Here is a 121,896-nt window from a genome sequence, read left to right on the forward strand (position 1 = left end):
TTTTTTCTCGGGGAAAAACTCCGATCTGAAGTTTCTATTGATTCTGTCAACACAGAAGCTTGCCCACGTTTCTTTCAGCAGTAGTCTTGCTGCCTATGGGTGCCCATCAATCACATCAGGCCCCTTATAACTCAATAAAAACAGGCCTCGGGTAAGCAGGAAACCTCTATCTGTTTGGTGTGAACCTCTGGCCCCGGATCCATGTAAGTCAATTCAGTTGGTAATAGGGCTGTAATTGAGTTTCCTCATATTTGATACCCTGTCAATCTAATTTAAGCCTAAATGATTGTATTGTAACCCACTCTTGTTATTTCCAAAAACACAGCGCCATGTGTACGGGCCCTAAAGAAAGCAGGAGACGGCGACTCGTCACCCTCCTTGCCGCGGGGGTTGCTTTCATCCCGTCCTCGGGTTACTCTGGCAATAAGCACCAGGGCCGAGGACAGGGCCTGCAGCGGGGGTGGGGGTGGGGCGCTCCTGCCTTATTGAAACAAAAATGGGAGGATGAGTAATTCAATTCATTCCTCCCACCACCCACAACTCGCCCCGCGTGTTCGTCGGGGGCTCGCGTCTTCGGCCGCACGCCGCCGCCCGGGATTCCACGGCCGTGTCGTCATTTCAACCGTGTCAAAGACGCCCGGTCCAGATCCCACTCGTGCTACCGCCGCAACATGGGAGCAAATATCCATGTACTCAGGCTATCGGCTTCTATAATAAACTAATCACATTGTGTCAACACGGGCTGGGTGTAAGCTTTCCACTTGCCTAACACATTTTCATGGGCTGGATGCAAGCACGGCTGCAGCTCCCAGCGAAGGGGGGAAAAAAAAAAAAAGATTATAAACTTCCCTTTTGGGTGCGATGATTGGCATGTATAGAAACAAATTCATTATTTTTGTATGAATAATACGGCCCCCGTGTCGTAATTTCACTGCTTATTTTTCTTTGCCAAGCTCATCTCGAGTTTTTTGGGGTGGAACCAGAGAATTTGTTGTAAACCACCAAGACGAAAAGACCCCAATTTCACTCACTTTGAAGAAACAAGGAGGTCTTGGAAGATCCAGGAAGTCACTCAACAGCAGCTGTTTCTTTTTTTTTTTTATATATTCTTTTTTTCCTTTCCCCTTTCCATGGGCGGAGGAGAAGCAGAGAGTTCAGAGGTTGAATCGTGTTGGCGCTTCGTCTCGCTCTCGCTGGTTCATGTCGCTCGAGGCCGTAACCTTCTTACAGGCCCAAACATTGTTTTTATTTTTTTTTTGTTTTTTTTCTCCTGTTTGACCATTTGCAGCGCCTGGGACGTAACCCGAGTTTCGGTTTATTACTGCGAAACCACGGGGAGCGCAGCCTTCTTGACTGTATGGCGGACAATTGAATTTGAAAAGCCAACCTTTGCCTCTCCCACCCTCCCGCCAGCACGCCAAAGTCAAATAAAGCTCTCGCCGAGGAAATGGCACCCGGGTCACACAAACACGAGAAACTTTCATTTGATTTCGGCCTGCGTGTATCCACTATCCACTTTGTCGCGGGATTTCCTTACAATCAGATTAGGTGGAATAACAGAGGCGTGACAAGTGTTTTGTAACCACATAGCCTGCGAGAGTCATTTAGCAGGGTTCAGGCGCAGGTACTTCTGTCTGTCTAATGGCCTGAGAGAAGACATGGTTTGATCTCTGCTCACTTAAAGCTACTTACACGTCAAGGCGCAGGACATTTGTCCTCTGCAGCGAGCTCACACTGCTCAGCAGGAAGCGATCACAAAAGATTTTGGTAAAATTATGGATGAGGATTAAACAAATGAAGATCTCTTGAGTTCGATCCTGAACCTCCATTGAGTCTGTGGTGAAGCATGTGACAGGAATTGTTTCACAGGTTTTGTTTTATCATCACCTATTTTATTTAGTCACTTGTTTTGTTTTGAAAGGAATTCCTTTTGGGCGTGCGTCACAGGTCACGAGGGGCACCGGGGTTGTCCAAATTCGATTAGCGCAAAGAAAAAAACACAAAAAACACACTTTGTGGAATCCGGAGCAGACGTCCGTGGGAAACCTTGTGTGTGTGTGTGTGTGTGAGTGTGTTGGTGAGAGTGGGTGTGTCCACGAGTCTTAATTTTCTTTGTTAAGTCTCCCACAAACGATTTTGTTTCCCGAAATATCAGACACAGTCCGATTAGTGATCGCAGGCTCACGACTGATACTTCTGCCGTCCTAGAACTGAGGAACAAAGCCCGGCCGATTTGAGCCGCGACCGAGGATTTTACAAATGATCCGATCTGCGAGACAATAGTGGTGGAAAAGAAGCTAAACATTTGGTCCTGGTTTGTTTGTGTCAAAAGGTTACGTTTTCATATTATCTGTCCAAACACATAGGCTCCTCAGTCTTAATTGGACTAGATAGAGTCAGTAATTATAATGTGTTTGCTTCAGGTCAAAGGTCAGGGTGATAGTGATCGTACATATTTTTATAAAGTTCACGTTTGCTCTCAATTTGATCGTTAAAAAAAGCCGCCGTGAAGTCATGTCAACTTTATCTATACAGAAATCGTCCCTCCGTCTTTGGCCGTCCACGCCACAGATGTGATGCAGTTTTGAAATATTATGAGCTGCAGCTCTACTGTTGAACTGTGTGGGGCAGAAGCTGTAACTCCTGGAATTCGCACGACTGTTTCTGATTGTTTCAGATGTCAGATGAAACTCACACCTTCAGACGCTCTCGGACTTTGCTGACCAGATGTGCACGCATGTGGGCATTCCTCTGCGCCCGTCTTGCAGTGTCTGTGTGACTTTGTGTGAGAGCACAGCGGAGAAAGAAAAAACTAAACTAAAAAAAAAAAAAAAAAGGTGCAAAAGCAGCGACATCAATCGGCTGCCTATTTAGTCTACGCTGTGGTGCACTCAGTGGCAATGTGGCTCGTGTTATTGCCCTGCTGCGCTGCGGCTCGTGTTAACGCGGCACGCAGCTCCTCGCTTCGTGTCTTGCTTTACACCAGCTTTCACAAACACTTTGCCCAGTGGGCAAGAGTGAGCTTGTAATAGAAGTCCTGCCCGGTGCCCTCCCGGGGCTGTGAACAGATAGTGTGACAGTATTGTGTTTGTGGGGCCTCTGCTTCCCCGCACCGCCAAACTTGGCTCTCTCGCTCAACAGGCCCGAAGCGGCTCCCAAATTCACTTACGGTGCTGGATCGCCGGGCCCGGCCTCCCAGCAGGCGCTTAAATATTTACATTCGTCCAATCAAGCGTCAGACGGTAGCGCGTGTACGTTTCAGTGAGGTCATGAGCTGCCATCCATTACCACCTCCACTGTGTGGAGATCAAGGCCTGGCTGCTGTCTCCACATTCAGAGCCTCAATTGATTCTGGATGTTCCTCACTTTCATTTTTCTTCTTTTTTTCTGGTTCCACACTAAGCTGACAGATGCCCACTGTGGTCTGGATCGATGCATCAGGGGGACATTTATTTGCTCACTTTTTCACCGGATGCTCCCCAAGAGACTGAATGTCTCCATTTGATCTTCATGTAGCCGAGACCCCGTTTACACCACACATTTCCTACACGTTTCCTATCTGGAGTCCTCACACCTCACAGTATTTCTAAAGAGCTGCGAACAATACTTTAAATAACTTGACGAAGAAGTAGTAAAACTTTACCCTTTCAATTGGTTTTACCCTCGGAAACATCGTCCATAGACGCACCGTTCAGCCGTATGCTGATGACACACAACTCTTCTTTTCATTCGGCACCAACGACACCGATCCCATCGACACACTTCACAGCTTCATTATTGACAGGAAGAGCCGGACCGCAGCTTCCTGTAATGCAGTGAAAGCAAGACCGAGGTGTTAATTATTGGTCTCACTTCACCGACATGTCATAGCGTCTGGGCTCGCTAACCCGACGTACAAGCGCAGCCAGCAAAAACTCTGGGTGTTACTTCTGACAACCACCTCGGCGACAATAAAACGCTCCCGTTTTAGTCCAGACCTGTTTCCCTAATCCTCCGCAGACTTTCCAAAAGTGACCAGACAACAACCAAGAGACTGTCGTACTCACTTTTACGACTTTCCGTCTGAAATACTGCTAGTATTTCATTATCTACAAGTCTGAATCGAGTCTTCCTGAATTGGCACGACGTGAGCTCACCGGGAAACTTTGGGAAAGATTATACGATTGGGTTGATTACAGGTTTTCAGATCTGGCCTGATAGAAACCAGAGATCGACAATCAAGCCTCTGCAACTGACTGCTTGCTGACAGTTGTCGCTGCGAGGCTTCATCGGCATGTTTCCAGACCACAGTCGACACCTGTCGTCAATGCAAAGCCACTTCCAACGTCAGCAGCATCCAGAGTTCTCCAGATGGGTCGTTTGATGACCTTTCTGGACTGTAGCTGAGGGATCTTTAGTCTTTGAAGTGGGCGGATATGACACAAATGGTGAAGCAGGTTATTCGTCAATCCGATTACTGCCATTTTTTTTCTCCACCTGTTAAGACATGAGACTGAAAAATTGGTTAAAATAGTGGACAAACACTTAACATGGCAGCCGTCACATAGACACAAGAAGGCTCATTTTCCCCTGCTGCCCACTATCCTGAGTAGTTAAGAAATGCTCCTCCAGCTCTTTTATAGGAGTGAAATTAATGTGGCCGACCTTTTGTTGCCTATGTCCCAACGTTTGTCTCATGTGTTGCCTCAGTGTTCAAAATTCAACAGTTTTATGCGGGCAAACGCATTCCTGCAAAAAAATTCAATTTCTTTGCTTCTGGGGGTTTTCTGTGGCCCGCTAGAAACACGACAGGCATCATCCCCACGTGGGGATTTTTGGTCAAATGAACTGAAATCAAGCAGTTAGAAATGCATGCAAAGTATCATTAAAATTGGCTTCATGTTGAGATTTGGGTCATTTCTGGTGTTAATTGTGAAACATTTAGCAAAATATAGTCATTTCATCCCATTTAAAGGTTACAGTGGGACTATTATACCGGTTCAACACAATCAAGATTAAATCAGATGTATGTGGCCCCTGAACTAAAATGTGTTTGTTTGACTCTTTGTACGGTGTGTATTTTTGTTTGAAGGCGAATCAATTCTTACCACAATAAATTCACTCCAGGACCTAAACTCTTGAGTCAGTATAGAAGATAGATGGATGGAAATATTTACTTGAACCTTGAACTAGTCACCTTAACAGAAGGGTGCACGGTTTATAGTTTTAAAAACCCCTCACAATTTGACTCAATATAATAACTTTGGCACCTGCAGCTTTTATATATATATATATATATCTATCTATCTCCTTCAGTTGTAATTTAATTATAACAGATATTAGTTTGCCCCCTCTATTACTCCTTCTTATCATTTCATCATTTTAAAGAATCAGGCATGAAGGAGAAAAAATAAATCCCCCCCCAAAAAAGTCCAAAACAAACCCTCACACATTTATTTGAGTAACGTTTTCCTACGTGTGGATTGCTTTTGAAAAAGTCACCGTTGATGCAAAGCTCACTAAATTCTCTCTTCTTATTCAGCAGAAGCGTCTGATCGTCTCACGGGTCATACAATAAAGTAGAAAAATGAACAAACCCGCCTGTGAAGAGCTTGAAAATACCACGGAGGAGAAAACTGCGCAGTCTGGTGTGTGTAAAGTGCTGCTGAAGTGCAGATTTATAGCTCGGAGTATGAGGAAAAAAAACACGCCTGAGCCAGGAACCTCGACATCAGCGGCACTCACACAACAGACTCTCCAGTTTTTCTTCCACTCTGTGTTTTTAAGATTATTACAAAACGTCTGTATCGTATATCACTCGCGGCTTAATTTATAAAACTCTTGCTACTTAAGAAATATGTCAGAATTAGATTTTTGGGCTGTTCGCTGTGTTTCCTGATTTATGGAGGAACTCAAATGAGGATATGAAGAGATATTAGAGAACAAAATCCGTCCCGCTTAAACCTTTTGACTCCGCTATGTCAAAAACACCAGGGAATTAATTTGTACCCGTTTTTACCAATTCTCAGATTTCAGGTTTGAACGTGCCTGCAAATGATCACATTTCTTATTACATTTCACCTCATTTGTTTATTTAAATGTTTCGTTAAAAAAACGAACAGAGCTTTGAGGTTAATTTAGCTTGCACCTGTATTTCTCCTTATAATGAATGAGAATCACAACATTGGAATGTAAAACAAAGATCTTGACTCAAGCTACACTGAGGAAATGTTGGTCACAATCAGCAAGTAGTTGGAAGAAAAGATAATGCAGAAAATATTGTATACATGTTTTATTCAAAAGAGGTTTGTTTTTTTTATTCCTCAGATAATTGTAGCTTTTATTGAGAAGCCAACACTTTATGTATGTATGTATGTATGTATGTATGTATGTATGTATGTATGTATGTATGTATGTATGTTGTCCGTCCATTTAGGGGGGGGAAAATACATCCTTTGTACAGTCTCTTTTACATATTTATGGGAAATTAATCAAAATGGTTTTAATAAAAAAGTCCTAGATTTATATTATTGAATAATTTGTAGGTGGAAAATAAAGTAGGTGGCTTGTGTGCCTGATTGAATTTTAATAAACCTGAGCACCTGAACTTGATTAAAATTTTTATTTTCAGACAGGAATAGGAGCATTATAACAATACTTTTTCTTGTATTTTAACAACTGAAGTATGTCTTTTTTGAGTTTTTTGAAGACGTGCACCAGCACCACTTTTGTAGCCTCGATTCCTCATTTGTGAAAAATACCACAAATTCATTAAATGATTGCAAAATTTTAATCTTGCAGTTCAGAACAATTTTTGACATTAAATGCCTTCACACAACAGAACATTGGCAAGCATATTTCACCTATATGATAATAACATATTTTATTTATTGCCGACTTTTAAGGCTCTGGAGGTCACCTTCCAAGCATGCAGAATGAATGGAACAGTAGAAATACAATAGAAACAATCCAGAGTATCGGGTGAAGTACAGCTTATTAAGGGAGGAGGGACATTGTGGAAGAGCAGTATGACTTAGTAGGTTTAAAGAAAACCACAAGCACTGCATCATTTGGAGTCGATGCGAGATTGTGATGCAGTGGAGGCATTTCACAGTGTCTGCAGCAATAAGTGAGACCGCACAACACAACAAAATGGAAGAAGTTGCAATTAAGAACAGACCGATAGAGGCAATCTGGCAGCCATGTGGAGCAGCTTTTCTTCATCCTCGATGGACCAGGTGACGTTCGTTAGCTGAAGACCCTCGAACATCATCAGCAAGTTGCTTTCAATTAGGCCGGAAACACCAAGACAGCAAGAGACAGACCTTAAAACAGCAGAAAGCTGTTCCAGCTTAGACGGAGGATCGTGACCAAAGACGATGTTGAGGGAGGAAATCAATGACACAGATTGTTTGCAGCTATTTTTGTCCCATGTCGGTTTTGTGTATTTAATTTTTCAATGGGACAAATTCCATGGAAACTCTTCAGTGTGATCAACTCAAAAGAATTCCATGAGGCCCTGCCAGGTAGTTAATAATGTCCTGTAATAAAAGTGCCGTTTTGTTATTGCAATATCAATATAAAGAATACAAATATCGCCAAAATGAACTAAACGGCAATGAATCATGTTTCCATAGACAGAAATTGTGTTGAATATTAAGTTAACTCAAATTTAATCTGATTGACGGTCCTACTTTCGTACCTGGTGTCCACGGGGTAACGACAGAAAACAACGAAAAGAAAGGATTCGACAAATTGCTCTTCTTCTAAAACGCTGCTGGTGGAAACTTGCAGTGATGGAAAAAATAAAAGGAAAAAACAAAAAACTTTAATCGTCACCAGTTACAGCTGGTATAGACTAGAACATTCCAGGGGAAATTTCGGCGGCAGTCGTGAGTCACACAAAGTTTTATCTCTAAGCAGCTGCCAAGGAAGTAGAATTTCATCCTTTAAATCCGGATTTTTGAATTAGTTTGGTGTAATTAGGAATTAAAGTAGACTGACTCACTCTACCCTCTAGTGGTGCAATTTGGTATTACAGGACTGGTGAAGTTTCGCTTGCAGTTTAGGCAAAACTATGGCATACCGTCGCTTTAAACAGTCATAGTCCAGCCATGTGTACCCACACATTTTCTCTTGCGTGTACGCGAGACCGAATGTCACACAGAGGGTTTAACGGTAAACACCAGCAGCCGTTAATCACAAATGTGTGATGGATTCAACAACCGGCCACAGTTGCTCTCAATTACAGTTTTACACAGTGTGGAAATGCAACACCGCTTTTATCGCAGACGTGAGAAGTCGTTCACCGCAAAAGAATTTCAAAGTAAAGTGAAAGCATTTGGCCATCGCGTCCCGGTTTTTAAATCACGGCCACGATTGCGTTCAGATTTTTTTTTCAATTAAATTTCTTTTTTCATTTGAGGCAGCGAGAGTGTGGATGAGGCCAGGTCGGGTTTCTCCGGGTTGATGCTGCGGCGGAGGGCGAAATTAAGACAAATAATCACCGCTCTCAACGCTGACGTGAAGACGTCTGAGCGAGCGTGACTCTCCGGGCTGAAGCGCCGTCGTAACCGACTTCATCAGACTGGCGAATCCCCCCATGACGAGATCGTGAATCCAGACAGCTCCACTCCACAATTTTTTATGCCTAACATGTGTACATATTTATCTGATTGGTGGGGGATTTTAAGACAGAGAGAGAGAGAGAGAAAAAATAAGAGTTCCATTGCAGACATCTGGAAGAGTGAGCTCCTGCGCTGGCCGTGTGTGTGCCCCATTCGATTTCCAGATTTATGGTAACATTACAGCTTTGGCTCGGCCCGTCGCGCTGGAGCGACGTGAGGCCTATTTATTCTCTGGCTGCCACTCACTCGTGCCACGCTGCCAGGTCTGCAACCCTTCACACCGGTCTGAGTATCACAATACGCCCTTACAAAGCAGTCAAACCCGCATCTGCGTTTCATAGGTTTTTAACGCGGCTTTATATTGTCATCTTTTCTGAACATGCCCTGCGAGTTTTTTTTTCCACATGTGCATCACTTAGATGGGACCTGCCCAGCTTAGAAGGAAAAAAAAACGTTAAAATGTTCTGTATATAGAGACTTACCCGATTTCACCTCGAGTGGATGGGACCAGTAAAATAGAGCCATAATAACCTTTAAATTGAAAGTTTTTCTTCGTTATGGAGCAGAGTGTATATATATATATATATATATATACATGATGAAAATGTTTATATTTTCACAAAGCCAAACAAATACTGACTCCAATCCCAACATGAAGCCACTTTTAATTGTTAATTTAAAAAAAAAAAGAATTCTTGTCTTTTGCTGGGTTCTGCGACCTGCAGCTCGGAAGCCACACGTGAACCATTAGCCTCATCCTCATATGTAAATCATTTTAGATTTACTTTTATTAATAAATAAATAATAAATGCTAAAAACTGCTTAAAAATACTAAAATCAATAGAATTTCTTAAAGAAATTGACAACCCCCCCTCCCAACAAAAACATGGATAAAAGTGAACACATGGCTTCTTCTTCTGCTCTGCCTATTGGAGCATGTTCAACAACTGAATGACGCACCACTGCCCCAAGTGGTGGCAAGCGGCATCGCGCTCCCACGGCCCACAGGAGCCGAACTAAAGTTTTTTCGCAGCTCAGTAGTTGCCGCTCGTGGCCCAAGGATGACAATCACTGCTTTAGAGGACTTTATTTAGGAATAACGCATCATACGGTTGGACAGCAGTAGTAAGAGTGGAAGGTTTACAGAATAGTTTACAGATTGAACTCTGGAACGTTTGAGCCAAACTTTGCCTCTCCAGCGGTTCTGCAGTCGCACACAGGCGAGTCTATCAGCGGTGTGTTTTTGTGTTCCCAAACACGACGTGTTAACGTGAGAGGACCTTCCAGCCGCTCGCTGCCAAACCACATTCCTCCTCCAGCTGCCATTTCTTACATCTGCTGCATTGACGTGGTTTCACTCCACGGCAGCGAGGAATTTATTCAGCCTCTCTGTGATGAAATATTACACAGAGGCCGGGCGCTCGCTCTCCTCCGTGTCTTATTTGTGATCCCGGCTGTCATGATGTTATGAGAGGTTGTGGCTTCTGTTTTTACTGTCTGCCTGCACAACGCCACACTTTCTAGTAATACTGCCGCTGCTCCCTGTTGGTGGAAGTGGAGGTACATTCAACATCAGATTGTCTTTTCAGTGTGAGTCAGATACTTCGTTCTGAATCAAACCACTCCGATCAGATCAGCATCACTTTTTCTAACTTTCCATGTCAAAATACTCACTTCTAATGTAAGTTGTAGTAATATAAAGCTTTATGGGAAAATCTAATGTTGCTTTTCATCGTATCTTGAAAACGTTTTTAACTAAATCATGAAAGCTTTTTTATTCATGTTGAATTTTAACAGTTTTTAAGATTATATAACAAGATGAAACCTCATAGTTTTGAAATGTTTTGTATTGCACCATGCCGCATCAAATCTTACAGAATAATTTGAATGATTTTCTTAGTATTGCATCACATTGCAATAAAGGGTGATAGTAAAATAGTCATGACAAATGTTACAATATTTTATGACGAACTATTTTGATTTTGTTCGAGTTTGATGAAAGTTTAGTGAAACGCTGGTGCTTGATGATTGTGATAAATGTCGTTTAAATGTTACGTATGAGCTCTGCCGTCCATCGTCTGGTTCCATCAGAAAAGAAAACATTGTGCCCCTGAAACAAGCTACACACTTGTGTTGTAACGTTTTGTCATTGTTTTGTGACATTTTGTCATTGTTTTATGGCTTTTTGTCATTGTTTTGTGACATTTTGTCATTGTTTTGTGACATTTTGTCATTGTTTTGTGACATTTTGTCATTGTTTTATGGCTTTTGGCTGTTGTTTTGTGACATTTTGCCGTTTTGTTACCAAAAACAACTGCTGTTGTGTTGTGGCTATTTGTTGTATTTCTGGGGCTTTTTCCCATTGTTTTGTGGCGTTTTGTTGTAATGATGTGACTTTGGTGGTTGCATTGTGGTGTTGGCCCTGGGTCACCGTAGATGTGAGACTAGATCAGTTCAAACAAACGAACCCATACATACATACATACATACATACATACATACATACATACATACATACATACATACATACATACATACATACATACATACATACATACATACATACATACATACATACATACACAAATGCTATTTATCAGAAAGGTAAATGTTTTAATTGTTATTAAGTAACGGTTTGTAAAGAAACGAGAAAAATACTGGAAGTAACCATAAATAAGAGACCATGAAGGGTTAATGACCTGAGTCTTCCTACTGAATCAGGAATAGAGAAACACTTCAGACTGGCTGACTCCAGTACGTAAAATAAGTGAAATTCTGCAATAAACACGTAGTAAAACACATCCTGCTTTAGTTTATTCCACTGACTCAGAGTAACCTGAGTCCATTTAAAAAAAACTGTTGGTTTATCAGTTTTAGTATTTTATCCTTTTAATCTGTTGACATGGTGAAGGTGAGAACTGTTCGCAGTGATGAACGTCATGATAAACAAATGGCTGCACGGGGTGAGCTTGTCTCAAGGTCTCGAAGAAACTCCCGTCCTCCAGCTCCACACATATAAAGTGTTTATTGACTCCGACAAAGGGGGAGCTTAAAGTGGTGCGTCTCACCGAGGTAAAAAAAAAATAAATCAGAGGCTTTCTTTTTTTAGGAGCGCTTGTGAAAGTGGACGTACGGTGCAGCCCGCCTCGATGACACACTGTCTGTGCAGATTGCAAACCTCGCAGGTTTCCACTTTCCTTAACAGCCCGAATCCATCAGGATAACAACCGGCCTTTCAGGGCCTGGCCGAGGGCTCAACCCCACATGCGAGGGGGGCAGCGGTATCAGCTTGGGAAGGATGAACTTCGGAGGGCAAAAGTGGCCGCTGGTGACACCACAGAATGCGAAAACAGCAATCATGCAATCATGGCATTTGGTGCTGCCATGCGTGTTATTTTCGAATTATGCTGCCTGTGGCAACACCCAAAGTTCATCCGGCTGAAATAGGACTGCGATGGAAGGTTTCCTCCGATACAGAAAATAATGTGTTTGTGCCGAAATATCTGAAACATATCGACCGCGACCTTTTCCTGCACGCCGCGTCCTCCAGTAGATCCTCGCCTCCCCCCGCATGACGCTGACCGGCGAGCAGGTCGCGGCCTCCGAGCGGACAGGAGCTGAGCTGTGACGCTTATTTTTAACGATCAAAGCTCGACGGTGCGAATGTGTTCGGGTGTGTCTGAGTCCACTTTGGCTCACGAGCCTCAACACAAACATGGTTTGCAGAGTCGTACTTGAGTCCCGTGATCCTGCAGCGTTTCTTGGTTCGCAAGTTTAAACGAACCAGTCAGAGCGGCACCTCTGGGAGCGGGGAAAGAAGGGAACGAATTCATCTTTAAAAAAAAATCTGAGCTTACTTTATACACACACACACACACAAAAAAAAGCAACTTTGTGTGTGACCACGATTACTGTCTGAGTACCGATGCATCCTACAAACAAACTAAGGTAGTGTTCACACTTGTCTTTACAAAAACACAAACATCTAGAACAGCTGGACTTTATTCAGGTTTGCATCAAAGCTCACATGGATATTATTTACGACGTGAGCTGAAAAGACGTAAACAAAACGACTTGCTGGAAACCAGCTGTGAAGATGAAACTTCCACAGAGTCGTGTGCAACGCGATGGATTGTTGTGGTGCGATTTGTTTAATCGAGCTCAGAGCTGACAGAAGACAGAAACAGCCTTTTGCATTTGTGCTGCTTTTTGACTTGTTCCCTCCCGAGATTTACTCCTGTTGATTTCTCCTTGTGGCGGAAAATGTTCGCGCACAAAAAAAACGGCTAATACACAATTGTACAGCAATATTTGTTTCAGGTTTTTCCAGAAATCACTTAAGTAAAATCATTTTCAGGATTTCAATCATTTAAATAAAGGTTTATGTATTTGATAAGTTGTTTTTAAAACATTTTTAATAAAGACATTTATTTGGTGATTAGAGTCTTGGATATGTCAAAGATAAGCAACAAAATGTATCTGATTGGAAAAATATTGTAATTTTCAATGCCAGATTTTTTATTTTTGTTCTTTTTGTGGCCAAAAATATTTCTTCCATTACAGGTACTTAAAGAAAAAAAAAAAAAAGCTGTATAAAAAGCTGCATTCTGCAATGTTAGTATTTCATTCCAAAGAGAAGTAGTGAGGTCCAACTTGTTCATGTTGATATATGCGTATTGTCCTCTGGATGTGTTTCATTACAAAAACAACCAACAGTACCAACATTTTCTCCTTTCATCATGAAACAGGAAGTGAACGTGCAAAATTGAGTATGGAATTGAAGCAATGTCCAAACATGAGACAGTTTAAAATGCTATATAAAAATATAATTTTCAAAAGGTACGAGGATGAAGAAGGTGTGGCCAATCACTAGGCTATTTTTAGGGGCAAATGTCTGGTCATTTCTTTTGGTTATTTATATTGTTCGTTTCTTTCCTTGCACTGTGGGCTTGTTTGTGGGTATAGGTGTTTATGTCTGTCGATATGTATGAATGGACGTGTATGTATATATATTCTATGTGTTGCACAGGACGTGTGTGTGTGTGTGTGTGTGTGTGTGTGTGTGTGTGTGTGTGTGTGTGTGTGTGTGTGTGTGTGTGTGTGTGTGTGTGTGTGTGTGTGTGTGTGTGTGTGTGTGTGTGTTTGGGTGTGTGGGTGTGTGTGTGTGTGTTTGGGTGTGTGGGTGTGTGGGTGTGTGGGTGGGTGTGGGTGTAAGAGATGGAAGGAAGTAATTATATTATTTATTTGTGACAAGGGGTGAGAGTAAATAAGTTTTTACTTCTCACTCCTTTTCGAATACTCTCTGACGATGTTTTTTTCTTGATTTATTTTATTTTTGTTATTCATTTATTTATTATTTGAGAGGAAAACTTTGTTGTTAATTTTCTTTTCTTTTTTATTGTTTTCGTATTCGAAATAAACATTTCAATCAATCAATCAACGTGCAAAAGCAAATGTGTCTGCTGGTGTCTTTCCGTCTCCTTCTCTCTGTAACTCTAAATCTCAAGTGATTGTTGTTTAAAACAAGCAAACGGTGTCGGAGAAGCCTGCGTTCCAGCGCCTCCACAAATTGATCACGCGATCACGCGCGGCTTCGTTCCAGTCGGGTTCGAACCTGACAAGTGTGAACACACACATGTTTGCACCCTGCGGGCAGTGTGTACTCTGCCACCTTAAAAATAACAAGAACACACAACGCCATTTGCTTAACGTCTTTGTTATTGTCGCGACCAAAGTACCCAACCACACCTCAGACCAACTTAAGATAGACACGCTAGTTAAACAGCATCTGCAAAGACACTTGAAGGCAGCAGAAAAACAAACCTTTAGTTTTTCACCACTATCTCTGTACTTGGGCCAGACGGTGGAGAAGTGGTTCGCAGTCTCTCCTCGCATGTCCCTCGGTTAGATTCCAGTTGATTCCCGGTTTGTTTATGCGTGTTGGGTTTTCCGCAGGTACTCCAGTTTCCTTTCAACAGTCCAAACACGTGTCTTCGGTTAGTTCTCTCTTGTTTGTCCCGCGATGGACGGGAGCCGCCTGCGAACATGAATTGGATGAGGTCCTCTAGAAAATCGGCGCTTCTCTTCTTTTACCAAAAGTCAGAAGCGATTATGTATGCAGCGCCTCAAACAGGGCAATAGAGAATAGCTCATTAAAGTGAATCATCTTTGCTTTCTCCAAACTCTGCGAAATGTCATTATCGTCCATTTCATCACCAGTTTGGTCCTCTGAGATATTTCAAGGATTCCTACTCCCCTACCCAAGTCGCTCTTGATGTTTCCTGGCCTGCGGACCAATGATCCGGGGTGTAGCCGCTTTCAAGAACACTGTTTACACCAAGCTGACAAATGTTGGTGAATGTGAGAACAAAATGAGGACGGCAAAGAGCCGAGCGAGGCCAGCGACCGGGGCGAGTCCCGTCTTTCCTCGACGCACCTTTGGATGTTTATTTGGATCTCTGGGTGAGTGTGAACGAGCTGAAACAAAAGAAGACCAATTCAAAACATTTTCCGGGTGATTTCCAGGGACGCTAAATGTCATCGGGGGATTTGGTGTGTGTATGAAAACAGATACGGGGCATTAGCGTTTGTTTGTGCCGACACAAGTGGGAACGCCGGTTCTCACCCCCTCGGCTTCGCGTGTCATCCGGCTCTCCGCAGGCCTTTCCAGCTTCGCCTTTATCCCGCGCTGGCAGCTGTTTGCTGGCTCCGGCCCGCAGCACCTCTGGAAGGGGGCCCGTTGTTTGCAGCAGCTGTTTTTTATTTAATTTTGATTTTTTTTTTTCAAGCTATTGCTGTTTGAGGCGCTCGCAAGAAGAAGAGCAATTACTGGGATTTAGGCGGTTGGGAAACAGCTGAGGTGCAGGCAGCTGAAGCTCCCGCTCTTCCGGCCATGTTGCCGTCCCTGAGCGTGTGTGACTCTTGGATGGAGCGAGACGCGGGATCGGAGAAGGAAATTCACAGGAATTATCCCGTGATATGCAAACAGGCTGAGATCCGCTTCATGTGGAGGCGCATGGTGGGCCCTGTTTGAGATTCGGAGGGAAGCGATCGCGCCAGACACTGAGAGGCTGTTGTGTTGCCGAGTTCTGAGGCGAGACTGATCCTGGGATTCTGTACGTTTACATTGTGGGGGGGGGGGGGGGGGGGGGGGGGGGGAATGGTCTGCGTGGTTGGATTCTGCGTGAGCGAGGCGAACAAACGGCCGCGGTCGACAGGATCGTGTGAACAAAAGGCAAAAAAACCTGACACCAGGTATCAAAGTGGAGATTTCCTGAAATTTCTCTCCCCCCCGGCGACCCCGTCCTGTTCCGTTTCATGAAAACGTGTCTCCCTTCTCCGTGAGAGCGGTTTACTCTGGCAGGGTCAGAACGGCGTGCACGCCTCCACGGCCAGTTCCTACAAGCGCAGTTGACCCTTTTTGTTCGTAACTGGCATGTGTCACATTTTTCTCCCCGTTCAGACCCTTTCCACAAAACAAAGAGGAGATGATGTCCACCTGGAATAACAGCCGGCTTGTCCTCGTTTGGCCAAAATCAGCGTTTTCTTGCGGTCCCGTGCAAGCACGGCTCTCTCACTCGCGTTCCCGGCGGTTTCTGAAGACGTTTATTATGAGAAATGAAGACAGGAAATATTTTTCAATGGCCTTAGGTTAGCTCAACAAGGAGAAGACTCTGAAAACCGCTTCACAACACAGACAGATCCAGGAGAGGAGCAGGGAAACGTGGCTTTCCTATAATAATGGAATCATGAAGACAAACACGGAGCGCATTGAGCTCTTTAAAGAGGAAATGATTTATAATGAGAGCCGACATACGAAAACAAGAATGTGATCTCAGAGAAAGGATCCGATTATTTCTTGGGCGAGAAGGTTGGCGCAATCCAAGACATAAAAAGTATACCGATGCTGAAATACTGCATTGTTCGCTGTGTGTGTCCATTTTCTGTACCGCTGTATTTCACAGAAGGTCTGGAACGAAGGCGGGGGAAATCATGGAGGGTCAAACGCAGAGAGAAAACTTACAGGCAGAACATGCACGCTCCACAAAGAAAGACATCCAACCCCAAACTCCAACCAGGAGTCTTATTCTGTGATTTATAACCCGGATAACTTATTCAAAGTTTGTCCTGCCTTCCACCTTGACTGACTGGCCAAATGTCCGGACCCTTAAAGCAGACATAGAAGATGGGAGGTGGACACTTGATGCAGTTCAGGGTTGTGGGTGTCTGAAGCTGATGAAGGCAGGGTTGACCTATAAAGGCCCTGAGGCCTGGAATCAAAGGCAAAGTGCTTCCTGCTGGAAAAACAGACACAATAACATTTTGAAATGAAAACACAAAACCTTTGTGGCGTTTAGAAAACGACTCCAAATGGGGAACTTTTTGAAAATGCTCTCTGTCTGTGTAGACGACAGAAAATGCAACTTTTTGAAAAAACGCTGCTTCTTCACATGTGCAAGTTGATGGACAAGAAGAACAACGTTTCCTCCGTCGTGTCGTCACTCCATATTCTGCTGGGACTTGGTAGTTTTATTTTGACAGTCGCCGTTCCAACAATCCAATTTCAATGTCTGTGTATTGAAATGACCTTGTACGTGGCCGGGCACGAGACCACACCGTTTTAAGCGTTTCTACCATTTCCGTCTCCAAAACGTTTCCGTGAAAACGCAAAACCTTTCCGAAATGATGCGTTTCCCCTTCATTTGTATTGACTCCCAATACCTTAGCTAATGGGTCGACTCATCAGGGCAGCGTGTTGAAGTTAGGACGACACTTGAACGAAATCCAACCTTCGTCCGAACTCCACTCCACAGGATGTGATCTCCGACGCTGGAAACCCACCACGCAATAAGCTCTGGATGTGAGCTCCACCAGGAGGCAGAACCTAAACATCACCTGCAAGCGTCTGCAAGTGGAAAAGATATCAGGAGAAGGAAGCCGCCCGGGGCCAATTGTTACCGTGGGAACCGGCACGCACTCACCGATCCCAACAACGGGCTGGTTGAAGACTTTAATGGCCTTTAACAGCCATGTCAGGTCATTTTCATTAACATAATTCATTCAGTCAGGATCCGTGCTGACTCCTAATGTTTTCCTGTGTCGTCCGGTGGAAGCCCACAGTGCCGTGCGAGCTCCAGCTTAAAGGGAAATATGCTAATTTGTGAAGTAATAATGCATCTCTGGCACTCTGATTTGCTGTGGTTCACACAGTGTCCACGATCTGAACCGCCGCAAACACCCGTGAAGTTCACGTCTGATCCAAACCCCCCACCCCCCACCCCTCCGATACGTGATTACAAAGCCGGACTCAGATTTCTAATCACTCAATTCTTTCAGGAATCTAACAATTATGGGGCCGGCGGTTTCCCTCATGTTTGTGTCCAAGGGCGGGAGCGAGCTGCAGACGAACGCCGAGGAGCATCCCTCACAGCAAAGGTAACTAATTACTTCAGCATGCTGCGGGGGTCGTATTTCCTCATCAAACGAATCAAGCCAAATGATTTTCAGAACGTCTGCTTTCTTGGATTTGGTTCCGCGTGGCTTCGCCCGCCGAGTCTCTGGCGTTCGGAGCGGCGGCCAAGGTGAAATCTGGAGTCTGTCAAGTCCGGAGCCGCGCCAGGCGAGAATCTCCACCTCCCCCGTCTCGCGCTCCGAGATAACCGTGCAGCTCCCGACGCACCTCAGACCTTTCAGCGACGAGCAGGCGAGGCCCGGCCGGAGAGGAAAATCAGGCGTTGTGGAATATCGCTTAGGTGTTCGATGGAAAATGTGGCTCAGAGATTCTTGGCTCCGGCCAGAGGGGTCAGAGGAACCTGATTGAGGGTCCAGAGGCAGCAGACCCCGCGGGGGAAGCGGTGGGGCAGTTAGCTGGGTGTTGGTTCTGAGTGATACCTCCAGCGCTGTGTTGTTCACTGCTACCAGCTTCAGGAGGCCAGATGTCAACATCTGGTCTCCTCCTCCAGTCCTGGCTTCATCCTCAGTCTGTCTCCTCCAATGTCTTTTTACAGGTTTTTTTTTTTTTTTTCTCTCCCAGTTTTTATTTATTTTCACAACTTATTCGCCAAAACATGATACATATTTGTCATGTTCCTGGCATAATTCCTCATCCTCTTCAGTCTTCAGGTCAGTTTTCTTACGTTCTGACTGGAATATTTAGTTGTTTTTTTTGTTTGTAGTCGCCCCATTTTCCAAACATGATGATGAAAACTTGTTCCTCTTATATTTTGTCACTTCAATCTAAAACATATTAAATCACATTACAGAACGACTTCTCTTTCAGGAGAGTTTTTCCGGCTCCTAGACCATTTTTTGGGACGAAGTTAATAAAACAAAAAAAACCCCAGTGATTCAAAGCCTGAAACTGCTAAAACCATCACATTTAAAGTGATATTAACTGAATCATGCTCAACGGTTTGTGTTTGGCTTTTGTGGTTGTGTTGTGGTTATTACTGTTGTGTTGTTTCTTTTGCTGTTGTGTTGAGGTTTTTGCTGTTTGCGGTTTGTTTATTCCTCAAAATGAATGGATGAACTACGAATGGAATTTTTTTTTTAACTCCGGAAAGGTAAAAAGAAAACATATGTATTTAGAATTATTTGTTGTATTGCTAAATATACTCAACCTGGAAGAGAGAGTGCCAAAAAAATGTGATTTTTCAATTCAAATGTACAATTCTTATCTCAATTTGTTTTAAAGACTCACGCCAAAAAAAATATCAATTTTTTACAAAAAAAGCCACTAAATTGAGATAAAGTTCAAAAATGAAAAGACAGAAATGAGCATTTTGGGGGTATTGGTGTCCCTGCCTCGGTCTCGGCTGCAGGTTGAGGACTCGTAGTGACGAGAGCGTCGGGACACACATCGGAACATAAACTCTCGTCTTCCCCAGGTTTCCCTGAGAGGCAGAGAACTCTGCATAGAGCCTCGGTTGTCTCCTGACGCTATCGCGCCGGATCCACAACACCGCAAGTGTTGAAATTATAGCTGCAGCCTGGACGAGGTAGCCACATCACGACGGCGGATGTAGAGGACTCAAACTTGATGAAATCTTTATTAAAAGACATTTATCTCCCGCTGCTGCTGCTGCTGCTGCTGCTGCTGCTGCTGCTGCTGCTGCTGCTGCTGCTGCTGCCCTCTTGAACTCCTGGGAAGCTGATCTCCACCGGCTCCCGGGTCAAGCAAACACCCGACATCCTTGTGAAGGTAGCGAAAAATACACAGGAGATAGCGGCGGCTGGGGCGCAGACCGCTAATGTGCGGCGTGCGGTCGCCGCTGCTGTATACACTGGGCTCTTCCACTGGTTTGTCATGATTAGTTTGTTTAGCTCTTAAAAACCGCCCCGCCTTCGCTCGTAAACAAACATCTCCTCTGGTGCCGTCGGTGGCTCATGGTTAGGATTAAGGCCTCCGCTCGGTGACATCAGCGCAGGAGAAGCTGCTTGAAGTGCGCGAGCGTTTTTTTGTGCTTTCAGCGGATAAAACGTCGACAGCCTCTGCCGCGGCTTCCAAGAAGAATAACAGAATTAGGGTTTAATACGTGTGTGTTAGCAGTAAATCTATCGAATGAAGGAGGTTCAAACAAATGGATTTACCCTCTGAGATTAAAGTCGTTTAAAGAGAATTGCTGTTTTCTCTTTCGTCAGACACAAAAACACATTTGAATGAACGATTTTCTTTTATAATAGATCTGTATTTACAGTGGCTGTATAAAGCTGGTGAGGGTCAGGGGTCAAACTCAGGGTCCCGGTTGTGGGAGTCAAACCTGCAACTCTAACCTCTGAGCCACAAAACTACATTATATCATCTGCATATAGTTATCTACTCATGGAAATGTACAGAGCAGGAGTGGGAAACTAATTTTCTCAAAAGGCCACGTGAAAAATGTGTATTTCTTTTTACCCATTTTTTATGAGTTATTGTTGCTTTGTGTCACATTTTACTGTATTTAGCATCAGAAGGTTTGATGTTGAGATTGTTTTCATTCTCCATACTAATTGTTCGGTTATCACCAGGTACACTCTGCCGCAGCCACAGTTCTGCTTCCCAAAACAAAGAAAACACCAGATTCGAGCCATTTAATTCATTCAGGTTTTATTCTTTGCTTTGACCAAGTAACAACTGTTTAAAAAAAAAAAAAAAAAGACATTTTTACAAGAGAGCAAATCGGACAATAATAAGAGATATGCATTTGGTCATTGGATTGAAAATCCAGTCTCTATCAAAAAGGAACAAAGAAAAAAAACATCTCTATATAACTTAACGATCCAAAAAAAAAAAAAAAAACTACGGTCACCACTTTTCTTCGTTTTGACAAAGTCTGCAGTAATAATTTATAAGCTTCATTACATACCGTTGCTTTGTGAAGTCGCGTACAGTACCGGAGAGTTGGTCGTCGGATCCCCTCTGTGAGCACTCGTGGCGTGAACGAAAGGCCGGTGGGGCGACGGCGACGGCGGCCATGTTACCTCTGACGTCTTGGCGTCGTCTCTTCAGGCTTATCGTGTTGAGGCGTGAGGGGGGGGCCGCGAGGTTCAGGTGTGTGTCTGGAAACACAACCCCCGAAGCTACCGTGTAAATCGTTGTCAAAAACGTGAAAGGGGAAAAAAATTAAAAATAAAAAAATACGACGCGTAAACGGGGCCCCACAAACCTCTCCTTCACTGCACGAGCAAATAGTGCGATTTATTTCATCAAACTTCCATAGGCACGTTAAAGGAATACCATCAGATGTCCTTCATTTCTCCAAACTTTTAAGTGCAGCTTCTTTCTTTCTTTCTTTGTTTTTTTTTTTTGTTTTTTTTGCACATTCAAGACGTTAAAAAAAAAGGTTCAGAAGGTTTCTTTTATGCAGCTTCACTTCCTCTCAAAGTCCTTGACCAGAAGCACAGTCTGGGTTGTCGAGGGAAAAAAAAAAAGAAAAAAGAAATGAGGAGTGTACATTTCGACTCGCATAAACAGTACCTTGAAGATATACATAACATGAAAATGTCAGCACAGGGCATCAACAACACTGGTCACAACCGTACCGAAGTGCTTTTCCTCCACAGAGGGAATCTCTCGCTCTTAATGCGATTCGACCGGGCGGACGTACACGGACTGACAATATAAACACTTTGAACACTTTGTTTGGCCGACAAAGAGATAATACTGACATGTAGTTTTGAAGTCAAGAGAAGAAGAAAGAAAGAAAAGAAAAGGGGTGAAAGTCAGACTTTTGAGCCTCTCCTCCTGCAGCTCCTTGTAAACAGTCATTTGAATGTAATGCCAAGCAGCTGAGAGGGCCGAGGATCAAAAGGCTGGGAGAGCTGGTGCTTCGTGTGCACGCTCCAGACTATCTTGTTCGGGAAAACAAAACAAAACAAAACAAAACAAAAAGGTAAGTGAAACACTGATAACGCCAAGAAAACATCCCTTTTAGGTCACGGCATTCCTTCCCCCCGCTGCTGCGTACGTCTGTCGTCGTCTCCTCGTTCTCGGGCCCAGCTGAGCGTCCGTTCACGTTTCAGCCGCCGAGGAGAAGATAAGGCAGGAATCCTTCGCTCGCCGGCGAGGCCGAGACGTCGACGGGGATCCGCCGGCGTTATCGGCGGACCCGCCGGCGTACGAGAGTCCGGCTGAGACAAAGCAGCGCCGGTTCTCCAGTCAAAACGAAAGAGTCCAGTCAAAACACGGGAAGAAAAAAAAAAAAAGTACGCTACTGGAGCTCACCGGCGCCTCGGCCAGTGAGCTCATTCAAAGTCCTTTTTAAGGCACACGCTGTCGAGGGGGAGATTTATTGTTTTGTTTTTTTCATTCACAAATCCTGAATGGTGACTCTGTGCTCTCCAGAGGAACCTCAGTATCTGTGCTGCACAGCCGGCGAGTTGCTCAAAGGCACTTTGGCAAAATACGAACATTTCATAGTGTAAAAAAAAAAGAAAAAAGAAAAAGAGGAGTAACAAAAGAAAAAAAAAAAGACTTGTAAAAAATAAGTTAACATTACAAAAGTGTCTCGGTTTAGGAAATACTGCTGGATGGGTCAAGGCCTCTTTGAACTTTTGTAAGACACCAACAGCGACGTCTTCTCACTTCAGAACCTCCTTTGAACGACAGTTTTTCTCAGTTCATCCGAAGTCCAGGAATGTTTGCTGGTTTGCATAGCGGGGAGGGAGGCGGGGAGGGAGTGGGGGGGGACGACATGGGTGGGGGGGGTCTAATACTTCTGCAGCAGCACCGGTACTTTGACAGTCTTGATCTCTGCTATATGAGACGACTTCTGGATGATGCAGCTGGTGGTCCCGGACGCGCCGCCGTCCTTCCCTTGCGCCAAGTTGGTCAAGGCCATGGCGGCGTTGATCTCCTTCCAGTATGTCTCGTCTTTGCCCTTCGCCTTCTCCTTCTGCGCGGCGCCGACGCCACTGCCGGGGAGGAACGACGCAAAAAACAAGACGCACGGGGGGGAGGGGGGGAGAAAAGAAAAACAAGAGTTAAGAGGTCGACTCGCTTGTGATTTGAGGGATTTGATGAAGAGAAGAAACGCAACTCACTTGTCACATTTACTTGAGGCATGGTCCGCGGGTTCTGAAAACACCAGCAGAGAAAGAAAAGACGGTTAATTCTTAGTTCTCCGGGGTCAATGAGGATTTATTGGACACACACACGCAGACACACACACACACACACACACACACACACACACACACACACACACACACACACACACGCACACACACACACTCTTGTTCAGACATTTCGCATGAAGCCGTCGAGCAACAAGGTGACGAACAGGATCAGGTTGAAAGATGTTCCTGATGACTCATAAGCTCCATTCCCTAATATTTAGTTGGAAAACAAATGGGGCCCAGCCAGAGTAATTGAGTTGTCCGAGGAAATCAGATCGAAAGTGACGGAGCGTAAAAGATTCGAGGGGGAACAAAAAAAAAAAAAAAAAAGAAGAAGAAGAAGGCAGAAAGATGGACGCCTGCTTGCTTTTCTTTTCTTTTCTTCCCCTCTTCGCTCTCCTCTCGCTCATATGTGAGACATTAGCACAGCCGTTAAACAACGAAGGCAAACTTCTACTCCGTTTATTTCAGCCTCGCGTCTCGGGCCGGTTTTCAGCCCGTCGGCGGAGCTGATGACGCGGGCCCGGCGCCGCGTGAGGCGCTAAGAGAGAAGCGCAGCATCTGGACGCTCCCGAGCCGCTTTAAGTAAATTAAACACGCGGCTGAAGCTCCGTCAGCTCTTCAGAAGGTCGGACTGCAGCGGGGATGGGTGACCGAGAGGCTGAAGAATGTCCAGGGGAGGGGAAACGTCTTTGACTGCTGCACGTTCTTCGGCAGACACCTGCAACGGCTTTAACTTACCCCCCAAAACCTCCTTTCACACGGACTTTAACGTAATCAGGGAACATTTTTTCAACGTGTTTTTGTTTTGTAATTGTATTCTATGTCTGCTCCCATCCTACCTTCAGACCCACGAGCAGGGATTCTTAAAATCTTCGCTCTTTTACTGTCTGGTCCAAAAATCTGAAGGAAAAAGGCCTTCAGGTTCGCGGCTCCATGAATGAAGTACAAAAAACCCTGAAACTTAAAAACCTGGTTTCACTGGATTTTTTTAAAAAGTTGCTCAGCGACTTGGAGACAGACTCATCTGTCTGCAGATGTTTTTGAATGATGGACAAAATTTGTCCAGGACACTCTTGAAAAAGAGATTTTTAATCTCAACGAGGTTTTTTCTGGTAAAATAAAGCAAAAAAATAAAAAAATAAAAAAATCACATCTGTGTGTGTTGACTCGCACTCATTTGAATCCTTTGAAATGTTGTTGCTGATGAAGCCGCTTAGATGAAATCCAAAACGTCTTCTAGTTGACCAGATTGAATGACTTTGACGAGGTTTAAACGAAGTTTCAAGCATCGTTTATTTGCATTTTCGTTTCACAAAAGTTTCGCGTTCACATGGCAACGTTTTGAAAACGATGTCAACGCAACAAAAGTTTGGTGCTTTCACTTGAAAACGCTGAGATACGACCGGCAACATCACGAAACCTCAAAAATGCGATGATACGGAGTCTGCACGCTCTCCGTGAATGCTCATCACTGGAGTTGCTCAAACTGCAACATAAGCAGGTGACGGCAACGATTTTTCTCAACATGATTATGTGGAATTAACAAAATAATGCGTTTTACCAAACTTGTAGTTACTGAACTGGTTGAAGAGCGACTCTGCTCTACGTCAGGAGGAGGTTTTATTGGAAGAACCGACATCAATCAGCAGTAGAACCCTGTAAATGTCCATTTAGTCCGTTTGACACTGATCGGTTCCTCTCACGTCGCTCTACTGTTTCCAAATGTCCCGACACAAAGACATTCGATCTACTGTAACCACTTTTCCCAATAAAGCAAACATCTACTCTTTAGTTGACGTCTTAGAGAGGCTCTTCCTTGTGCCACTGATGCTCCTTAATCTCCCGCTAATGAAGATCTTTTCTCATTTGCCATTTTCTTGGTACGAGGAGAAGGTCATGTGAGGACGGATCGGGGGGGGGGGGGGGGGGGTTCAGCGTGGTCGTCAGACAACCGCAGAGAAAGAGCCAAAGTCCTGAACTCCACACAGACGGGATTTTGTCGTTCTGCTTCGTCGCCCCTAACCTCGCCAGAGTCCTCCATAGACGTTCCAGATTTCTGGATCCAGAGGAGCTGCCTAATTATTCCCAACGCCTCGCTCTTGTTTTCTAAAACTGCTCCAACGTGGCGTGACCCATGCTGACAGTACCTTTTTTTTTTTTTTTTTCTTCCACAAAGGCCCTGGGCTAATGTGGGCCTGATTATGAAATTTCCTGTACTTCTTCGTTCGGTAATAGGTGTATTCCACAGAGAGAGATTGACTTCACTCTGTACAATTTTCCTGAGCGGATCGTTCTAAGACACAAGAGAAGGAATGCGTGCGCACGTGTGCGAGCGAGATGAGGACGCGATAACCCAGGAGTACAAACCGCAACGAGGAGATTTTCACTTTCGGTGCACAAAGACGTTCCGGATAAATCCTTCACATTTTCGTCTGGCTGGAACTCCCTGCAGTACCCCCCCCCTTTATCTTGCTTGATCAGCGAGTGCTTCTTCTTCAACTTCTTCCTTTACTCCTTCCTCTCGCTGCAGTGGCTTACAGTAGTACCCGCCGCTCCAGGTTTTCCAAGACCGACTGGCCTCATGCAGCCGGGCCAAAACAAATCCTACGTTTCCCGTCTGTTTTCGTGAAGGACGACTCTGCTCAACGTCAACAAAGGGTTTTATTGGAAGAACCTATATTCGTCTCCACTTTTTACGTCTCCTGTATTTTTTCAGTCATTTTTCAAACTTAATTGGGAATATCGAGTTGATACTTGAAGACATCCCTGCTGCTCTTGATTCTGGCCAGCGCTCCAGAGCCGATCGGTCCTGATTAAAACTACACTCTCCATAATCACACACTGTGATTACAAGTTAGTTACAATGGTTTTGGGTGACGTTCCCCCTCCCCGAGATATATATTCGCCAAGTGTTTACCGCGTCGGGATCAGGTGGGCGGAGAGCAGCGACATCAAAGAGCAGCGACACGCGGAGGAGAGCGTGTATTTGTGTGGCGTGAAGTCACTGCGGGTTGCCGCGTGTGAGTCTTTCCATCTTTAAGTGTTTCCAGCGTGCGACTCAGCCGCCGTCCAGATGCCACGCTAACAAAGCAACGGGTCTCTTTTCTGACAACGCGAGCAAGCGGGGAAGATGCGGAGGTTAAACCCCGCTCCACTGCCCACCTCCGTTTAGGAAACCCGGAATCGACTGCAAGGAAAAAAACCAACGACAAAAAATCTTATTTCTAAAGCCTGTTGCCTAAAACATCCAAAAGTCAGATTTTTTAAAACAAAGAACCGCGCCAAAGACTCAATAAATCTCCAATAAATCATTTTCCTCATTCTCTTTCCTTGTTTTCGTTCTCCGGGTTTTTTTAAACTTTACTACTCTGCTACTGAACACTCAGTCAACTTTGCTGTTGCCTTTGGGCTGCGCTGACGGCGGGGGTTTTCACGGGCCGCCAGAGGGGAAAGCTAAGAAGCCTGATGGTTTCTGGCACCGCGCTGGAAGTCCAAAAACACAAGCTCACTTAACGTCACGGCGGGGTGATGGAGGGAGAGCGAGGAGAGAGAGAGAAGCGAGACAACCTGGTGAAGACGAGACAGACTCGAGAGGGAAGGAGGTTTCACCTGTTAAGACGACTGCGGGGGAGCGCGGTCCACTATCATCATTACCATCTGCTGCTGTTGTTAGCAACACACAACAATAAACAAGGCAGGCCCTGTTACACAAACCATGGGCTGGGCCGAATTAGGCAGACAAATAAACACACAAACGCACACACATGCAGGCCTTTTATGAGATTTGAGGCTTTCAGCTGGCGGTCTGATCCAAAGCGACTTAAAATAAGTGTCAATTCTTAGTCGCCCAAAATTGCATGTTGCCAAAAATAAGTCCTCGGTAGGTTTACAATAATCTCCAAGAAAACAACGAGGTCAAAAAGACACGACAGATACGAGAATGGACGCTGTTTTTATTGGCCGGTTTTGAGATTTTGGGGAAAAACCGGCGCTATCGACGTGAGTTCACGAGCCTGGCGTTGCACCAATTCTGGAACGGCGCACCCGAGAATCTCCTCCAAGTTCAAATGTCTACTAATTAGCATGGCTGGACTCTCAACGCACTTATTTTAATGGTACTGAGTACTCCAAAGTACTGCACAGTGAGTGCTAGAACAACAGGGTGCGGACCTAGGCTACTTCTGTTACATGATTCACAGAAGTGGTTCCTTTTTTCTTAATGAATCACTGCCGTGTTTTTCGGTCGAATATCAAACCAATTAAAATGATTTTCACTGTTAACTTTGACTATTTTTGTGCACTTGTACCTTTTGAAAATAGTAGATTTGTCAGACACCACTGAAAGTGACTGGAGGATCAGGTTTGTTATATAACGAATAAACAGTGGAAATGTGGAAGCATGCGTAATATGTTAAAAAAAAGAAACTTCTGCTCAACAAATGAAAATACTCCTCCAAAGAGAAACCGGCGGGATCTAACTGATGAGGTTTACGTGTATGCAAACAACAAGGAGCAATTATACACACACCAAATACTGCGATGCAAACGGCACGAATGATCGTTGCATCCGTCTTTCCAACGCCAACACCGACACGACTGCACATGAAAACACAAGGTGCTGATGAAACACCAATAAACATGCCATTTTGGTGCAACGTGTTAGTATAATTACGTCTTCCTGTCCCGCAGTGATGTCATTTCTTATGGTTGGAAATTTTCATAATCAAGTAAATTGCAAATAATTTGGCGATAATTAGTTACATACACACGTCTGTCATCTGCGTAATGAGACATCCACACAAGGTCATTCTGCAGAATCGGTTATTTGTGGGATAATAGAGACTGAAGTCATATTTCTGTTCACAATGGAATCATTTTCTTTTGCTTCTAATCTTCTGAAGTACTGCAGTCATATGAAAAAACATAACAAAGCAAATACTTTTACGATCACAAAAGTGAAGTTCGATTAACCACAATTATTTCTGCTCATGTAGCAGGAAACTATAAACAATAATTTTTTTTTTTGCACTTTAACATTTGCCTTGCCGGGAAGAAAACATGCACACTGATGACTTATGAAGCTTTTACTAGAACAACCGTTGGGTTTCTGGCTACTGACTCATAATAAGTCACTCAGAAAAACTGCCAACTCAAAAGTTTGACCTTTTTTTTTTTTTTTTTAACTAATAAACTCCATGCAGACGAAGTTCTCTTCGACCGTAGCGATGAGCTTTTTCCGAGAAACGTCGGTGAACTTAGACGAACTCAGACGAATCCAAACAATCGGTGAAAGTCAGGAAATGAGCTCAGCTGATTTCCTCTGAGAAAAAAAACAAAAAACACCTGATGAGGCGTTTGGAGGCTCGACAAATCTCGCTGACCTGTGCAGCCGCAGCGCAGGTCAAGCCGAGAGCCCACCGGCACGCCATCAGAGCGGCGGGCGGCCCTTTGAAGCGTTGAGGCCGGCGCTCCGGGGTTTGAAGATGAGTCAGGAGTTACCGTCGCCGCCGGTGAGTCACGACGTGGAGCGCGACGGGCGATCGATGACTCCTCAAACCTATTTTAACCTCAACAGACGCTCCAGTCAGAAGGCTTTAAAGTGGAACTATTCATGAACCAACTCCTCGGCTCATCTTCTGTCTTAATGTCGTCTTTGCTGGTTTCATTCAGCATCAAGCTCTTGTAATTTGACACCCACGTCACCTCACGTCGAGGTCACAGCAGCTCAAACATCCGCGGCGGTCTGAAAGCTGGACTTTATCCGCAGAGGAATTACGGAAACACGCCGAGAACCTCGTTACTTGACACTCTGGCGATGTTTCTAATGAGGAGAAAAGTGGACGAATTCAAGTCGCATTCGTATTCCTCCAACGTGCAGACGTGACCGTGATGATGGATTTACTCCTCGCCAAGGCTTTTTTGGTTTCGGCCAGAAGGGAAACCCTTCAGGGCGACGTACCGCAAACGACGGTCCAACGTCACCGTTGATCTGAGCTCCAGACCGGAGGTGTGACTCCTCTCTCTTTCATATGTCTCTCTGATGATCTGTGCTTTTTATAATGTCAAGAAGAGTCTGTGAATGAAGTCAAGCGGTGCCCCGCCAGCACCGCCACTCCTCTGCTGGTCCTGCGTCGGCTCCGCAGCTCCCGGCGAGCAAAACTGTCGGTTCCACTGCGTCGGCCAAAGCCATCATCCACTGAATGAATTTATTGCTTTCCGTGTTTGCCCTGACAACACTTTCATCACTTTGAAAAAACACAGAATAATTAGTTCTCGCAGTATTGAAATGAAACGTACATGCAGTGACGCAGCCAGACAGATAGCGAGCCTCTGCCCGAGAACGACTTTCCAATCCGCCGTTTGTTTCCTCCAGTACTTTTATTATATATATATATATATATATGTATTTTTTCTGCCCAGCAGATGACACACTGGTGCGGTCGGGTCACCGGGACCCAGCGACGAGGATTGCCTTGTGTCTCCTCGCGAGATGGAGGAATAATAACAGTGCTGGAGATGTTTAAACGCTGCCAGGTTGTCATCGTGTTTACGAGTGCCAGTAAACACAACGTAATCAGGGGGCCCCCGTAAATCAGACCAAATGAGTAGGGCGTCTCGACAACGGGGGAACGAGATTGCTGCGGCGAGTGCGTGTGTGTGTGTGTGTGTGTGTGTGTGGAGGGGGGGGGGGTAAACAGAAAACAACATCGGGAGGATCAACAAACGTGAGGATCACAGAGGTAACGATAAAAGGACACTCGGAGTTGTTGTGGTTTGTTGTGTCGCCTCCTGCTGATTACTTGTAAGTGGGAGTGTGTGTGTGTGTGTGTGTGTGTGTGTGTGTGTGTGTGTGTGTGTGTGTGTGTGTGTGTGTGTGTGTGTGTGTGTGTGTGTGTCAGGAAAGCTGCTTCATCTTTAAAGAAAAGCACAGCTGTCACCTCTCACACATGCAGCGCCACCTGGGGGTTGGAGGGACGCCGCTTCTCAGGCCGAGTTTTTCGCGACAATGTTTTTACACAACGTTGCTCGGAGGCGATGAAGACGCAACTTTTTGAAAAGGGCTCCCGGGGTGCCACTTCTGAAAAGCATTCGAGCGCCATCTCTGTGAGAGACGCCACTGTGCATGCACAGCACGACTGTTAATAGTTCATCTCCAGAGTGTCACGACTCCCAGTCTGTATTCTCCCGGGACTTGGTAGTTTTATTTTGACAGACGCCGTAATAACAATCCAACTTGGTCCAATGTCCACAATACAAAGACAAACAACAGCACCCACTAGTGGCCCAACACGAAAACTACACCATTTCCTTCCATTTCCATGGAAATGGACATCGCTCTCAAAACGTCGTTGTGTAAACGACAAACATTTCTGAGAGTAAAATGCCAAAACGATGCGTTTTTCACTTGAGACGTTGTCGTGTACACAGAGAACTGGTTTTTGCCATTAATCTCTGAGAAGAACTACGAAACAGTTCAAAAACTACGGATATAACAACATTTCATCCTCAATCGCCTCGAATTAGTGGGACAGAAGTTCTGCTGTTGGACCTAAAAACAGAAATAGTTTCATTATAATACCCCACGATGTGACAAAGATTAAGAAATCCAGTATGTAACCACTCAGCTTTAACTTGTGGCGACACTTGGGTGGGCTGTGAGGTGGGGAGTGTGAATTTATCAGCTAAATCTTTGCACTGTACTGCAATAACTAATCGTACTTTATTAATAATACCCTTGGGGAAACACCTTTATTCTGCCTGTGACATTAAGGCACTCCGAGGAGCTGGCAGGGTGCCAAGGGTCAAGCTCAGGGACCCACAGTGGTGACCTGTGGGAATAAAACTGGCAAACTTCTGCTCCCAGGTTCACCTCGAGGCCACAGCTCACTGCCATCCACAAAACTTTATAGGTTATGTCTTCCAAGTAACATTTCTCTTGCCCCTAATGAAAGTTCAGTATTTTCTATATTGTGCACACGGATCTCCTGATAAAGGTAAATTTGTGATAATTTGCGCCGCTGAACTACAACCAGCTGCAGAGACTTTACCTGTAATCTGCAACCTGTTATGGGTCTGCAGTGTTGCTTTAATATTAAAAAGTAATCAGTGTTAATTAAACTCGCATTAACGTAACGATTACTTTTCATCATGGCTGAACAGACGCGACAGCTACGGGAGAAGGTGCGCGGGGCCGACCCTGACGTCTTTGATGGACGGACCTAAAAAAGAACGCACGTTAGAAAGAGGAGAAGAAGAAGAAAAAAAAAAAAAAAGAAAAGAAAAGAGAAAAAAAAAGCCCGAACCCACAAGTGAGCATTATTGAGATTTTTAAGTGTTTACATGTGCACAGAAATAGCCTGTTTTTGGGAGCTGCAGGCCAAATGATATGTTTTCGCTGAACGCACTACATCATTATGTCGCAATTCCTCACGGTGGTAGTCGAACTGCTGTGTAACACTGTGTGTGTGTATGTGTGTGTGTGTGTGTGTGTGTGTGTGTGTGTGTGTGTGTGTGTGTGTGTGTGTGGGGTCACACCTCTCGCTCTCTCATTAAACCTCTCCTCGCTCTCCTCCGTCCCGTGGGAACACGACGGCAGCCCCATTGTTCTTGACACGGCTCAGTTTTTTTTTTTTTTTAAATGGAAACAATTTGTGTTTTATAAGAAGCGGGGCCGTGCGGCAGCTGTGCTTTCTGGATCTGATGACCTGATTGTGTGTGTTTCCAGAAAAGCCATGGCGTGCTGGAGATTTAAAAGCGATCAGGTCGCGAAGGGCCTTATTATTCCCAGCAGTTTCTATGTTAGGGCGTCTCTGCCCATGTTTGTCTGTTCACACTGTCTCCGTCCGCCCGGCGGTCGGAAGCCAGCGTCCCATCTAACCATCGATCGAGGTTCGCCATCGCGTCCCTCCGTCTTTTCATCCACCTTTTCCAGTGGCATGAAGCTGCACCACAGCCTAATGCCGGGATTACAGCTCACCTCTGCCAACTCGCAGCCGTTCCCACCGTGGCGGCGGACACGCCCTGCAGGACACTTTGAGTGAGGCCGTGTGACCGTGGCGTTATCTGATACTGATGGTGGGAGTCTTCTCAGGGAGATTTTAGGTTTTTTTAAGCATCCTTCCAGTTGGGAGGCGTCGGGGACTAAAAGGATCTTCACTAAGTCAAGGGTGTTTACAAAAATGGATCAAAAATAACGTCGTTCACACCAGATCGTTCAAAAAATCTTTCACACAGGCCAGCATAGAAACCACACGAAGGAGCGACGTCGAGCCTCATGCCAAGCCTTTAGTGCAGCGTAACGAGAAGCATAGAGCCGTTCCAGCCAATCAGAATCCTGGAGGAAAAAAAAAACTGAACAATGACGGGCGGCACAAATTACTTCCTGTTGCTTAACCGATGATCCTGCGAGGGGCGTTTGTTTGGAGCGGCAGAGAAGTGGGGCTCCTCCTAAATGTGGCGTCAGAGTACAACACCAATAAAATACAATAAAATACTGACTGGGAATCGCGTCCGTCGAAGTATAACTACATATTGGTACCGTTTTTAGAGCGGTAACTGTAAACACCGGTTGCACACGTATGACGTTGATGACGCATTGTGGCGTTAAACGTTTTTGAAATACATTGAAATATCAGTGTTTATCACAGCTGAACATACTAATTTCATACAATCTGTATGTACTTATTCCATTTATGAATTTCAAACCAAACATTATCGAGATTCTGTGGTTCTCAACATCTTGGAGGACATCAGAGATCACAGTGTTCTTAGATTTCTCTATATTTTCATACTTCTTACTATAAATTACATGAAAAAGCTAAAAAGAAAATATATAATTTTTTATAAAATGGACTATAAGACTGGCTACATTTAAGCATTGAAATATTGTGATTATTCCAATTATCATGAAAAGCATGAAGAAAGATTTACTGTATTACTAATCTGTAATAAAAAAATGTAAACATAAAAAACCCCACTAAAAACATCACATTAATTAAAGGTGCCCATTTTTTTAAATTACCACAATAAAGGAGTCTGAAACATGTGCATGCACTCATATTGTTTCCATCCACAGCCATAATCTCACACACACTCATGGATTATTGTCCTTCTAGGTCCACAAATGTGTCCTTGCGTCAAAATGACAGAAACCGTGCATAAAATACACCAAACTGACACTTAATGACCTTTTTATCTCATTAAATAAGCACGAAATCCAGGCTGCATTTCATTTTTACAAACCCTACAAATTCAACAACATGAAACCAGCCCAGCATTTCCATCATTGGATGATTAGGGGTTAATACTGGCCTAACAAATGATAGAACCCTCCACTGACTCTCGACTTTCTGCTTCACATTTTTCTCCGAGATGTTTGAAGACTCTGCGGAGTCACACAATCATCTCCGCTGCACTCGGAGCTTCCCCAGGCACATATTGTCATTGTTAACTATCTGCAGGTCCAGACACCACCGCGGAGAAATTAAAAAAGAACAAGAAAAAAAAAAAAAAAAAAAAGAAGCTATGACTATGTTCTGTAATTTGGATGAACTTTACCTTCACCTCAGTGTAATTATCAAACCTCACCCACTCCCAGAGTCCCAGGCCTGTTCCTGTAACGGTCAGGCCTGAGCAGCTGGACTCGCTTCACTGGATTCTCCTCGCCTTCCTATCTCGCACACACACACACACACACGCGCACACACACACACACACACACACACACACACACACACACACACACACACACACACACACACACACACACACACACACACACACACACACACACACACACACACACACACACACACTTCTTCCAGCTTTTGTTCCTGAGTGCCACCACACTCTCTTTCCTCCCCCAGCAGACCACTGGATTGAGTCTGATATTCTCCCTCCTCCTCCTCCTCCTCCTCCTCTCGGCCTCCCGACACTGATATTTCTAACCTGAAACCAGCGAGTCTTGGCAACGCGCGGCGCCTCTGGAACGACACGGCCGTCCCTTCCACTCCCTGTCCTTTTTCTTTTCCTATGAATCTGTGGAAAGAGCAAACTGTCGCCAGGTTCTCCACGTCTCTGGTTTGCTCCGTCGACGATCCCTCACTATCCGCGAGTGTTTGACCGTCACGCCAAGAGGCTCTGTCGAGCGTTATCCCTCCCATTGTTCTGCGGCTGTCGGCCGTTCATCATCCCAGAGTCTCGGCGCTCTTAAATCAGACACGAGACCCGCCGACAATCAGCGACGCGACCGAATAAATCCTCACTGTGGAGTTTTCTCTACGGAGACGAAGCAAAGAGGGACGTCGATTATGAAGGAAATCAAGTGAAGGAAAATGAAAACAGTCGTGATGGAAATCTCTTTTTTATCAGCGGCGACCGTCACATCATTTCTACTTAAATCCAAACACACTGAGGGTTTTTTTTTTCCACATCACTTTTCTTCCTGCGCCGCTAAAGTATTCAAGAACTGTCTGGGAATCAAAGTGGATTCAATTGTTGGGACGTCAGACGCTGTCATCAAACTCAAAGAAACTTCTAGAAAGCACTTGAACGATCCCTATAACACTCTCGGTCACTTTCTTTGTTTGACATCGAATTACCCGATAAAACTTGATCGCTACGCCACTTTGGCAAATTTGAACTAAAGTCTACCGTCCAAACTAGAAGACAGTCAGTCTTTCGCTGCGTTGTTAAAGGAAACAGGAAAAGGATTTGCTGTGTCCTTTTATTAAAGAACGTAACTCTTCCTTGGTGTCGGCGACACACGAGTTATTGTAATTAAGCAAAACCAAACCTGCTGCGAAACGACTCAACAGAACAAGAAGTCGGAATACTTAACATACATTTCTAATGAAATGGAAGAGAAATACTTGCCGTTTTATATATTTAAGAAAGAAATAGCTAAAGTGATCAAGTTCTTCAACGGCTGGCGGAACGGCCGAGGGTTACCATGGTAACCATTTGAGCCCCTTAAGAAAAAGGTTGAGAACCCCCGGTCTAGAAGTTAGAGAAGCAACCGTGTGATCGGAGGTTTGCTAGTTCAAATCCCATTTTCTTTATGAATGAATGGTTTACTTTGGTTACAGTTACAATGTAACACAGAATTTTGTGGATTCAGTTTATACTGCTTAAAAGTTCTCATACACATGTTGTTGTTTTTTTTACTATTTCAGTAGCCTGCCCCTTAAAAATCCATGGTGACCCAGGACACCAGGGATATAAACAAAAAAAAAAAAACAGAAAAAAAACATAAAGAAGTAATACAAAAGAAGAGAAAAACTAAAACTTACTCGAAGTTATTCTTCTTAACTATTATCTATTGTAACTATTAATGATTTTTTAGCTTCTTGAGCTCACTCACAATTCCCTTCTGGGGAGTTTTCATAAACTGTCTGATTATTTCTTAGTTGACTAAACGCCTGCAGCATCATAACAACAGGATCTCGATGTGAACCCAGAATGTTTCTTCCTCAACACTGATCTCCATCACGTCTTTACTTGTTGCACCATTAGACGTTTATCTGGTAACTCCATCCTCGCCATAACAATACACCGAGACCTGTCTCTTCTGGAGAACGAGAGACGTCACTATGATTGATGTAATGATCTTACACCCTAAACGGAGCTGTGGTTGAATAAAAGGGTCTTTGGCGCGGCTTTGCGCCACACTCCTGGTAAAAAAAACAGCAAAGGTGGACCTGAATACACTTGATTTAGACCATAAAAATCAAGTCCAGAGTCTTGTGTATAACAAAAAAAAAAAAGCAATTTTCTTAATTCATATCATAAAAACAGGCACATAAAAGTGTAGCTATTGGAAACTTGCGGCCGGTCGCTGACTTTCCTCCAGCTCTTGATGTTTCTCCACATCAAGAGACGGATCGGCGCTCGGCGGTAACCGGAGTCCACAAAGGAGAGAACCTGAGAAAACGCACCGCCAGTCAATCTCGTGCGGCACGTCTGACCGAGATCGCCGCGCCGCCGTCCGCAGAAACGCCCGGAGTGGTTGTGCGTGCAGTGATCTGTACGATATCGGACGGGGCTCGAAATCTGGTACCGAGCAAGAAGGAAAACATTCGGCCAGATTCCTGCCATTTAATATCCCATTAAAGGGTAATTTGGCATGAAACCCCTGGCATGTGGGATGGAATTCCACTGCTCCTTCTGTTCAATGAAATTCCCCGCAGGCTTTGGTGTGTGTGTGTGTGTGTGTGTGTGTGTGTGTGTGTGTGTGTGTGTGTGTGTGTGTGTGTGTGTGTGTGTGTGTGTGTGTGTGTGTGTGTGTGTGTGTGTGTGTGTGTGTGTGTGAGAGGGGTGTTTGTACTGGACGTGTGTGTGCTTGTGCTTGTCCGGGCCTCCGTGCACGAGTCCTTTCAAGCCGGCAGAAGTTTAGTTTTCCACTGGGGTAAAAATCTACCCTCTCCATCTCCTGCCACGTCTGACTGCCCTCTGTAGTCACAGGGGCTCCGGCCGCCGCCCCTCCCCCCCCGGCGACCCGCCAGCCGGATGACCTACGGCCAATCGGACTGCCCTCACCGGGCACGCCACTTCTGCCCCGACCAATGACGAGCAGGAATTTGGATGCAAGAATGTTGCCGAGAGACACCGATTTGTGTTTCGTGAAAAGGGAGGAACAATCGACGAGCTTATTTACAAGTCTTATTTGTTCTTCTTTTTTTTTGGGAAAACTGATTTATGTGAAACGTGCTGCTCGGGGGAAACGTTACGAAAACGTTGTAAAACTATTTGTAAAAAGAGGAACGCTTTCGGTACAGAAATATCTGGAATGTGCAGGCCGCAGGATAGAACGAAAGAAAGAAAGTAAGAAAGAAAGAAAAGAAAAAAAAAACAGAAAAGGAAATGATGCAAACTCGGGCTTAAAATGATTTCTCTTCTCCACTCTTTCATTTGCTCCGTCTGCGGCGGCGAGATCAAGACGCGGAATTAAAATTTCATTTTCTCCCCTTTGTTTGGTTGCTGGGATGGCGGGGGGGGTGGGGTGGGGGTGGGATGGGGGGGGGGGGGGGGGGGGGGCAGGTGTTGGATCCCATGAGTCAACGCCGCCTCGGAGAACTTTCCAGAGCCTCGCTCGTATGTAACAGAGTAACACGTCTGAAACGGCGCCAGAGCCGCAGAAATCCAAGAGGGAGACGTCGACGCCAAGAGCTCATATTAACCGTGGAGATAAAATAGTTAGTCTCTATTAAAAACAGAAGGCCGGCCAGGTGAATTAATCCTGTTTTGGGGGGAGTTCTCTTATTAAAATGTGGCAGAGGGGGAGTTATAGGTCTCTCTTGGTCCATCCGTCTCGCCGCTTCCTCCTCCACCTGTGAGCGCCGGCAGGTGCCTCGCTGTGAAAAGAGCTTCGCTCGGGGTCACGGGGCCTCCGGCTTCTCCATCCGGAGGACGGTCGCGCTCGCTCAGGCGTTTCACACAAGCCCGACACACACACACACACACACACACACACACACACACACACACACACACACACACACACACACACACACACACACACACACACACACACACACACACACACACACACACTCCTTCGCGCCAAGATAATACGAAACACATTCGTCCCCGAGAGACACGAAGACGAGGAAGAAAGAAAAGAAAAACGCTCTTCCTCCGCCCACACCTTCGAGCCTCGGCAGAAGAGAAGCTCAGGAAAACAGTTCGGATCTTAACTTTTCAATGTGTTTTTCCTCAAACGGGGAAACTTTTCCCCCATCAAATGAGCCGATTTCACTTTGAAATGATCTGCAATGAAAGCGGCCCGCTGTGAAGTCTGAACGTCACGCCGGATTCCAATAAGTCCAGAGAAGCCTCACAGGTGCACTCATCCACACTTTTTAAATTAAAAACTACGAATAGTGAGTCCATTGCTGCCCAGTAGTGAAACACAAAAAGATCAGTTATATATTTGTAGGTTAGAATATGAAACTTTTTCCAACATGAAGTGATGTGAGGGAACTTCTGAGGACATGAGGTCCAGTTTGGTTGAACTAATAAGAAGTAAGATAACGTAGAAATATTAGCAACTCTAAACTTCCTCCTCAGTTTTCGCGGAAAAGCAGAACGTCCTGAAAATGTTTGTTTTTCACAAATGTTCCCCGTCAGGCTTCGGCTGTAATGGCTGGCTCAGTTCTTGGTTTCCAATGTTACATCACGTCCCCAGCTCTTAGTGAAACACTGCGACCCCTAGTGGATAGAATCTGGAACTGCAGTGAGTTTTATCAAACAATATTAACAAACTTATTTTTGTCCAGTTTGAGGCACGCGGGCCACATGATTGACACCGCTGCTCGAACGGGGAATTGTACGTTCATTCGTTTGGTTTCCTCGAAACCTTTTTCATGGTGCTGATTTCTGTCACACAAATACATGACGAGAAGGCGATTCCATCAAACTACCCATTGAAGAATTATCCTGGTAAAACAAAAGCGACGCAAACTGACGTGAAAGTGCTGAACTAAGCTTTCACATTCTTTTGAACGGCGTGTTAATTCTGCTGCAAACCTCGTAAAACCCTGCTGACATCAACTCACTTTCTTTTGTGGTATATTCGATATTTCCTCGCAGATCAGGTTTTCTCTTTTCAGATCGAGCGGTTTGCGTTGTGTTTGTGCCGTGTCACACACTCGTGCATGGTCTGCTGCTCTCACAGCAGGACCGGGACTCTGGATCAAAGCATGCCAAGCAGTAGTCTGAGAGCGAGCGAGCTCTACATGGCCTTGTTGTGTCTGGACTGTTAAAGCCTGCTCACACACACACACACACACACACACACACACACACACACACACACACACACACACACACACACACACACACACACACACACACACACACACACACACACACACACACACACACACACACACACACACACACACACACACACACACACACACACACACACACACACACAGGTGACAGTACAGCCCCTGTGCTTTGACCACATGAAGCCTAATTAAAGTGAGCAGAGATAGCTCGGAGGAAAAGGGTGCGGGTCGTGTGGCTCCTTACCGGCTCGGTAGACGAAGTTGGCCTCGGCCTCGGAGGAGGACGGCGACAGCAGCTCGTCGTCGTACTCGTTGGAGCTGAAGGAGCCCGAGTGGTTCCTCTTGCGGGCGTCCATGACGGCGTTGGCCACCATGACGTGGCGCAGCGAGTCGTTCAGGTAGCGGTGCAGCAGGCTGCTCTTGTACTTCGGGGGAGACACGTAGTCGTCGGGCTCGGCGGCCGAGCGCAGGCCCGCGCTCATCCCCATCCCCATTCCCATGCCCATGCCCATCCCCATGCCCATGCCCATGCCCATCCCCATCCCCATGGCCATGCCCACCATGGAGGAGCCCTCCTTCTTGATCACACTCTGGTACATGGAGGGCTTGTTGAGCTCCTCAGGGCCGCTCTGTGTCCTCTGAGGATTGTCCCCATCTGCACCAAGACACCAAAAACATCACTTCAGATCAAGAACCTGAGCATGCAGAGTCTGAACAGCAGGGAAGGGGGAAATTAACAGTTAGGGTCTGAGGAGGAACAGCCAAAGTGTCAGGGAGGAACAGTCAGGGTCAGGGGAAGGACCAGTGGGGTCTCTGGAAGGAACAATTAGGGTCTGGGGGAAGAACAGTTAGGGTCTGTAGGAGGAACAGTCAGGGTCTCTGGTAAGAACAGTTAGGGTCTGGGGGAAGAACAGTTAGGGTCTGGGGGAAGAACAGTCAGGGTCTGGGGTAAGAACAGTTAGGGTTTGGGGGAAGAACAGCCAGGGTATGTGGGAGGAACAGTCAGGGTCTCTGGTAAGAACAGTTAGGGTCTGGGGTAAGAACAGTCAGAGTCTGGGGGAGGAACAGTCAGGGTCAAGGGGAGGAACAGCCAGCATCTGGGGGACGCCTTGTCCATTGTTCTTTCCTTTTTATATATGAAATCATGATGAACAAGCAGAAGGTGAAACAATGAATTATTTTATAAAAATTACTTTTAAGAGTAATAAGGATGAAATGTAACTGTAATGCAACTCTTCAAGGGGAACAGTTACAGCAGCAGCAAACTATATAGGAAGACTTATTTTGAATACACAGCATCTAAGGCCCCATTTAGACGAGTGGTGGGAATGATTGAAAAGGCAACTTTTGAAAATGCTCTGAGCTATTCTAAGCTACTTCAGGCTATTGAATCCAAGCCCTGCTGTTTGTAATTTGACACCAGCCTCATGACAAGCTGACCTATAATTTCACATTTTCGGTCACATTATATGAGAAACGTTATGGGAAAATGTTGAGTGATTTTCTCTCCTCTGTTCGTTCCTGGTTATTCCAAGGGAATCTTGAATGTAAATACCGGGGCAGAGGAGATTTGAAACTGGAACTCGGATCAAGACCGAGAACCTGGCCCAGACGTTAGGAAGCATTACCAAACCAGAGCGGGGAGAAGCCCACCGCTCCTGCGTCCCGCTGCAGAAAGGAATCATTTCCAGGGCGCTTAAAGCACAAGCTTCTACCTGGAGGGAAAGGGAGGGGGGAGGAAGATGAAACACTGTACTGAAAAACCAGATATATCCTCTGGAGGAGGGAAATCAGTGAAAAGTTCAGTCAGATCCCGCCCCTGCCAGGATTGCAATCGTGTAATTGTGGCAGGTTGGACGTTTGATTCTTCCTGGGCTGAATTGAAGCGATCGCTCCCACATATCAGAAACACATGCAGGTCAAGGCCTCAACAGTAAATCCTCAATGGGAGCAGGCGGCTTCTCCAAAACAAGCCGGACCATTTCAGGACAGTGAGAGGAATGTACACGGGGGGCCACCGGGGTCAGATCGGCCCCCATAAATAGGCCGTGGAACAAAAGCTCCGGCAGGAGGAACGTAATGGAGGGCCTCTAGGCGTGGAGGTCAGAAGCGAGAGCAAGCTGTGGACGACCATAATGTGACGGGAGGGAAGAGCCGGGTGAGATATAGCGAGCTGTGGCGGACACAATGCAAACACCATGCGGGCATTCCTCAGCCGGCCGCACGCTCGCTCTGCGCTCCCTTAAAGGTTTAATTAGAGATCACCGACGCCACAGCCCTGTCGTCCCCTCGCTTCGTTCTTACACCGTTTCTCAAAAATGCTGCCCAGCATGTTTGAGGGAAAGAGAGACCCCCCCGCTGCAGGATCCTCTCCGGCTGACGGACAGCCGCTTGTTTCCAATTGCAGGCTGGGTTAGACGGAGGCCGTGTTAATGACAGCGTGCCGCCGCCCGCCGGCCTCGCCGGCCTGCTCAGCGTCAGCGAGCTGGGAGACGGTCTGGCCTCGGGCCCTGCTTCATGTCTTAATGCTGCATTTAAGTTTTGGGGACACGAGATGCATGATGTCAGGAAACTTTCCCGCCGCGTGCAGAGTGCATCGAGTTCACCGCGGGACACGTGACCTGTCGACCCCCCAGCCGTCGGCCGTCACACCCTGAGCTGCTGAGTTTTGAATCAAGAACTGAAACTGGAATTCTCAAAAGTTGCGCAGAAAACTGCAGACGAGCTCTCAAAAGAGCAGCTTTTTTTAATGAGTAAATCTCAACATGAGCTGGTGCCTTCATCCAAACAGCATCTGATGATTTTCTGTGGAAGCAGGTGAAAGCAACTGCTAAATAATCCCTGTATACTAAATACATATATAGGAAAACCAGGCATTTCTGGTTTGAGCCTTGAAAATCACTCTCTTTTCAACCCGTCTTTGCTCTTATTTTTCATTGATCTTGTTGGTGTCTTTGGGTTCTTGTGATCATTTACTTTGTTTTAGCTGGTTTTGAAACAATAGTCAGGTTGAGCCAAGACACTGTCGTCCCGCTACCGTTCGGTTCTCTGGAGGACTTTGCTGATCGGCGTACCTTCTGAGCAGCTGTCATCGCTGCTGACGCTCAGCCTCTCGGCGTTGCCCTGCACGTATTTGTTGTAGAGCTTGATCCGGAGCGCCCAGCTCAGGTCCGGCTGCCTCACCGTGTTCTTCAGCCGCCGCCTGGCGTTGGCGAACCAATTGGATACCTGAGGAAGGAGCGAAGGGTGAGGGACAGAAGGAACGCGTGGCGAGGAGAAACATATGTCATTGTTTTGGTCCTGCGCTGCGTCTGCTCGACCGCCGGGCTGCCATCCGTCTCATTCAGGAAAACCAAGTGGTGAAAGACAGAGCGAGAGAGCGAGAGAGAGAGAGAGAGAGAGAGAGAGAGAGAGAGTCGGGTTGCAGAGCGGCTCTCTGAAGGCGAGCGCAGGAAACATCCCAGACGCTCTGCAGAGACACCTCAGCGTGCATCTTCTCCGTCTCAACGCCACGCAGAAACATTTAACACCCGGCGAGCGCCTGGACGGCCAGCGAGCGCAACGTTTCATTAACCAATGTTCCGACCGAGATGTCCCCCCCCCCCAATGATTATTCTGGCCTCGCACGGCCTCCCTCCAATAATACATTTTTTCCAACACTGTCTTCAAGACGCAATAAAAGAGACACTTGAGCCGGCGCTCTTCCTTTCACTGGGAAGGGAGACCATTAGATGTTATACTAGAATAACTTTTCATGCTCAATAGATTTCAAGCGGCTTATGAAGGGGCTGGGTTCGTGGGGCCGTATGCTAGAGTACTTATTTTTTTTCTGATCCTCTTTCGGTATCATGTTCCCTTTTAACTGAGACCATCCCACATCCTTTTGTCTGGAGCCCGGCGCTGTGGCACACCGGAGGAGGGGGGGGGGGGGGGGGGGGGCATCTGGTACATGTGGTCAGGCCTGGTGAGGACAGGCGGGGTGGGGGTGGGGGTGGGGGTGAGACCATGCGAGGTTTGGGACCGTCGTGGCTAATGAGGGCGTGAGGACGAACGTCAACGAGGTGAGGGAGGACAGAGCAGGATGGCGCGCCTGCTCAGATGACAACCAGAGAGATTATAAAGCAAAAGGGCCGGTCTGTGGCGTGATGGAGAGATGGCAGCGCGTCGTCAGCATGAAGTCTGAGGGCAGAGCTCACAAGCGTTTACACGGAAAAAAAAAAAAGGAAAAAAAAATCTGCCCTTTGAGCTGAAACATGACAGATTTAGTGTCGTTAGACACCTGGTGCCAGGTGGGTGTTTCCAAGGGGAAAAAGCAGGCAGAGGGACGGATTGGACGCCACAGTGGAAGAACCGCGTAGCTGTGAGCCTCCGTCAATGGCCAGGCATAGAGAAACAGCAATAGAGAGCTATAATTAATACATTTCTTTCGCATCACGTGATTTGCGGTTGTTATTTTGAATACATGATGAATTTTCAAGGTTTGTAAATGTCAGGAAATAGTGAAAAATGCCAATTGAATGACCCAAGAGCGGCGTTTAAATGACAAGCTCTGTCTGAAATGCAGTCCCAAACTCTCAAATATTTCTTTTTATTTCTTCGCAGCACAATAGAAGATAACAATTTTCAGTTTTTTGACAAATTTCTGGCATTAGCTTTTCCACCAGACGGCTCATCATCCCAGCAGAGTGCAGCAAATCAAGCAGCCAATGAAAGTAATTCAACAGAAACATCCGTCCAGCTGAAGAATGTGAGAATAATGCTGCTGATCGTCTTCACCCAACTTCTACAAATCCTCCTCATGACCTCTGACCCGGCTGCTGGTGTTTCTGTGTGTGTGTGTGTGTGTGTGTGTGTGTGTGTGTGTGTGTGTGTGTGTGTGTGTGTGTGTGTGTGTGTGTGTGTGTGTGTGTGTGTGTGTGTGTGTGTGTGTGTGTGTGTGTGTGTGTGTGTGTACGGCGCAGCATCCCCGGTGTCCAACACAAAGCATTCCTCCGCACTCCGCTCGCTCTCACCAAAACAAACACCTCCGTCAGGCCTCCCGAAATGAGAACCAGATTAAGCGCCGTGGCCGGCGGCCCGAAGCAGCCGCCACAGACTCTCTGAGGCCGTATCACTGACCTTGTCAGCCAGATGATACTGCACACACACACACACACACACACACACACACACACACACAAGTTTGATCGGAGTTCAGTTTGTCGAGTTGTGTTCTGTCATCAGTAGAGGGAGCAATACCACCTGAGGCAGAGATTCTGTCTGTAGTAATGCACTGGAGCACAGACAGTGAAGGATTCTCAAACCCCTGGTTTGGAATCCGACTCGACGTGATAATAAATAGGCTGAATATAATATTTTTGGTGGATTTCATGACGTAAAACTGCCTCTGAGGAACTGAGACGTTGAGAACGGTGACGGAGCGCTGACCTACAGGAGTTTTTCACCTCAGTGTGAAATTTAAACAACAGCACTGAGAGCTGGAGGATTCAAACCCTGATCTGCATTCAGGCCACATTTTCTCCAGAACAGCCTCCGTGACGGCTTCTGGATGTGATCAAACTAAAAAACTAATAAAAAAAATAAAAAATGAATACCCACTACACAGCAGAGTTCAAATAATGTAAAAACATCTGCTCACTGCCTCTTCATCAGAAATCCCTGCTTCAGATTTAAACTGGTCAAAACTTTCGGTGACGTTTGTGTAGATTTTAAAGTTCTTGGAGGACTGACCTGGACCAGGGTCATTTGCGAGCCCAGAGCCAGCAGGATCTTCTCGGTCTTGGTGGGGTAGGGGTTGTCTCTGTGCTTGTAGAGCCACTGCTTGAGCGGCCGAGCCATGTCCTGGAGGGCCTGGCGCTTGTGTCGCACCTTACCGCCGCTGGGACGACCCCTGAGGGAGAGAACGGCGTGTGAGAAGCAGAAAACGTGCGGTGAGACAAGATGGGGAGGATCAAGCCTCCACTCGCCTTAAGATACATGAAAATAAACCATATCAATTTGGAGTAAATGATCACAGATTGAAAGCAGGCGTGCCAATAAGGCAGACATTTAAAAAGCTGTAAAATTACACGGATCAAGTCTCTGGCTGCCTCCATTCTGGTCAATTAAAATAACTCCAAACAATGACCCTCACACATGCAGGTGCATTATAGTGCAAATCTGCGGCGAGTTGAGAAATCCATTAAACCTGATCTGTTTAGTCTCTCCCTGTCATGACATCAACTGTTGGTAAACAGTCCAGACTGGACTCAACCCCCTGCCTCTCTGTGATCGTGAAACAATCTGGTATTTGGAGCCACGAGGAGGAATCTGTTAACTGAAGTGCACCAATCAATGTCGTGCAGCTGCTGGTGGAGAGAGTCCCTAAGTGGAGCGGCATGTTGTCTGGATGCGTTAGTCGTGACACATGGAGCTCTAAATCCGTGCACAATTTTCTCACCAGAAGCACGGCAATTAAGAGCAGAGAGAGGAGGGAAAGAAAGAGAGAAAAAAAGAGAGAGAGAGTTTATTTTTTATTGTGTGTCCCCTCAAACCACAACACGTTGCAACGAAATAAACAAAAACATTGTGTTTTTTTTCTCGTTTTTTATATATATATATATTTTGGCCTGATTGGCTTTTACGCGCCGAATAGAGTGGAAATTACGCACAATGTAACCGGGTCACGGCCACCGCTAAAGCTTTTATACACCCAAAAATACACCCCCAAAAGTATAAATAACACTTCTGCTTTTTCCTCTTCAAAGAATAAACCAAAGACCGTGAGTCATAAATAAAGTGATTACAATCACGTGCGAAAGATACAAAACGAGAAAAGACAGGATCAGTACGTGAGAAGAAATATGATTAAATTCTGTTTTTGCACCGTTTAATATGCCGAAAAGATTTTTTTTTGTCTTAAAGTTTATCCTGAAATATGTGAAGCTATTTGATTGAGCCTCACCTGGAGCTCCAGGTTGAACAAACCTGTAGATGTCAGTGTGGCGCTGCGCTGCGCTCCGCTCTTTATCTCAACCCCCCAAAAAAACAGCGCCACTGACTGCAGATGTAACATATTTCAGTCTAACCTCAAAGTCTGCCTGAGGTTCATGTTCTACAAATATTTTCCTTGTAATCTAGATCGCTATGAACATCCGAAAGGACATTTCACTCCATGTTCTGAACTTTTGGTTCAGCACACACACACACACACACACACTCGCACCTCTGTGTTTAATATTTTAATGTCCCTCATTAGTACAGACGCTTCCACTTTACAGTTACACGAGTTCACCTCATATTGTTTCCATACAGCCGAAGGTTTCTCCTTGAGCAGGCTCCCTGAAGCCCTCTTATCTCGCTCATATGTTCCCGGTAAACATGCAAATATAAACAGATCTCCCATAACACCTGCTTCCTATCACAGAAAAACAAAGTATGGCCCATATATATATATAAAAAACAAAAAACAACACAGCAGGACTTGATGTGATTGACTAGACCACACAGGGAGCTCAAGGGTGAATTTATTTATTAGAAACAGATGGAGACCTCTATAAGACGCGCTACTGAACGAGGCTGACCTACTTAATAATTCCAAGATTAGCGGTGCGCATCAACACCAAAACACAAATCAGACTGGAGCACGGTGAATATGCATTTTCTGAACCATCTCATCCTCACTGGGGACAAAAAAAAACGGTTCAAGCTGGAGGACCGAATTAGTTTCATAGTGACTGGATAGTGAAAACAAGTGGGAACGACAAAACGACCAACTTAGTGCAGCTTTTGTCCCTGCGTAAATGTCTCTGATTTTAGTGCATAAGCGCGTAATTACGCACAAACTTGCAGACTATTTCGCTGGATTGTTGTTAACTAATGTGCACGTGCATAGCTCGGTAACGTGTTTTTAGATCGTGACCCAATATATCTTATCTGATGTGGATATTTCAACTGGTGTCTTAACAGGTGAAGAGACAATCAAACACTACTCTTCTCATTTTCCCACATTCCACGTGAAATATAGTTTTGTCTCGTCAGAAAGGAGTTCCCGGACTCCATTCAACCCACATCCACACATGCTGACCAGCAGCGCACGAAAGAAAGAAAAGAAAAAAGTTGTCCAACTTACCCGCTCCGCCTGTGTCTGATCGCCTGGTTGTCTCTGATGGTCTGGTTGCTGGAGAGGAGGTCTGGATGCTGCCCGTCGATGACTTCCAAGTAATTTCTGCTGCTCATTTCCACCTCTTTCGCTTTCTCCTCAAAGAGGACCTGACTGCTCAGCTTGTTAAACACGATGGTGTTCATCTTTGGCTCCACAAGTCCACAGATTTCTCTCGCGCGTAAAAAAAAAGTACAAAAATAAATTAATTTAAAAAAGATAGAGGGGGGGGAAAAAAAAATCTCCAGGGATTTATCACAGTGTCCACCCGTCTCACCTGTTGGAGAAATGTGAATGTGTTACAAAGGACGTTTTATATATAACATCAATAAACCCCCCAAAAAGACCTTTGGTCCGAGAGGATCCGTAGAGAAGAAAAATGCCAACAACTTTCATTCCTGGAGAATGAGCCAAAAGTGGTCCTTGAAAACACGCAGAGTCGCAGATAACTGATAATTTCACTGTGATCTGTGGAATTAGTTTGTCCGCTCTCTCTCTCTCGCTCTCTCTCTCTCTCTCTCGCTCTCTCTCTCTCTCTCTCACAACACACACACACACACACACACACACACACACACACACACACACACACACACACACACACACACACACAGCATGCAGCCGCTGCGCACCGTGCGTTACGGCGCTGTTGTGATGCGTCATTAGAGTGCAAACATCTCCATATCACAACAAAGGTTTTTTTCCACTCTCTCCGAAAGTGGTGCAGATGTGTGGCAAAAGTGACACATTAAAAAAAAAAAAAAAAAAAAAAAATTAAATTCCGATAGGTGCTTGAAAAACTTTCACTTTACTTGTGCACAATAATTGTAAATCTTTATTCTCCCTATTTAGCCTCTCCTTATTGTCTTTGTCACTGAATTCCATTTAATGCAAATAAACTGGATTTTGCATAAAAAAAAGTTATCAACCAATCATCAGAATCCAACTTGACGTTTTAATCCACAATCCAGTAGAATTTAAGTGCGATCACCTTGAATATTCCTCCTCTACTCTTCACTGACGCTTTATTTTAGTTGGTTGCTTTCACCGCTTTCTGATGCAAAACAAACAAGCCTGCAAGGCTCCAGAGATGTGACATGTTGTTTTATTCCTGCCTCCCTTCACCTTCAATTTAGGATTCCCGTGTGCGGACTCAATACTGAAGCTGTCACGGAGGGAGAAGGACGCACCGTGATGTGGTGCCATCTGCAGCAAGTTTGTGCAAAAAAAAAAAAAAAAAAAGAACGATCAAGAAAAGTAAATCCACTTTTTTTCCTGTTCTATTCCTCAATTTCTGTATCAGATTAATGAGTCATGCAAGCTCCTGTTCATTCAAAGCTGGACGTGTATTCTTTAGGTAGATCCGTCCAACTTTGACAAGAGGAGAAAACGCACAGTGAACCTGCGGCGCGGGACGGTTTTACCTGTCGCGGGTCCCTCCTGCGTCTCTCTGCTGTGTGCAACAATAATCCCGTTTCCAGTGGCCCATTCCCTGCTCACATGTTCCCCTCCTGAGATCCTGAGCGCAAACCGCACGGACCGCCGTCTCCTCCTCCGCTTTATGCGGCGGCCTGCTCGGCGCCGCCCGGGACTCTGAATATCTCACCCTGCTCATGTTTCCTAGCACGCGGCCCGAGCCTGCGAACATAGCGTGGATGGTTTACACCGGTTCCGGGGCGGAGGGCTGGAGAGGGAGGAGAGGGAGGAGAGGGAGGCAGCGGGCTGCAGAAAGTAGGCTGTCTGAAGCGGAGAGAGTCTGGAGGAGGCTGCAGGGAAGCTCGAGACCGACACTGGTTAAAAGCACGATATTTACTCTCTCGCTCAAACAATAAACCTGATGTATAAAGTTCCAGGTCAGAAACCAATAGATTACAGAACATCTTCCTCCTCTAACATCCAGATTATAGAGCATCTTCCCCCTCTAACATTTAGATTATAGAGCATCTTCCTCCCCTAACCTCCAGATTATAGAGCATCCTCCTCCTCCTCCTCCTCCTCCTCCTCCTCCTCCTCTAACATCCAGATTATAGAGCATCTTCTTCCTACTAACATCAAGAGTATAGAGCATCTTGCTCCTCTCACACCCAGATTATAGAGCATCTTCTTCCTACTAACATCAAGAGTATAGAGCATCTTGCTCCTCTCACACCCAGATTATAGAGCATCTTCCCCACTAACATTTATATTATAGAGTATCTTCCTCCTACTAACATCCAGATTATAGAACATCTTCCTCTAACATCCAGACTAAAGAGCAAATTGCTCCTGTAAAATCTAGTTCAAAGAGCATCTCCATTCCATTAACATCCACATTATAGAGCATCTTCCTCCTGTAACATCCAGATTATATAGCACATCGCTCCCGTAAAATCCAGATTATAGAGCATCTTCATTGTATTGACATCCAGATTATAGAGTATCTTCCTCCTCTAACATCCAGATTATAGAGCATCTCCATTAGATTAAGATCCAGATTATAGAGCATCTTCATTAGATTAACATCCCGATTGTAGAGCATCTCCTAGTTTCCCGATCCTTTCAAGTACAATATTGTCATGAAGACGACAGACTGCGATGACCTTTAACCTCAGCTGACATGAGAAGAGGAGACAGTTGTTTACAAAAGAACAGAAAATCGAACTTCTCCATTGAACTGAACTCACAGTTTTACCCTGAAAGACAAAACTTGGATAAAAGAGTTGGAAGGCCACACCAGAAAATAAACATTGGATTAAGATGAGGCGGTCTACACTTGTTCCAGCCTAAAAAAAACCCTGATTACCAGCAGATTGACTCTAATTACATCCTCAGAACCTCACTGCTAATTAAACCTTGTGTCTAAAACTTAACCGTGAACATTTGTGTACGTGTAATGTAAAGACGTTAAACTGCTGCTTTGTCTGATGGGATGAAGGTAACGGTCCTCTATTTAATCTCTTATTTCCTCGCCGAGCATCACGATGCTGGAAATGCTCTTCAAACCCACTTATACAATTACTAGACCTCAGTGGATAAATATACAAAGTAAGGACATTTGTGTCTGGTGGGATATTTCTTTGTTGTAAGAATGTTTTTTTGGCAAAACGCGTAATTCTGTTGGAAACGCCGTTTCATTTCCTTCCTACATGCTGCCTCATTTGTAGGGAACATGCATTTCTTTGGGCTGAGCAGCCGAGCTCCGAGTTCAAACTGCACTTCCTCGCCGTGCTCGGTTCTGATTAGCAGAGTAAACATTGGGGCGTCGAACAAACGAACGCAGAGACGAAGGAAGGAACGATTATCTGCAAGAAGTTTAACAACGAAGCGCGTGGGTTTAAAGTTACTGGTGCTACAGTTTTAAACTGCTCACATGACATTTTCAACCGAAAATCTTTTGTTGTGTTTTGGTGCTCGGAGCCACTGAAAACACAACTTTTTAAAAATGCTCCGACTCGGTTTCCGTGGAAACGAGGCAAAACACAACTTTCAGAAAACAAAACTGCTGCACATGTGCACCACGGCTGGAGCAACTAGTTGTTCTGCACATGCTCAGTCGATGGACAATAAGAACAACGTTTTCCTCCAGCGTGTCACGGCTCCCAGTCCATATCCTCCTGGGACTCGGTAGCTTTATTTTGACAGTCACCGTAATAACAATCCAATTTATGTCCCGGGTACTTAAAAAAAACCAACAGCGCCAACTCATGGCCTGGCATGCTAACTACATCGTTTTCAGAACTTCTTGTTTTTTCTTCCTTCAAACGGACATTGTTTTTACAACATTGTCGTGTAAACGCGAAACTTTTCTGTAACGAAAACACAAAAATTATGTGTTGTTTTTTTTGTTTTGTTTTTTTACATTTTATTTTATTTTGATGTTCAACTGTACACAAGGTACAAATCATGAGATTTATAGAAGCAGAACAAAACAAAAACACATTTAAAAACAAAGAAAATACAAACAATCATTCGGCAAATATTTTGAAATATGTACTATAGATCAGTCCTCTTAAAAATATACGTCGTAGTCCAGCCTCTTTTGTTTATTTGTTTCTGCTTGTAAATAAGCCATTTGTCCCCGTTTCTAGTGAAGATGAATTCTTGTGTTTTGACTTATACGTAAGCTCAAAACGATGCGTTTTCTTGAAACGTCATCGTGTAAACGAGGCCTCAGATTTCCTTTTAGCGGAACGACTGAGACAATAAGCAGAAAGGAAGCGTTTTGTATAAACTACCAACATGCACACAGCAACAAATAGCTTCTATAAAATGTGAGCTATTGTTTATTTTAGTGGCTAATGCTCAAGCTAACAGTTGTCAAGGAACAAAAACAGTTAGAGACAGCAGCTCCGGGTTTTGTTTTGTTTTTTCCCCTAAAACTGCGTTTTTCTATTAGAGTACACCCCGAGGATTGTAAAAACGTAGCACCTGCTGAAATAGTGCTCCAGCATTGTAAATTTCCTCTTAATGAAATAATTATCTGTGGGCGTGCGCTTTATGGTGCAGGAGTGTAAACATCCAGACGGGAACGTCGTCACTCGGGGTATTTGTTTTTACGGCCCGTGCACCGTGCGCGGAGTCTGCGTTAAAACCCACTGTCTGCTGCAGACGCACTTTACAGTCCCGTAAACCTGTTGTTGATGCTCGTAAAGGGAGCGGATCACGTTCCATCCCAGCACGACTCCGCTGCTAAATCGTCTCATATCTAATATCCACGGCGCTTTTTGACGCGTCTTCATCTTCAACAGGACGATGACGACCCAGAGATCCTCCGGTGTCCCAGAGAAGAGAGAGAGAGAGAGAGAGAGAGAGAGAGAGAGAGAGAGAGAGAGAGAGAGAGAGAGAGAGAGAGAGAGAGAGAGAGAGATCCTGGCTGTATATAGCTGATCACCGCTGATGCACCCTCTCATTGACTTCCATTATAAACCTGTCACGTTGTGGCCCGTGACTCATTCGTTCTGAAGCCCTCAGCTGTGTGTTCCTCTGGGGTTTATCCAAGCTAGTGATTCGAAGGGACGTGACTAAGCAGCGGGAGCCGTATGAAGGGTTAGGGCTCTGTGTAATTATTGTTTATTTGTGCTTATTTTCATTTAACGGGGGAAGTTAACTTTTACTAACAGCTTGTGCAAACATGCTATGAAAGGCCCCAGTCATGTAATCACTTTAATTAAGGTCAGGTTGGGTTTATTTGCTCAGGATCTACACAATATGTAAGTTTGACTCCTTCGCCCGGGTTAAACTTGTGTGTTACCTCCTCTGACTTCCTCAGTCTTATCTCAACCTCCACATGACCTTCGCCGGGGAAACACAGAGGCTTGTCACCAGTGATGCCGGGAACGCGTTAATTAGTAACACGTTACTCTCATATGACCCCTTTTTTCAGTAACCAGTAATCTAATTAATCTAATCTGTTTCCAAACCAGTAAACCGTTATTATTGTAGCGTTATTATTGTAGCGTTATTAGTGTAGCATTATTGTAGCATTACTATTGTAGCGTTATTAGTGTAGCGTTATTATTGTAGCGTTATTATTGTAGCGTTATTATTGTAGCATTACTATTGTTGCATTACTACTGTAGCGTTACTATTGTACCGTTATTATTGTAGCGTTATTAGTGTAGCATTATTGTAGCATTACTATTGTAGCGTTATTATTGTAGCGTTATTAGTGTAGCGTTATTATTGTAGCGTTACTATTGTTGCATTACTACTGTAGCGTTACTATTGTAGCGTTATTATTGTAGCGTTATTATTGTAGCATTATTATTGTTGCATTATTATTGTAGCGTTGCTATTGTAACATTATTAGTGAAGCATTATTATTGTAGTGTTACTATTGTAGCGTTACTATTGTTGCATTATTATTGTAGCGTTACTATTGTAGCGTTATTATTGTAGCATTATTATTGTAGTGTTGCTATTGTAGCATTAGTATTGTTGCATTATTATTGTAGCGTTACTATTGTAACATTATTAGTGTAGCATTATTATTGTAGTGTTACTATTGTAACATTATTAGTGTAGCATTATTATTGTAGTGTTACTATTGTAGCATTATTATTGTAGCATTATTAGTGTAGCGTTACTATTGTAGCATTATTATTGTAGCATTAATATTGTAGTGTTACTATTGTAGTAACCAGCAATCAGATTACTTTTTCAAGGTAATTGTGGCTACACTGCTCGTCACCAGCATCTCCTCAATCATCATCCGCCTCCTCCGAAGCGTCTGTCTGGTCGGGCCAGCTTCACGCCGAGCGTCCAGTGTGTGGGCGAGCGGATCGATTCAGCAGGTAGCAGCGTTAAAATGACATCAATCACGACGACCCACGTCACCGGGGCTGGCGGCTCCGCGGGGGATTCCTGTTCACAGCTCGGTTTCACGTCGGGCCGGAGTTCATGAATTCCATCTGCTCCCTTTGTCTCCGACTCCAAGAAGCGAGGAGCCACGGCTCTGGAGAACCCTGGAGGTTCACAAGACTAATGTAAATGTAAACCGTTTTATCACATTTAGAAATGCTGTTATGACTCAAATTATAAAAAAGTCAACTGTAATTGATAAAAACTCCTTAACATGTCACGGAACAACAAAATGGATGAAAGTGTTCGACCTGTTAAAAAAGACCAAAGCATCTTTTTTCTCCCCCTGGTTCTTAAAAAGATTCCTGTCCAGACCAAACCGGGGAAATGACTCAAAACGATGTAAGTAACGTGTGGTGGTAATTACAGGTGGCGCTGTAACTCCGCCACAGAAATACACCAAACACAGAGAAGACACAGAGCACGTAAACATCAGTGTATTAATCCATCATCTGGCCGTTTTAAATCCGGCAGCTCGATCTGAAGCAGGTCTGAAGTGACTTTTTTGCTTGAAAATGTTGTATAAACGAGGCCTCAGTATCGCTGCTCCCACAACAAGCCGTTAGAACTTATACCAACGTGATACCACTCCAGGTTCCTGACAGCGACGGCGAAAGCTGAAGCCAACTCACCGAACGCTTCACACCACGACCCCGGTCCAACCTCGATTATCATCACACACCAACAAAAAAAGCGACCAGAGTTTGTAACATTTTCCTCATTTTAATAGATGAAACTGAATCAACGCCGGCTCGTTACGGCGTCGGACTCCGGGCGTTAATATGAAAGGGACTAAATAAATGATGTTTATTCTAAATACTTCAGAAGTCTTAAAATCTTTCTCAACATCTGGAGCTTTGTCTTCTCTCCGGACCGTGAAGGAAACGTTAGTTTAACGTGGCCCCGACTATTTCTTCCAAGACAGTTTTAAAGTGCACGTCATACGTCAGTGTAATTTTTATTATTATTTTTTTCTTCTGGACCGGCTTCAAATCTCTTGTATGTTTTATATACAAACGTCACTCACTCTTGTATTGTTTTATATCACTTCAGTTCATTTGTATGTGGGTTTGGTCGGGGCTGCCAGGGGCGCGCTCGTAGTGAACGTTTTTTATTTCCTTTGCACTCCTAACGTTTGTTTTTTGCCCCGAAACTTCCAATGTTGACTCAGATCCTTTTTACGGAAAACACACGACTCGCTCAGGCAATCAAGTATCTCTGCTTCACTGTCGGCAAAGAAGACGAGGGGAGCCGAACTGCAAGGCGTTCTTTTTTAGCGTCTTTTAAAGCACGGAGGGGGGGGGGGGGGTAAAAGTGAAACCGTGAATCAAGCCGGGAACACCCTGTCTTAGCCGTGGCGTCCGTCATCACTCGCGTACTGAAGGATCCGACTGCGAAAGGCGGCAATTACATGAAATCAGTGTTAACTTAATGTCAACACCTCGCACCATTACAAACCCAATTTTTTTTTTTTAACACTCCTGCACACATAATCTGCCCCTCATGCGAGATGATGTTTTCACTCCAGACGGGGGAACTTTAATTGCTCCATGTAAACCAGGTTGGAATTACATAGTGTGGCGACTTGTGAAAGCCACAGACGTATTTGTCCAGTAGTTCGCCAGCTTCAGTGGAAAGTGTGACGGATGAGAAAATTTGCAGGTTGTTTAAAAAAAAGAAAAAAAAGAAAAGAAATGGCCCAATTACTGTCTTCAGAAGAGGTTTTTTTTTTTTTTTTTTTTTTAAACATTTGGGACACTAATCAGTGAGGTGAGGCGTGCTCAAAGTAATCCAGAGTCAAACCCAACGGCCATTACGACTCGCTGCGAGTCATTCCTTTAAAATTAGTTACTGCGACTTGGAACACCCAATACTCTTCTGTCCTGCACTGATCCTTAAACACGGCTTTCCGAGAATACACAACCGGCTGCTCCACAGGAGGGGGGGGGGGGGGGGGGGGGGGGGGGTGTCTCCGGTAGCGTGCTGACGTGGAGGTGATAGACGCTTCTGTCAAGCAGCAGAACCCAACCTCAGATTTTATCACCCCAAATGATCCCAGTTGAATTAACAAACTGTTCTTCCGCGCCTAAAAAAAAAACAACAAAAAAACCTGACGCTAAAATAACAGAGAGGCATGTTCGGACCCGCTCGTTTGTTAATGCCAGCTCCAGAACTTTCATCGGAACGTTTCAGTTCCTCCATAACTCTTCGCAGTATCTTCGCCCGTTTTTTTTTTGTTTTTTTTCTCTCGGCGAGGAGACGCTTGCAGAAGGGAGTACTTGGGCAACCTGACAGGAACTGGGGTTATTTATGCATCACGCAGTGGGGAAAAGACATTTGTTAGTGTCGGAACCAAAGTGGGACAAAACACGTCGGTGGCGCAGAGGTCAGAGGGAAGGTGATCGGGGGAAAAAAAATGCACTTTTGAACGTCGGACGACTTCGACAAGTATCGCCGTTAATTCTGTCGAGAAACCCAAGCCGCCGGCGTCCAGCTCGGTTTTGTGCTCTCGTCTGGAAGTGAGCAATCAGTTACAGATTTAAATAGGATGTTCCATAATGCCTTGCTGATGATTTGTTGATTTGGTGCTATTCCCCCCTAGTTGCATGTCTTCCCCTCGGGTCCACAGTTGTGATAGCTTGATGAAAAGGTCCTGATGAAAACTCTGGGATAATATAATTTTTGGTTGGGTGCCATACAGAGCTCTCAGGTTGGTTTCAGTAAGGGGGGGGGGGGGGGGGGGGGGGTCTGGACGGAGCTTATGGCTCGCAGCTGTGCGGCCAGGAGCGCGTGCCAATTCATCACCGTCTGCCGTGTGGAGATCTTGGCGCTTTGGAGCATCTTTACTACGCCTCACCTTTCGTCTGCAGATGAATCTCACCGCCTGCTGGCCATAAGTATCCTCGTCTTTGCAGTCAGGCGTGAATGAGAGTAGGAGAGCTCCGGAAAGGCGAAAATGTCTGCGAACACAAAGCTGAAAGACACAATGAGCATCAAGACTTGTCAAAGACGAACTACCATAACTATAAACATGTTCCTTTAAGAAAAAAAATAAAAACCCAAAATGCAGTTACGTCATGAGGCCAATCAGCCTTTTTTTTTTCTTCTTCTTCTTCAAAGTAGAGTCATCCAAGTTTCATCAAATCAGAGCGGCGGTCTCTACGATTTCACAATTTCCTCAATTTCAAGGTCAGGTAGAGAAAAAAAGCAATGATCTGTTAATGCAGCTGACAGGCATATCGTGAAACCCCGTCCCCTTCCTCCACCTCGCTCCGGCTGCCGCAGACAGACACACAACAGATCCGGTCAGCGAGGACCGCTTCGCCCGAAACGCTTAGATGTTAAATGGCGTAACAGTTCACGGTGATTGCTGCGCGAAGCCTCTTCCAGTCGGATTTGTTTCCTCCATCTGCGGCGTGTCAGTGCTTGGAGATGTAGGAGGAAAAAGTGGCACTGTTAAACGCATTACAAATCAAAACCCCGAGGGCTCAATGGCCTCCACGCACCAGAAAACAGAATTCTTCTTACTGCAATCCAACATTTATCGCACCTTTAGATCCAACAGATTGAGAGTCGGGACGTCCAGATTTGGTGCCAGTGGCTCCCGAGGGAGCGACAGGTGGAACCTTCGACCTCAAGCCAAGAAGTAAAGAGCTCTCGGAGGACTTCCGAAAAAAAAAGAGGATGTGGATGTCTTTCACCGTGGCCACAAATTCATTTGGAATAATTGTTAATCAATCATGTAAATGTGTGGAGAAAAAAAATGTTCCAGCTGTGTCGATTTCAAACAAGTTCCTCAAGACTGAAGGAGAGAATTTGATGTGAAGAAGTCAGAAAGTTTTTCCCTCACGATCTCCTCTAATAACTTGCTGTCAGGTCCTTCTGCTTACGATTAAAAAAAAAAAAAAAAACATCGTAGACTCTTCGGAGTTTGCGTGTCCGTCTCATGCTTGCGTGGTTTTTCTCCACAAACTTTCCAATCCGGTAGATCGTCTCAGCTCTGGACGCGTCCAAAGATACGAAGCTCCAGCTCCCAAAAAACCAAACATGGCTGTGGTCAGGCACGGAAAATGGAAGGAACCCGTGTGGAAAACAATCTGTCTTGTCCTGAAGTAAACCCCTGGTGGATGTGAGGAAGGTCGTCCTCAAAGGAAAGGTCAGAACAGATTAATGACTCATAGAAGTCGGTTGATCACATAAGCAGCACACGTGTTCTGGGAAGGCCAGAGAACCGGAGAGGAACCTGAAATACGGGAAATGGACAGAACCCTTTGGTTAAACTTTCAATTCAATCATCTTCAAACTAAATACGTGGAAGTTGGACAATTCAACAGAGCGATGATCCTAAGAACACCGAAAGGTGCACCAGGTAAAAACCAGAAATCTGGAAGCAGATGCAGACGACTGGATCCAGAGTTGAATGGCGACTCTTTGGACAAGACTTCAAACAAACGGCGCATTCAAGAAAACCTTCAAAGAAAATTTTTAGGAAATAATGTCAGAAAGTTCAGTCAGAATATAGAGATGAGCAGATATCTATCATCCAAGGCCAACGTTTTCAAGTAAAGATGCGAAACAAGTAAAGATTACACAAGTTTCTGAAAACGCTCTAGTTCTGTTCCCATGGAAACGCTGCTTCTGCACATGCATACCGGGGCCGTAGTGAATAGTCGTTCTGCACATGCTCAGTAGACGGACAACACGAACAGAGCGTCATGACTCCCAGTCCACATTCTTCTGGGCCTGTGTAGTTTTATTTTGAAAGTCACTGTAATAACAATCCAATTTGGTCGTCTGTCCACTAGAATGTCTTGTTAACGTTTCTAGTGAACAACCAACAGCACCCACTAGTGGTCCGACATGCTCACGACATCGTTTTCAGCATTTCTGCCATTTCCGTGGAAACGTTGTCTTGTAAATACAAAAACAATGCGTTTTTAACTGGAACGTCATGTGAACATGGCCTATTATACCTGCTTAATCCAGGCCAATACTGTGAAGAGGTTGAGCCGATTCCAGTGAGCAAGACATGGCTAATAAACAGACATCATGCACATGTAGGAAAATTGAGTATGTGTCTGGATCTTATGAAGCAGGAGAAGTCTGAAACCCCCCCCCCCCAAAAAAAACCAAACAAACAGAAGAGGAGAACATGCAAACTCCACTGAGAAAGACCTCGACTTTGATGGCAACCAAGGTTTTCTTCTTATGACGCAAAAGAGGGCTAACCAATCCACCGCTATGCAGCCTAAACAAAAATACACATGAAATAGGGGCAAAGCTCACTTCTAAAGTAGTTTATTTAGGAAATTCCTGAGAGAAACCCAAGCTCCCTTTTGGTTGTGCTCAAGTATAATTTTGGCACAAATTTAAGGTTTTCTAGGTGCAAAATATAAATGACATCCTCAGAACGGGGACAGAAATATTTCACAAGAGGCCTTTTCAGAGCAGATCTAAACATTTTGCATGAGGCCGACACTTTGAGCGCGCTGCCGGAAAAACAAGCCCGACACTTGGACTGAACTGACATGACCGTCGCCACAGCTGTCACTGCCCATGAGGATATTATTAATGATTTTAAAACTTTTAATCCCAAATTGCACTCACAGCATTGAAATCTCACCCACACGCTGCGGTACTGGCCCCACTCAATTTCCCTGTTTATTTATTGTCATGCCAGCTTGCTATTTACACACTTTATGGAAAGGAAACGTCAGGGTTCATTAGCGTACGAAAGCCCATTAAAAAATTTTCTTTTTAAAAAGTCTCTGGGAAGAGGAGGAAACGGACGTAGGGTGGCGGACACGCGAGAGCTTCTCCTACAGACCTGACGGCGTGAGCAGGCCGAAGTGATATAAAAGCTAATTTACAGGTCGAGAACAGGAGCCGTGTTCACCCACCGGGCCGGGGTAGAGCGCAGAGCTCCCTCTGTTTGGACGGAGCTCTGAGAGGCCGTTGTGCTCACGCGTGTTTTGGATGGCAGCGCAGCAAGCAAACCGCGCCGATGCTGCTGCTGTGCAACAGTTTGTGATTTTTATATTAAAACGCAGGAGGGGAACGGAAAAGCCACTTCTGATATTTGGAACCAAGTTTTACTGTTCATTAGTTCCTTGTATAAAATATTGCAACGGGACGCCCGCGGAGATGTGGGATCCTTTAAAGGAAACATCAAAAGGAAGAAATTGCGTTTTAAAACAATTGACTAAGTATCACAACACACAGCGTGTCCTCAAAAGGGCTGCACGGCCATTAAAAAAAAAAAAAGAAGGATATATATTTATTACTTCGTCCGCCCAAAATGTGGACAGATGAGTTTCACAAGCGTTTCCACACATAAGTCTTGTGTAATGTGCAATAAAGCGCCGGCGTGCGGTTGCATCCATCACTCTGACCGGTGGGAAAACGGGAGTCTGGACGAGAGGTCAAGGTCGGGCCACTGGTGAGACGTACCAGCTGAGATACAGGGGTGTGGCGCATGGCAGGGCCCACATGTTCCCTCAACAACATCAGGGATATCCCTCCGCTGTTTCCAAGCGATGGGAAGCACGGGAGGTTGACTGGCGACCAGAAGCAGCCGGAGCCGGACGTAATTGCGGCCCCTGCTGAGGCGTGGATGCAGAACCTCTAATTTCCCTTGAATAATGTCCCCGCGTTGGACGTCGGGCCAAAAAAAGTGGCAGTTTCTTTTCTCAGAGGGTTTGCAGACGCGGCTAATACTCTCTGCTGTGGCTTTAAGAGCAATGAGCCCGAGGGCCGGGCTCCTGAAAACCGAGGCGCCGCTTCCTCCCGGCCCGACCCCGGTGCTCGGCGAGGTTCACCGTCAGGTTCGGAACGGAACGTGAAGCACCACTTCATCACACCAAAACAGAGCATGTTAGTTCATGAACATTTGTCCGCTGGAAATCTGGCTCCAGGTGTGTCCGAAGTGGAATTTCACCCTGTCGACTTGTCCCCAAACAAAACCCAGAAGCCTGGCAACACCTCGCGTAGCGCCGGCACCTCAGCCAATGTTCTGCACCGACGGGCCTCAGAGTCACACCCTTCGTTCCGTCGTTCTCCGAACTGGACGAGGTTTTCTCCACAGCGAGCAGTAAACCTATAACGTAAATCTATAAACTGCAACATGCTGCATTGGGGAGTTTTTGGCCAAAGTTACAGTAGCAGAACATTTTTTTTCCCCCATACTTTATGGATTTTTGTGTGGGCACGGTACCGTTAATACGTTGATCCACTGAGGGTTCAGACTGTTAAATAAATGGCAGACAGACGCACATGTGGCCTGTGGCACTTTGAGCTTGAAGACATAATAATGACTGAAAGACAAGAGGTCCACCTTTTGTTCAAGTGACACTCGGCGCATCGGAACAAGGCCATACTCAGGATACGCACAGGATTATGAGAAGTAGGGGGCTTTTAAATAAACTCGAACTACACTTAGTAGCGTGCAGACAGTCGCCAACGCCACATTTGTTTGCACGAGGTGCCTCTCTCATCCGCTTTGTATGGGAAAATATTTTTCAGTTTTTTTCGAGATTTATTCGGAAACAGTTAGCCGTTAACGTCCCAAAATCTAATCGATTGGTCCTTGGATGATTTTCACGCAAGTTGGGTCAGTAGTTTTTGCAAAAAGTTGGTAAAGTACACGCACGCAAACCAATAAACAAACAAACAAATAATTAAATAAACACACACAAACATAACCTTCTCGGAAAACTTTAGCTGGCAAAGGTAAACATGTATAAAAATCTGTGTCTGAAACAAAATACAATGTTAACACAAAAAATATCTTTATACTTTAGTTTGGTTGGAGTTCAAAATGAGCTTTGTTGTAAATTCCTTAAAAAATCCCTCTGTGCATTAAAGCTTGACATGAAACAATCAGACAAATCATACATTTCTTGATCAACTACAAAGGCTATTGTCGGTAAAAGTAGCACACATTACACATTTTTACAACAAATGCAAGAAATTAGTAGCAATCCAGGAGGTTAAGAATTGGAGAATCCCATTTCCGAGTTGGGTGCGTTGATTGATAACAATCAGCCATAACCTCTAACTTTGTCATCACCCATAAAAGCCAACAAACACATTAAATTATGCTTGTCAAATCGTAATTATCAAGATATGGCTACAACATGTGTGTAAATGCTGTAGTTTTTGTAGCTAGCTAACGAATGTGGTTATTTTCAACGTAACTGCGATTGTTTATTACAGAGCGCAGTGTGAGGAAATACGTAGATACAGAAATGTTGGTGGCACATGAGCTATCAAGAGTTCTAAGAAACTTCCCACTTTACCACTGGGATGCTCCCAGTTTGATGCCCTTTTCCCTGTCAGAAGTGGGATGTTTCCAACTCGTGAACGTGTCATTAGCTAACACACGAAAAGGTACGTCACCGTAACAAAACCACTCCACATGAATATTTTGTATTTTATTAATTCCTTCGGGTTAAGCTGAGCTTTAGCACCAAGGCTAAAATGAAAATAGCATGCTAACATCAGCCATAGCTAGCTGTGCTGCTCCTCGTTTAGCGGTCAGGCTATGCTAAGCTAATCACTTAAGTGCAGAAACTAATGGAGAAACACAATGAGAAGACTTGATCTCAATCAAAGGGTCAGAAGGCTAAGAGCTTCAGAACGAGCTAAATTGAAGAGCTAAATATGTCAGTCTGAATAAAGGGAAGCCTAAACAGCCACTCAAGAAGAAAACAATGTTTCCCCTCTTTGTTTGTTTAAGAGCCGACATGCTTTTCCTGTGAGCGTTTCCTGACAATCACTGCCGACATCAGCCCATGTCGCCCAGGCCGCAAAGCTAGCAGCGTGGAATTAAAACATTGAAATTAATCGCTGTGACTTTCTTGTGCTGCGAGCGGTGTAGAGACAGCGGCTGCCTTTTTTTTTTTTTCCCCCTTCTTCTTCTTGAGGAAGTCGCTTCTTTAGGTTTAATAAGCTCTCTCAGCCACTCTTCTCTTCATCCGTGCTCTCGCAGTGACCCCCACCAGCAGCTGGGAACGTTTAGGCTTCAAAGAATGATGAAGATTTTCAACCGCATTTTTTTGGGTGTTTTGCTAATTTTTTATTTTTTTTGCCACGCGGCCGATATTAATGATGAAAGTCCCATGAGATTTTGCGGCGAGCCCTCCGCGGTCGAGCGGCGAGCATCTGAGGAGCTAACCGGGACCAGGACAGTGGGATTATTGGGCGGGGGGTGGGGACGGGCATTTTTGCAGGGACTGACACGGCCTGTTTGTAATAAACAGGAACAGAAGACGAAAGGATCAGGGTCGCTCACCGTTACCACCACCACTGGACAGACACTCCGCAACTATAACTAACAAAAACTACTTTTGACGAACCGCGTTTGCCCCAAAATACTCCTCCATTAAATGGTTTTATAGCCGGTCCTGTACTCTGGTACTGATATGACCCCGACTGGCCAAAGATCTGCAACATCTGAGTTTTTACAGACAAAAATAATGAGCCTGTTTATAAAATCTGTTTTACTATTTATAATAAAGATCCCTACAAAACTCCGTAAGTAAACTGTGGAAAATCTAAATATCTGCGCCGGAGACAGAACACGCTATTGTGTTACTCATTGTACCAGACGTCTCTTATACACCAGCAGGGCCTTGAATTTATGTGTTCACATTATTCGCTGGTATTTATACACAACACTGGCCAGTATTGTAGTGAAATATTCTGTTTACCTCAGACGTCTCATTGCAGGTTGTGTGATTTGGGGGTTGGGGGTACGGCTCGCGTAAGTATTGCAGTGTACACAATGGATAAGAGGAGGTTGAGCAAGCCGAGCAGATGTAGGCGTTGTTTAGACGTCGCGGTCTCGTTTGGATTGCTTAAAGAAGGTCTCTGCACAGAAGGTGGCTCCAAACACTCCGAAGGACGAGCGCGGCGTTTGGCAGGAGAAGAAAGGCGGGGGGAAAATGGGGGTCGCTTTCGTTTTTATCGTGGCAGGTATGGCGACCTGAGAGCGAGACGAGGGCAAATGTTTGTATGAGGTCACTGATGGAGACGAGGAGGCTCCTCCTCCTTCGCTGCTGAAACGTACACAAGGACAATAAATACACACCCGTAACAACAAGATAACACATTTTATTCTTTGACAGAACATATTCGAAACACTTGTGGTACTTTTTTATATTGAAAACTGTTAATACCTTCTGAGTATGAATCTTAAGTTGAACAAAGATAGCGTTGTATTGGCTTTGCTTGTGGAATAAAATCATCAGTGAAAAATGTTACTGAAATCAGAAAACAGGGAGGATTATGTGCTTTTCATCTGAAGCTTATTCATAAATAACACATCGGAGCGTTTTAGTTTTTTTTCTCAACCAGATCTTTCTCCTCATTTTGCAAATGTTTGTAGGTATTCATAGAAATAGACAAAAAATTGCATTAAAATTGTGTTTTTATGCACCATAGATGCAACAGGTGATACATCGCAGTTCTCCTGTAAAAGCAAGGGGGTCGAACATAAGACCTGTGGGCCAAAACCAGCAACAAACTGTTTTCAGTAGTAACTGTTTGTTTTGTTTTGAAAATATCAACATTTTAATCACGTATCGGCGCCACAACAAAAACAAACTTTGAAAGTTTTATTTTTAAATGTTATCGTGGCACTATTTTATCACTCAAGATGAAATTGTTCTGAACTCAAAAGTGTTTGAAGCCCCTGTGGGTGTTAGAGTGACATTTTCTTGTACAGTTTTTCTATATCTTACCACTTCAAAGAGGCTTATTTTAACCCGACTAGTTTACAGAGTGAAGCCAAAACAGTGCAACACGCTAAATATTTCACGTTAATTCCTCTCCTGATGTGTGATTTGGCTCAGTGAAAACTCCTATTTCCTGAATCCTGGACCACTGTTTGACTGTTTAAAGAAAAGGAGAGCTGATTTTCTCCCTAAGTAGTGTGAAAAAGTCCAAAACAAACATGAAATAACCTCGGTGACTGTCTGCGCTCCCCACCTTCATCCCTCTCGTCCCCGGCTAGACTTACTGCTGTGACCAGCGATTGTCAGTAAAATAAACGGGCCTTCCTGTTGGCCAGCGCCAGCAGTCGGATGTTACGCACGCAGCCGGCCGCAGCCTCCTGGAGCAGCTCGACGTCGGAGGCCATGATGGCGATCAGCGGCTGTGGGGAGCAGACGGAGAGACAGAGGTCAGCGTTAAGACTCCAGAGTGTGTGTGTGTGTGTGTGCGTGTGCGTGCGCGTGTGTGTGCGTGCGTGTGAGGAAAGGGCTCACAGCTGTGAGCACACACGCTTCTGTAAGTTTGCTCAGATGAAAGTCGTGTTCGGCATTAAAAAGACCTGAGCGTGAACCACACCACTCGACAGCCTCGCCACCGCTCCAAAGGTCAGATTCTATCCGACTATTAGTGGCTTGTGTAATGGATCTCGTTAGATCTTATTGCAGAACAAGGTTTGGAGTTCTCCCGAAATCTCCACTTTTGGAAGGTTTTTTTTTTTCTTTTTTTTTCTTTTTTGGTTATATAAAGTTCAACATATAAAAGAGATTTCAAAGAGCTGTGAATACTGTAGACGGGCGCGGGGAAAATAAAAACAGAGTTCAGTGGATAGAGGGAATGCTACTGAGTGGCATGTGTTTTGGGTTTTTTTTTTTTTTTTTACCCGTTTTATCTGCAGCGAAATCACTACATTATGTTTGTGGGCGGCTGCGGGGCTGAATCAAAATAAAAGTAAATGTAAGCATAAATACGCTGGTGCAATGGATGCCTCTAAATTTGTTCAATGTGTGCCGTGTGGTAAAATCACAATGGTGTGCCACTGAGGTTTCCCAAGCCACACTCGCAATTATTTCAGATAGTCTTGTTTACATCGATAATGAACCGAAGGCAACATTACATCCCTCAACTGAGCACTTAAGGACTCTCTGCTCCTAAACACAACAGAGCTTTAATAAACGCAGTGCAGAGAGCTCCATATATCAGGATCTTGTTCTGCAGGGGATTTAGGACGAAGCTGCAGCAGGCTGTTTGGACACCATCTGGATTGTTCCCTCGGTTTCACTGCAACAATGTCACACCCCCGTTGATCCTTCGCAGCGCAGACGACGACCTCCAGCCCGTCGCTGTCGAGGGAAGCCGTCCAAGAAGTGAGCTTTGTGAAAGGAACGGCCCTCGCCGTGTTTGTCCTTCAAAAGTCCCGTTTGGCGCTGGATCCACACGTCAACACAGGAAGCGATAGGATTCCTTTGTTTTTCACATCGTACAAATAACATTCCAACTCGGATTGTGTCTAACAACATGGGGTCACGATCCGCTGCGAAGGCTGAGAGTTGGATTGTTAAACGTTGTCGGGTTTCAGTGTGAATCGGGGGAAAAGACCGTCGACGGTGACACATGCGTCACAGAGGAGGTCACAGCGGTTCGGGCGACAACAGAGAGCGAGGGAGCATCCACAGCTGCAGAGAGGAACGACTCGTTTACTCGACAATATATTCAAAAGGCAAAACTTCCATGGAGTCGGCAACTTTTGAAAAAAGCTCGGGCTCCATCCAAATGGTGCTACTGGTCATGTGCACCACGGCCATAGTAAACATTTCTTCTGCACATGCTCAGTATCTGGACAATAACAACAATGTTTCCTCCAGAGTGCCATGACTCCCAGTCCACATTCCCCTGGGGCTTTTATTTTGACAATCACTGTAACAACAATCCAACTTTGGTTGTCTGTCTGCGAGAACGTCCGTGTTCTCCCGTTGTTTATAGTGTATTGTTCTCTGTATGTGTGTCTTCATTACAAAAACAAACAACAGCTGCGAGAACAGACATAGTTTCAAAAACGTTGCCAGGTAAACGCGAAACTTTTCTGCAAACAAAAAAACACAGAAACGATGTGTTTTCAGGATCTAGAAAGATGATGCCAGCCGGCCGTCACTGGACTGGACTTGGTGCATTAATTATTTGTTGCTGTGGAGGAACACTGTGTGTCATAAGGCAAACCAAACAGAAACTAAAATGTCCAAACTGGTAACCTTAAATCATTTCCGTTCCTTATTACTCTTCAAAGAGCGAGGATCGATAAATCAGTGTTTTTAAAGTTTTTGCAGTTAATACAATACGCCTTAAAATATCACTGCACTTTATTCTAATTTGCCTTAAAAAAATCTCTGTGGAAATCTGCACTATCTCATTTTAACTATTGTATTTTGTTATTTGTGTCCAATCGGTTTTCTATGTTTTAAATCTAATGATGTGATGTGTGCTACGCACCTCTTGAGCTCAATGGGTTTAAAAGAAACAAAAAAAAAAAGTTTGTAGCTTCTTGATGAAATTTGGGCCAATCCATCAGAAAAATTATGTGGTCTGACAGCTGAGCTTTTTGATCATTTTGTTCTTTTGCTTAAAATAAAAAACAAAAGACAAAATAAACATTTCTTTCTTCAGTGCTTGGATTTTTCTTGCAACATCAGCGAGCTGATTAACTGTTACGAAGTGAACTGATGCTGCCTGTTGAAAACATCCAAAATGTCTCGTTTTCCTCGTGCTAATTTTCCACCTTTCAGTATTCAGGTGCGTTTCCCTCATTCAGAGTTTCTAGATTCATAGTTATTAACAAGTGCAACTTTCCAGCACGGTTTCCCGGCAAGGTTCTCTTTGTGTGCATAAAGAAGAGCTGAGATTGACTCCGACTTCTGCTACATTCATACTTGAACCGCCAATGTGGCCTGAGAAGGAGAGAAGAGACGTTTCCAGGATTTTCACGCAAACGTAAACAGTTAAAGGACAAGAGATGAGAGACGAAGTGAGTCAGCTTGTGCGGATGAGGAGCCTGAAAGGGCCTGTGAACCTTACAGCACCAGGCCGGTGAGAAACCGAGAAACCAATATCCTTCCTCCTGATTATAATCACAGCGTTTTTGTGGAAAAGGCAGCGCGCCGTTCCAGGACGCCCGCCTCTCTCGGCGAGCCAGTGGCGAGGAGGATATGTAAAAACGCTCCGGGTTTTATGGCATTCTTAAATAGCATCCAAAACACCTCTGAAAGCAAACTTACATCCACGAGCCCCAGAAAACATGCAGCTCGCTTAAACAAGTCTCTTTTGTGAAACCAGAGGATGCCTGAGAAGTGCCAGAGGCGGCGCGTTTGCCAGCCTCATAGCGTGTCATTCAGACGTCGCCAAATACAGACTCCTGAAGCGCTCGGCTCGGCCGAGATAAGCGTGTCTCTCTTTGCCGCCTCGCTCTTTGCCTCCCAGCTGGGATCTGCAAGGAACATAATACACCGCTTGTTGGTCATTCCCCGACTGCGGTAACATGAACGCTCGCGCCACGTTTGGAACGGAGCTCCGGGGAGCGAGCGGCGAGGTGGAAAGTGAAGACGGAAAACTTTTGTGGCGTTTTGGGTCACGGAGCCACTGAAAACACGACTTTAAACATGCAAACATGAGACTTTTCTGAGAGTGAAAACACAAAAAAACGATGCGTTTTCACTTGAGGCGTGGCGCGAACAGGGTCTGGGTGGGCAGGGAATACTGTCGCATGTGCACACACAGCTTTCTGTCACCCGAGGAGGCGTCACGGTGTTAAGTGTGCTCCGTCACGTCGGGGCTGCGGCACCTTTTCAGTCCGGGTCTGACAGCCATCACGGCTCCGGCGTGTTTCATTCTGCAGCGCGGCGGCAAACGGCACAAACAGACAGCAGTGTTTAGCCGGCTCGAGGGGAAGCCGACGAGGGAAGTCAAGGTAAACAACATTCCCTGCAGCCTCCAGTGAGCGAGGGCCTGTCCGGCTGCTTTTTCTGGGTCTCTGAAGGGGAAGGAGGAGGGCGGCGTTTTAATTCACAAGGCTTCATGAGGAAAGTTTTGCTCTCAACCGTGTGCCTGTTCAACCTGAGGAAGGCTGAAGGAGTCCCAAACATCACGCTCCACGGATGTGAACGACACAGTAGTCATAACAGAGCGCCTGTATCATCCGCTCCACCACCCGCCGCCGACCTGAAGTCGTGTTTCACACAAACCAGGAGGAAACTGAGGCCACGTTGACTCGACGTGTGTCAACGTTTTCTAGTGAAAATGGAAACATTTCGTTATGTTTTGGGTATCTGGTTACACGACAACAGTGCTCGGAGCCACTGAAAGGTTTTTGAAAACGGCTCCCAGGGTGAAACTCCCTCACGCCGTCTCCATGGCAAAGAGGGAAAAGGCAGTTTTTATCGAAATAGCTTGGGCTTTGTCTCTGTGGAGACCAGCGGTGCCCAACCCTGGTCCTCAAGGGCCCCTGTCCTTCATGTTGTAGGTCTCTCCCTGCTTTAGCATACCTGAATCTAATGATGATGTCATCACCAAGGTTGTGAAAAAGCCCCAATAACGAGTCCCTCATTGCAATCAGGTGTGTTGCAACTGGGAGGAGCTAAACCCTGCAGGACGAGGCCCTCCAGGACCGAGGTCGGACACCCCCGGTGTAGAAGGTGAAAACACTGTTACCGTTCCTCTGCACAATAAGGACAATGTTTTCCTCCAGAGTGTCATGACTGCCAGTCCATATACTCCTGGGACTTGGTACTTTTGTTTTGACGTAATAACAATCCAACTTAGTCGTCCTTCCATACGAATGTCCGTGTTCTCCCATCGTTAATGTTTAGAGCGGATTGTTCTCTGTTGCATGCGTGTGTGGTTTCATTACAGAAACAACCAACAGCAACTAGTGGACTGACATGTGAAGTATGTCATTTTCAGCGTTTCTGTTGTTTCCATAGAAACGGACATTGTTTTCAAAGCGCTGTCGTGTGATCCATCTCACAAACTCCTCTAACTGGACAGATTTTCCAGTGTTACTGTCTTAAACTGTTTTTTTTTATTTTTTTATTGGAATACATTTCACAATGAAACAGTAACCTCATAAAGACAAATAATCTTACAAATTCTCAGTGCAAAACATTGCAGTGAAAACGAAAACTTTTCTCAAAAGAAAATGTGAAAAATGATGCGATTTCACTTGAAACATTGTCGTGGAAATTGCGCCTAAATCTGATTTGTATTTCTGTCATTTCTGCTCCGACACACAGTCAGGCTGCACAATCACTCCTGAAGTATGTAAGAGAGAGAGAGAGAGAGAGAGAGAGGGAGAGAGAGAGAGAGAGAGAGGAGAGAGAGAGAGAGAGAGAGAGAGAGAGAGAGAGAGAGAGAGAGAGAGAGAGAGAGAGAGAGAGAACATTAGCACGAACACGCTCGGCGTGCCGGGGGCAGGAGTGCACTCATGGCAACAAAAGTGCAAACGTTTTTCCCATTTAGATTAGTTTAAAAGCCTAAAATACATACCAGGACCTGGCAGAGTCTGAACGCTGGAATACCTTCTGTTGAAAATTGCCAATAATTACCTTCTGCATTTTGCAATTTTCATCAATTTACATTGCAAAGCTTTTCTTATGAAAGAGGCTTTTTAATACAAATAGCTGGCCGAAACCTGTCGACAAGGATTTATGGCTTCGGCAAACAATCCGCAGTCCCCTTGGAAGCAACGTAAAGCGCAGGAGGCAAAGGCCTGCTGATCCTGCGTGTGACACAAAACGAAGCACATCCGTATAAAACTGCGAGATACCAAGAGAGGATGTCAAATCAAACAGTGTGATTCATCTCCAAGTCTTTTTTTTTTTTTCATAATTCCCCTCTGAGTGAAAGCACCTGAATTCCTGATCGGATCCGACACATTCCTCAAACAATTCGGGTAACGAAATCAAAGCACAAAAGCAGGTTTTGTCCGAAACAATAAAATTAAGCTGATTTATTTCAAGTGTTTAATGCTCGTAGCGCCGAAAGTAAATAACAGGGGGGATAAAAAAATCGAATGTTTTCGTTAGGGCAGGATAAAAACACCAGGACGGGTCACTAATGTGTTTTCCAGTGTGAAATACTTTCTTTTCAATGCCTAATTTCCTCTGTGAACCTTGAGGGACTCGGCCATGTACCATTAAACGTTCCGCGGAGGAAAGTTGTCTTCGGCAGCACAGACCTGCTCATTTAAAACTGGACACGACATGCGGGTGAGCTTGTTTGGAGAGCTTCTCCAAGGCACAGGAACACTCTTTGAAATACAGTTGCGCAAACACAGGAGGCAGCCCGGAGTTTTACACCGGGCCGTAAATTAGACGCGGCGTCCCGATTCAATCCCGGATAAAACCCATTCAGAACTATCGGGGGATATTGTTTTAACAAATTCTTCCACACGGGTGCCTGTATATCACCCACGAGCCCCCCTCCCCCCCCCCCCGCTCCGGGGGGGTCAGGCAGGTGAGGGTCGGCCTCAGACGGGCCGAGCTCACGGCCAGACCGAACAATGAGGCTGCCTGTGTTTTGTTTCTGCGGCTGAGATTAAGAACAAAATGCAACACTGCTGCAGTTACGTGGCCTTTCGGTGATTAAGCTCTTTAAAAGTCCAAAAATACATTATGGAGTAGCGTTGAGACTCTTAACTGGTACATTAATAAGGGCAAACACACAGAGGCAGATTAAAAAGGGTGGTATGCCTTGAATTCGCACACACACCCTTATTCTCTCGCAGAGAGAGAGATCGTCCACTTTTTTTTTGTCGTGGCTCAAACTACAAAAAGCATTCAGCTTAACGACTTTTGCAAATTGGACATAACTCCTCTGGAACACCCAATGTTTAGTCCGGCGAACCAATTATGGCCGCCGTCGAACCACATGCACTATAACAGCACATCAAGCTAAAGTGCAGCGTTTAATGAACATGGGAAAGAAAAGATCTGGCTGCGATGGGATAACCACTTCGTAATTTGTATCACAGTTGTTATTTAAAGGAAGGGGGAAAGAAAGAAAAAAGAGTGACCACAAAAAAGATTTCTCATGTGAAAATCTGGTTGAATTGAAGCAATCTGGAGGATTGAAATGTGAGCTCACGATCGTCTGTGACAAGACATCGATTCCAGAGCATCACCGTCGGAGGGGAACATAAACAGTCTGTGGAAACGGGCCGACAGACTCCGGCGGAACACAAAACAATACTTGTTCCTCCGACTGCCACCATAAAGAAAGCTGGCGGATGTGTCCCGACTGAGCCCATAAAAAACCCAAAAAAAACAAACATTGTGCGACGGCCCTCGAGCGGCCGCGACCCCGCTCGCCGGCCCGCATTCTGCCCTGACGTCCAGGAACAGCCCGGAGCAACAGTTACCCCCGGCTACAGCCCTTTGACTCGCGCTGTCATGGCATCCAGGGTCTACCGTACAAATGGCACTTCGCACACACACTGGGCTGTTTGCTTTTCTGAATTCCCATGACGGCTAGAAAGCGGAGTCATGTTTCCGCCGTCGGATAAAAACCCACTTTGTTTCTGCTCGCTCCGGTCAAAGGCTCTGAAAATAGTCGCAGCGTTTCAAAGTTTATTACTCTGTGTTTTTCACACTTCACCAAAACAAGAGACCAAAGCGCCTTTTTCCTCGGTGCAATTACCACAGATTTGGTCTTAATAGTACGAAATAAAATAAGAAATAACTGCTGCAGTGGTCAGAGCGGATGTAAATTTAGATTCTCTTGTGTTTCTTTACTTAAAAAAAAAAAAAAAAAAAAAGATTTTTTCACACATTTCAGAAAGGCTGGATCCCACCAGGCAGCTGGTCGTGTGTGTGTGTGTGTGTGTGTGTGTGTGTGTGTGTGTGTGTGTGTGTGTGTGTGTGTGTGTGTGTGTGTGTGTGTGTGTGTGTGTGTGTGTGTGTGTGTGTACTCCTTGAGTTTGATGAAGTTAGTATGGAAGATTGTCGTTAAACATAAAGCTCGGGCCCAAAATGAGCCCATCCACAAGTGCATGCAAAGTGTGGAAATAACAAAGGAAATATTAAATTGAACTTTTCCGTAAAAGTTGCAGGTTTTTTTTTTTCATTTATTTGATTTGGATCATTTTAATAGCAGAGATAACGAGACTGAGACTTGAGTTGGGAGATCAGTGAGGCAGCAGATGAAGGGTCCTCCGGACATGTCGACTTCTCAACAGAAGGAAAAAAACAAAAACTATTTAACTACGGGAGTGTGTATATTTTTAGTTTGTTAGAGTTGTGTCTTCATGAGGCTGCTGTTTCATTGTGTACAACATTGCAATAAAAAAAACATAGCTACACCGGAAATATTCCGTACTTTGGATCTAAGAAGAGTTGCTCATGCGCAGTAGCAGTGTTTCAAAGGGTTGAATTTTCCGTTGTCGTGTAAACAGACACCAAAATCACAACGAAAGCTTTTTATTTTCACTTTAAAACATTGTCTCCATGGAAACAGGGGGAAATGCAACTTTTTGAAATACTGCGACTGCGCATGCGCACCACAGGTTTAGTAAATACTTCTACACGTGCTGGAGTAGATGGACAATCATGAAAAAACATTTTTCCAGAGTGTCATGACTCCCAATCCTTATTCTTCTGGGACTTAGTAGTTTTATTTTGACAGTAATAACAATCCAGCGTTTTCCTCTGTTTCTACGAATGCGTGTGTACTTGTTAATGTTTATAGCGGATTGTTCTCTGTGCATGTGTGTGCGGCTTCATTACAAGAACAACCAATAGTGCCAACCCATGGCCTGGCCTGCTTTTCGAACGTGAAACTTTTCTGTAACGAAATTGCTAAAACCATGCGTATTTTCACTTGGAACGTTGTCGTGTACACGAGGCCTAAAACAAAACATAGAGTCTAACCAGTCCGCTGACCTTGACCACTCCTTTCTCGTGCATGGTGATGCAGTTGTTGGGGTCTTTGGACAGTTGGTACAGGGCCATGGCTGTGCTCCGGTGGACCACGCTGTCTCTGGACTTGAGGTAGCGCACCAGCGGGGCCACGGCTCCGGCCTCCCCGAACGCCGCCCTGTTGCTGGCCCACATGCAGCAGTGGCCGATGGCCTCAGCAAGGTGGCAACGCAGCGTGTCGTCAGTCTGCGGAGAGGAGAGGGCGCGATGTTATTGGTTACAAGAGACCGGCCTTTACAACCAGCTCTGCATGAGAGCCTTGGCAGTAGGTAAAGTTCTACTCATTAGTTGGATTTACGCAGCAGCGAGCGGGGAAAGATGGACTGTGTTTGTTTTTTTTACAATGAGCGCAGTGTTTGTGAATAGTAAAAAAAAAACTAAACAACATCCCTTATTAGTCTCCAGCAGAGAGCTGCTCTTACTGTGTTAGTCAGCTTGGCCAGCAGCGGGACGACCCCGTGGTCGGTGAGGACTGCCAGGTTCTCCTTGTCTTTGGCTATTTTAGCGATGGCGGCGCAGATGCTTGCCAGCACCTCGTTGTTTGTTGACTTCAACAAATTAACAATCAGTTCCAATCCACCGACGAGGGAGCGCACCATTTCCCCCGAGTCCTGCAGAGGAAGAGGCTGTTATTAGCCGGAGTGAATGATGAAGAGACGGGCAGGATAATGACAGAGGGAAGAGGAGAGGCTGGCAGGGGAATCGAGGCGCTGCAGACAAAACAAAGAGCAATAAATAAGTCCAAACATGCGATGTTGCATGCAAGGCGACACCCGCTCCGACAGCAGACGTGTGGGTGAGTGAAAGTTTGACGTCTCTGTCAGTGTTCTCGCCTCGCACCCAAGCTTGTCATAATAAAGATGAAACATGAAATTTAGAGCTTAGAGGCGATGTTTGAAACTTTTCTCGCCACTGGACTGACACTGCGCAGACACACAGTTTGACTCCACGGCACCGGCGGGTACCGCAGGACTCCTCGGCCGCTCGTGAAGCGATGCCTACCGAAAACCCAAACAGCGACCGCAGTGGAAGAGCTGGCGCAGAGAGCGGCTGCACTAAGGCTTTGGCACAACGGGCCGCTGTTTAAAATCACAACTCACCATATCGCCAGAGTACATGAAGTTGCCCGGGGGTTTGTAATGTCCAGTGGCTTTTGAAAATAGAATGGAAACTTCCCTCGAAGGCATGCAATTATGGACAGATGCGCGCAAATGACAAAGCGCGCTTAATTTGAGTCCATCGTGACGTCCATCTACTGAAATCCAACGGTTTACTTTACACACCGTGCTGCTTTTTGATTGCGATGCACAGAAACGTTGTTCACTGTGTGTATGGGGCCTGTGATGCCGTGCCAGAGGATGAGACATGTGTGCAAACTGCAGGCGAGGTGAGGGGGTGGGGGTGCCTGGCCCTGGAGCCCCCCCCCCCCACCACCGACACACAGGAAACTCTTCCTCGGGAATACAGATGACGGCTGGCCCGGGAGTCCCTGCGACAGAGGAAGCTCTCTCAAGCCACCAGCTGCGACAGACTAGCCAGAATCTCTTTCATAGCCTGGCCGGGCCCCCAGATCTGAAAACCGCGGCATTATGAGGCTGCACACGGAAAGGCCTCTCTCCTGCCTCCCCCGCCTCCTCTTACCCCGGATGAGATGAAATAGAAAACACATTATCTGCTGAGCGTGATCCGCGGGTCTCCGAGTTCTGTACAGCTACCGTCACGCACACACGCCAGTGTGCTTCTGTGACCTGGAGAACTACTGACAAACCCAGACCCTGTTTTCACGACAACGTTTAAAGTGGAAACGCTTCAAGCGAAAATTGTTTTTCTGTTTTCATTTCAGAAAACTTTCCCGTTTACACAACAACATTATGAAAACGAACGTTATGTAGCATGCCGGGCCACGAGTTGGCGCCGTTGGTTGTTTTTATTGTGAAGCCGCACACAAATGCAGAGAACAATATGATATAAACATTAACAATGGGAGTACACAGACATTTGTATGGACAGGTGACCGAGTTGGATTGTTGTCACGGTGACTGTCAACTTTAAAGCTACCAAGTCCCAGGAGAATATGGACTGGGAGTCATGACACTCTGGTAGAAACATTGCTCTTATTGTCCGTCTACTTAGCATGTGCAGAACAACTAGTTACTACAGTTGTGGTGCGCATGTGCAGTAGAAGCGTTTCCACAGAGACATCGTTGACGCATTTTGTAAAAACTCCACCTTGAGAGGTATTTTTGAAAAGTTCCATTCTTAGAGCCTCGTTGTTTTGTAAACGGACATCCAAAACATAACAAAAGTTAACAGTTTTCCCTTGAAAACGTTATCTTGTAAGCGGAGCCTTGACTAAATGTGACTGCGAGGATACACAAGAGAAAGATATGACAAGTTACTTTTATGCTACTGAATGGATTGAAATCGTGGACTTGCAGCGCGGCGTCTTGTGAGGAGGAGTACAGTATGGAGCCTCCAGTAGATGCATTTATACCGCGGCTCTTTCATAAATCCACTATGGAACTGCTAACTCGAACCACATGAGGGTTTTATCTAAATAACGGCTGCAGCGAAGCAGCTGTATCGGGTTCCTCCAGTCGATGGGCAGAGAGCACTATTTAGCTCTTGTCGTTGCCCCCCGTCCCAGAAAAATCACCCCAAAAAGCATGTTCGTGAATTTCCCCCGAAATTGGCGCGCTGACGTCCAGACAAACATTGTCAAACTTTGTTAGCGCTCAATAGTGGCTCCACAGTCTCCCTCCATATGGCTGCCATGCATCATTTTTGCTACACTTCTAGGCCCGGAGAAATTCCAGCCAGCAGGAAAAAAAAAAAAAAAAGAGCTTCACCCTGAAGACACCTGTCTGGGCCCCAATATATCTGTTTAAACTTATCCAGATTGTTCTGCTGACAAGCTGTTTACCCTAATCACAGTGATAATCTAATAGAACAACATTACGTTTGGAGCTGGAAATGATGCGCGTGTCCGTGTGATCAAAGACCCGCTGATGTCCAACTTAAATTACCGCTGATTGACAGCAGCGCTGTGGAACAGCCTGCTGACAATCTCATACAATAACACAGAGGCGCACACTTTCTAAAGAGCACAGCACGGATTCTACGCTGCTCTCGTCTCGCGCTCTCACTGGTGACAGACATCGAAAAGAAAGAGGAAAGAAAGGGGAACCATCAGTGCAGCGGAGACAAAGGTGGAGTCATTTTAATCCTCATACCAAACTCCAACTGCAGAGGTAGTTCAGTGTGAAACTGGTCTGAATTTAATCAAAACCAAGTCGGAAACTCTTATGAAGACAGTTCAAATCAAGGTCAAAATCAAATCTCAGGTGTAAAGCTAATAAAAAAAAACTGGTTAAAGTCATTTGATAATTACTGAAGCGTGAAACTAGGCTACAGCTCATGGTTGAAAATAGAGAGCAAAGAATAAAAAAACAAAATTTTTTAAAGTGAGAATAACGTGAAAAGGTTAATTCCCTCTCTCAAAACACCTAAAAAAAACAAAAAACGATATGTCAGTGCAGCTTGAGATCATCATTGGTGTGAGACAAATATTTTAAAAAGTAGTTAAGGACTGGGAAGAGATTTATTCTATGTATTTTGACTAGATCGAGCGATGATACTCTTTTTCTGGGTCGTGGTACTAGGGGCCCAAACATTTCAAGTGAAACGCATCGTTTTGCATTTTCTTTTTAGAAAAGTTTAACATTTACACGGCAACATTTTGAAAATGATGTTCGGCTGAAACGCTGAAAACGACGTAGTTTGCATTCCAGGCCACTAGTTGACGCTGTTGTTTGTTTGTTTGTTTGTTTGTAATGAACCTACACACACATGGGCGCCAAGAACAATACGCTATGAATATTAACAATGGGAATACATTGACATTCTAGTGGACAGACGACCAAGTTGGATTGTTATTACGGTGACTGTCAGGAGAAATATGGACTGAGAGTCATGACACTCTGGAGGAAACATTGTTCTTACTGTCCATCTACTGAGCATGTGCAGAACAACTAGTTATTACGGCCGTGGTGCACATGTGCAGTGGCAGTGTTTCAGAAAAGTTTTGTTTTCCCTAGTTTCCAGTCAGAGTGTTTTTGGTTCCACCTTGGTAGCTGTCTTCAAAAAGTAGAGTTTTCAGTGTGTGTGTGTGTGTGTGTGTGTGTGTGCGTGCGTGCGTGCTTGCGTGCGTGCGTGCGTGCGTGCGTGCGTGCGTGCGTGCGTGCGTGCGTGCGTGCGTGCGTGTGTCTAACATTGCAAAGTGTTTTGAGACTCCTGAGACTCTGCTTTAAAGCAGAGTCTTAGTTTCACCTTTTTATTCCAGAACTGTGACTTCACCTTTGTGTTTTCTCCTCATTTGCTCCAAAAACGAATCTGCACAATTCTCTTTCGTAAATTCCACAAACTCTTTTTCTTTGGTTTTTTTCTCCCCCAACTTTCACACTTGCAGCCTTTAAACCAATGGAGACGTGACTGTGAGTTTTATAAGACGTTCCACAGCTCACTGCGGAGCCACAAAAGCTTTACACAACAATGTTTGCGTACAATAAACAAACTGCAAGAAAGCCGCAATCCTCTCTTGAAAGAAAACATGTCGAGTTTGTGCGCTTTCTATGCTGAGTCGAACGGAGCGTTATGTAAGCGGCGTTCGGGGATGTTCAGACGCTGTTTGGTTCGGTGCTGGGTGCCTCTGTGACCAGTTGAGGGGAGATTTTTCAGCTGGGAAATCACAAGCCGTGCCACAGGATATTACTCAGTCTTTCTCCCTGCCTAGTTCCCGATTCACCAATCCCGGCGTGCCAAGGAGGCTCCTCTGCTTCATATTAGCCCAAGGTTCATGTAAGCCTCCTCCGACACGGCTCTGCCCCTGCTAACCTCCCAGCAGCAGCGGCGGCAGCAGGTTGGGGCGAGAGCTTAGGGTGATATAAGCAGGCTTCTGTTTTTTTTTTTTTTTTTTTGCGAGCGGGATAACCCCTTCGTGCTGAAACGACAAAGTCTGCAGACTTCTTTGATTTACGGCCGATCTGTGTGCCTTTGGTGTGCTCCGCTCGCACAGACAAGAAGACAAATGTATTTTCGAGCAAAAAAAAAAGAAAAAAGAAGAAGGTTAACCTTTGCGTTCTCGATGCAGGGACAGAGGGCCCAGGCTGCACTGGACTGAACATCTGCACCGGGGTTTTTCAGCAGCGACCACACGAGGCGGACTCCGTCGAGCTGGTCGATGATTCTGAAAAGAGAGAGAGAAACAGAGAGAGAGAGAGAGAGAGAGAGAGAGAGAGGAAATAAACAAAATCTTGAAATCTCTCAGTTTCATGCTTGAGAAAAAGATTTTTTTTATTTTTTTATTCTCACTTCTGTTGCTCGGCCTGGCCTGCGGCGGGCTCGCCGCAGCCAAACAGGATCAAAGAGCCAATCGATTTCAGCAGTGGCTTTTCATCACGACTCGTCTCCAGTCCTGCTCGCTTCCTTTCCGGGCCTTTTCTCAAACCCACCCACTGTCTGCTCACTCAAATCGCTCTCCACAGAGGAGCTCAGCCATGCCAGCGGGCCAGAGGTTAACTTGCATACATCTGCGTGCAGCACTCCGTACGCCGACTTATAAATAGAAACTGAGACAAACTTACACTTTATGTTGGTGGCTTGTTTTTAAGCCCCGGCCAGAGAGAGGACCCTTTTCCAAATCAAACAGAGCCAGAGACAGGTCGCTCTATATTTCATAGAGTCTGAGTGAAGTTTACTTAAGCATGAGCAGTATTTCATGTCGTATACATGACTGTTTTCAAAACTGCAGTCAAGGTCTGAGAACTCAAAGAATTACACCACAGTGCACCCGTTGTCTGGTATAAATAACATGTAACGTGTTCCCCATGTGTGCTTCCACCAACAAGGCCGACATTGAATGCTGTCATAATTACTTAAACACTCCCTAATCACAGTATCTCCGTGACTGGCAACGAGCGAACACTCATCGGGGACGTCCCCAGCTCCATCTGTCTTCCGTTTGCACATAAATCAGTCTGGAGGGATCATAACATCAGATCCCGGTCTGCAGGGCCTCTTAAATCCGGGGCCGAAAAACAAAAACGCGGGGCGTCACATCGTCCGCCAAGACGGCTTCGTCTTCCCGCGAAAGCAGGTATGAAACAGATTAGCGACGTAGCGGCGGACGACAGTGATGGATTAGAGGAGGAGACCACAAACCTTAGAGGCATTAAACAACGTGTGTTCGCTCGTGTAGCTACACAGGACGGCGTGGAGGAAGCGCTATGTCATCAACCGCACGCTGCCTGCTGGCTGAGAAGGAAAACAAGCATATGAGTGTTTCACGGGGAGAAAAAAACAATCTTGAAAGCGATCGCTGTTTGTCTTGGGACTTGAGCAGTCATGGATGACCCGAGCGGGGACGACGATGAGAGAATGATCGCGCCGACGAACAGAAGGTGGTATTTGAGGGCATGAAGTCATGCTAACTGACAGGAATGCTGTAGGCTAACCGTGCGCCGTCGTACGAACATCAGCGTGATATTTGCCAAAACACCGTCCGTCACGACTGATGTGAAAAACAGCCCCGGCTTGCGTCTGCCTCGGAACAGGAAGCAATCAAACCTGAGTTATGCTAATTGCTCGGCAAACTGCAGCACACATAACGGGGGTCTCGAAATAAGTTACTGCTGCAAAATGAAACGGGAACTTTGTGTTTACGGCGACGTGTGAAGGCTGACCTAAATATTCATGTCGTGAGAAAACATGGAGAACACGTCCAAACATGGAGCAACACACCCCCTCCGACTGTGTGAAGTGCACCACAGTTGCTGACTGTATTTTTTGATTCACTCCAAACAATCGTTGCAAACTTATACAACAGCGAGCAAACAATGAAAGCTGAGACACTGCGCTGTGTTTGTGTCCAGTGCTAATTAAGAGGGCTCTCACAGTCCACAACAGCCTTGTAAAAGCAATGAGGCACAGATGGAAGCGGCACAGTCTTCTGCAGGGTTGGAGGCTGGAAGAAGAAAGCTCTGGACTTGTTTTCCCATACAGCCTTTGCACAGGGCAGGGCGTTTGGTATGCTCGTCTGACCAGCTCAGCTCCTGACGCTGACCGCAACGCCACAGTAAAACACCGGGAATTAAACCACAACCATATTTAACACAGCAGGTACAATAAACAAAGCTTTTAAAATCTGTCATTAAGCCGGGGGATAAAAGATCCGGCTACCTGTGCCCTCGCACATTAAACGAGCAGTAAATTTCTTTTAAGCGTCGGCCGGCGACAGGTTAATGACACGTGTACTCGGATGGCGGAATCGGTGTAAAAACATATGACATCAACACGCAGCCAAGGATACGTGTTTGGAGATCATTCTGTGATGACAGCGAGGAGGCTAGTAATCTTATTTTAGGAGACACCTCACACGGGGCTCGTGTAAACAGTTGTAAACGTCGGGGGATGTGAGAGCCGGTTGGGCGAACGGAGAGAAAGCAAGGCGGCAACTCCCAGGGCAACAAGGTTCGGAGGTACGGGAGGCACGGCTTTCTCTGGATGTCGGAGTCTGAGGCCCCGTTTGAACGGCGATGTTTTGAAAACACAAAACTTCTGTAGCGTTTGCTTTTTGTTTGTTTGTTCATACCACGAAAACAAAACTTTTTGAAAAGAACTCCCAATGTGAAACTTTTCGAAAAAGTTTCCTAGACAGACAAAGACGCACCTTTTCTGAAACGTTGCTCCTGGGCATGTGCAACATGGCTGTAGTAAAGGGTTTTCCGGCACATACAAGCGTGTTTGTTTGGTTTCATTACAAAAGCAACCAACACCGCCAACTCATGGCCTTGCATGCTAACTACATAGTTTTCAGCATTCCTGTGTAAACATAGTTTTCAAAACCTGATGAAAATGATCCGTCACCTAAACGATGCCTTATTGTGCCGGTCAGAATCAGCTCAGTAGGCTTCAGCTCCTGCCCCTACGTGAGGCAGATCTACAAGATGGACGGAGGGAAGAGACAGAAACTCACGCCATGTTTGCTTTATCTGTTGCACACGCGCCGACCGCCGTGGTGGCGTTCACAAGCAGCGCCTGGTTAAACGACAAAAAACGGACACAACTGTGAAATCAATCTCAAAGGCGTTATTGAAAATCAAAACAGGATGATTGTTCAAATCCTACCAACCTGGTTGGTTCCGGTGAGCAGGTTAACCAACGGCTTGATGCCTCCACATCTGCGGATGGTGGCTCTGTTGGCGGGCACCTGGGCGAACTCTCCCAGCGCTCCCGCCACGTTCACCAGCACCTCTTCAGGCTGGTCGCTCAGCAGACCCACCAGCGTCTCCAGAGACATGAACTCCTGGAACCTTCGGCGGAAATGTCAAAGACAAATGACCACGAGGTAGCGAAGCAGATGAGGACCACGCCATCAGTTTTTCTAGATAATCATGTATGGAATCTGATGATGGTTTTTAAGTTACCAGATCAAAAGAGAGGCTGAACCTCAAAAACACAAAAGATGATTTTTTTTTTCCCCCATTGACCTTTGACTCTCCACTTGAAAAGAGTGTTGGGAGCTTAAATGTCCTTATTGTGGTTTATATTAGTGTTGCAGTATAAAATGAATTCTCCCTTTTATAGAATTGTTTTATATGAGGTTCACCTTTATTTTCAAATTGTTTTAAGTTTTATTGTGTTTTAGTAAACCTAGTTAGTTTAGTTTACTTTATTAAGTTGTCATGACCGTGAGTGAGAAGTGTAGAGTGTTTGATGTCGCCCTGCCAGTGTGACAAGCTGTGTGTGTCAAAATGAAAGTTTCTGACTGTTACAGTGTGCATAGAAGACAGAAGCTCGTTCTCCAGCATGATTCTTCAATGTATTACATTAAATCAATGGAATTGTTCTATGGTCTAAATAGAAGCACCTTGCAGAAGGAAAGAACAAAACACTTTCACAACTACAAGAGCTTCTTACAGTCATAAATTGTGAGATTTTGTTTATTTAGACACTAAGCACTGGTTATTAGTTTTGTGCTGGCCAGCATGGAGTTATTACATCTTGAAATTTCTTGGTTCATAGTCCGAGAAGCACTTGTCTGAGTGGCAGGTAGAAGTTGCTCTGCTCTCGGCCACATGTGCACAGGACGAGTTCTGTGATCGGGCCGTGCAGGCAGTTTTCCCACGGCTCCTCACAGTTGTCCCTGGTACTTCCTTTGCATAACCGAGGCTTTGCTGTGGCTTGGAAGCCGTTCCTCCCTCTTTAGCTGTGATTCTGGCTTGTTTGCCAATGCTATAGAGTGGTAAACTACAGTAAACATTTAAAAGGGATATAATGCGGTTCGCAGAGAAAAACCTCAACAAACCTCAGATGTACAGTTAAGTCCTACGACTGTTTTTATTCACAGTTACGGTTGCTGGCATCACGGCCCCGCGAGCTATTGTCGAGGGCCAAGGTCATTTGGTTTTTTGGTCAGGGTCCATCGGGAGGCAGCCTATTCTTGCAAGTGAAAACACTGCTAATGAACGGAGGCGCTGCCAAAGTTAACATCGGAGAAATTCACCATATCGAAAAACAATGGCTCGCCTGTGTCATCGCCGGAGCGTCATCGGCCGGTCGAGTGCGGCAGAATTATGTAGTAATCATACATTTGATAAATGAACATCCAGTCATGTCTATTTTTGTTAGGCCGGGCCCAGCTGAGGTAATTACGAGAGTATCGTTACAGGAGGCTGCACAATACTAGAAGCCTCTTAAAGGCCGTCTGAAGGAACCACAGCGCAGCTTCTGTAAGGCACATTCTTTTTATGATTGATCGTCCGCATTTTCCTTCTCTAATCCATCTGCACTCGTCACACATCGGACTGAGTGCGGAAAGATTCAATCCTGCTCGGTACGAGTTAGTCGTAAGTCCTTGCCACATTTCATCACATTAAATGAGTTATATAGGTATAGAACTTTGCTTATAACCAAAAAATGGTATTTTGTTGCATTTTTTATTATTTTTGGGGGGGTGAATTCTAATTGTTCTGGCTATTTTAGGTTCTGTAGCTCTCTTTTTATCCATTTAACCTGGTTCAACTTTCTCTACCCATCTCAAGTTCAGCCATTTCCGAGCTTTTAACACAACTTTTTTATTATTTCTTTCCAAATATCGAATAAACAGTAATCCAGCATTGTTTGCACTGGATACAAATGAGTCTGTCCAGTTATAATTATTTAATTTAAATGTCTCATTTGCCACGTTGAATACAAATAGAGATGAGCTTAAAAAATGTGTTTTTTCCGAAAAATTTGTGAAAGCTTAAGAGAGCCACAATATCAGGGGTGTTGAACATAAGGCACGTGGGCCAAAGCTGGCCAGCAAGAGGCTCCAATCCGGCCAAACCACCAAGCAAATGGCAAACATTTCAAAGAAAACTTAGATTTTTTAAAAAAATTTTGTGAGGGAGGGTAAAAGTGTCATTTTTGAGATATTTTGCACATCGCAGAGATGGAGGGGAGGAGAACAGAGATGCTGGGCTCGTCAGTAATTGAAGTAGAGCCTCGCAATCTCGACCTCAAACATTACTCCGCTGGCAAATGCAGTTCCGAGACTTGGCAGCCGCCGCTTTCCATTGCAAAGCCATTCCCCCGCTCTTTTGTTAAAACCTTTTTTTTTTTTTTCGTTGGAGCACTTCTGTGTCCGTAACACCTTGGTATACAGAATCCAGAGGACTGCATGTGGATGCTGCTATAAACCTGCACTAAATAATGTCCCTGTGTTTCCAGCGCAGGCTTTCTGCTGAGGTTTTTCCACACACACACACACACACACACACACACACACACACACACACACACACACACACACACACACACACACACACACACACACACACACACACACACACACACACACACACACACACACACACACACACACACACACACACACACACACACACACACACAGCCACAGCCTTGGCCCAGGTATAATGGAAGTCCTATGAAAAACACAAGCTTGTGACAATGTGTCCTTTAAACAAACACACCTAATGTTATGAGTGTAATTATATTTCGGGGCATCAATCAGCTCTCGTTTCGATGCGTCGTTAATCAGGAAAATGGCTAACACGTGCAGCTACCTGTCTTGACTGGAGCCCCCGCCTCAACCCCCCCCCCCCCCCCCCAAGAACTATACTGTCCAGACCACGCAAACCATCAGTCACATAAAAGAGAAAAACCTGTTGTGGCCTGTTTCATTTGACCGTGAACTCAGTGAAAGAAAGGAGCGAGGAGAAAAAAAAAAGAAAGAAAAAAAAAAAAGGTACACTCTCTGCCTGCCATTATTGCAAAAATATATATTCCAAAATGATTTTCATTTCAGTCCAGCACTCGGCTCGTGATTGATTCTGAAACGAGCGCATGCCCCTAAAACCCTGTTACCATTAGCAGCCTCTCCTTTCTGACAGTAATGGCTCGGTCCCTCCGTTCCAAGCTTTTTTGCCTGACCCAGACATTTTAAGTGATTCAAATAAGCCTGAGAGAGCACGAGAAAACAGATCCGCTTACACATTCAAGTGGGCATTAAAAACATTTGCCGAGCATCACGCTGGTTTCCTCCCGGAGAGGAGGCCAATTTCACCTTCATTCACACCCAACTACGCGTGGCATCCAAAAAAACAAAAACGCAGAGAGAAACCCCCCAACAAAATGAACACTTTATTCATATTGCAGTCTCTCTGAGATAGCTCCACGACTTTTTAAAGTTTAAAGACAGGGCCAACCAAAAGTGTTTGTAAATGATGTGTCACTAAACGTGGCTCAGGTGTGATTAATGGCATCATTATAATTATGTCTATTGCTGCTATTATCAGCGGCGGTGCTGCTCTACATAGTAACACCGTGACAAGTCATTAAGTGTGGCAGAGCGCCTGTCCTGGCACTAAGTGTGTTGAGCTGCCACATTACTCATGGCCAGCGCAGATCGGTTGTTTTACCAGCAAGAAGGATTACCAATTTATGCCATTTTTTATTTCTAGAAGATTTTTTTTTTTTTTCAACCTAAAATTAACAATAGTTGTATAAAACAGACAATCGACAGCATCTGGGCCACATGTTCATATTCTTTGATTATCCAGAAAAAATGTAGAAACCTTTGGTTTTACAGGCAATCCGAAGGGGGGGAGATACCAATTTTATATACTCTGTAATAAATAGGGAAAGAGTCAAAACCGATGTAATCAGAGACACACAATTAGTTATCTAAGTGGTTATGGTAAAGGAGCTCTGCCATAGTTTAGTGAGGAGTTAATTCTTGTGGCTCTTAAAGTGATGCAAGTAAACTGGTAAATAAGCTTGACGAGTCACAGTCAGACTCTGATTCAGGACCAGCTTGGAGAGCACCAGCGACCAAAGGATTGAGGGCCAAGGCTGTTCTTCATAAAATGTGCCCAAGTGAAAGGAAAAAAGGAAAAGGTTAATGACATTGCTTCTTTTTAGAGGAAAATTAGTAGGGAAAGTGTAACATTAAGTTAAAAAAAACAAAATGAACATAATTCTACAACAAAATAGTTGTTTATGCAAGAACCACGTGCTGGAAACTGCTTCTTTTTTTGCAGACGGTCACAGTCAGAAACGCTGCAGATTGCATCACTACTGCCACCAGTTGGCTCAATGAACAACTATAGGCATGTGTGTGCGGCAAGCTGAAAACATTCAAACTATCTATCTATCTCTATTTACAGCGGGTTGATTTAGGTCTGTTTGCTCGTTGCTCTCTGTGTCTGTCCTATACTTTTCTCTCTTTTTATCCCCCTAACCCCAACTGGAACAGCACAAAGTCTCCACCTCTGAGTCTGCTTCTGCAGGTTTCTTCCAAGTAAAAAGTACTTTTTCTTTCCACCGTCACATCTGGTTGCCGATGTGGAATTGATGGTTTTTCTCTGTAAAAGAATCTCGAAATGATATTTGGTGCTATAGAAATATAACAGTAACAACAAATCTGGCACTCAGTATTACACTACTGGTCATGTAGTAAGTGGAAGTTAAAGTGGACTTTGTCGGAGAAGTGCTGTTACATCTGAAATAACGAGCGGCACAAACGCTACGCAAGGACATATGTCATGTTGTTGATCTACTCAAAGATGTTTTTAGAAGCTTGCAACTCTGTTGTTATTCAAGCACACAGACAAATTCACTATTTTCATTTCCAAAATGAAAAAATCAAAAACAGGACCTGTGTTTAAAGGGGAAAAAAACTAAAAGAAAACTAGACCAGACCTGGACATTACTCTTGCTGTTGTCTGCCGGTGTGTCCAGTAACGATCAGCTACTGTCATGTTTTTGGCCTGTGCAGGTTTTACAAGAAGCGCTCTAAGGGGGGGGGGGGGCGGCTCCAGGGAAAATAAAAGATGAGGATCCACTGGTCTACGGAGTAACAGCCAGGCTCCCGTGGTTAAATAAGACCTCCCAAATGATTTCCTTTCACGATGTGCATTAAGGAGATACAGATCTGTCCGTCCCACTTTAAAGGAACGCCGTTGTCATGCTCCTGCCTGTGTGAAGGAATCCTCACTTAACTGGATGTGGCAGCAGATGCTCAGTTCCAGTCGGGAGGATTTAACATAGACCTTAAATGTAGGATATCATTCTGTCACTTATGATCTATGGAGTGAGGAGAGATCCGTGTGAGTGCTACCGAGTCCTTACTCTTGTTATTTTTGGAAATCCGCTGCAATTTAAAGGCTTTAAGGACTGTAAACCTCACAGTCTTCAGCGTAGAAATCAAAACGGACAATGCCTTATTAGTTTATTGGCGACTTCGTGAGTTGAAGGGTTCGAATTGCCAAGTATGTTACTAAGGAATTAAATCCATGCATGTGGGCTATATATTGCACTGTTGGCCTCATACATGAATAAGAAAATAAATACAGTTAAGTCACTCTTTTTCACTGGTGGAAATGTATAAGGCTGCCAGGGCACGGGCTCTGGGCATTATTTATTTTAGAGGGGAAATTACTGAGTCAAAACTCATCTGACGCTGAAGCAGAAGTCATAAATCCCTTCCAGAAATGTCACAGCAGAAGAAACCCGGGCTGAATGACACTTAAATAAACCGCTGCCTTACATGACGGATGATTAAAGGTCCCCGTCTTCTGCCATTAGAAAATCACAATCTGCAGGCTGATTCTTTCAGCGTGCCCACGTTTGATTGGATACCAGCGGGCCGTCGAGAGCACGCCGCTCAAGTCTGTAAGTCTCGTTCACTAGATCCTTTGTTAACGGCGGAAAAAAATAATAAAAAGAAATGAATTGAAAAGCAAACAGGCCCATTAAAAAGATCAGAGCTGGAGGAAACCGTACAAAAACTTTACACTTTTACGCAAATAATCACTTCAACCAGACACAATGGTAAAAGGAGCGGGAGATACGAGGGCAGATCGCGAGCGGAAAAAGTGACACAGCTCGTCCGGAACGAGTGAGAACCACCACCGCATCCAGTAAAAGTTACATACGATGGCATGATGATGCTCATGCACGCAAGTAGGCTAAAAAGAAGATCATGACCACTGATATATTCATATTGTGCAACTGTGTTGGTAATAGCATCAGCTGAAGAGAGTTTAGATGTCCATGCTATTATTGTTTAATTTACACTGAGCGTGATTCAATGTTTTCACTGCAGATGATAAATATTGAACTCCAGAAAAGAAAAACTCATTTTGTCTTTGCTTCAAACAAAGCTGGTTTATCTGTATGCCTGATAAGTGGATCGAACCTGTGATTATGATGGCCTGACGAAACTGATTCAATGGATAAAACGAGTTTTAAAGTGGTTAACAGCTAAAGTACATTACAATTGCATGAAGTGTGATGTTTATTTTCCAAAACTAAATTGAAAGTCATCACTTTGCTTCCAGCATGACTATATATGATAATAGATTGAAACGTAATTCTTGTATTGTGAGACAAATAGCCTAATAATGAAGTGGCTCTCAGCATACTTGACCACGTTCTCTGTGCTGATGGAACACTTCCAAATGGCTCCGGCGGCAGCGGCCAGAAGCTGCTTGTTGTCCGCTTTGCCCAGCAGTGACACCAGAGGCTTCAGACCTTTGTATTTACGCACCAAGTCACGGGTTTGCTTGTCTTCTGCACACTGAAACACAAACAAAATAGATATCAAGACGGATTCTGCTGCAGTTTGTTCAAAAATTAATAAACAAAGACGTTTGAGTCTGGAGCTTTTGGAAATGAGTCACCTTGAAGATGGCGCTGGCGCAGTGCATCTGCAGCTCCTCGTTGTTACTGCTGAGGTTTTGGACCAAATCCTGGATCATGCCTTCAGACTGGATGGCGAGCCTGTAGCTTTCCTGTAGGAGACACCGAAAGCTTTTTGTAAACATTTTTTAAACTCTATCTGTACATTTATCCAAAGGAAGCAAAAGCTTGTTCGTACGTCACCAGCAACTTAACCACCAGAGAGATTTGAACCAGCAGATTTAGCGCGCTGTCGCTCAATAGTTTAACTGCTCAGTGGCTCAGGAGGATTTTACTTCAAGTCATACTACATGCTACATGCTAAAGGGTTTCGGGGCTCATATGCCAGCGATGCTCCGAGCTACACATGATTAAAGTGTGACTCATGTGACTCTGTGAGGGCAGAGCGTAGACGTTACACGCTGCCCTGCGTGTTGCTATAGACGCAGCAGAATACTGGCGCCTTCAAGGCTGCTGGAGGTGACGCAGTGTCGTGTGCAGGCGGTTTGCAGCAACGCGTAGCTTTCGTATATCGTTTGAGTATGGAGTATAAGTTATGCTTAATGACTTGTATCGATATGGAAAGGTAAGTACTCGCACTTGTGCTTGTGCTTTAACAAAGTCTTGTTGGTGTGTCCCAGTTGCTTTGGCAGCTGGTGCCCAGAGAGACAGGCCCTCACCTCCGAGGCACACTCCTGCAGGGTTCCCACCACGGGGATGAGCATGTTCTCGTGTGGAGACTTGAGCAGGCGTCCCAGCAGGGGGATGCCCCCGGCCCTCCGGATGGCCTCCTTGTTCTTGGTGCTCCTGCTGCAGCTCCACAGCGCCAGAGCTCCGCAGCGGGCCACCTCCACGTCCTTCTCCTGCTCTGCCGTCAGGTTGGCTGAATGAGGAACGCAGTCCAGCAGCTTCACCTGACACAGACAAGACAAAACGGCTATATGGATCAACACAACAGACAGTTTAGACAATAATCTTACATGCATGCACTAATAGAAACTCTGTGAACCTGACATAAATCCAAGAGCTCAATACAAACGCTTGCTTGCAGGATCGGGGCGATAATGGATGGTTCCAGATGGGAACAGCACGTTTTTGGCCATGATTAAGGGCGTAATTAAAATTCTATTACCACCGAGTCTGCAAGGATGAAAACGCCAGAGATGCTGGGAGTGGAAAACTGTCGGGATGGATGTTGACGTTAGGCCTGAAAAGCCCAGCGAGACGCTTTATGGCCATCATTCAGGGTTCTAATCCATAGTTCCTGGCCGGTGAGACAGAGCAGGCAAAGCTATTACACACTGCGCAGTTCAAAGGTGGTCCTCATGCGTAGCGTGAAATTAATCTGCCTCCGTGAGCGACTTGCACATAAGAACATCCGATTCGAGGCCGAGGAAAATATACAAGGCTCGGAGGCTTTAATCACAGGTCCTTCTGTCAACAAACATGAATGCAGGTCAGAGGAGGTAGGAGACATTCTATCTGTTTTGCAGAGCGCCCACACTGCAGCTCTTAGCGTAAAAAAAAAAAAAGGTTCGGCCACTGTCTGGCATCTGCTGCGCAGTGTGAAAACAGGCATGAATGTCTAATTGATTTGCACTACTTCAACACATTTTACACTTTAAAACGGCATTAATGTATGTAAGGCTCTCGTCGGAGTGAAACGCCGTGCTGTTTTTCCAAGTTTCCAAGGTGTCTGTGGTCGAGCGCAGAAAGGTTTGCACTGAATCACAAACTAGCTGACACACACATAAACATCAGCTGTATTAATGGAAACTCTGCCACAGTGGGACAAAATGTATTTCGGTGGTGCCAGCGCTGACAGATCAGAGCTCGAGGATCATTTGATGCAATTCAATCATGCATGAGCAGGCCGCGGTGATGGTTAAATTCAAAGGTTCCCAACATTCTTCCCCTGAAGCCCCCCCAAGACTCTCATATCTCTGATCCACCAAAACATTACACATTCACCGACACACAGAAGCAGGAACCTTGAAAAAAAGCAATCAGAAAGCACTGAATTTGTATATTGAAAACAAAGGCGTAAAAGATTTAGTGCAAAACCATCGCAGCTGTGAAAAGCCGAGTTAGAAGATAGAAGCAGAAAACAAAGTTCTGTTGTTTATACGAGCAGCGTCAAACACATTTTAGCTCAGCCCAATTTCATCTTGAGTGGTCCAGACTGGTAAAATAGTGCAACAATAACCTTTAAATTTTAAAACTTTTTCTTTGTTGTGTTGCAGAGTATACTTGACGAAAATGTGTATATGTTCATAAAACCAAACAATTACTACAGAAAATGAATACAATCTCAATTTGAAGCAAATTCGAATGAAACCTTCTGGTGCAAAACACAGTGGAATGTCTGAAAAGCTTCTCCTATCCTCCGAGAATTCAAATGATAGTCTTTTAAAAGTCCAGAAGTAACAATAAACTACATGTATTAAAAAAAAAAACATGATGACTTTGTGCCCATCAAAATGACACTATCCTGGTTTGGTAGTAAGTAATTGAGTTAAAGTAGATTTTCTTCTTTTTTTTTTTAAAAACATTCATGGGATGAAATTCAAAAACATTTTGCTGCCAAAATGTCATCTGAAAACACGTCTGAGTGAGCTACATTTAGCCTCCAAGAAAAACATTAAATTCTCCCACCTTTTAGAGGCAGAGTGCAGTCGCAGTGCAACATGTTTACATCGTCTCTTTTTTCTGCTCTTTGATGGTCATGTGGCGCTGAGTCAAGACATTTACTCAAAATGCTGACATTTTACTAACAGGGAAATGTATTTTACACAAATTTTAAAAAAGGTTCATTGCAGAGAGACTTGTTTGCCCCTGTGTTATTTAACTTTAAAGTTACAACCGGTAAAAAAACTGATGAAACTAAGTTTGACTCCCTTGTGTTAGAATGAGAGAACCACTGTGAGGTCCTGTGTCGAACCAAAACAAGGTGGGGAGTTCCACACAATAAATTTGTTTAAAATAAAGAGAGAAAACAATAGAAAAGAGAAATGAAACAGCAAGCAGTAATTAATCAACATGGTCGAGGCTCATGGCAGCAGGAAACACTGATCAGGAACTTTGGGTTCAATACCAGAGCTGCTGATACTGACCAGCTTCTTAATGCCTCCGTACTGCCGCACAGTTCTCCGAGCTCTGCAGAACCTGGCCAAGTTGGCGATGGTCTCGGCAGCCAAGGCCTTCAGGTCCTTCACCGGTGAGTCCAGGAACTTAACAATGGTCTGCAGGCCTCCCATGTCGACGATGGTCCGGCGGATTTGCACGTTGTCGCTGATTATTTTGATGATTTTCAGAGAGCCGATCTGACGACAGAAATAAAGGAGTTGAACGAAGGAGAGAACTGAGCTAAGAGGAGGCTTTCATCTACATTCATTGACAGCAGACTGGACAAAAGCGCCCATATGCCCATATTAAAGGAGTCATATTATTCAGCTTCACAACACTTTCAAGTGGGTCTCGATGGTCCAAAAACATTGTAGTCAAAGTTTATTACCCCAAATGCAGCTTTTCCTGGATTTTCCCTCCATTTGAATATTGGATCATAGGCGCTGCATTCAGAATCTGCTGTGTCTGTGTGAGCTGGACTGGCTCCGCCCACACATGCCCATCTTGGGAAGAGGAGGCAGTACTTCCTCTCGTGGCGCCATGTGCCAGAGCAGAGCTGCCTAATTGTGGAGAGGAGTCAAAGGGAGGGCCGACCTCGGCTGGGATTGGCTAAACCCCTGATGACACTGCATAGGGTTTGATTTCTGATTGGCTGGTTGGAGCAACACACTTTTTAAAAACTGAAACAAGCCAGGAAGAGAGAGGCCAGACTTTCTTCACGTCTGGGGCGTCGTTCCAGGCATGGGGACACAAATTACAGTAGGAAAACCATTAGAAAGGGAATTTAGCATAATATGACTCCTTCAAGCAAACTGGAGAATAATTGCAACCCTGTGTCTTTAAAGGCACACTCTCTGCCCGGCACTCGTGTTGCTGTAACTAAAACACAGGTTGGCACACACGGCCGGCTCTGTTCATGCCTGCGGGCCGTCCAGGTCCGGCGTTGGCACGGCCACTCACTTTGCATTTGACTTCATCTGTGTCCAGGAGGTTAACGAGGACTTCAAGGCCACCGACGTCCCGGATGGCCAGTTGGCACGTCTCCTGCGTCAGATTGAAGTCCATTATGATGCACAGAGTGAGCACAGTGCCTGTCTGGTTGCCTCCCTGAAAAAAAAAAGAAGAGCGAAAACAAACAATGATGACACACACCAGTGAATTAATGAGGAAGAGGAAAAGAAAGAGAGGGAGAGAGAGAAAATTGAACACGGAGCAGACATTTGGAAGAGGGAGGAGGTTATAAACCTCCCTGGATCCCCCCCACAGCCCTACCCCTCCACCCTGTGCTGTTCCCCTCCATAATGCTTAACCCTGCTGGGGTTGTTTTGTTTACACCACAGTCTTGTGCATGTTTAGCTTTATGGTGGTAGAAAGACATTACATGCTAGAACAAGACTGAGCTCTGGAGGCCAGAAACCATTACATTAAAAAACAAAACAGCACACTGTTAGTGCAGAACGCCAAAATCGAATGAGGAGATTCAAAGGACCGATCTGTTTTGACAGTTGTTTTTTATCATTTTAGACCGCATTGCTCATAAAGTATTGGCCTTAAAGATGCTATTTGGAGTATTTTCAATCACAACTGGAATTTAAATTCAGTTATGAGACAATATACATGAATCCCCAGTATGTTCTCATAGTGGACGGATGATTATAGCACTTAAAGCATCAACCTCACGATTCGTGTTTCGAGATCATCGGCGGGCGATTTAACTCGGGGAAAAGCACACATGTGTGACTCTGTTCTGCTCTATGAGAATTAACCGTTTCTCCAATAAAAGCCATTATGATACAAGGGATTTACAATAAACTGTTCTGGGAATAACAAATGGCTTCATACAGTTCCCAAGTCTTTTGGTTAAAATACTAGTTAGGCCCACAGCAACATTTTTTACTTTGTATGATATGTAATTGCTTAACCAACTTTGTTGACATGCACTGGTTTTAATCAGTCTGAGGAGGGGAAAAAAAGAAATCAGTAGTCAGATAAAACAGAAGTTCATGGCACAGAAACGGAACAGTTAGCTGTTGTAATACCAGACATGTGCCACGGCTTTGATATGTGACACCGAAACGTCGACTCCAGAATCATCTGGCGAGCGAACAATCCGATGTTATTCCCTTTTTTGTTTGCACTGGGTAAAATTCGCCACAGACAAGATTCTCATTTACTGGATCCAAGGCCGCCTTGACCGTTCCCAGCTTCACAGGGCGTTATTAGCTGCACACTTCACAAACGATTTCAGACTTTAGGGACCATCCTAAATAGATTATATCAACCAAACACCAGAATGCATCATGTCCCGCTCACAGCTGCCCATATAAGTAGAAAATAGCCCGTCACTATATTGTATGAAGGCCGTGCCAATAATGTGTTTCGTGCAGCTGTTGGAGGGGGCCGGCTCATCAGCGCAGGCCTATACCACAGTCTCAAGTGGTGTTTGATCATATCTCCCTCACGGAGCAGCGCTCTGACACAGCGGGATAACAGCCACATGTGTTCTCCATATCATGACGCTAGCCCTAAATGTGAACCATTTGCCCATTAACAGCAGTGGATCTACTGCTTCCTTTGTCTCCCCTCCGTTCTCACTCTTCAAAGGATGCGGCGGGTGAACTTCATACCTTGTAAAAACACCCCCCCCAAAAAAAAAGAAAAGAAAGAAAGAAGAAGCTATGTTTAGGAGTGATAGCTGGGGGAACAGAAAACAGATCATATGCTTTCATTTTTGTTAGCTTCGCTCTTGAAGAATTGTCGACATTCTTTAAAACATTGACAACATCTGACCATCTTTTATGGCGAAAGATCTCCGACTCGCTCGCTCTCTCTCTCTCCAGGCAACAGTGGGGGCAGATGCTCAACATGGATCAAATTCAACCACCCTTCCATCTCAGAACAAGGAACTGAGAGCGGTTCAAGTAGTTTAATAACTGTAACTTGGAAGTGCGCGCCGCACTGGCTCACAATCAACAGTGAACAGTGTCCTTTAGTGTGTCGGGCTCGACTCTTTCACGTCGGAACAAGCTTCAAGCACGAGGTCAAGATTTGAAATATTGCGAGAGAGCGAGAGAGAGAAGCGAGAGAGAGAGAGAGAGAGAGAGAGAGAGAGAGAGAGAGAGAGAGAGAGAGAGAGAGAGAGAGAGAGAGACGTCAATGAATCCGCACAATCATCACACTTTATCTGCTTGGAAAAATAAAAGTTTAAAGCTGCTGAGGCCAATGTGAAGATGTTTTACTCAAATCCAAAAGCTGTCAACCTTGAAATTCCACTTCAGAGGAGATTAGGCATCGCCAAAGACAACAGGGTTTATTCTGTCTGCACCATAAACCTTGAACTGATTTGAACCGGACCTATGTAAGTCAACTCAACATATACTAGGGTCTCGTCCAACAATACTTTAGAGCAATCATTTTAATAGCTTTCATAAGTTTTCATTCACCCATTTTCAATACCGGCTAAGTTCAAGCTCGGATCACAGGCTGCTGGAGTCTATCTCAGCTTGTACTGGATAAAACACCGTCCATCACAGGTCAAACACAGTAACAAACATCTTCGCTTCGACTCCATGGGTCTGAACCAGTCCAGCACGTCTTCCACACAACCTCCAACCTCTACCCACCCGAGCCACAGCAGGCCACCGTCCACGACTATCGATCAGCGTTTCATTTATTTTATCAAGGTCCGGCTGGAAGTGGTTGAGCGTCCACCATTCCGCAAAGTCCTTAATTGTGCCTCTTGTACTCCTCCTCCTTCACTGGCACAACAAACGAAAGCTGAATCACCGGGAAACTTCTGAGAGCAGCAATCTGAGTTGCGCTGGACGTGGGACTTGCGGGAGGAAGCCGGAGTACACAAAGGAAAGACCCATGAAAGCAAAGGAAAACATTGAAACGCCACACGGAAAAGTGGAGGCACAGAACTGAACCGGGACTCTGTCTCACTGCTAATCACTACACCAGGGGTGTCAAACACATTTCAGGTCAGGGGCCACATTCAACCCAATTTAATGTTGAGTGGTAAAATAGTGCCATAATAACCTTTACATTTGAATGTTAAAGTAATTGACTATGGTTCTGTGGCGGGCTGCAATGTGTAGAAGTGTCCTCGGGTTTGACACATTTGTCCCACCTTGCATCACATTTGCTGTGTGAACGATTACGAGTGAAAGGGTGAAGATAAGAAATCATGGTGAGCATGGTGCAAAACGAGTCTTTTTTTATCTCCTTCCTCTTTTAAATCTTTTCATTTGAATGATTTATATTCATCGGTGATGAATCGACATTTTTTGGAACTCATTAGGTTGTTTTTTTTAAATTTTGTAAAGAACCCCTTTGTAATATGACACAGTGCCATATAAATAAATGATTGTACTAATTGATCCAGTATAGATACAAACACTATCAATATAAAACCCCTTAATTTGGGGAAACCACATCCCAGAAAAATGTGAGTGAACATAAAGAAGCAGCAGGTACCACAAGCTCTGTTCATGAACTTGACACCAGCCACATAAAGAAGCTGTTGCTGCAGGTATCAGAGCTTCAGGGACAGAACGGAGGTCTTATTCTGGTGCGTTTCCTCCGAAGCGGACCGCGGGTTAACGGGGCCGTCAGAGATTTCCCGGTGACCTCAGCCACCTCATTTAGTCCGATCCCGCCTGTGAGGGACGCTGCCAGCGGGGCCGAACCTGCAGATTAAGTGCAGGGCTCGGATACTTAAGAAGTGTGTCTGCGAGGCTGGACTCGGTCCACGGACGCAGAGCTCAGTGGAAGAGAGAAGTGTTGTGTCTTGGCAGAGGTGGAGGCACAGAGGACGCAGGACTTCTCATAGTCTGCAGGCTACTAATGACGAGAGCAAATTTCAATCTCCAGGTCCGGTATGGAAAACCTTCTGTAGGGACACAATTAATGATTAACACTAGGTTGTTGGGGTTTTTTTTTTTGCTGCATTTTGGACATGGGATCCCCTATAACATAAAACGTGATCATTTTATAGGTCTGGCAGTCGTAAACAACACGCTGAGCAAACGTCTAGTCGGGCCTTGCTGTTGAAAAGTTTCTCGACTCACAAGGACGCAGCAATTAGTCCTGTTAGAGAGATTCTGCATTACGAGCACTTAAAGAGTAAATGTTTTCTGTATTAAAAGTGCTTAACTCCTCACAGCGCGACTTAATTAGGTGCAGATCGACTTCTGTTGAGAAAATGAGCTGGTACTGGCATCGTGCATGCTGGAGACTGGATTAGTTTTTAGTGCCGCAATTAGAAGGATGGCTCTCTGGAGAGGAGAGGAGAGGAGAGGAGAGGAGAGGAGAGGAGAGGAGAGGAGAGGAGAGGAGAGGAGAGGAGCGGAGGGCGGCAGTACCGGGACTGACCAGCAGAGGGAGGGCAACTTTAATGAGGATTTGAATAGGATCAGTACACTACAACACAATGGAAAGGATTTTTTTTTTAAAAAGAAAGAAAACAAAAAAGAAGAAGAGACACTTATATATTTTGGGATTTGTTACACATAAACTGAAACATTTCCTGATATTAGAAAATTTTAACAAGAGATTGTATTTATCACCCTCAACATTTATGACTGTAGAAATAACCGACAAAAATAAAATCACTTTTTGATTGTATATTATTTTTTAAAAATCTGCTCTACCTTTGCTACACAAATCTGTGAAGAAGTGTCACATTTTTGCTGCCGTTAAGGCTTTAACTGGGGTTAAAAGAGCTGTCTTTCTCTTCAGAAAAGAAGAAAATTAAATTTGCTCAAGGGGGGAGAAAAAAAAAAGGGCCAATTATGAAAATGTTTACAGGGCAAATTTTCTGACTTTGTTTACCTGCTAACTGGTAACATATTGTACATCAGACAAAATATTTATATCTGTGAGAATATAAAAATTGTTTTGTGTTTAGAAAGCCACAGGCCGAGCTAACTGACAGCAGCTGCTGCGCTCTGTCTTTATTTAAACACGGGCAAAATCCTCAAATTATATTTCTTGGCGTGCTTGCTAAATTTACCATGTGAAGCCGTTTAATGTTGTTTAGTCGTGACTAGCGGAGTGACCCCTCGGCCTCCCCGGCACAGTTGTTCCTCAGTTCGCCTTGTTTCCACAATTTACTGCAGAACCATGCTGTAACTGTGCGGTCGTATCTGCAGGGCACACGGCATCGCGGGCTGGAATGGGGCCTGCAAATTATGTCGAGACTCCTTTTCCATGTCAGTATGTTACAGAGATGTACATGCCCACACACGTGCACGCCTCAATCTGCATCCTGCCGTATGTGTTACACTCTAATATGTACAGATTTCCAGTCATACGGGCATTAAAAACAAACACACAGCAAACCCCTGGGCAAATATCAAATACAGTATATAAATACCATTAAAACACAAAACAGAACATCCATGTGTTGCTTTATGAAAGCGTTAAACTTCCTCGAGTACAAATGGCTGTCTATAGTGCAAGGGGAAGAAGGAGGGGGGGAGAGAGATCTCCTCCTAAAATAAAACAGATATTTAACTTGGCTCATGACGAGTTTCAGCGTCTGATGGTAATGATATTATAAAATGACTACTGGACAAACCCCATAAATAACTGAGCTGTGTGGTTTCCAGACAGATAGAAGGCTGGGACATGTTGGTTACGGCACTGCCGCATCTTGTAGAGGCGGTAACACACACACACACACACACACACACACACACACACACACACACACACACACACTGAAAAGTACAAAATACAAAATATACAAACCAATGTTGTGTTTTTTCTCTCCTATCTCAATTCACCTCTTTCATATCACTAACATCTTCTTTTGTTCTCCCCCCTCCCTGGAAAAGAATGAGAGTGGGAATTTCCTTCCATTATAATCTATTTTCAAAGCTAAAAATACTTGAACTTTTCAGGAGCGCGCTCTATAAAAGATTTACTTGGAACTCAAAAGCCAAATTAGTAAGAGCAGGAAATCCCGCAGAGGGTAAAAATGTGAAATTATATAATATTACTCACTGAAATAACAAGTGGAATGGCGTTTAAGAAGGTAAAATAAAATAGGATCGCTTTGCAGTGTGCAACAAAGCAGATTCCTGTCAAAATAGGGAAAATGTGTTTTCACAGAAGCTGTCTGTGTGACGGAGTCCAGATAAAGAGATAATGGGAGCGCCTGAAGGAGGCACGGTAATCTCTGAAGTCAAGTGGTCGGAGGTATTCCCAGCCAGTCTGGGTCAGCCGTGTCTCTTTCCCTTCCATGTTTTGACACATTAATATTCACCATATGCCCCGTCAGGCCTGTCACAGGCATTGCGGTGTGGGCAGAACAGCGCGTACAGCTGCTGCCATCAGACGGCTCTTTTTTCCCCCCGCGCCTTGGCTCGCCGGGCCCGTGTCAGGAACCAGGAATCCACCGGCACCAGCCAACCACTTCAATGATCCGTCTTCCTGCGTGAGCTGCGCTTCCAACGGCAGCGAGCGACTTACACTTTCTGTCAGTTGGACGTGACTCCATTCCGCCGAAGCAGTATAGACAGGTTGGGATTATGTCATAGGAAAATTACCTGCGGTGATATGAAGTTTTCCCGACTAAATATGATTTTCCACACACTTCACTTCTGAGGGGGATTTAGAAAATGGACTGCTGATTCAGGTCACCGTCAAAATCCCTGTATGGTTGACAGGAAAAGCTCCCTTCGCTGTTTTCTGTAGCTGCGGCCTGATGAAATTGTCCACAAGGGGGGGGGGGGGTACAGTGTGTTGCAGGGTGACGTTGTCCTACCTTGAGGTACTTGACCAGTTTCTGGATCTGCCAGTATTCCGGAGGCAGGTCAGTGTTACTCTCGGGACGGCGCTCTGGCTGCTCCTCTTCCTCATCACTCTCACTCTCGCTGGAGCTGAAACCTTCCACTGGCATGGCTCCGGCTGAGGACTTACTGAGGGAGGGAGGAAGGGGGGAGATAAACAGAGCAGACAGAAGACAGTGGTGCACAGGTTTTGAGACAGACAATACAAATCCAGACAAAAGGGATGGAATTCAGCATCGTTCAATCGCTTTTCCGGTGTTTTGGATCGGAAAAGCAGCCAGGTCGTCCCACACAAGGAGACCCGTTAAGAAGTCTGAAATTTTCAGGTTTGAACTTCCTCAGAATTGGGAGCAGCAGGAGAATACGGGCTGGAATAATGTCATGAGAGGACGGCGCAGGCTGTTGTCGATGCGAACTGAAATGCAGATGGCTTTTTAAACTTGCTCGGATAACTGTATCACGTAAATTGGGCACGGCGGAGCAATGAAATTTGGTACACGATCAAATGGGGCCGCTGAGAGGACCGTTCGCATGTACGTGCAAATAGCATTTCCAGGGGAGCGCATCATCAGAGGGAGTCAGCCGATATCGGGGAGTGATTTCCAGGATGCGGCGCGATAAACACCCGGCGAGACCTTTTTTTTCTCAACTGCCGGGTCGGCGGCGTCCGACGTGGGTGTGAGGTGATGAGCGTGACTGAGTGAACGCACTCCTGGGCCTGCGGAGAGCACTATCAGCGAAGAGGGGCCACAATCAAGCTTTGTTGACTCGCTGCACTCGCAGTCTGTGTACATTGGCAGGTTGGAGTATGCAGACAGCTGAACGGCGTGTAACTGCCAAGAGGCAGGGAGGGAAAAAAGATTTGACATTAGGCTCTTGTACAGAACAATGTGAGCAATGTTTCCACTACAGACTTCACCTCAGCTGAAACGACACCCAATATCCCTGCTTATGGCACCCAGCGAACGGCACGATATCAATAAAACTACTCGAATGTTTTATTCTGTCTCTGCGGAGAGACTCTCTGCCATTCTTCACACGTGATTATTTTCATGTTTTCGTCTCGGCGAGTCAGGAGAGACACTTGGCCACGTCTACTTTTACCCTTTTTCCACACTTCGCTCTGATTGTTGCAGTGCGTTTGAGATCTCTGTCGGAACAAAGAGAAAAGTTCCACTACCGAGGTCTTGGGCCTAAATACGTCTCAGATTGACTAGAATATGAAACATCCAGATCCCTGAGGTCCTCAGGAAGAGGTTTACTAAGTGATCCCAGAGTCAAGGGAAACAAGGTGAAGCAGATTCTAGATTCTATTCTCTTCACCTGTGGAACAAACTTCCTGCTGACACTCTCACGTCTTTAAATCAGGACTTAAGATTATATTATTTGCTCAGGCTTTCCAGTAAAATGGATTACACTTAGTTTATTACCTCTATCTTAATATAGTTTTTACTTTATTTCTACCTTTCTTAATTGCTTCGTTTTAATTTTATCATCTTAATTAAGATTAAGATTGTCGATTGCCTTTAATGTATTCGATTACTTTGTAAATCTCTGTTAATTGCCTTGTTTCTGAATGGTGCTACAGAAATAAATGTAGCCTTGTCTAAACTGGAGAGTTTGATGTGATCCAGGTCTGCCTTAAAACTCTGCCTGTGCATAGGAAATAATAGCTTAGTTTAGATCGTTGGTTTTCAACCTGTGGAGTTCAAAAGCCTCCAAATAAAAGCAAAATGAAGACTAACTTCATGCATGCAGTCTAAAGCACGTACACTGTGCGCACTATTATTAGGAAAGTTGTATTTTTAGTGATTTATTATATTTCTTCACAGCTCCAGCACTCTCACACACAAAATGTTAATAAAGCTGACAACTAAGTAAGCATGAATGTTTTCTGTTAATCCGTGACACCCGTTTCTTTTGACAATGTGGACTTTTTGAAACAAAACGTTTGATAATTCGATCACGTCTGATCACGACCCAATACCTTTACAATTTCCAGTGTGCTGTATCCCTCGAAAAGGTTTATTTATTTACAATTTTTGACTTTTCAGAGTCAGTCAGATGTCTTTTCTCCGGCCCGCTGGGCCTGAGGAAAAGATAACTAAGCACACCTTGATATTGAATGTTGAACTCCAGAGGACACACTGTCCCTCTTTACCCCATAACACATCTCCTAATATGCTCAAATCTAATAAGCTCTCACATTTATTCAGCTTTGAGTTTGAAAACGTGCATAAAAATGATGCAACGGTCAAAATACTTACTTGCCGAATAATTCCGCACACAGTTTACAGTCCTGTGCCTCTATTCTCATCTTGAATAACCTAATCATCACACTTTCGCTCAGTTGCTCCGGTCATGCTGGTAACAGAACAATGGCTGAAGACTCAAACACACTATGTTTACTTCTGGAAGTTGAGATATTTTGGAGAGGGGTGTGTGTAAAGTAAATTGTTGCGACTATTACAAGACAATCACCGTCAAAACCGGGATTTCTTCTCGGGCGGCTCACAACATACTGGTTGTGTTATACGTTTTCAAAGCTGACGAGCCAGGAGTCAGGAGACAAAATACGTTTATATTCGGGATAATCCCTCCAAAAGTGATTTTTCCATGTCTGGACTACATTATGATGGGAATGAGCGTAATAGTTTGGCCACCCAGCTGATCTTTACCTTTGTAAAGGCAGGATTTATGCGACAGTTGCTGTACGATATAACTGTACTGATGAAGTGGCCTATGAGTGGATAAATATCACTTTACAGATTCAACTTTCATCCTTATTCTGTATCTTCATGCTTTTCTTTTGGCGCTCCAGTCCGAAACTGGATGATTAAGTGGTTGTTTTTCTTTGTTTGGAGGGCCTTATGATGGGATAGTGGTAAGCACTCTCGCCTCACAATGTGAAAATCCGTAGTTTGAGTCCAGCGGATACTTTCTCTGCTAATTCAAGTTAAACACATCATCTTAAATTGTCCACAGCTTTGACTGCGAGCGTTTGTCTCTCTGTGTTGGCCACCTGTCAGGACGCGGGTACTCCGTCTGTTCCCAGAGCCACAACACTACAGTTCTCACTTGGATAAAGCGGGACAGCTTGGATGTTTGGAACCGCGGTAATTTTGTCCGCAATTGTCAAATCATCAATGTAATGAATCGGACAACATTTCCCGAACTGTTTCAATACCCGGCCACACAAAGATTGACCTTCAATGTCACTGCTATCAGGTAACGCTCATGTGGTTCCATCTTCACCTCTTCACCATGGAAGCAGGAGCTTTTCCTTCACTTGAAGTTGGACTTCGTGGCCTGTATTTTCAATGGATCTCAACTCAGTAATCCAATTTCATTAGATCTTCATTAGATACCAACAATAGAAATATATATTTTTCAAGCGAAGGGAGGGTCCTCACCCTCCTGACCTCTTCCCTGTGACGTCCACCTACATCTACTATACTGTAAGTTCTTCCACCTGCAGAACACGACATGTCATGAAGCCTGACGATCGGGACACTTACATCTTCAGCGAGGAAATGTGTCCAGGTAACGAAGACACAGAAAACTCTGCCTTCATCTTGCTCCTGGCTCCCGCTCTGGCCCTTTTCTTCTCCTCTCTGAGGCTCCTGCTGGCTTTCTTTTCCTGCGAGTTGCTGTCAGGACGTGAAATAGGAGTCATTATGCCAACTTCTATTTTCTAAACTGTTATTTTTCCAACATAATCATTATTTAACAATTGGAGACAAGGGTTCAAAAGGCATTTCTTTTAGCAATTCAAAGACTTTCATCCCGGGCCAATTCCTTCTCAAATGGGTAGAGTTATCATGAGGTACATCTGCAAAAGCTCAGCTCTTGAGAGATCTATTTATCAATCAAACACCATATGTGACAGATTTCTATGGGAATGTTTTTCCCCTAAGTTAGGGTTCTGTAATTAGAGGGAGTGGGTTTCCGTTTTTTGAGGCATCTATTAAGTCAGGTCGTTGTGTATTCAGGAATATTTGCACTTTCCCCGAAGTTTATAAACCATACAACCATCTCTTCATAATGTGCAACTGCTGGCAGACGTGCTGAGCACATGTGGCCCAGGCCTGGCATCCGCTGTCAACTAACGCTCATCTGCTCCACGAGCGAGATCGCTGCTACGCCTGGCGCGAATCCGCCCGGCAGTATTTCAGAACCCATCTTTGCGAAGGGGAATTATCACGTACCCGCCTGCAGACAAGAGGCCGAGATTCCTCCACCTTGGACATGGCTCGTATTTCTTCTTGCCGCCCGCCTTGTTCGGCGCGTGTTGTCGTCTCGCCCTCTCATGCACATTCTTTTCCTGTTGCTCGTCAGACCTCTGGGCTTGGCCTTGTTCCTCTCCATCAACCGATTCCACATGCTGAGTCTTTTGTGTTGATGGAAGCTCTTCAACTGCGAAATCGTGCTGTTGAGGGAGGAAAAAGGCTGAAGAGCGAGGAAAATGAACAGAATTTAAACAGCAAATTTGGATTGTAGAATTCGGCTTAATCTGGTTGCAAATTCCTCCAGAACGATCTCTATTAAATTAAACAATCATCCCGATGTTCATTTGTTACTGTTCGTGAAGCCGTGTGCTGGATTTTCCAGGCATCTTCTGCAATGGCGCCTCTCTCTTATGATCCACATTCATTTCTGACACAGTGTTGGCCACGCCGGCACAGTGAAGTCATGGTTCTGGTCACATCAAGAATAGACTGCTTCTATCTATCCTTTATCGAGTAGAATATGCATGTTCTTTCTGCGCGTGGTTGGAATTTGACCTGTTTCTTCAAACAATTCAAGGACATGCTCACTTGATTGATTGGTGACTTTAAACTGTCCACGTGTGTTTCAGACTGGTGAGGTGTCCAGGGAGAACCCTACCTATCGATCTGAGATGGGTAAAATAGGCAGAAATGTCATTGACCAGGGGTGTAGCACCTGCCAGGCCACTAAAATAACGTCCTAACAACCTTTAATATTCAACTTGAAAAGTATTATAATTATTATTATTATTATAGGGAATACGTGATGAAAATGTCTATGTTTTCACAAAAAAACCAAAATAATTTCTATGGAAAATGACTACAATCTCAACATGAAGCCAAGTTCAATGATGCAAAATACAGCGAAAGGTCCAAAAAAGTTGTTTTATTATGCCTGTTTTTACAAACTCACTGACAGCATGGCATTGGGGCTAATTTCATACCTTTCATGGCAGTATCACTGATATCTCCGCCCTGGTCTCAGAGTTGAATTAAAACTTGTTTAAAAAAATCATTGCTTTCCTTGAGATTTTAACCATTTTCCACCATTTTGGTGGGCCGGATTGTAGCCTCTTGTAGGCCTGTTTTGGCCCACGGGCCTTATGTTTGACACCCCTGCCCTAGATAAAATGGGAATGAAGGACAAATGCTCAGGCAACACATTGGAGGAGTGTAATTCCTCTTAAATGTGCATTCGAGGTCAATTGTTGTTGTTTGTCTCTCTGTGGATGAGTGAATTGAATTCTCTGAGTTGGATAAAGTGGTAAAGAAGATGAATGGATGTTAATTGTTGATCATATGAAGAATATTGAATAGCAAATGAAAACTACAACACTGGGCTTGTATTAGAGCCCAGTCTTTATTGAGGCATTGGCGTGAAGCGGAACTTTCCCCAGCTTTAGTCAGAAGAGGTCCCTGTTTGTTAATTGGCTGAACAATATCAAAAAGTTTATTGTTTCTCGACATTTGCTGAAAACCATACAGCTTGGCTCGGAGTAAGTAACGCCTTTGTGTCCCTGTTATTCAGGTATGATTAGTTTTTTAGGTTTTCTTTTTTCTTTTTTCAAGCTTTCAAGGTCTTTATACCAAACTTTTTACAACACACACACGAACGCCAATAAGACACATATGAATGGTTTGCAGGCAGGAGAGTTTTTAATCACAGACACCTGCTTTTGCACACACAGTTCAGACTGTCATTGGCTGTTAGGGGCTCGGCATTTTATTAAGGGGAAGGGGAAAAAGAATTAAGGCGTATTTCTATGGGTTGTGTTCGCCCACATGGCCGAGCCAAGCGTGCCCAATCGCTTTTCCAAAGGCTTGTTTTTCATAAAACACAAAGTGACCTGCTATTGGAAACATACAAGTCAATTCGCCCGACCACAGAGCCACAGTCTGACTTTATTAGGCAAAGCAACCTTCTTTAATTCTATTATATGTGAAATGGACAAAGTCCATGTGCTTATGCAGAAGGGAGCCCTCCAAACTTCTTGACATGCCAAAGTTAAAAGTCCTATTACAGGTGCCGTTCTGCGTCTCGAAGCTCTGCGGGCTTAGAGACAAATACTATGTGAAGCTGGGCTGACGCCTGAGATCAGGACTCGAGGAGCTTTTATAAAAGCTGACGTTCGATCATTAGCACTTGTTGTGGATTTTAATTTAAATTCCTTTTACAAGGATTTGACTACTGAAAGCTAGACCCCAACTATATCTACATGTGTTTCAGTGGGGACCTGATGGAAAACCAGCAGCACAGCTGTCTACGGCAGGATTCAAGCAGCTGAGTGGTTGTGACAGTGATTCATTTCAGGATAGGAATAACAGAAACCAACTCACAATTCCAGGCATTTCTTTATGCTTCTCAGTGAGCATCTTGTGCATGCAAATACGCAGCATGTCCAATTTCCAATCACACTGTGATGTCGGAATTAATCCACAAGGAGAGAGCCTTCTTCTCGGTCTCCTCAGGTTGTCAAACTGAATGGAACGGTTAAAGAAGAGCTGCTTGAGTGTGAAGATACGTTCTGAGATCCGGTGTTGTTATCTTTGGCGATCGCCCTTCAGGTTTGGATTTTTGATCGGGGAAACTCTGCAGGATTGCGTTCCCGACAGACACCGCTCTCGAATTAAAAGTGGAATGAAGCACGTCCACGGGAACGACTTACAATTACTTCATGGCTCATGTGGGCGACGGATGCTGCGCCGTTTGATTGCTGTCGTCAGAAATCAATCAAACCAGTTTCAAAGAGCTGCATTTTTAACCCCCGCCACATGCAATGGATAAGCTGAGACTAAAGTTACAGGACCCCGCACGCTGCACAAATCAAAGGAGTTAAAGAATCTAAGAGACAAAGACCTTGACGGTGATTTGTGCTATGACTAACTCACTCACAGCCTTTTTTTTTTTTTTACAGCAGCTGTCCGTCATTTTTAGACGGTTCAGACTCGAGGCATGGCTCTTTACGCAGCACTCATAAAACATGAAAGACTGAATGTCTCAGGGTTTTTTTGTTTTTTTTTACTCGACACTGCCTGGCACTGCTCAGTGGTTTATTGAAATCTTCACTAACCCCAAAGAGGCTTACTGTGGCACCTTTAGATCTATCACCCTCCTCTCGGACAACCACAGTTTCACTAATATAAGAAAAGTGCTATAAAGACTTAATGTAATGGTATGGCAAAATGGCTGAAGCCGTCCAAAATCACCACTCCCTATATTATAAACAGTAGTTTGGAGCCTTTAAGTGAGATCTCAGAAGCGTCTGAGTCATCATTTTGTGTCCGTACTGACAGGTGTAGTGTTACAGATAGTTTGGCCTTCAGAAAACAAGCGGATAAATCTGTGTAGAAGATGGATGGATGGAAAACACGCATAGCAATTTGTGAGTGCGAGCACGAGGCAATGTAGCATTCCACAGACACAGCTCCTCTGCAGGAACTGTGGGAATTTTTGAGGGCACCGTGTGGTACAAAAAAACGTTCCCGCTTTGGCAATTAAATTAAATGGTGGCGAGTAAATTTAGCACACGGTGCTACTGTAAAGCTGGAGCGATTGGGGGACCCTGGCTGTGGCGACGTGTGGAGGCGAGAGACCCCGGGCTAGTAGGAGTCATCCTCTGGGGGCTATGATCGGCCTGATAGACGCGGCCATCTTTATAAAAAACAATCTGTGCGTCAATGAAGACGTTAGCCTTGAAACGATTAGCGGCTACGTGAGCACTGCGAGCAGTCGGGGCCCAGTTTCAGACTATTTGGCCCGACACCCGAGCTGTTTACAAAGCAAGGAAGATTTGGTCATGGCTTTTAAAAAAAAAAGATGTGGTCAGGCGTGTTGGTGATGCCATCGATGCTATTCGGTTTACGAGCCGCCTCGGTGCACGGGATTCCTCGCTCACGCTGATGTCACTTCCTTGGAAAAATCGAGTTGTCGCGTTCCAGTTGATCGCAACAATATGGAGACATCCTATAAAGACTCTCTTCTGCTCGCTCTTTCTGTCTACAAACACATCACGACACATTGTCTTAAGAAGAACTTTTGAATGGTCAAAAACCTTAAAAGGGCCAAACTTCCATCTCGTTCTCTGTTATTATTATTGTGTGTTTAGTCTTGTACTCTTCCATCATGTTTATTAGCCCCTGGTTGTGCCAGCTGTGCCTTGTTTTCCCCCTTACCAGTAAGTGTACACAAGTCTGACTCTTTCTTATTGTCTTTGTCTGCAAAATTATCAATTCTGGTTCCCGTCTATAAGAATTGTTCCGCCTCTGGTTCTGCCTCCCAGATTTTGTGGGCTTTGCCTGTTATTTTCTTTAACAATGACTTTGCTCTGCACTTTCCACTTCTAGGACATTCAAATGGAAATTCTTCATCTAATAAAGATCTCTGTTGGTAACTGGCCACACTGGATCCTGCATCCTGACACAAATTGCTCTCCTGAGGCGAAACAAAGTGACTGCACCACTAAGCAACTAAAACTAATCTCCTTGTTACACAGCGGTTTCAGAAGATGGAGTTACATTTGATGTTTTTAGTTGTTTATGAGTCTTTCCCCGGGGTTTCGAAAAAGACCAGAATGCTAAACACACAATTTATTAATGATAAATGACACACGATGAATCAGAATCAATGATAATGTGCTTTTTTTCGTCTTTTTTTTTATAAATATCCATCAGTGTATCTATTACTCTGTTTACTCTCCAGGAAAGCCACCATCTTTAGTGCCACTTCCTCACTCGTAGGAATCAAACCAGGCTTTAAAAAGACGTGGAAAACAGCAGCAGGACTGGCTTTTCTACAGTAATTCTAAGAGAAGAATTACTCCTTGAGGCGACCAGCGAGTAGGCCCTCAGGCCCCATTTCCACGAAGACGTCTTGCAACGTTTTTTCATTGTTGTGTCAGAAAAGTTTTGAGTGAACATGACAACGTTGTCCGTTTACATGCAAACGTGCGCCCAGAGAACAAATTGTTACAAACATTACCATCGGAGTTGGGTTATCGTTATGTTGACTGTCCACTACAAAATTACCAAGTCCCAGGAGAATATCGACTAGGAGTCATCACATGACGGAGGCAAACATTGTTGTTGTCCATCTACTGAGCATGTGCAGAACTATACACTACATCTGTAGTGCGCATGCGGAGTAGAAGTTACATTTTCCACTGTTTCTACAGAGATGGAGCATTTTCAAAAAGTTGTGTTCTCCCCTGTTTCAATGGAAACGGAGTTGAAGCATTTACGAAAGTTCTACCTTGGAAGCCGTTTTAAAAACAGATGCATTTTCAGTGCCTCTGAGCAACGTTGTTGTATAAACCGACAGCCGAAACCCGGTGAAGGTTTTCTGTTTTCACATCAGAATGGGCCTTAGATTGGTCTTGGGTTGCACCTCAGTCAATGTATGCTAAATATTAAATGAGGAATATTTCAGTTATAAAGGCAGAATGTAGCCTAAGAACTTAAAGAATGAAAATATCTTAAATAACAGAGCTGCAGAACTGGACTTTCACTCATTTGGCTTATTAAGATCAATGATATATTCTGTTTCCTGCTTCTTTTACAAACTAGAAGTGATAACCATATGAAGCAGTGATGAGGTCGCGATGATGCCACATTTTCCAACAAACATCAGTGAGAAATAATAAAGTTCATCTTTGAAATGATTAACAGACTCCCGAGGGCACATGGAAGTCATTGTTGAGCCGATTTGTTATGTCGTCAAATTACTAAAGCAGGAAATAGCACTACTGAATAAATCACACGTATGTCAGTGTCTGGAAATGAGCATGTCTGTGTGTGTGTGTGTGTGTGTGTGTGTGTGTGTGTGTGTGTGTGTGTGTGTGTGTGTGTGTGTGTGTGTGTGTGTGTGTGTGCGTGCGTGCGTGCGTGCGTGCGTGCGTGCGTGTGTGTGTGTGTGTGTTTGTCTTGCTGTTTTGATGTCGGAGCATGTCGGAGGAGGCAGATTTAGAAATTTTTCAACACAGTGACAACCAGACACTAGCTCACTGGCGCGGAGACGCTGATTGCACAATCCGAACTTTGTTTACGATCGTGAGTCACCGGCATCGCAGATCATATCGGAGGTTCACAGGGGAGAACCTTGTTCGCAGGACAAAGAGGCATTTCAGTGCCCACACATCCCTGAAACCCGAAGCTGAAGAGGGGCGATGACTCTTATTCCGCCGTACCCGTTTGTTGATGTTCTCAGCAAAACGTGGAGATCTGCTCTTCAGAAGCGTCACTAGGTTTTCATACGTGTCGCTCGCCCGCTCGTACCCGTTCTCCTCCTCCTCCTCCTCCTCCTCCTGTTTGATGCCCTGTGAAAGGAAGTGAAGGTCGAGCTCAATCAAATACTGCTTATATAGAAAAGACGTTTAATAATGATGTCACATTCCAGAACTCAAGGGTAAATTACACCTCTGTTTAGAAACTTTCAACTTCTAATACTTAAAAAATTCATTAATAATAAATAGGGATGCACCGATAGCGATACCAGTATCGGGTCCAGGTACTCGTAAAAGATCCTCGATGTCACCCAGCGAGTACTACGTGACGTCATGCGTCACCAACGTCGTCCACAGATAGGCATGAATGGACGAGTAATGTCTGCGGCTGGAGATTCTTCAATATCAATGAGAAAAGTAAAACGAACCGTAAACTATGATTGGTCAAAATAAGCAGAAGAGGCAAAACATAGTTCCTCCAACACCTGCAACTTAATCAGACACAGAAGCTGTGCGGCGGCGGTTCCTGGTTACGTATAGCCTTTGCGTACAGTGTGTATGAATTAGGCTTCATGGCATTTGATAAGTACTTGTATCAGTACTCGGTGTCAGCAAGTAGCTAAACGTTGGTACTCGTCCTTTAAAAAAAAGTGGTATCGGTGCGTCCCGATAATAAATGGGAGATTCCAGACACATTTCACAGCGTTCTCCGCTCATCATCAGGCGTCCACTCACTCCGGCCCAACGAGGAACCCGAAAGACTTTAATTTACCACTTTGTCGTAACTAAAAGCATCATTTGCCACAACTCAAGAACTCTTTGGACAAATAATAAAAAATTCTCTTTGACCCTTTTTAAGACAAAATGATTTAATTCTTTGTTGTTTAGATAGAATCCCACTGATTCAGTGTTGACATCTGACTGTTTTTATTAACCCATTTGTTAGTTTTCTCTGCTCGCTGTGCCTTCATCTCTTTATTTTATCTTTATTTTCATTCGTTTATTGATGGAGGATTTCATTTAAGTCGTCTGGGCTTCTTCCCTCTCCTGAACAGTCAGGTTTTATTTCTTGTAATTCTGTTCTATTCTTGTTTTGTCCAAATAAAAAGGGGGGGGGGGGACGGCTTCATTAAAACCAGTTATGATGAGGCCCACATGTCAGATATACAGGAAGTGTAAAATCATGTAAACCACTAAATTAGCTTTTACACTTCTGCACTTTGAGGGTTTCATTTGCATCGGTGTCACTGTTTTTTCATACTCTTCTTTCTTTTCCTACTCAAACCATTTCCAGGTGAAGAAACAGGGACAGGAAACCGAGGAAACGTTAAGCGACTGAAAGGTGCCGCAGCATCAAGATTCTCACTGCGAGGTGATTGCAAACACATTCACTATGTGTGCAAAAACAGAAGCTTGGAAGGACACGTAAAGAACCTGAGTTGTGATTTATCATTTATTCTGGGTAGAAATGAAAGTTTTAAGGGAAAGTTGAGAGTTGTGGCCTCGTCACAATTTTTAAATAACAAGGGAGATTTTATATTCACATGATTTTGAACGATGAGAATGTTGATTTGACGGTGGCATGGTGGATAAACACAACTTTTCGTGGTGTCTTTTTTTTATTTTTTTTAAACCTTCGTCAGGAGAAAATAATATTCTGACTTTTAGAAAAGTAGAATGGAGAGGAATACTGGGAGAAATGATGCAAGAAAACATTAGAACTGTGTATATTAGACTTTCAGTCATCCATTGATCCTTTGTGTTCCTCTACTTGATGGCACATGCACTATAAATCACTGAGATATTTTTTCGACTTTCTTCAGCGCTATAAGGGAAGTGACATGTCGTGCAGTTTAGACCGTCTCCTCCACTCGTACCCCGTTCAGAAAAACACCGTCACTGCTGCAGGTGACGTGGAGGGCGTCCGCATCCCAGGGGTCGATCACCAGATAGCAGATCTCCCCGCAAAGCTGCCTCCATGGAGGGGAGCGGCAGCCGTTCGGAAACTCGAAATCTGGAAAGAAAAGCAACGTTACATAGAAAAGCAATCAAAACATGACTGAGTATCCAGAAATTCTGGACTGTTGTGTGCATATTGATGGAACTCTTTCCTGTTTGCCTTCTGTACTTTGTGCACGCTATCGCCATCCACTGCAGCAGTTGTAGAAGTAGTTGCAGAAGGACTAATAAAGGAAAATCTAACCACTTTGACTTTCAGTAAGTAAATCATCCCACTAGAACAAGGGTGTCAAACACAAGGCCCGTGGGCTAAAACCGGCCTGCAAGCGGCTGCCTTCCGGCCCGCAGCTGCATGGTGATACTGTCATACGTGGAAGCCGGTTTGAAGAGCATTGTTGTAAGGAGGAGACACTTGGTTCGTGCACGCTGCAGAATGCTTTGTGAGGACTTCATAAACATGCTGCAATAAGCTGAAAAATCCTGCGTAAGGACCTTGTGAAGTGGGATCCTACAGACGAAATGACTTGCACGTCCTCTGTGGCGGCCTTTTTAAACACTCACCCCTATTCAGCATTAGCGCTAATAGCGACCACTCTGCTCGCAGCCCAGTGATACGTGCAGATAAATTCAAACCTGATGTGTATCGAAGCGACTTGAGCGGCCTCTCCTCCCCTCCACTGCAGAGCCGCTTCAGCGACTCCACCTCATTCTTCACCGCGGTGGGATCCAGCCCCACTTTCCTGGGATGAAAATAACGTAGACAAAGAATGTAATTCATTCATGATGCATTTGCTTAGCATGCAGCCTGTTCCGATCAGAGGAAAACCAGCAGCTCCGGCTGGACGTCTGGAAGACGATGCAGTGACGGAGAGATGGAGGATCAGATTGAGTGTGAGGACAGAAGAAGACCCACTGAGAAACGTCTTCCAGAAGCTTGGCGGTGATCTGTTTGTCCTGGTTGTGGAGCAGGAGGAACAGCTTGACCTTCACCTCTGGGTCCGGGGCGTCGTCTTCCTCTTTGACTCGTTCTTCAAGACTTTGGACGTCTTCTGTCTGTGTGACGGAGGCCAAGCTGCTTCCAAGGATCTTCACCATGAGGTCTCTGTTTTCTGAATCCAGTTCAAAGAATGTGAGCAGGCATCATGTGAACAATGTTATTTACACGGCATTCACTCTTACACTGACAAAAATCCACTGGCAACAACTCACTCATTAGATAATCATGTCAGACAGAGATATATATATATATATATATATATATATATATATATATATATATATATATATATATATATATATATATATATATGTAAAGAATTTACGATGACAGCATAATTGACAGGTTGCAGAGTTTCAACAATAAGTCTGGATGGATTAAGGCTGTGGGTTATGGCGGTATGTTAACAGTGGGCCTGCTCGGGATGCAAATGGAACCCTTGCTAACCTTCAAGACACGCTCGAACCTCCTCCAAACGCTTCTCCCCGGCCAGTTCAACCAGTTTAGAGAGCTGACTGAAGCTGTAGACGGACACAGTGGGAGGCGAGAGCTGCAGCAGTGGACGACCTTCACCGTCCCGTTCATGGGACTGCACAGCGGAGTCACTAAGTGAGAAATACAGCACACTTATAAAATATAAAAAAAATCATTCCACAACACAGTTTTCGTCACTATTATCACTTGATTTGCGTCATGTGCGAAATGCCAAGACACTTAAGGGAGATCAGAATCTTGTGTTTTTGTTTTCATGTCTCCAGGTTCCAGATTCAAAGCAAAACCGCAAACTGACAGAGGACCAGAAATCCTGATGAAATAAAAAGGAATGCGGTTCCGAAGCTGAAAAACAAATTAATTATAGCCTACTGCTTTGAGCACAGCCAAGGTGAAATAACTTTGGACACCACAGTGACAGCGTATCCTGCACAGACGCGTAATACGACGAACGGCGGGCCAGCAGGCCACCCGCCCCGTGATTACACCGACCTGATGTTATAGCCTGTTGTGAAATCGGACGCCACCAGAGTGGTGCTCCACTGGAGCGGCTCCTCAAACGCGTGCTCGGCCTCCCGCGGGTGCTGGGAACCAAAGCGCTGCACGAAGCGAAGGACCTCCTTCAACAGGGACTCATTCATCGGGGTGAAGGCCAGCTTGGCAGCACCTGAGCTGGACGTGGTCCACTGGGCTGAACGGGTGAGAGACAGCCCCATCGTACCGCCTGGGACAGACAGAACAATAATGTTTACCAGGAGCTCAACATGGTGCTTCTCCTCGCCGGGACGACACTGAGATCACCTCTTTACCATTGACACTATATGGATTTGGGTGTTTTTTCGGGTTGCTGTCGGAGTTTAAAAACATCGTCTACGTGTATCGCTGTAGCCAAAGTTCTCCTGTTTAACTTCACAACTGTAGAGGCTCTGCAACCTTTATGACCAAAAGAGCCATTTCTGTGACTTCCCACCAAATCAAGTTTAACTGGAGCCGCAAAACACATTCAACCTTTGAAATGAGGCGAACGCACCTTCTAAAGTTTCATATCTAAGTTTTGATCCAAGTACAAAAACTGTATCTTGTGTTGCATTTATGACCTTTCAATTCAGGATGGTGGAACATTTCAACATTTGATGTGTTTCTGTACCTGATTTTAGCAGTTTTCGGAGAAGATTTTGAATTTTAGCTGTTTTGCTTTTTAAGCAGATTTGCATGAAACTTTTTTCTTTAAGAAACTTTAAAAAAGTTTTAACAGAGGTAGTGTCAACAATTACTTGCTGCAAAGTTTTAATGGTGTGGACCTCCATAGATTTATGTTTTGGCCTCTTTTGGTATCAAAATTACAATTCCTGAGAGTTTATGAATTAATTTAATAAAGCAGAGTGCTTGGTGATGGCTATGAGTGCACTTTGCAGTCCTCAGAGATGGATCATGAACGGCTGTGGCTGCTGTTTCCAAGATGTATAGTATTTTTTAAAGGCTGTTTCCAAAAATAGCAACAATGATTAAATACATTAATTCATACAATGACTCTGGAAAAGCTGTGGCTAAGTGACTCCATAAATAATCAAGGGGGGGGGGGGAAAAGGACATATGGTGTTGAATATGAAATATATCTCCAGAAGATCATGTTTGGATTGATTGCATAATATTTTCATCACTTTGGACAAATTGTGAGGACACAGCCGTGGATTGAAGACGTCTTTCAAGCCTTGCATTGGCTCCGTCATCAAAGACGGGAGATGTGAGTCAACAAAGTGAAAGAACAGGTTTCAGTGAGGCATGGAAATGAATGTCTGGAGGACGGATATATGTACGATGGTACATTAGAACCACATTAAGAAAGATCGAGGCAGAAAAGCGAGAGTTTTTACATCTGAATTTGCTTAAAAGTATAAAGTGGAAATGTACATTCACTGTAAAAATAGTAATGTAATTTTACTAATAGAATGTAACCTCATTTTTGTAATTTTACTAATAGAATGTAACCTCATTTTTTTTATTACTGAGGATTTTTCCCACCTTAGTATGTCAGTAAAAATTATTTACATACAAGGAGACGTAATCTGCTCTTAAATTGAGTCTGAGGTGTCCTACGGGGGTCAACAGGTTTTGTGGACGTGACACCCATTTTAATATAATATCATACCTCTCATTCAGATTAATAGGTTTTATTTCAGACCAGAATTTCTTAGAGGTCAAATTTAAATTAAGTGCAATCCTTCAAAATGGACAAAAACATTAAAGCTCATCACATGTTTGAGAAGCTATTCTCTCTCTCTCTCTCTCTCTCTCTCTCTCTCTCTCTCTCTCTCTCTCTCTCTCTCTCTCTCTCTCTCTCTCTCTCTCTCTCTCTCTCTCTCTCTCTCTCTCTCTCTCTCTCTCTCTCTCTCTCTCTCACACACACACACACACACACACACACACACACACACACACACACACACACACACACACACACACACACACACACACACACACACACACACACAAACAGAATAAACATTATATAATGTGTAATACTAAAAAAATAGATTGGGAACTAACTCTCTGGTGGTGTTGCTCATTTATGCTGTTTTATGATCTCAAATTAGTGATACTTTATTTAAATAAGTTAAATCGACTATCCTTACGAATATAAATAAGATGCTAACGCTAAGTGGCTAACTGACGCTGCAGCTTCCTTTACGTGAGAAAAGGAAAACAGACATTACTCAACATGTAAACCCCCCCAGACCCAGTAATTTGTTCTTTTATCTGTTTAATTCGTGCATTAGTTGTGATAATTAACTGGAACTTACCTTAAAATTCAACCTGCTCTACTGAAGTTACACAGCGCTCCCGTGCTGACACGGTATCCATGGCAACCACAACACGACAGCGCCCCCATAGACATATGAGCACCCCCCCCCTCTCTGTTGCTATGACACCAACATGCTACGGAAAGCGGGCTGGGTCAAAATACAGAAACGCGGTTTCTAAAACGAGGCACAGGCCATTAAATAATGCGTCAGTGAGTGTTTCAATAGAATAATTACTTAAAAGTGTTGCTCCACTCTTCACCTGTGGAATACACATCTTGACACACTCACTTCTTTTAAATCGGGCCTAAAAACACTATTATTTGCTCAGGCTTTCTATTAAACAGAAGGTTTTAAAGGTCTTTATTTATTCCCCCTTTTGTGCCTTTCTTAATCGTCTTGTGATAATGTATTGCCTTTATTTCCTTACAACACTGAATGGTGTCTGAATGATGCTGTATAAATAAATTTGCCTTTATTTAAATTAAATGTAAAACCGCATTTATTTGCAATTTTAAAGAACTATCTTGTACCCCAAAACACATTTATTCAGACACATTCTGCCACACTCCCTTTTAAGGAACGTGCGTGGCACCTTCTTCTTGTTTGATTAGTTTAACACAGAAGCACAGAAAAGCCTCCTGATGTGGAATTTAGATAAGACTAAATAAGATGATACAAATAAGGGAACTGAGATCAGCACATATTAACTTAACACAAGACACTAATGCAATTTAATGGTATGCATGGGACCCATATGTCTAAAGCAGGAGTGTCAAAATTAAAGTCCTTGTGTCCAAAACCAGCACACAAGAGGCTCCAATCCGTCCCGCCAGACAACCAAGAAAATTGTAAACATTTCAAAGAAAACAAAATTACTACAACTGGATTAAGCAGGTGTCTTTAGAGGGCTGTGCTGGGTGGGTTGGCAGGAAGCAGAAGGCAGATTGTCCCTTCAAGTCTTCTCTTTATTTCTGTAAGGATTCAGTGTGTCATTTGCCCGGCCTGCCTGGTAAAAACACTTTATTTCCTGGAAGTTGAAAATAAAAGAGTTCTAAGAAAAAGACCTATTCAGAGATAGAGTGAATCAAATACATATGCAATGCCAGGAAACGAAATGTGTCTCCAAGAAACAAAACTAATGTTGGCGGGTAAGAATGTGCAATGTCAGAGACTCCAAAATGTCAAATCAAATGTTGTCACCATAATAAAATTCACTGTATGCTTTCCTTTTACGGTGTCCACATGACCGCATATTTGAGAGCTTATTTCCTCCAGCCCGCCTGGTTTGGCACTGTCCTGCGGACAAACACTGGGTGGTGAAAACCTTCTATTTGGGAGGATACTCCCAGTTTAGACACAGCAAATAAGTTCACTCAGTTCAAAGTTAATAATAAGGCAATCCGTTCAGGCGACTGCAATATTATCATTGACGTAGAAATTAAAAACATGTTCAATAACAAGCTGCTCTTGGATGTATATGTTCACCCACCGAATCTAAAAAAAAAAAATTGTTTTTTCAGGGTGGAACTTTTTGAAAATACTCCGACTCCATCGCCATGGAAAATACAACTTTCCTGAAATGCTGATAATGCACACATGCACCACGGCCGTAGTAAATAGTTCTTCTGCACATGCTCAGTAAATGTACAATAAGAACGAAGTTTTCCTCTGTGGCGTCATGACTCCCAGCCCATATTCTCCTGCGACTTGGAAGTTTTACTTTGACAGTCACCGTAATCCAACTTGGTCATCTGTCCATTAGAATGTCCGTACCAACATTTTTAATGTTTATAGCGTGTTGTTCTCTGCCGCATGTGTGTGTATTCATCACAAAAACAAACAACAGCACCCGCTTGTGGTCCAACATGAAAACTACATTGTTTTCAAAAGGGTAATGTTTTCAAAAGGTTACCATGTAAACACAAAACCTTTCTGAAACAAAAACTCAAAAACAATGTGTTTTCTCCTGGAACTCTGTCACGTAAACGGGCCTTAGAGGTAATCCGTGGGGGGAAAAAAAACCCACTTCTCTAAAGTGACCCAGTACAACAGCTGTGTCATAAATTTCCCCTTTCGCAAAGGTAATAACGATCAGTGTTGCGTGAGATCATGAGAGAGGTTTTCATTTAGGTATATGTATGTGTGCTGAGCGAAGCTGCATTAGGGGAGGTGTTTCCATTGTACTAACCACCCCAGTTTAATGCACAGGAACGCGGCAGAATATTAGAAAACACCTCTCAATGTAACGCTAAAAGCAAAATTTATGACAGAGCTGGATCGCATTAGATTGAACATGTGTATCTAGCGAAGTGGCCTGTGAGTGCAAACGATCAGAAGTTCAGCTCAGGTTTTGCGGGGCTATCGGTATGAAGTGCACGAGAGCAGCTGCTGCACATGGTGCCACATAATGAGCGTGATTTGTGAGTTTGACAGAGGCGGCGGTCGAGAGGACTCCGGCTCCGGGCCTCGCTCTCTGCTGTCCACACTGCAACCACACGGACCCCAGGAGCGATATGGGACAAAAAGACAACAACAGATTCCTTTCCACGCAGTGATTTATAAGCGTTCATGTGTCCAGAGCGGCGACTCGTAGACGCACGGTTCAAGAGTGGGGCTCACACACGAGCTCCTTTAAACTGATTAAACCGCGTTTCCCTTCTCGAACTAATTTCTTCAATCGGCTTTATTGCCTGGCAGCCGCCCACCCATGACGTCCTCAGGAAGAAAAGGGTATCCGATGGCCGGTCAAACCGCCGACTTCCTGGAGCGCTTGGCTCATTTGGCATAAACATCCATCGCTTTCAGCGTAGCACAGCAGGTGGAACCAAACCATTAGGGTAACTTGGACCGGGCCCGGTTGTAAATCAATCAGTGTGAGGGTCGAAGAGGAGCGGGGAGTAGTAGCTCATCTGCGCCATCAGGAGAGATCACCGTGGATGTTGTTGTTGTTATAGCGTTGGATTTATGGGCTCGTCTCGCTCCTCCAGGTATTTTATTTGGAACCCGGGTGGAAGCGGTCTAAATTAAGAAACACAGGCTGCCGGGGAGAGCGGAGTCAGAGTCTGACGTAAAGCGTGTGCATCTGCGTGTCTGGAAAGTAAAAAAAAAAAAAAGAAAAGAAAAGTGAAGATGGATGTAAAAGGAAAAGGAGCATAAACAAAGGTTTTAATCCGTCTCACCCCCGGGTCTCATTAGCCGGCCTAATTGGTGTTTGTTAAAGGGGATTGAATGAAACAATCTCTGCATCCTGGGTCTTTTACAAAGTTAAACAAACACGCTCTTTGCTCAGAAGCACCTGCTCGCCCTCAGATGTTCCCCGACCAAAACCCAAGACAGCATAATAAACACGACTTCCTCTGCGCTGCAATGAGCGCCGTCTTTGATCGAGCTGCGTCTGAAACGCGCTGATGACACACCAACAACGTGATTGCATCGGTTTCGCCGTCGTGTCCAAACACTCCATCAACACTCAGACGGAAGGTACACAGAAGACGTGCGTGAGTAAGAAGTCTGATGACGAGGAGGAGGAAGAGGAGGAGGAGGAGGAGGAGGAGCTGCTCCTGCTCCTGGAGCTGGAGAACACGTCTCCTGGACGTCTTCTCTCTTTTTTTTTTTCGCCAGACTTGGATTCGCGCTCTGATGTTTTTACGGGCTCGGTGTCAGATCCAGTTCGGCTCTGCGGTCGCGGCAGGAAGGGAAAAGGGGGCGACACCGGTCGCTGTAACGAGCACCTGCGAGACGTGTCTCACTAATCCATACGGGTTTTCTAAAATAGAAAACGGTTAAAAGGACTCTAACAAGAGGACGTGACCACATCCCGGAGCTGTAAAACGCTCCGGAGTCCGGCTTGTCCTTTCCCATAATCCTCTGTGTTTTTAGGCAAAGGAGCAAAGCGAAGAGGGCAAGTGCTTTTAAATGGGATTCAGCGCGGGTGACTGGTGATTGACAAGAAAGTTGAAGACCTTTCATATAACTTTCTTCCAAGGAGCGGTTTACGGCCCACATGTGCTGCTCCGGGAGGTACGCTAGCTCCGGGTCGCCGCTAATAAGCTTATCTTGTTTTAATCTGGCAGACAATAGTGAGATCATGCGGCCGTTAGAAGTAATGGCCCGACTTATTGACTGTTTAAACAGGCGCCGGCACAGAAGGCCGGGATGCAGGAGCTTTTCCTCACGATGTAGGACAAATAAAGAAATAGAAGCAAAGACAGCAAGAGCCAACAATAACCGAGCGTAATTACTGCTCGAGCAAACACAGATTACGTCCACATTAACCGGTCATAGTGTGATGATGCAAGGCAATAACATTCAGGATATATGATCTTCAACGTGTACACTCTGGAAAGATTATTGTAACCGCTGCAGAATTTATTAGTGTTGAAGAAAGATGAATATAAAGAAGAAATAGTGGCGCTTCAGGGGGCTAATTAGTGAGGAATCCTCTGGTCTTTGCTTGAGTTTACAACATGTACACCAAGACTTGACGATCAGTAATTACCATGATTGGTGTTGCTTCAATTCTTCTTCTGGTGGATGTATTTTACACAGTAAATACGTTCTTATAGGTTATTATTGTTATTGCACCACTTCTTGTCCAGCTGGAGTGGAGTGATATTGTCCGGTTGTGGTGTGCAGTGGTCTACTGGGAGCAGGCTTGGTTGAAGAGTCTGACTGCAGCAGGGAGGAAGGACCGGCGGTATCTCTCCTTCAGACACCGCGGGTGGCGAAAGAAGGGGATTCTGAACAAAAAGGCAGAAATGGACTGAATTCAAGGTGAAATCCCAGCATCAACGGGCCTAAAGAAAAACAAACACCTGCCCCAGTATGTTTTGCTTTTGCTTGTTATTTACTTTATTTGTGTGTGTATGTATATATAGTATGTGTAGGGGTAACGATATGTTTCTGATTTTTACACACTTTTGTTGGCTTCTTAGGATTTTGCCATTTGAAGAAAGTATCGTCCTCCACTGTCTCGTCTCCCAGCAGCACATTAATGTTCCAGTTGATTTGTGAATTTCCCACAATGTCTCCACATGAGACGTTCACCGGTGGTTCCACGGTAGCGGGAGCGATCTCCCAACAAAAGAAACGGTGCAGCCCAGCGGAGACATCACGCCAACCTCAGAGCCAATTGACCCGGCACAGATTCGCCCTTTTCCTTTCTCACCTCTCAAGGATATGAAGCAAGTGTGAGCCAAGTGTGGGGCTGACAGTATTTGCCCAGGTGCTGGTGGAGATTCAAACAGTTACCTAAGAGCTCTGCTGCAGGGTGTTCGCTCCACGACACCGAGCTTTAGCCGGCTTCTTGGCACCGAACGGGTCACATTTGGCCAAATGGTGAAAAATCTCACTAGAAAACTCACAATAAAAGCTCGTCATTGGCCAACAGGGGGTCAAATCCAATGCCATGGATATGTTAGCACTTTGCAATCCAACTGAGCTCACCAGCCTGCAAGACTTTATGTAAAACATGTGGAATCTGATGTATAATATAGGCTGAGCGAAGGCGGTTTTCATGGCGAGCAGACATAAAGTTTCTATAATTAGGACAGAGAAATGCAAACAGCACATGTAACGTGTTCCGTCCTGCACACGCCCCGGCGTTAAAATCCTCCAGACATACATGTTCTCTGCATATTTGTTGCTCTATACTTAACGTTAAATGACAACGTGCAGATTTAAAAATGAAAAAAGAAATAAACCAAAAAAAAAATGCAGCGTTGAGCACATAAGCCGCTCAGAGGGGCTTCACGGTGACGTGACTTTCTCCGAGATACGCTTTG

The 121,896-nt window shown here is 44.7% G+C and overlaps 1 protein-coding gene across 1 annotated transcript; it reads right to left on the reverse strand.

Moving 5' to 3' along the window:
- Positions 1-22,098: 22,098 nt before the first annotated feature.
- odad2 (outer dynein arm docking complex subunit 2) lies at positions 22,099-114,025 on the reverse strand (the record flags this gene model as incomplete). Its single annotated transcript, XM_080489972.1, is given in 27 exon segments — positions 22,099-22,239; positions 22,803-22,816; positions 22,819-23,000; positions 23,130-23,163; positions 39,243-39,653; positions 42,073-42,226; positions 44,729-44,888; positions 47,109-47,380; positions 73,160-73,393; positions 73,630-73,818; positions 78,338-78,452; positions 81,240-81,301; positions 81,396-81,576; positions 88,195-88,349; positions 88,453-88,563; positions 89,131-89,364; positions 91,564-91,773; positions 92,537-92,683; positions 99,351-99,504; positions 102,894-103,025; positions 103,679-103,824; positions 109,826-109,954; positions 111,739-111,875; positions 112,454-112,560; positions 112,734-112,929; positions 113,265-113,422; positions 113,802-114,025. Coding segments are annotated over 27 exon segments (4,389 nt in total).
- Between the last annotated feature and the right edge of the window lie 7,871 nt (positions 114,026-121,896).

This window comes from Lipophrys pholis, assembly GCF_963383615.2.
Source record: "Lipophrys pholis genome assembly, chromosome: 20".
Taxonomy (NCBI): Eukaryota; Metazoa; Chordata; class Actinopteri; order Blenniiformes; family Blenniidae; genus Lipophrys; species Lipophrys pholis.